Source organism: Natrix helvetica (assembly GCF_964273705.1).
Source record: "Natrix helvetica genome assembly, chromosome: 2".
Lineage (NCBI taxonomy): Eukaryota > Metazoa > Chordata > Lepidosauria > Squamata > Natricidae > Natrix > Natrix helvetica.
The window spans coordinates 190,175,695-190,319,873 of NC_138552.1; the positions used below are offsets into that span (position 1 = coordinate 190,175,695).

At 43.1% G+C, this 144,179-nt stretch overlaps 3 protein-coding genes and 2 pseudogenes across 5 annotated transcripts; all 5 read right to left on the reverse strand.

The window, feature by feature from the left end:
• Positions 1-13,901: 13,901 nt before the first annotated feature.
• On the reverse strand, positions 13,902-53,903 carry LOC309387424 (uncharacterized protein). The gene is made up of 12 exons (XM_081943902.1): positions 53,847-53,903; positions 44,806-44,955; positions 44,061-44,269; positions 42,975-43,101; positions 41,572-41,666; positions 40,482-40,803; positions 23,818-23,967; positions 22,189-22,397; positions 21,267-21,393; positions 19,932-20,026; positions 19,152-19,332; positions 13,902-14,151 (listed from the first exon to the last, which is right to left on the reverse strand). Exons 2-12 carry the CDS (start codon positions 44,945-44,947, stop codon positions 14,027-14,029), a joined length of 1,782 nt encoding a protein of 593 aa, XP_081800028.1. The 5' UTR covers positions 44,948-44,955; positions 53,847-53,903; the 3' UTR covers positions 13,902-14,026.
• On the reverse strand, positions 47,895-54,458 carry LOC309387425 (amine sulfotransferase-like; annotated as a pseudogene). Its single transcript has 5 exons — positions 54,407-54,458; positions 53,275-53,424; positions 52,527-52,735; positions 48,918-49,043; positions 47,895-47,971 (listed from the first exon to the last, which is right to left on the reverse strand). The product of its transcript is annotated as an amine sulfotransferase-like (transcript).
• Positions 54,459-56,865: 2,407 nt separating this feature from the next.
• Positions 56,866-95,144, reverse strand: LOC309388061 (amine sulfotransferase-like). The gene is made up of 7 exons (XM_081945034.1): positions 95,012-95,144; positions 71,088-71,237; positions 70,358-70,566; positions 68,940-69,066; positions 67,395-67,489; positions 58,946-59,126; positions 56,866-57,162 (listed from the first exon to the last, which is right to left on the reverse strand). The coding sequence occupies exons 2-7, from the start codon at positions 71,227-71,229 to the stop codon at positions 57,038-57,040; spliced, it is 879 nt and encodes a 292-aa protein (XP_081801160.1). The 5' UTR covers positions 71,230-71,237; positions 95,012-95,144; the 3' UTR covers positions 56,866-57,037.
• Positions 95,145-105,045: 9,901 nt separating this feature from the next.
• LOC309388067 (amine sulfotransferase-like) lies at positions 105,046-115,573 on the reverse strand (the record flags this gene model as incomplete). Its single annotated transcript, XM_081945040.1, has 6 exons — positions 105,046-105,206; positions 106,458-106,638; positions 111,216-111,310; positions 113,460-113,586; positions 114,683-114,891; positions 115,432-115,573. The coding sequence occupies 6 exons, from the start codon at positions 115,571-115,573 to the stop codon at positions 105,046-105,048; spliced, it is 915 nt and encodes a 304-aa protein (XP_081801166.1).
• A 13,763-nt stretch (positions 115,574-129,336) lies between these two features.
• On the reverse strand, positions 129,337-135,623 carry LOC309388068 (amine sulfotransferase-like; annotated as a pseudogene). The gene is made up of 6 exons (XR_014176849.1): positions 135,440-135,623; positions 134,510-134,718; positions 133,347-133,473; positions 131,531-131,625; positions 130,457-130,637; positions 129,337-129,821 (listed from the first exon to the last, which is right to left on the reverse strand). The product of XR_014176849.1 is annotated as an amine sulfotransferase-like (transcript).
• Positions 135,624-144,179: the final 8,556 nt, after the last annotated feature.

A 144,179-nucleotide genomic window follows, 5' to 3' on the forward strand; every position in this document is an offset into this window, starting at 1 on the left:
ATCGTGACCCAAAATGGGTCCCCAGGGTGGTCTGGTGTCCAGAAAATTGGAAAGAGCTCGAGTGCGAGAGGGAGAGAGCTGGAGAGAGCCAGAAAGGAACGCAAAGAACGCAAGAGGGAGAGAGCTGGAGTGTGCTGGGAGCTGGTGAGACCGGGGCTTGCAGGCTGTTGCCGGCGCTGACGCTGGCGCTGGCGGCGTCTTGGAGAGGCCGGGAGAGACCGGGAGCCTGGAGCTGAGAGCTGAGAGCTCTGGTGGCCAGCCGAAGCCCCGAAGCGCCGGAGGCTGGCGGCGGCGTTGGAGGCCGGCGGAAAATGGCCCCTGGAGCTGGAGCGGCGGCCTGGGAGCGCGCAGGAAAGGCCGAGCCCTGGTTGATGGCCTGCGGTAGGAGCCGAGAGGAGCGGAGGGGGAGCGGAAGAGAGGGGACGAATGAGGGCAGAGGCGTCTCAGCGCTGGAGGCTTGGGAGGAGGAGGGTTGCTCTCAGCGCTGGAGACCAGATAGAAAGCAGGGGGCTTGCTGTGGCTAACAAGAGACTTCAATAGCAGGGCTGCCAGGGTGCTGGCAGGAGAACCATCTATCTCCTGCTGGCCGCCTACCTTGTTTTTGATCATCTGCCCCCTGCTGACCACCACTAACCATCTGCCCCCTGCCTAACACCTATTTATCACCCTGCTTTCTACCTATTGACTAGCTGCCCCCCCGCTCACCATCTAATTGACCATCTTATTGACCATCTTATTGACCATCGACTCAGGAGGCTGCTCAGAGATCGGGGGGGGGGCTTGTTGGGACTGCCAGGAGGCCCCTAACAGCAGGCTTGGCAGAGGAGTTTTTTTTCTACCTCCTGCCAGCTGCCTCCCTGATTGTACCCACCTACCCCCCCTGCTGACTATCTATCAACAACTGCTCCTGTTTACTATCTGCGTGTGCCCCGAAGGATTCCTCCCTATCTTCTATGACTTATTGCCTGACTAACCATCTGCCCCTCGCCATCCACCATTTACCATCCATGAGCCCCCACTTTTCGACTATTATCCGACCAGCCTACCACTACCACCACCACCCCCCCCATCTAGGATTGGACTATTCTCTTTCACTCTGGAGCTCTGCTTTCCTAATTACGCTGGACTATGGCATCTTGCCCGGAACATCCTCAGCACTATCCTAGGCCCCTGACGAATTTTTTAACATTCTATGTATTTAAGGGCAGACCTGATCCTACTGCGGGAGTCCCCCCTCTCGCAGGTGTGGCCCTCCGCCCTTTCAAGGGCCCACCTTGATGACGGATTTATTAATCCCGAGAGGTGGAGGAAGCGGAGACTTAGGGGTTTTTTAGTTAATTGTTTTTTAAAAACTTTTAGGGGTAGGGGTTTAGGGGCTGGGGGGGGTGGGTCACGTCAGGAGCGATGAGAGAGCCAGGTCCTCAGGTGTGGTCGCGAGCAGAAGGAGCGGAAGGGAGGAGGAGGGGGAGGATATCGTTCCTCTACAGGGCTCGCTGATTTCAACGGTCGTAGGGAGGGGCAGATACGAGGACAGATTAAGAACTCATAGTCGGTTGGGAGACCGTGGGTGCTGGTTACACCTGGTCGCTCGTACCAACCCCCGCGTTCTAGGTGGTCAGGAGCTGCAGACCCAGGGCCTGAGGCTGTTGCTATGCAATGCGAGGTCTGTCGTTAATAAGGCCCCCTCATCTACGATCTAATTTTGGAGGGGGAGCCGGACCTCGCGGGAATAACGGAGACCTGGTTGGGCCACGAGGGAGGCTTACCCCTCGTGGAAATGTGCCCACCAGGCTACCTAGCATTTCACCAGCCCCGGGCCCAGGGAAGGGGTGGTGGGGTAGCAGCGATTATCCGGGAGGATTTAGAGCCAAGGGAGTCCACTGTGCCACAGACGTCCGGGTGTGAATCCCTTGTTGTGAAATGGGGCCCTGGGAGACAGTTGGGCCTGCTGATAGTATACCTGGCTCCTCGCTATACATCAGCGGCCCTGCCTGAACTCCTCGAGCTGATCACATCGGTGGCGGTTGAGACCCCCAAACTCTTAGTGATGGGGGATTTTAACCTGCCATCGGTGGGAGAAGCATCCGAGGGGGTTCGGGAGTTCATGGCTTCCATGACAGCCATGGACCTGACTCAACTTATTTATATTTATATTTGGTGCTTCTAGACCGCCCCCTCTCCCAGAAGGGACTCGGGGCGGTGTACAGTCCATAGAGAATATCACAAAATATAATAAAAGTTAAATATTTACAGTTTGGAGGAGGTTAAAATGCAATTAAAAGAACTGTACAAAGCTAATATAAATGTAAGTTTTAAATCCCTAAAACAGACACAACAAATTAAAAAAACCCTAAGATAACCAGATAATAATACATTTGCCAGGAGGGACAGTTGTAATTATGCCAGGCCTGCTAATCGGAACAGGTGAGTCTTCAATTTTTGCCGGAAGGAGCGGAGGTCAGAAGTGGTTCTAATGTCGGGGGGGAGGTCATTCCAGAGGGTTGGGCCCATCACAGAGAAGGCCCTACTCCTTGGTGTCGCCCGTTGGCATTGCCTAGTGGACGGCACCAGGAGAAGTCCCTCCCTGTGTGAGCGAATTGGCCGCAGGGATGTATGTGGGAGGATGCGATCCCGCAAGTAACTAGGTCCCATGCCATGGAGCGTTTTAAAGATGGCAATCAGCACCTTGAAACGCACCCGAAAAACCACAGGTAGCCAGTGCAGCTCGCGCAGGAGAGGTGTTACGTGGGAGTACCTCGTACTCCCCATCACAGCCCGCGCGGCTGTGTTCTGAACTAACTGCAGTCTCCAGGCGCGTCCCAAGGGCAGCCCCATGTAGAGAGCGTTGCAGTAATCCAGGCGGGACGTCACCAGCACATGACGCTAATTGATTCAGGGCCCGACACACGAGGGTGGACACACCCTGGACCTTGTTTTTGTCTCTGGCCAGTGGTTGAGTGATCTAGGAGGAGGGGACTTAACCATCACTCCCCTGTCATGGTCAGATCACTCACTCCTCTGACTCGACTTCCCTGGTGCTACCCCCCGCTGCGGGGAGGCGGAACCTGAAAACACTAGATGGTTCCGCCCCAGGCGCCTGATGGAACCAGATAGGTTCCAGACGGAGCTTGGGCCACCTCCTGCAACCCTGACCCGCCCCCGGGTAGAGGACCTGGTGGTCGTGTGGAATAATGCGACTACCGGGGCCTTGAACCGGGTGGCGCCTTTGCGGCCTCTCTGGCGGCAACGATCCACCCTGGCCCCTTGGTTTACCGAGGAGCTAAGGGTGATGAAACGCCGCAAGAGATGCCTAGAGAGTCGTTGGAGATCCTCCCGCTCCGAATTTGACCAAACACAGATACGAGCCCATTTAAGGACGTACCTTGTGGCACTGAGAGCGGCCAAACGTCAATATTGTGCCGCTCTCATTGCATCCGCAGAGAACCGCCCTGCCGCCCTGTTTCGGGTGTCCCGCTCCCTCTTGTTTCAGAGGCCGCGGGAGGCCCCTCTACAGGGTAGGGCAGAGGAGTTTGGGAAATACCTGCAGGATAAAATCGCTCAAATTCGGAAGGATTGGGTCCCTGTCAGTGGTCCTATGGAGACGTCCGTGGCGAGTCTTGAGACTTCGATCTGGGAGGAGTTTGACTTGGTTGCCATCGAGGATTTGGACAGAGTGCGTGCACGACTGTGACCCACCACATATTTATTGGACCCGTGCCCCTCCTGGCTTGTACTGGCATCCTGGGAGGTTACACGTGACTGGCTCCTGGGCCTAGTGAACGCTTCGCTGAGTGAGGGGTCTCTCCCGGCCTCTTTGAAAGAGGCGGTGGTGAGACCCTTGCTCAAGAAGCCTTCCCTGGACCCTATGTAGCTGGCCAATTATCGTCCTGTCTCCAACCTTCCCTTCTTGGCGAAGGTTGTCGAGAGTGTGGTGGCTTATCAGTTTCCACGGCATCTGGAGGAAGATGATTAACTAGATCCGCGCCAGTCCGGCTTCCGTCCCGGGCACAGCACGGAGACGGCCTTGGTCGCGTTGGTAGATGATCTCTGGAGGGCCAGAGATAGGGGTTGTTCCTCTATCCTGGTCCTATTAGACCTCTCGGCGGCTTTTGATACCATCGACCATGGTATCCTGTTGCGCCGACTGGAGGGGCTGGGGGTCCGGGGCACCGTTTTGTGGTGGTTCGGCTCCTACCTTTCCAGTCGGACGCAACGTGTGTTGGCAGGGGAGCAGAGGTCGACCCTAAGCCCCTTACGTGTGGGGTGCCACAGGGGTCGGTCCTCTCGCCACTCCTGTTCAACACATATATGAAGCCGTTGGGTGAGATCATCCGTGGTTTTGGGGTGGGATATCATCTGTACGCTGATGATACTCAGCTGTACATTTCCACCCCGAACCACCCCAACGAGGCCGTCGAAGTGATGTCCCGGTGTGTGGAGGCCGTACGGGTCTGGATGGATGACAACCGACTCAAACTCAACCCCTCCAAGACGGAGTGGCTGTGGGTACCGGCTCCCCGGTTCAGCCAATTAATTCCATCCTTGGCCATCGGGGGCATTCAACTTGCCCCCGTGGAGCGGGCGCGCAATTTGGGCGTCCTCCTGGATGCCCGGCTGTCCATGGATGACCATGTGACAGCCGTGGCAAGGGGGGCGTTCCACCAGGTTCGCCTGGTGCGCCAATTGCGCCCCCTACTGGACCGGGAGGCCTTACGCACAGTCACTCACGCCCTGGTGACGTCCCGCCTGGACTACTGTAACGCTCTCTACATGGGGCTTCCCTTGAAATGCACCCGGAGGCTACAGCTGGTCCAGAACGCAGCCGCGCGGGTAATTATGGGGAGTACTAGGTACTCCCATGTGACACCTTTCCTGCGCGAGCTGCACTGGCTTCCTATGGTCTATCGGGTGAGTTTCAAGGTTTTGATAACTATCTTTAAAGCGCTCCATGGCTCAGGACCTAGTTACTTGCGGGATCGTATTCTGCCCCATACATCCCTGCGACCAATTCGCTCGCACAGATAGGGACTCCTCCAGGTGCCGTCCACCAGACAGTGTCGAGGGGCAGCGCCTAGGAGTAGAGCCTTCTCTGTGGCGGGCCCAGCCCTGTGGAATGACCTCCCTTCGGATATTAACACTACGTCTGACCTCCGTTCCTTCCGAGTTAAGCTCAAGACCCACCTATTCCAAGTAGCTGGCCTGGCTCAATCATGATCTAACTATATCGCTCCTGACGGGTTTTTATTAGTGTAATTCAATTGAATTTATTTATTGGGGTTTTTAAATATTGTGACTTTTTAATTGTTTTTTAGCTATCAGCCTACCTCCTCCTTGTATACGTCTTATATACATCCTTGTTATATGTATGTCCAGATTTGTATTGTACTTTGTATTTTATTTGTTTTATTGTACGCCGCCCCGAGTCCTTCGGGAGAGGGTGCGGCTTAGAAATAAATATTCTATTCTATTCTATTCTATTCTATATTTCAAAAAGGAGCAAGAGAGGACATCGAACACGATTGAGTAATAAACTAATTTGGAAATGTAAAATGGGTCAAGGGGAACTTTCTTAGCTGATGTAGACTTGTATCACTCTTGTCTCACTGTATTCATAAATTGATTGAAGTGTTGCTATAAAAATCATTATGTTTTAAAAATGCAAAGAAAGTTCACATTTACCTGCCAAGCAGGGGTGTGTTTCAAAAATTTTCACTACTATTCTGTGGGTGTGGCCTATTGTGTAGGTATGGCTTGGCAGTCATGTTTCTGGGTGAGAGTGGCTTGGCAGTCATGTGACTAGTGGGCATGACTAGGTTGGTGTGGTCACGTGATTGGGTGGGCATGGCTAACTCGATGTCACTCACATGGAGGAGCACCTTGCCTGGCTTCTCCTTGCCCCTCCCCTCCCAGCCAGTCCTCGCCTCGTCTTGCATGTTATAGTGGGAGAGGAAGCATTTTCGAAGTCATCTTCCCCTTGATACTAACCAATAAGATGAGATTTTGCTGTCAGAAGACCTGATATACATTTCCAAATATTGTATATCATTATTTTCTTGGTAACAGTGAGTGGAGAGATTTATAAAGAATAACAGAGTTGGAAAGGACCTTGGAGGTTTTCTAGTTCAACCCCTGCTGAAGCATGATACTAGACCCTATACCAGTGGTTCCCAAACATTTTTAGTCCACCCCTTGCTGCTACAAACTGATCCCCAGTGCCCCCCCAACCCAGTGGTGGAATTCAATTTTTTTTATGACCAGTTCTCTGGGCATGGCTTGGTGGGCATGGCTGGGGGAGTCATGTGACTGGGCGGTTTGCATGACGGAAGGAAGATAGTAACAGTAAAATTCAAAACTGTAACAATTAATTGCACATTTATTCAAAATCCAATTTAAAAACCTTTGTAGTTAATATTAATTCAACAGAATTGTTGAACATGATCCAATGATACCAGGTTTTCAAAGTCTGATAGTCATTTATCAAGACCCTTAGTAACTAGTAACATAGTAAACTTAATAATATTTAGTAACTATTTCACTGTTCAGTAAATTCTTAATGTGATGGGTGGGCTTGATAAAGTGATACCAGTTTCCCAATGTCTGGTTTTAAGTCACTTAGCAGGAGTCTTAAATCACCACGTTCAGTAATCTGAGGTCGATTTCTTTGCTTGGAGAGAAGTTGGATGACCACACTGAAGCCACATTCCACCAAATATGATGTTGGAAATGCAACAAGGAGCTTCTTAACCACTGTCCATAGTGCAGGATAGCGATCAGAAATTTCTTTCTGTAACCAAAACTTTTGGTACGATTTCTTGAACTTTGGCTTCAGCTCAATGTCACCAACATTTGCTTGAATTATTTGATGAGATTATTGCATGGTATCTAGGGATTCCCAACATGGAAAGCGAGAATGGGAACATTTTAACAGATCTATATGTTCTTGGGTTATACTTTTCACTAAAGAACCATGGGGGTGGAAAGGGAAATATAGACAATGGAGTCCAATCCCCTTCCTCAACAGTTTGGAAGCAAAGAATAAGTCGAGCAAAATGTAGCCTTTTGGGGAATCATATTATTATTATTATTATTATTATTATTATTATTATTATTATTATTATTATTATTATTATTATTATTTAATTTATTTATTTATTTATTTTTTCCCCAATACAACTCATGCAAAGGGTCATCCACAACTACATTACATTTTCCACACTCATATTTGTGAATCCTTATAACTTCTTTAAGCTAAACATTTTTAGTACACATCAACGCATTGACATATATATCACTAATGCAGTTTCCTATCTCTTCCATTGACGTAATATGTATTGAATACAAGTATATCAAGTATAGGTTAAACATGAATTGAAAAACATCTAATTCAAATGTATAAGCTGTGAATTTATTATATAATCACAGGCAAACATTGCACTTATGCCTAAGTCCTCTACCCACGGACATTATAAGACAGATAAAACTATCTTAGCTGGCTATTGTAAATATTACTCTGCTAATTCAACAAGAAATGCTACTGCATGAATCCTTAATGCAGAACACAGCTAAAAGTCATTTTAGCAATTTTCTTCCCAAGTTAATTCAAAATGTATATCCAAATGTTCCTCTATTTTTCCCCAAGCACTTGGGAGGATTGTATTCAAAATCAGACACTTTTGCTGTGTTTGCGTGTCCGTGTGTGTGTTTGCTTCTGGTCTTCACAAGAATTTCACCTGTTTTTCAAATTTTGGTCCCATCCACATCTCCCTTAGGATTCAGCAGCCTTGCAAGATCCCTGACTTGCTTATAGCGCAGGGCTGCATGGCTGCCTGCAAACACGGGCGCGGGGGTGGGGACGGCTGCAGGAGCTTACCTCCTAGGTGCTGGCCGCACCGCACAAACTACCGCGTGTTGCCCCGGGGAGTGGAGGTCTGGCCACCACCAAAGGGCTTCTGCCAAGGTGCCCCCTGCAGGCAAAATAGCGAGTGAGCGAAGGAGGATCAGGCAGGGTACCGAGGCCCCTTCGCCTCTCTTCGCTCCCACTTTGTCTTGATGAGGTTGTTGCAGCTGCTGGGCGCAGATGGATGGAGGTAGCCAGAGCGGCCTGGGCAGGCGAGTGGGCGAGGATGGAGGATTAGGCAGCTCGCTCACTCGTCCGCCCTCCCGGGCTGCCCCGCCGCTCTGGCTACCTCCGTCCATCCGCACCCGACAGCTGCGGCAACCTCATCAAGACAAAGTGGGAGTAAAGGGAGGCGAAGGGGCCTCCCTTTGATCGCTCGCTCCCACTGCCCATCTGCACTATGCTAGCCCTGCCCACCGCTCTCTGATTGGCTGGCTCACCAATTGCCCCGCCCGCCTCTAAGAGCCCTATCTATAGAAAGCCAAGCAGAAAAAAATCTAGATAGGGCTCTTAGAGGCGGGCAGGGTGATTGGTGAGCCAGCCAATCAGTGAGCGGTGGGCAGGGCTAGCATAGGGGGAACCGAGCGATTGAGCAGCTTCTGGATGGGCAGGGTGAGTGAGCGAACTGGTTCTAAATGGCTCGCTAGAGGGGATCACCTCCAGCACTCCTCTGCCACACCCCTTGCCTCTTAGCGCCCCCCTAAGACATCCAACTGACCCCCCAGGGGGCGACCCAGCGCACTTTGGGAACCACTGCCTATACCATTATGGACAAATTTCTTCTTAAAAACCTCCAGTGATGAGATACCCACAATTTCTGGAGGCATCCTATTACTCCAATTGTTCTGTTAAGAAATTTCTGATTTCTGGGTTGGATCTGTTTGATAAGTTTCCATCTCACAGATCCGTTTCACAGTTACTTCCAGTTGATCCAGGAACCACCTATTCTATACATTTTTTTCTTGACTGTGCAAAATTTTACTTTACTCTCAATTAAATTGCATTTTTGGTGAGAATTATGTTCTACAGTGGTATTCAGTTTACTACAATGATTTTTGCAAACTGCTCTGCTTATACTGATAAAAAATATTCTTTTTGAACATTAAAGCATACAGTCAATCAAATATTTCCAATCCTACAATTGAAAACACATTAGAAAGGCATTTTCAAAGCAGTTACTGGATGTTTTTCCATTCTTTCTCTTCTCCTTTAATTAAATCTTTCTGCTTTATTTTTTTTTCCTTGGGCCTTATTTCAATATTTCAAAATTCTCACAGATCCTTCACAAAGAACCAGTTCTAATTCAACTGGAATACAAAACAATCTTTGTGGTTTGGAATTCCCTGACTCACACACCCTCAGCTCCTCAACACTTTTCAATGTTTTCCTTTCCTTTCTGTTATGTACAGAAGTGTGCTTCTCTTTCATTGCTCATTTTCAAATTAACCCTCCCCTGATGCCTACACCTAAATTTCATTCAGGTAAACCCAAAAGACCACACTTCTTTCCTAAATTGTCAAAATGGAAAGTGCTCCAAAGGGAATTATTCAGGATGGTGATATTGGCAACTCATAAACATAATTATGAATTATGGGGACCTAACAAATGAATTAAGCAACGAGTTTGAGGCCAATAGTGATGCAAGCAAAAATCAGTCTTGTTAGGAAAGGCTGTCTAATAAAAACATACCCAGGTCTTCTCTTATTATAAAAAAAACCTGGACAGTGGCAGAACTTCCTCCCATCCCTCTTTTTGGGAGATTTACAAACAACTTCATGCCAGGTTCGCCAGCAGCATTACCCACCCCCGCCAGCAGCTCTTGCCAGGGCAAGGTTTGGCTTTACCTTCCTCCCATGGCTGGTGGCAGAGGGGAAGGCCAGCCCCCTCAGCTCCAGCACTGCCCCGTATGCCAAGTACCAATCCGGAACTCTCCATAACTGGGGATGGTGGCAGTGCTAGGGAGCACAGTCCAGTTGTTTTCATTGGTGAGAAGACCTGTAGAGCTGGCGGTAGTGAGTTTTACCATGCTGCTTGGGTGTGCCGGTGGCTAGCAGCGGCAGTGAGACACCCCAGAAATCCTGTGGAGTTTTAACACACGGCTTGGACGCAGTGGTGGCAGTGGGGCATCCATGAAGCCCACTCCAGCTTCGGCTCATTTGAAGAAGCCCCCTCCCCACTTCCTTGTCCTTGTGAAGCAGTTTGCAAAATCTCCATTTTGAAAGCCGTTTCTCAAAGAGAAGGAAGCAAGGGGGGACTTCTTCAGAGGAGCCCAGGCAAGAGCAGCGTGAAGCCCATTGCAGCCTCAGATGCACCTGGACTGGTATGGGGGGGGGGGTGTCCAGGCTGTCGGTGCAACCTCACTCTAAGTTTAAGAAATAATACCAATCTATAAAGCATCTTAAAACACTAATAGTCAACTTACTCTAAGCTAGTATTCAGAAAATGTTCTCTTAATTTCCTCTAAATGATAGTAAATGATCAAATGAAAATAATCTTATATTTTAAAGGCTACAATCTTTCTCTAGTCAAATTAAAACTAACCTTCAAATCCCAGTCAAAAGAGGATTCCTTTCTTTAACCTGTAAGAAATGTATCAATGATCGGCACCCTTAAATTTTTTTGAATGAAAGGAGAGAACATCAGGCAGGGTGACAAAATAGTTTTTTTTTTAAAAAAAATTACATTCAATGTCTTGGTGAGAGGCACCTCAAGTGACTGCCAAAAATCATCATTAGCAACCTTCCAGGCTGGCTTTTCTTGAGCAAAGTCAATGGAGGAAGCTGGGTTCACTTAACAACCGCAGCAAACAAGTTTGTAAAATTGGAGATGACTCATTTAACAACTACTTCTCTTAGCGATAGAAGTTCCATCCCAATTGTGGTTGTAAATTGAGAACTGCCTGTAGCCATAACTTTGTCTATCCTTGCAACTGTAATGGCAGGAGCAACCAATCCATACTAAGATTTCCTTTTTCATACACAGGTTCTACGAAATCTTTTCTCCTGCCCCATTCTGAAGTTTACATTTTCCCAATGAACATTGTTAAGCTTATCTTCGGCCCCTTAGTCTAAATCTGTATGGAAGTAGAGAGTGATACCCATGTCTTGGTGCAATACTTTTACTGAGCCAACTAATAATGGAGTAGTCCAAAATGTATTAAGCCACATAGCTCAGGATTAAGATACCAGCGCTGTACAGGAATTGTTCTGAATAAATGCTTTTGTCATTTTTTTCAAGCATGTCTGAACTGAAGCTTCCTTACTGTGCTTTATTTTATTTTTTTCATCAAGTTGGAAATGGACTCCGTTCAACCTGGATATCACAGCAAAATTTGAAGGGCGAATTTGCTGCTCCTTAAAAAGATTTTACTCAACGCGACCGTCAGGGTGCATTTCTCAGTCACCAGTAGTGTTTGTTACAGGGAGCAGAGAGAACATGCAGGTAGCAATGAGCAGAAGAACATTTCTTGTTTATTTTGGAAAGGACTGGGTTGGCGTTACATGTGGGATGAAGTCTGCATCATGACGTCACAATGCAAATTATGTGATTTAGTCCCTCAGCTAATAAATGCAAAGATGTGATGACAGAGTTATCATCATCATTACAAGTAGTCCTCATTTAGTAACTGCAATTGGGACCCACAATTTGGTGGTTAAGAGAAGGAGTTGTTAAGCGAAGCATCACAATATAATGATCTTACTTTATATTTTCCTTTGCTTTACAAACCTACAAAGGACATAAATGTGAGGACTGGTTGCAAAGTTACTTTTTCAGCACTGTTGTACATCTACGGTCACCACACAAGGCCTACCTGTAGTACACAAGTGTCCATTTTCTATTTTGGGATTACCTCCAAATAAGATACTACTTGGTGTCCACTTTGAACACAGCTTTTTTTCTCATAACAATCTGAATGGGGAGATGACTTTCAGGGAATTCAGCAGCAGCATGATGATTATATTGTTTGTAGACTTTTCAGCAGGCTGTTTTTCCAGATTCAGCCTTTACAAGGTAATTGCTCTTAGCAATGGAATTTTTCAGTGGGTCCAACCATCTCTCATTAACCAATTTTGTTGTATTTATTTTGTACAATGACCATAAAGACTATACTGTACTAAGCTCCTGTTTCTCCACTACTAATAAATTAACTTTGTTCCCAAGGCACTTGTGCAAAAATTTTAAAACCATGCATTATCACTAAGCACAGTAGTAGCATAATCTCTTTATTCTTCTGCGTCCCTTCATCTTATTCTTTTGCTTTCCAATTTTAACATTTACCTTTAACATGGGTTTGGGGCTCCTTGGTTCTCGGAGAATTGCCATTGTTGGTGATGGATGGGGTTGCGCTGTGCCAGACAGACTCAGTGTGTGATCTGTGAGTTCTTCTGGATTTGCAACTTTTGCTCAAAGAGCAGGTGGTGGTCATGGCCAGGGGGTCTGTCTGAAATTATGGGTTGTGTACCGTTGCATCTTTCTTGGACCAACCTGCCCTCCTCATGGTCCTGTGCGCCAGTTTGGAGTACTGTTGTGCACTGTACAAATGGCTTCTTTGGAGTACTGTTATAATAATAATAATAATAATAATAATAATAATAATAATAATAATAATAATAATAATAATAATAATAATAATAATAATAATAATAATAATAATCTTTTATTTCTAGACCGCACCCTTTCCTCGGGGCGGTGTACAGTCATTATTAAAACCATATACAAATACATAGACATAGACGTAGACGTAGACGGAGGAGGTAGAAAATATACTGTACAATACTTAGTTAAAATACAAATAAAATTAAAATTCCCTTAAAAAATTCCCCAATAAAATGTTTGCCAGGAGGTGGAAGATGGAGTTATAAATCGGCTAAGCCAGCTAACTGGAACAGGTGGGTCTGTACAAAGGGCTTATCCAGAAGTTACAATTAGTTCAAAATTTCTGCACAACTTGAAATGTGTGCATGTCTCACCTCTTGTGATTGAAGGCAAAAGGAGAAGGTGACACCAGGGGATAAGATTGTTAGATAGTCTCATCAATGAATATGGGCAGACTCAGGGAGACAGTAGATGACAGGAGGCCTGGCATGCTACGGTCCATGAGTCATGAAGAATCAGACATGACTCAGCAACCAACAACACCACCTCTTGTGGGAGTTGCATTGATTACTGATCTGCTTCTGGAGGCAATTCAAGATGCTCTCTGGGGCTTGGAGCCAGCATGTTTGAAAGACTGCCTGCCCTTTGTTACCCTAGCTCACCAGAATTGGAAGACAAGGTAGGTTACAGGTACCATCTATTATGGAGGTGTATCTTGTGGGACTGAGGAAAAGGGCTTTCTCTGTGGTGACTTCCTCCCTTTGGAATATTAGACACTGGAGATAAGATTGGCCTCGCCTCTTTACTTTTCTGGAAGGTTCTGAAGATATGATTTTGTCAGATTTTGCCCTAACTGATAAGGAGCTGATCAAGGTGTAACTGTGGTCACTGTTGCTGAGGTGGGTGAGGGAATTTGAGTTTTACACTTTCAATGTTGGAAGCCACCTGGAGGCACCCTATGTGAGCTAGGTGGCTATATGAACTTGTTTAAATAATAAATAACATAATCTGATGAGATGTAGGTTATATGCCTTTTTTTTCAATCTCTTTCCCCCCCCCCCATCCATGGGGTGCCAGGATTTGTAGTACCCGGAGTATGTTAGCCCCCCCCCCAAAGAAACCTTTTAAAACTTGATTTTCTCTTTAGGAATTGGGCTAAGATGATTTGTGAAGGAATGTGTATCTTCAGGGAAGCGGGAAATATAAAAAATGGATCTAGCTGTTGCGAATATGTTGGTTTTGGATTTTTTCTTGTCATATTCTTTTTTTTCCCTATGTTGTCTTTGTGAGTCTCTATTTCATGTATAATACCCAGAGTCAGGTAGCTATGGAAATCTAAATCATTAAACAAATGCTGTACAATATTTAAAAATAACACAGAATTTAATGTTACTCTGGTCTATGATCCCTGCAGAGTTGAGAATTAAACATTACAAGGTGATATAAAGATTCTTCTTGAAAAGTCATTTCTGATTCAAGCCGTTTGAAGGTGTGCATCAGACATTATTTTCCTCCAGTGAGCTGGAAATAGGCTCATGGATCCTCCTGAATATCCCAGCAGAACTTGAAGGGCAGCTTTTCCATCCTCTCCTTAAAGACATGGTCAAACCTTTCACTCTGGGCAATAGTCATGAGGTTCTTCCAGTCCCCAATAGTGCCTGGGAAGCAATGGTTAAAAAATGTCAACAGTTTTTTTTATTCAATTAAACTAGAGGCTATTTATGTCATCCTGTCATCAAAATGGTCATTCTTACGCATTTTTCTGTGACTAAGTTTGTGTATGAATGTATATGCAGTCATGTAAACAGGACGTATACCCTGCTTGAGTTCCATGGTTTTGTGTATGCGAACCTAGTAAAAATCTGCTCCTTAGCAGTTCTTAAAAGTAAGTAAATACAAGCTCAGATGAACAACATGACATTACATCATATCCTGATTTATTTTATAAAAATGGAACCAAAATGGAAAAGCTGTGTCTGTAAAACTTACGATTCAATAGTTTTGGAAGAATATTGGCCCACTATTCTTTAGAACCTTGCTTCAGTTAATTGAACTTTGTGAGCATTTGTTTATGTACAGTTCATTTGAGGTCCCAGCATTTCAATCAGGTTGAGGTCTGGACTTTGACTGGGCCATTGCAACACCTTAATTCTTTTCCTTTTTAGCCATTCTGTGGCATTTTTGGTGGTGTGCTTAGTGTCATTGTCATGTTGCATGACCCAATCTTGGCCAATCTTTAGCTGTTGGACCACTGGCTTCACATGTGACTCTAGAATACTTCAATATACAGAGGAGTTCAGGGTCTCTTCAGATGCAACTTTGGAAACCAAATCTGTTCTGCAATGCTGTTTTTAGAGAGAAAAGGCCTTCTCCCGGCAACCTTTCTAAACAAACCATACTGTTCAACCTTTTTCCAGTTGTACTGTCATGAACTTTGCCTTTCTTTTTGTAAAATAAATGATGACACGGTGTAATACGTCATGTGTTGTTGTTCATCTGAGGATGTATTTACCTACTTTGAAGAACTGCTAAGGACCAGATGACTTTTACTATGTCTTGATACATAAAACCATAGGACTCAAAGAGTGTGTGCTTTCTTTTTCACATTACTGTATATAAAATATTTCAGGACTTCAGGTGGGGACTGTAGGGATGAAGATCAAAAGTTTTCCAGTGGTGGTTTACACACTTCAGTTACCTTGCCTACTGTGGGCTTCCCTGAGTCTGAGAAAGAGGGTAATAGTTTGAAAAACCTGACTAACTTGGAACATTGCACATTCCTCAATTATCAAAGGAATGCTTAGCCACCTTCCTGTCCACTAAACAGTTCTTAGAAATCTGTATTTATAGTTTTTGGGCAGGAAATTGTTTCTTACTATCTTAACTAGAGCTGGATTACAGAAGGAAGACTTGATAAAAGGGCAAAGTTCTCTCTATCTAGAAGGTGTTGAGTGATTCCCCTGCCATAAGTATCTCTTACTGGGAAGTCATGGAAGATAACCCGGGAGTGGTGCTTCTTTCATGTTCCCAACAAGGTGCTAGAGAGAATGGCAGGAGCTCACCCCACCGTGTAGCAGCACTCAGATTTCACATATGGGCTTGCTAACTTCCAACCCAGAGTCCTAACCATTTGACCTACCGCAATCCTGGTGGGGGAGATTACCCAAGGTAGACAGTGAAGAGGTTGTGTCTCTACCAGAGGTGGTATTCATCCAGTTCTGAAAGGTTCTGGAGAACCAGTAGCGAACATTTTGAATACTTTGGAGAACCGGCAAATAGGCTGGCCCTGCCCCCACTGCCTCCCAATGTCCCAGCTGATCTTCTTTTGTTGCCCTAAACAGGAGAATGGAACTGGAAAGCAGGTTAGTGGGGTGAGGAGGGAATGGGGCTTTTGCAGTATCCTCCTCCTGCCACGACCACAAAGCCACGATCACAAAGCCATGCCACACCCAAAGAACCGGTAGTAAAAAAAAATGAATCCTACCACTGGTCTCCACCATCCTAAAGTGGTCAGCATGAGCTAAAACAACCCACTCCCAAAGGATCATTAGACTGTGCAACCAACAGAATGTTCACTGTCCCTCAGATACCCGGGTGTGAGTCCCTTGGTGTGAACTGGGGCCCAGGGAGGCAGTGGGGCTTGCTGATTGTATACTTGGCTCCTCGCTATGCATCAGCAGCCCTGCCCGAGCTCCTCGAGCTAATCTCAGCGACGGCAGTTGAGACCCCCAGACTCTTGGTCATGGGGGACTTCAACTTGCCGTCGACGGGAGCGGCTTCCGAGGTGGCTCGGGAGTTCATGGCTTCCATGACGGCCATGGACCTGACCCAATTAGTTCAGGGCCCCACTCACGAAGGGGGCCACACACTGGACCTCATTTTTGTATCTGAACAGTGGACGAGTGATCTGGGAATAGGGGACTTAGTCATCACGCCCCTGTCATGGTCAGATCACTCATCCCTCCGGCTGGACTTCCCTGGCGCTATCCCCCACCGCGAGGAGGCGGAACCAGACTCTACAAGCTGGTACCGCCCCAGGCACCTGATGGAATCGGATAGATTCCAGACGGAGCTTGGGCCAATACCTGTAGCCCTGTCCCGCTCCCACTCCGAGGACCTAGTGACTGCCTGGAATAGGGCGACGACTGGGGCCTTGGACCGGGTTGCGCCTTTGCGACCTCTCCTGCGGCATCGACCCACCCGGGCTCCTTGGTTTACTGAGGAGCTAAGGGTGATGAAGCGCCACAGGAGACGTCTAGAGAGCAGGTGGAGGTCCTCACGCTCCGAATCTGACCGAACACAGGTAAGAGCCTATCTGCGGACTTACCTTGTGGCAATAAGAGCGGCCAAGCGTAGGCATTGTGCCGCCCTTATTGCGTCCGCGGATAACCGCCCTGCCGCCCTGTTTCGGGTGACCCGCTCCCTTTTATCGCAGGGGACGCGGGGGGCACCCTTACAGGGAAGAGCAGAGGAGTTTGGGGAATATCTGCAGGACAAAATTGCTCAGATCCGGAGCGGATGGACCTCCGTCAGTGGACCAGACGAGCTGTCAACAGCGAGTCTTGAGAGACCATTCTGGGAGGAGTTTGACTCTGTTGCCCCCGAGGATTTGGACAGGTTGCGTGGACGGCTGCGGCCCACTACATGTTCAATGGACCCGTGTCCCTCCTGGCTGGTACTGGCAGCCTGGGAGGTGACACGAAGCTGGCTTCTGGGCCTGGTGAACGCCTCATTGGGTGAGGGATACTTACCAACCGCCTTGAAAGAGGCGGTGGTGAGACCCTTGCTCAAGAGGCCTTCGCTCAACCCAATGGAGCTAGCTAATTACCGCCCAGTCTCCAACCTCCCCTTTTTGGCGAAGGTTGTTGAGAATGTGGTGGCACAGCAGTTTCCACGACACCTGGAGGAATCCGATTATCTAGACCCACGCCAGTCCGGCTTCCGACCCGGGCACAGCACAGAGACAGCCTTGGTCGCGTTGGTCGATGATCTCTGGAGGGCCAGAGATAGGGGTTGTTCCTCTATCCTGGTCCTATTAGACCTCTCGGCGGCTTTTGATACCATCGACCATGGTATCCTATTGCGCCGGTTGGAGGGGATGGGAGTCGGAGGCACCATTTTGCGGTGGTTCGGCTCCTACCTCTCCGACCGGAAGCAATGTGTGTTGACAGGGGGGCAGAGGTCGACCCTGAGGCCACTCACTTGTGGGGTGCCACAGGGGTCGGTCCTCTCGCCTCTCCTGTTCAACGCATATGTGAAGCCGCTGGGTGAGATCATCCATGGTTTTGGGGTTGAGTACCACCTGTACGCTGATGATACTCAGCTGTACATTTCAACCCCAAACCACCCCAACGAGGCTGTCGAAGTGATGTCCCGGTGTTTGGAAGCCGTCGGGGTCTGGATGGGGGACAACAGACTCAAACTCAACCCCTCCAAGACTGAGTGGCTGTGGCTACCGGCACCTCGGTTCAGCCAGCTGACACCATCGCTGGCCATAGGGGGCGAACAACTGTTCCCTGTGGAATGGGCGCGCAATTTGGGCGTCCTCCTTGATGCCCGGCTGTCAATGGAGGACCATGTGGCAGCCGTGGCAAGGGGGGCGTTCCACCAGGTCCGCCTGGTGCGCCAATTGCGCCCCCTACTGGACTGGAGTGCCCTGCGCACGGTCACTCATGCGCTGGTGACGTCTCGCCTGGACTACTGCAATGCCCTCTACATGGGGCTTCCCTTGGGACGCATCCGGAGACTGCAGCTAGTTCAGAACGCAGCTGCGCGGGTCATCATGGGGAGTACACGATACTCCCACGTAACACCTCTCCTGCGCGAGCTGCACTGGCTACCTGTGGCCTTTCGGGTGCGTTTCAAGGTACTGATTACCATCTTTAAAGCGCTCCATGGCATAGGACCTAGTTATCTGCAGGATCGCATCCTACCACACACGTCCCTACGACCAATCCGCTCACACAGGGAGGGACTCCTCCTGGTGCCGTCCGCTAGGCAATGCCAGCGGGCGACACCTAGGAGTAGGTCCTTCTCTGTGATGGGCCCAACCCTCTGGAATGACCTCCCCCCCAACATCAGAACCACCACCGACCTCCGCTCCTTCCGTCAAAAATTAAAGACTCACCTGTTTCAATCAGCTGGCCTGGCACTCTCTTAGTTTTGCCTCCCGGGGATATATTTTAACTGGGTTTGGGTATTTTAATTGGGGATGTTTTTTAGGGTTTCTATACCATATTTATTTCTTGTACAGTCTCATCTCCTCCACCTAAATGTTTAGTATTTAATTGTTTTTATATTATTTATATTGTTATTCATGTATTTTATCTGCATTTTATCTGACTGTACACCGCCCCGAGTCCCTTTTTGGGAGAGGGGGCGGTTTAGAAATCCAAATAAATAAATAAATAGATCATTGAAACAGGTCAGATTATATCCACACCCGAAATTTGTTAGGCTGAAAAGAAGAAAACCACTTCAACATGTAGGCTGCTGATGAGGCAAACACAACATCATGGAGAGACCCCAGAAAGAGAGGCTGTTGGGACATATCCATACCACTTTAGAAAGCCCCTTTCAGATGAAGGTAGCAACCCTCGTTTCAGATGAAGCCTGACAGATTCCAAAAGCCCCAGAGTATGAATTATTACTAATCTACCTTTGCGAAGAAAGTTTCCTTTGCTGAAATCTAGAATATCAGGAGGCATGAATGTGTAGTTTGCTCTAGAATCCACCTTCATGTTATCAAATGTAGCTTTATCCACCACAACATCCACCTCCTTTTCAGTTAGTTCTCTTCCTAGGAAGTTGCATATTTTCAGTACAGAACTTCTCAGGTCCTGCAATTTGATACAGCTTTATATTAGTTCATCCTTAACAATGGAGAAAAGATGGAAAATTTTGGTGATATCTTTAGGGAATTCTCAAGATTACTTCTTCGTTATACATATCTTGCATATTAAACTTTAATTATTTTCAATCTCTTCTGAGCCCAATCAGGAAAATATTATGAGAGACTTTGGTTTAGATTTTGCTGATTACAGGCACATTGTGCTAATTGGATTTCCCTTATTTATTAAGTCTATCAAAAGTTAGATCAGCTTTGTTTTGCTAAACCCGTTTAGAAGACATGCATTGTGTGAATTCTAGCATGACAAGCCAAGTGCTCACAAATATAGCTTTTAATAATCTTTTTAATATCAAGCTGACGGCACTCTAGTTTTCTGGATCCTCCACCATGCTTTTGAAGAGATAGAAATTTATTTTTCTTCAGAGATCTCATCAGTCACCCAGGAGATCACAGAAATAACCAAGATTGGCTCTGTGGTCACCTCTGCTACTCCCTATTGCATAAGTTACTTATACATGTCATCATTTCCAAAGCTTTCTGTGCTTAATGATTGTTCATATTGCACTACACAACACAAACACATCTTACCTTTTTCATTTCTTCATAAGACAGGAAGAGAATACTGAAATCACCCTTATGAGCATTCCAGCCTTCTACATGGTCTAGCCACGAACTACAAAACACTGATAGGAGAAAATGAGTTTAACATAAACATGAGGATTAATATTTGAATGTCCTGCACTTAATTTTATTATCCTGGTGGGCATAAAGATCAAAGTATGATAGTTTAACAAGAGGCTATCCTAACATCTACATGGTCTAGTCACGAAATAAAAAATACGAACTGCAAAACACTGATAGGTTCATCTCGGTCATGCAATGATCCAGCTACCATCTGTGACAGGGATAACAATAACAATAGCACTTAGACTTATATACCGCTTCATAGTGCTTTTACAGTATGTAAGCAGTTTAGAGAATGAGCCTATTGCCCCCAACAATCTGGGTCCTCATTAAATCCACCTCGGAAGGATGGAAGGCTGAGTCAACCATCAGCCTGGTGAAATTCGATCTACCAAACTGCTGGCAGCTGGCAGTCTACAGAAGTAGCCTGCAGTACTGCATTGTGACAACTCCACCACCACAGCTCTTTCTACATTGTTAATGCTTGAGTTTCCTCCATTGTGATGCTGGTGGGCCTAAAAATCAAAGCATGACAGCACAACTGAAGGGCTGCCCTACCGTCACTGAATGTAGAGAGGACAGAGAAAGAATGAGAGTTGTAACTAATGTGGTTGCATACTCCAACTTGTTATGGGGGAATTTCTGTTAAGGTGCTCCTATGTCGTTTCGTTTCTTTGCTTTTTCTTATTTGGAACTTTTGGGGCAATCTGGCTTAATTTTTTTATACTTCTTCAAATATTCAAAGAACTAACTCTGGTTATCTCTTTTCTCTTTCCAATCCTTAAATCGCTTCCTCTGTGATATCATTTGAGTATTTGGTTCTTTAACTAACATTCATTTTTTAAAAAAACTTTACATTCTATCCATCCATTCCAACGCATTAACATCCCTATTTTGAACTGCTAAACAATTTCTCTCCATTTTCTCCTCCATATTAAGTATATCTTAGTATTTCTCATCTCTCTCCCTAATAAGCTGCCTTCTCTTGCCTCTCCCTCTCACTTTTACATCAAAGTTGTCCTAGGAGCCCTTCATTCTTCTGCACCCATTCTTCCTACTAAAAAATATTTGTGTAGAATTTAGACAAATTCCTGCATTATAGAGAATCATTATTTATTTCTTATGTAAGGAGAGAGAGTGGATTGTTTGTTCTTGGTGGGAAGAGGATTGAAATATATTCATAGTCTCTTATCTAAAACAAAAATGGACAAAATGTTGATATGATCAAATTCTTCTTACCTTTGCCAGCCACAAACCTCTCAAAGAATATATCAAAGTCTTTGGGGGTTTCTATTTTGACTGATAGTTTGTGAAAATGATAGTTAGAAGCCAAGACATCCTTTGGATTTCGAAACACATAAATAATCTGTAAGAGAAAGATGATAATACCTAGTCAAAAAAAACAAGAAAAAAACAAGAAAAAAGAGAGATTGACAGCAAAGCGTACAGAGAGTTTATCAAGTAACTCTCATACATTCATCTAACAGGTTCCATTCTATCACGGGATCTCAAAGCTCATTAGCAAAACCATGTTTGAGAGCCTTCCAGCAGACCATCAGGATTGGGGCCAACATCAACTTGGGGGAAAGATTTTCCATATGGCAGAAGAAAAGTCTTTCCTCCTGGCTCCTGCCTGAAAAATCTAAAGAGCAAACTAGTAACCAATGCAGTTTCCAAAGCGGAGGTGTAATGAATACAATTCTAGAGAAACACCAATGCCCATTGCGTCTGCATTTTGCACCAGTAAAGCTTCCAGTGACGAGGGCATGATTGACTGAGAGTAGAAATTGTGAGAAGGGATTTGAGGGCTAAAAATAGCAGCCCTTAACTTGACATGTTAAGATAGCAACTGGCCGTGCAACACCAAATGTTACAATCTATCTGGGTGTGTCCCCATGGGAAAAATAATCTTAAGTGGTTTAATATTCAGTTTGGTTGTTAGCTCTTTCTGCTGGGCATGACCTTTTGATTTTAAGACTGTTTTGTTTGTGTCCCCACCCCCTCACACTTCAGAATTTGCTATTCCAACATATTGGAACAATGTAATATTTTTTTGTGTACCCTTGCCTGTTTCTTAATAAAACATTCAGACATAGAGCTAAACAAAAAGAACACAGGCAGCTCCCCAGTCTACCTCATTAGTTAACAAAATATGTCCTACTTTTGCTCTTCTTTTTCGCAATCCTTTGGGTACCAAATAGTAGGGCAGATGGGAACAAATGACACGAGGTGATGGGCGACTAGGTAAATCTACATGGAATATATTATACTCCAGCCATGGTGCTCGGTCAATTAGGGTTATATTTTCAGTTCCATGTCGATGTCCTTCATAAACAATCAAGCTGACAATATTCTGAGTCCATATAGTGCCTGCAAATACGGAATAATTAAATTAATTCACCCATCATTATTTGGAGAAAGTTGAACTTATGCAAAGCCAACCTTCCTATCAGGGAGAATAGCAAATGTTTCAGAGATGCATAAAGACAATCAACTCTACTAAAATTGATAGATTAAGCTGATGGATGGATGAGAAAAGAATAGCTATTTATTTACACATTTATTTCTATCCTGCCTTTTTTAGTTTTAGAACTAACTCAAGGTGGCAAACATACTGGCCATCGGGGATGAACAATTAGCCCCGGTGGAACAGGCACACAATTTGGGCGTCCTCCTTGATGCCCGGCTGGCTATGGAAGATCATGTGGCAGCCGTGGCGAGGGGGACATTCCACCAGGTTCGCCTGTTGCACCAATTGTGACCCCTTTTGGACTGGGAGGCCCTGCACACAGTCACTCACGCGCTGGTGACGTCTCGCCTGGACTACTGTAATGCTCTCTACATGGGGTTCCCCTTGAGGTGCACCCGGAGACTGCAGTTGGTCCAGAATGCAGCCGCGCGGGTAATTATGGGGAGATCGAGGTTCTCCCATATAACACCGCTCCTGCGCGAGCTGCACTGGCTTCCGGTGGCCTACCGGGTGCGCTTCAAGGTGTTAGTTACCATCCTCAAAGCGCTCCATGGCATAGGGCCTAGTTACCTGCGGGATCGTGTCCTGCCCCATACATCCCTGCGACCCATTCGCTCACACAGAGAGGGTCTCCTCCGGGTGCCGTCCTCTAGAGATTGTCAGAGGGCGGTGCCCAGGAGTAGGTCCTTCTCTGTGGCGGGCCCTACCCTTTGGAACGACCTCCCCCCAGACATTAGAACAACAACCGATCTCCGCTCCTTCCGCAGTAAACTGAAGACCCACCTGTTTCGGCTAGCCGGCCTGGCATAATTCGACAACTTTTCCACCCCTAGGTCATTTTTAATTGTCAATTTTGGTTTTTAAACTATTAATGTTATTTATTGTAATTATTTATTTATTTTTTACCTCCTCTGAATGACACTGTGCTGACTGTTGCTTGTGTACGTCGCCCCGAGTCCCTGTGGGGAGAGGGGGCGACTAATAAGTTTAAATAAATAAAGAAAGAAAGAAAGAAAGAAAGAAATACCTAATACTTCCTCTTCCTCCTCCTATTTTCCTCACAACAGCCCTGTGAGTAGATTGGGCTGAGAGAGAGTGACTAGCCAAGATTACCAATGTAGCCAATGTAGAGTAAAATATAAACAATGAAAGTAGAGATTTAGCACCTTATTTTCCCTACATTTCCAGCTTCTTATAAAATGCTAAATGTTAAAATCTGGTTATAGCACAACAGCATCACAGCAACCAAAACACTGAGGAACTCAATAACAACATTGGATACAAGATTAACTCTTTCTTGGAAGACATCTTTGAACTTACCAGATTTAGGATATGTGATTATGAATATATCATCATCTCTGATTTCAAAACTGTCCAGTGAATCTAAATTTTCAGGTGAGGACAAGCCAGTTATGAAGTAGAGTCCTTTGTATTTATACAGGGACTCATCCTCTGGCTCCATTGCTTCAGCTGTAGATGTAATAATAGAGCAATTATCAATACTTCCTACATTTATGGTCAATATTGTATTAATTCAGTTCTTTAAAAATCATGAATCCTGCTCACATAAAGGATGTGTGTGTGTGTGTGTGTGTGTGTGTGTGTGTGTGATTAGATTAGTTTCCTTAATTAATTCATTAGTTCCATGAACTCAATTTTCATTGATAAATGTTTCCATTGGAAAGAGTAAATTTGTTGTTTTTCTTGGAATCTAAAAATTCTGTGTAGAAGAGAAAGTTTTATTTACAATGTTAAGAACATACTAATTGCAATTCTTTTCTTACCTTACCTTATCTACATAGACTCTAACAGTCACTCGTGTCATGTCCTTAAACCAGCTTATTTGCAATGGTTTGTCAATGTTCTTATACTCCAGTCGAGTGCTCAAATACTTAAGAAGGCTGATCTTTAGTCAATCATTGTCTCAGCAGAACTTCTGTATTTCAAAAATGAGCAAGAGAGGACATCGAACACGATTGAGTAATAACCTAATTTGGAAATATAAAACGGGTCACGGGGAACTTTCTTAGCTGATGTAGACTTTTATCACTCTTGTCTCACTGTATCCATAAATCTATTGAAGGGTTGCTGTAAAAATCAGTATGCTTTAAAAATACAAAAGCACTTCTGATTTACATGCCAAGTATTTGTAATGTATCATTGTATGAAGAATTACGGATTCATCAATAGGAGATGAAGCCAGAACAATGTTATTGCATTGTTATTTTCATACCTGAATCCCAATCCCAATTTCCATATATAAATTTACATAAGAGTTCCCTCCAAAGGGAAGAGTACCTCATTATGGGGAAAACGCCTGCATGAAATATGTTTCAGGCTATGTAAGGAATTATTTTATTGTGTAATGTTGCAATCTTTAACTGAACTAATTGACCTTGATTTGTGTGGACACTGATAAGAGCCTGTTTTCTGCAAATGCAGCCAAGTTCAATACATTGGGTTAATCATTGTCACAATGTTGTCTATCTTAATTTTGTGTAACTGCTGATTTATTCAAATAGATGCTGACAAACTTTTAGCTGGCACTTTAAACTTTATCAGTTCAGATACAATGGTTGCACAAACATTCTGACCAACATAATCAATAAGGGATCAGAAGGCCATGATAAATAATTTCTTTTATTTTTTTATTTTATTGTTTTAATGAAACAAAAAACACACACAAAAACATTCTTCATTACATCTTCCAGAAAGCATGTCGATTGGTTACAAATAAATTTCATGCGTTACTACAATCATTCTTTATATTTCATTCCTATTGAATTGTACATTTTAAATCAAAAATCTTTATACCATCAATATACCATCATTCTCATTTAACTATATTTGTTTAAACGTGCTTTTCTCTAAAATCATTTATATTTATATTATAATAAATCTAGACAAAAATTTATTGCTAGAATTTATAAGTACCCAGGAGAGATTACATCTTTATAACAAAATCTAAACAAAAAAAATATTAATAAAATTAGTAAATCTTTTCCCCAGGTCCCATATTATAGTTTATATCCAAATTGTTTTTACCAGTTAGAGTTATCATTTCATTATTATTGTCATGATGGGTTATCTGTTAACGAATAAACATTTTAAAAACAAAAACATTTTATAAGCAGCTACAACGTTCTACTTATTAATCACCAAGAATTAACTAAGTTTTTATTTTTATTATTTTTTTCCCCATTCCATTATGTTTTATTTGGGTTTCACCATTCTTAACTTTCTTATTTTACCCATAACTATTATTTTTAAGTTTTGTTACATTCCTTCATTGATTCTTGTTTCTTTCCTCCATCCACCTATACCATTTATCCCATATCTGGTAGAATTCTGATTCTTCTTTTCCCTGAATTTCTTTAGTTAGTTTGTCCATTTCAGCACAGTCCATAACCTTTCTTATTATTTCATCTTCACTTGGAGTTAGTTTGTTTTTCCATTTTTGGGCATAGGCAATCCTTGCCGCCATAGTTATATGTAGTATTAAATACTGGATTTCTTTTTTGTATTTAGCAGACATTATTCCTAATAAGAAAATTTCCAGTTTCCATTCTATTTTAACTCCCGTTATTGCCTCCAGCCAATTTTTGATCTTTTTCCAAAACTTTTTAGCCTCCTCACAGGTCCACCATAAATGGTAATATGTTCCATGTATCGATTCGCATTTCCAACATTTTGGGGAGGTATTTGATGATATTTTAGCTAACCTTGTTGGTGCCAGGTGCCATCTATAAAACATTTTGTACTGGTTTTCCTTGTATGCAATTGAGAGTGTCATTTTTAAGTTTGTTCCCCAAAATTTTTCCCATTTGTCTAATTCAATATTATATCCAAAGTTCTGTGCCCATTTTATCACTTGTTCTTTCACAATTTCCTCTTTCATTTTATACTTCAGGAGAAATTTATATATTCTCCCTATCATTTTTCTATCTGGGCTTTGAATGATTTTATCCAATTCGTGTGGTTCTGTTTCAATGTCATATAATTTGGTATCTTTATTGTATTTAGTTTTGATTTGAAGGTAAGTTAACCAGTGTACTTTCATGTTCTGTTCTGCCAATTCTTCAATTGTTTTTAAGTTTCCCTGTCTATCAATTAAGTCTCTATATCTTAGCATTTTGTTCCAATCTATAAAATTTGGATGAGTCGTCCTTTCTGTCGGTTATAGCCAATTCGGAATTTTCACATAGTAGTTTTTTTTTTATTTTGAGCCATTTTTGCAATAACACTCTTCTAATTAAATGATTTTGAAAGTATTTGTGCGTTTTATTTTTATCATCCCATAGGAATGTGTGCCCGCCTGCTTGCAAATCATGGCCTTCCAGAGTCAAAATTCTTTTATTCTTTAGCTCTATCCAATCCTTCACCCATGTTATTGATACTGCCGATGCGTATAAATCCCAATTTGGTAATGCTAAACCTCCCCTCTCCTTGCTATCTTGCATTGACTTTAGTGTGATAAATAATTTCTATGTTACTGTCAGCTTCATGGATATTTTCATGGAGAAACTTGATGGGGTCTACACCAGAGGTGGTATTCTGCCCTTTTGCCCGGGTTCAGGTGAACCGCTAGTGGCAGCAGGAGGCTCTGCCCACCCACCCAGACGTCATTAGGGACAGGCAAGGGCGCATGCCCTCCCGGTTCCAAAGCGGTAGTGAAAGTAAGAGGATTTCATGCCTGGTCTACATCATTGTGAATATGGAGGTGGTTTGGGTGGTTTGGTATATGTGTTTTCAGTATCAGAGGTTTGATCAAAAGCTCTCATAAAATCCAGGGGATTTCTTATTATGCTTTTCCAAGCATTAAAATTCAGGATGGTTCAGTGGTTAGAATGTGGTATTGCAAGCTAATTCTGCCAACTGCCCACAGTTCAGTTGTCACTGCAGTAGGTGGAGGAAAAATAATAATAATAATAATAATAATAATAATAATAATAATAATAATAATAATAATAATAATAATAATAATAATAATAATTTTATTTGATTAGCCGCAACCCTCTCCTGAAGGACTCGGGGCGGCGTACAATCAAAGGGATAAAAATACACATGAGACAAACATATATACAAAAGAACAAAGACATATACATATGTGCATAGAGGAGGATTGACTTATAAGTGCAAGACAGTTAAAAATACAATTTAAAATCCCCTTAGATAAAATTACTAAATTAAAAAACCCATCAGGAGCATTACGAAGTTATGGTCGAGCCAGGCCAGCTATTTGGAAAAGTTGGGTCTTGAGCTTGTCACGGAAGGAGCGGAAGTCAGTAGTGGTCCTAATATCCGGGGGGAGGTCATTCCACAGGGCTGGGCCCGCCACAGAGAAGGCTCTGCTCCTAGGCGCCGCCCCATGGCACTGTCTGGTAGACGGCACCTGGAGAAGTCCCTCTCTGTGCGAGCGGATGGGTCGTAGGGATGTATGGGGCAGAATACGATCCCGCAGGTAACTAGGTCCTGAGCCATGGAGCGCTTTAAAGATCGTAATCAAAACCTTGAAATGCACTCGATAGACCACAGGAAGCCAGTGCAGCTCACGCAGGAGAGGTGTCACATGGGAGTACTTGGTACTCCCCATAATCACCAGCGCGGCCGCATTCTGGACCAACTGCAGTCTCCGAGTGCATTTCAAGGGAAGCCCCATGTAGAGAGCGTTACAGTAGTCCAGGCGAGACGTCACCAGCGCATGGGTGACTGTGTGTAGGGCGTCCCGGTCCAATAGGGGGCGCAATTGGCGCACCAGGCGAACCTGGTGGAACGCCCCCCTGGCCACGGCTGTCACATGTTCATCCATGGACAGCCTGGCATCCAGGAGGACGCCCAAATTGCGCGCCCGCTCCACGGGGGCGAGTTGAATGCCCCCAATGGCCAGAGATGGAATTATCTGGTTGAACCGGGGGGCCGGAACCCACAGCCACTCGGTCTTGGAAGGGTTGAGCCTGAGTCGGTTGTCATCCATCCAGACCCGTACGGCTTCCACACACCGGGACATCACTTCGACGGCCTCGTTGGGGTGGTTCGGGGTGGAAATGTACAGCTGAGTATCATCAGCGTACAGATGATATCCCACCCCGAAACCACGGATGATCTCACCCAGCGGCTTCATGTATGTGTTGAACAGGAGCGGCAAGAGGACCGACCCCTGTGACACCCCACAAGTAAGGGGGCTTAGGGTCAACCTCTGCTCCCCTGCCAACACACGTTGCATCCGGCCGGAGAGGTAGGAGCCGAACCACCGCAAAACGGTGCCACGGACCCCCAACCCCTCCAGTCGGTGCAACAGGATACCATGGTCGATGGTATCAAAAGCCGCCGAGAGGTCTAATAGGACCAGGATAGAGGAACAACCCCTATCTCTGGCCCTCCAGAGATCATCTACCAACGCGACCAAGGCCGTCTCTGTGCTGTGCCCAGGGCGAAAGCCGTACTGGCGCAGGTCTAGATAATCATTCTCCTCCAGATTTCGTGGGAACTGAGAAGCCACCACACTCTCTACAACCTTCGCCAAAAAGAGAAGGTTGGAGACAGGACGATAATTGGCCAGCTCCGTAGGGTCCAGGGAAGGCTTCTTGAGCAAGGGTCTCACCACCGCCTCTTTCAAGGCGGCCGGGAGAGACCCCTCACCCAACGAAGCGTTCACTAGGCCCAGGAGCCAGTCGCGTGTAACCTCCCAGGAAGCCAGTACAAGCCAGGAGGGACACGGGTCCAGCAAACATGTGGTAGGTCGCAGTCCTCCACGCAATCTGTCCAAATCCTCGATGACAACCAAGTCAAAGTCCTCCCAAGAAGGTTTCTCAAGACTCGCCACTGGCGTCTCGACTGGGCCACTGAAGGGGACCCAATCCTTCCGGATTTGAGCGACTTTATCCAGCAGATATTTCCCAAACTCCTCTGCCCTACCCTGTAGAGGGGCCTCCCGCGGCCTCTGAAACAGAAGGGAGCGGGACACCCGAAACAGGGCGGCAGGGCGGTTCTCTGCGGATGCAATGAGAGCGGCACAATATTGACGTTTGGCCGTTCTCAATGCCACTAGGTATGTCCTTAAATGGGCTCGTACCTGTGCTCGGTCAAATTCGGATCGGGAGGATCTCCAAAGACTCTCTAGGCATCTCTTGCGGCGCTTCATCACCCTTAGCTTGGTTTTACACTGTTTTAATGTTGGAAGACACCTGGAGGCACCCTATATGAGTTGGGTAGCTATATGAACTTGTTCAAATAATAAATAATATAATCTGATGAGACTAGGTTATATGCCTTTTTTCCCCAATCTCAACCCCACCCCAACCATGAGGCGCCAAGATTTGTAGTATCCTGAGTATGTTAGCCTTCCCAAAAAAAAATCTTTACAAACTTGATTTTCCCTTTAGGAGTTGGGCTAAGGTGATATATCAAGCAATATATATCTTTAGGGAAGTGGAAAATATAATAAATGGGTCTAGCTGAGAATATGTTGATTTTGGATTTGTTCTTGTCATATTTTTTCTTGGTGCTTGTTTGCCCCACCTGCCCACCATTCGCTCACCCTGCCCCATCCACCCACTGGCCACCCAATCAATGCTTCCTTGGCCCATCTACACACATCTCCAGTTGCCTCTGCACTTTGCCCACCTTAGCCCGGACCCACTGTCGGCTCTCTGTCCCCTTCAGCAGGATGGGGAATGAGCCATTCCCCAGCTCCAGCCTTGCCCCAGAGCTGCCACCCACTCTCTGACCACTTGCCCTCTGCCTCGCTCATCTACCTTATGTTCTGGTCATCTTGGGGGGGGGGCATGGTGAGGCTTGGCCACCTTTCACAGGAAGCCTCCAGCTGCTGTTCGTTTTTGGTTGTCTTCTGAGCAGCTCTGCTACAACGTCATCCCTGGCCAGGTCTCGTGGCCTGGCATGAGCGGCACCGACATGCAATGTGTTGCCTGTGAACAGGATGGAGGCAATGGTCAGAGGACAAGTTCTATGACCGTCACCACCATTGCTGCCTTGTTTTTGCTGCCGTGCACCCCGCTCGTGGCTGACTGCTTGCCCCAGCCAGGAGAACGGCCTGTTGTGCCAGAGAAATGGTGTCCCACTGGAGCTACTTGGAAGGCAGCCCCAATCTGAAAGGTACTTTAAGGTGCAGGACGGAGGGGGGACAATAAAGGGAAAGGAAGCCACAGGAGCTGCCTTCCGAGCAGTTCCGCTGCGAAGGGAGGAAGAAAACTTTAGCTTCTCTCTACCACAGCATTCAACGTGGCTGCTTTTCTCCTTCTCAGGCTCATGCACACAGAGCAAACATGAGAAGGAGGCAAGAAGCAGCCAGGTTGAACACTAGAAGACTTGGCCAAACTGTTCTGTGGGCGTTGTTTGAGTGGGTTTGGGTGGGTGTGGCTTGCTAGAAAGGTGTTGCCCCACCTTGCCGTGAGTGATGTTGAGTTTGCAACACCCACTCAGTCACATGAACCCCCTCACCAAGCCACCCCACCGAAGGGGTAGGGAAAAAATTTGAAACCACCACTGGTCAGGTAGCTATGGAAATCTAAATCAGTGAACAAATGCTGTACAATTTTTAAAAATAACGAAGAATTTAAAGTTGCTCTGTCCTATAGTCCCTGCAGAGTTGAGAAATGAAAATTACAGGGTTACATAAAGACCATTCTTGGAAGGTCATCTCTGATTGAAGCCATTTGAAACTTTATATTACATATTATTTTCCTCCAGTGAGCTGGAAATAGGCTCATGGATCCTCCTGAATATCCCAGCAGAACTTGAAGGGCAGCTTTTCCATCCTCTCCTTAAAGACACGGTCAAACCTTTCACTCTGGGCAACAGTCATGAGGTTCTTCCAGTCCCCAACAGTGCCTGGTAAGCAGTGGTTAAAAATATGTCAACAGGTTTTTTTATTCAATTAAACTAGAGGCTATTTATGTCATCCTGTCAACAAAATAATAATAATAATAATAATAATAATAATAATAATAATAATAATAATAATAATAATAATAATTTTATTTGATTAGCCGCAACCCTCTCCCGAAGGACTTGGGGCGGCGTACAATCAAAACAGATAAAATACAGATAAAGACAAACATACATACATAAAGAACAAAGACATATACATGTGCATGGAGGAGGTAGACTCATAAGTGAAAGACAGTTAAAAACACAATTTAAAATCCCATTAAATAAAATTACTGAATTAAAAAACCCATCAGGAGCGTTATGAAGTTATGGTTGAGCCAGGCCAGCTATTTGGAAAAGGTGGGTCTTGAGCTTGACACGGAAGGAGCGGAGGTCAGTAGTGGTCCTAATATCCGGGGGGAGGTCATTCCACAGGGCTGGGCCCGCCACAGAGAAGGCTCTGCTCCTAGGCGCCGCCCCATGGCACTGTCTGGTGGACGGCACCTGGAGAAGTCCCTCTCTGTGCGAGCGGATGGGTCGTAGGGATGTATGGGGCAGAATACGATCCCGCAGGTAACTAGGTCCTGAGCCATGGAGCGCTTTAAAGATCATAATCAGGACCTTGAAACGCACCCGATAGACCACAGGAAGCCAGTGCAGCTCGCGCAGGAGAGGTGTCACATGGGAGTACTTAGTACTCCCCATAATCACCCGCGCAGCCGCATTCTGGACCAACTGCAGTCTCCGAGTGCATTTCAAGGGAAGCCCCATGTAGAGAGCATTACAGTAGTCCAGGCGAGACGTCACCAGCGCATGGGTGACTGTGCGTAGGGCGTCCCGGTCCAATAGGGGGCGCAATTGGCGCACCAGGCAAACCTGGTGGAACGCCCCCCTGGCCACGGCTGTCACATGTTCATCCATGGACAGCCTGGCATCCAGGAGGAAGCCTAAATTGCGCGCCCGCTCCACGGGGGCGAGTTGAATGCCCCCAATGGCCAGAGATGGAATTATCTGGTTGAACCGGGGGGCCGGAACCCACAGCCACTCCGTCTTGGAAGGGTTGAGCCTGAGTCGGTTGTCATCCATCCAGACCAGTACGGCTTCCACACACCGGGACATCACTTCGACGGCCTCGTTGGGGTGGTTCGGGGTGGAGATGTACAGCTGAGTATCATCAGCGTACAGATGATATCCCACCCCGAAACCACGGATGATCTCACCCAGCGGCTTCATGTATGTGTTGAACAGGAGCGGCGAGAGGACCGACCCCTGTGGCACCCCACAGGTAAGGGGGCTTAGGGTCGACCTCTGCTCCCCTGCCAACACACGTTGCGTCCGGCCAGAGAGGTAGCAGCCGAACCACCGCAAAACGGTGCCACGGACCCCCAACCCCTCCAGTCGGTGCAACAGTATACCATGGTCGATGGTATCAAAAGCCGCCGAGAGGTCTAATAGGACCAGGATAGAGGAACAACCCCTATCTCTGGCCCTCCAGAGATCATCTACCAACGCGACCAAGGCCGTCTCTGTGCTGTGCCCGGGGCGAAAGCCGTACTGGCGCGGGTCTAGATAATCATTCTCCTCCGGATGTCGTGGGAACTGAGAAGCCACCACACTCTCTACAACCTTCGCCAAAAAGGGAAGGTTGGAGACAGGACGATAATTGGCCAGCTCCGTAGGGTCCAGGGAAGGCTTCTTGAGCAAGGGTCTCACCACCGCCTCTTTCAAGGCGACCGGGAGAGACCCCTCACCCAGCGAAGCGTTCACTAGGCCCAGGAGCCAGTCGCGTGTAACCTCCCAGGATGCCAGTACAAGCCAGGAGGGACACGGGTCCAGTAAACATGTGGTAGGTCGCAGTCGTCCACGCAATCTGTCCAAATCCTCGATGACAACCAAGTCAAACTCCTCCCAAAAAGGTTTCTCAAGACTCGCCACAAATGGTCATTCTTACGCATTTTTCTGTGACTAAGTTTGTGTTTGAATGTATATACAGTCATGTAAACAGGACGTATAGCCTGCTTGAGTTCCATGGTTTTATGTATGCGAATGTAGTAAAAATCTGCTCCTTAGCAGTTCTCAAAAGTAAGTAAATACAATCTCAGATGAATAACATGACATTACAACATGTCCTGATTTATTTTTGAAAAAGAAAACCCAAAAGGAGAAGCTGTGTCTGTAAAACTTAAGATTCAATAATTTTGGAAGAATTTTGTTTCCATTTTGGAAGAATTTGGCCCACTATTCTTTCTAACATTACTTTACAACATTACATAATTGAAGTTTGTGAGCATTTGTTTATGTAGAGTTCACTTGAGGTCCCACTGCAGCATTTCAATCAGGTTGAGGTCTGGACTTTGACTGGCCCATTGCAACACTTCAATTCTTTTCCTTTTCAGCAATTCTGTGGTATTTTTGCTGGTGTGCTTAAGGTCATTGTCCTGTTGCATGACCCAATGTTGCCCAATCTTTACCTGTCAGACCGCTGGCTTCATATGTGACTCTAGAAGACTTTGGTGTTTAGTGGAGTTGATGGTCAACTCAGTGACTGCAATGTGTCCAGGTCCTGTGACTACAAAAGAAGCCCAAATCATCCCCCCTCCACCACCATGCTTGATAGTTAGTATAAGATGTTTGTGCTGATATCCATGTTTGGTTTTTGTCAAACGTGGCACTTTGTATTATGGCCAAACATCTCCACTTTGGTCTCATTCGTCCAAAGGATAGTGTTCCAGAAGTCTTGTGATTTGTTCAGATGCAACTTTGGAAACCAAAGCGGTGCTGCAATACTGTTTTTAGAGTAAAGAGGCCTCTTCTTCACTGTAATCATGGAATCAATCAGTGACGTGCAGTCAGGTGAGGCAAGTGAGGCACAGCCTCACCATTCTCATCATGAAAAGCAAAAATGTAAAAGGAAAAAGGCGAGAGCTGAGATCAGGCTGAGCTAGTTACTGCCTCACTGTGGATGACTCTGCTTAACTGTTTAAAAAAGCCTCTTAAAAAGCACCCTCTACTATGAGGCAGGAGAACTGCATGCGTACTACAGCATGGCTCTTTGCCTGGCTTCCTGCCTCCTCCTGTGGTCTCCTCAGTGCCAACTTGTGCTCTCCTTCCCCAAGTGTAGTTTGATTGCAGGCAAAGCCACTTTGTGGGGCAGATGTGTGTGCTACAGCATGGCTCTTTGCCTGGCTTTCTGCCTCCTCCTGTGGTTTCCTCACTGGTGCTCTCCCTCCCCAAGTGTAGTGACTTCCTCTCCAGGCCCCCATTCATTTCTCTCTCACACACACACAGCTGGATAAAACTATATAAAAATCTAGCCCAGCTTCACTGATTACAAGTTTGAAAAGGCAACGTGGCTCCACCTGTAATCAAACTACACTTGGGGAGGGAGAGCACAAGTGAGCACTGAGGAGACCACAGGAGGAGGCAGGAAGCCAGGCAAAGAGCCATGCTGTAATACACACACTTTCCCCCAGCCTCTTTCTTTTGGAAGGCTCCCCTCCGGCTTCTCTGCCTCTCCTCTCACCCCAGCCTGCCAGCAGGAGGTGGTGGGTGGGCTTTATTGTGTTCCAGGCATTTCCCACCCAGACAGCAGGCTGCATTTGCAATGGTGGAGGTGTTTGGGGAAGGCAGCAGGGGAATGGGGGGGGGGATGGCAGAGGAACTGCTTTCAAGCCACTGGAAAAGATATCCAGTCCAACTTTTGTGTGTGGGGGGGTTTGTTTGAGAGTGAGTGAGAGAGGGAAGGGGGTAGGAGAGATAGTCCAATCCAACTTCTGGGTGTGTGTGTCTGTGTGTGTTTGAGAGAGGGGGAGGAAGGGAGAGAGGGAGGAAGGAGGGGAAGAGAGAAGAAAAAGAAAAAGAAAGAAGGAGCAAAGGAGAAAAACAAATGCTGTCGCTTTAAATCGGAACTGAGCATGCCTGGCTGTGGAATTCTGGGAGTTGAAGTCCACAAGTCTAAAAATATTTGAAACCCAGCACTGTGTCAGTGCCTCACCAGTCATAAACCTCACCGCACGTCACTGGAATCAATAGTCTCCCAGTGAGGTTCTAAATGATCTTCAGTTCACCCAGTCGGCCCAATGCTTAAGAGAAATGAAAGGATCAGATTGTGCAACCAATAGAATGATAATTGAAACAGGTTGGATTATATCCACATCCGAAATTTGTTTGGGTGAATAGAACACCAACATTAGCACAACTAAGAAAAGCTTATGTCTGCCTCAAATGTAGGCTGCTGATGAGGCAAGCACAACATCATGGAGGGACAGCAGAAAGAGAGGCTGTTGGGACATATCCATACCATTTTAGAAAGCACCTTACAGATGAAGGTGGCAGCCCTGGTTTCAGATGAAGGGTGGCACATTCCAAAAACCCAGAGTGTGAATTATTACTGATCTACCTTTGCGAAGAAAGTCCCCTTTGCTGAAAACGAGAATCCCAGGAGGCAATAACGTGTAGTTTGCTCTAGAATCCACCTTCATGTAATCAAATGTAGCTTTATACACCACACCATCCACCTTCTTTTCAGTTAGTTCTCTTCCTAGGAAGTTGCATATTTTTAGTACAGAACTTTATATTAGTTCATCCATAATAATGGAGAAAAGATGGGAAATGTTATTGTTGAGTCAATCTCTTCTGAGCCAAATATTATGTAAAATATTATGAGAGTCTATAGCTAATATTTTTCTGATTGCAGGTACATTGTGCTAATTGGGTTTTCGTTATCTATTAAATAAGTCTATCAAAAATTAGATCAATTTTGTTTTCCCGTATTCATTTACAAAAGAAGCATTCTGTGAATTCTAGGATCACAAGCTAAGTACTCATAAATACACCTTTTATTAATTAATTTTATTAATATTTTTGATAGCAAGCTGATAGCACTGTATTTTCCTGCATCCTCCTCCTTCCTTTTGAACAGACACTAACTTATTTTTCTTCAGAGCTCTCACCAGTCCTCTGGGAGATCACAGAAATAACCGAGAGTGGCTCTGTGGTCACCTCTGCTACTCCCTAAATAACTTATTGGAATAAGTTATTTACTGCATTTTTTGGAGTATAACATTCACGCCCCTCCCCAAAGAGGGTGAAAATTTGGGTGCGTCTAATACACCAAATATAGCCCTGCCCACCCACCAGCCCCCACCCTTTGGCCTCTGCCTCCCAGCAGTTTACCTCCTTGCAGCAAACCGGGAAAATGGGGCTTGCGAAGGTGGCAATAGGCTATGGCAATCCCTGCAGCCTGAAACAGCTGATCATCCGGGCCCATGCTGAAATTGAAAGTGAAATGGGCTGTGGCTGTTTGCTGCAAGGAGGCAAATTGCTGGGAGTCAGAGGCAGATTTTTTTTCTTGTGCTAATTAGGATAAACTGAAACAGGCTGTTTGCTGTTTGCTGAAAGGAGGTAAGTCAATAACTATAAATGCCTATAGAATGTTCAATTTATTAAACTTATTTTTTAAAGACTGTTTTATGATTGTGCTAGACAACATAACAAAATGAAGAAGCTTTTTAAAATAAATGCTTGATCTAAAGAGGCCCAGTGCTATTGTATCTTCTTTTAAATAGCTGAGAATAACATATACTTTCAGAAAGCCAATATTAGTAGCATCTGTACAAGTATAGTCTGAAAAGGAACACCACAAACAGTGTATATCATCTGTACTGTTTGCTGTTTCCCCCCCTTGTTTTCCTCCCCAAAAGCTAGGTGTGTCTTATATTTCAGAGTGTCTTATACTCTGGAAAATATGGTACACGTCCTATCATTTCTAAAGCTTTCTGTGTTTGATGGTTGTTTATATTGCATTACACAACACAAAAACATTTTACCTGTTTTATTTCTTCATAAAAAAGGAAGAGAATATTGAAATCATCATTATGAGTGTACCAGCCTTCTACATGAACTACAAAAACTCTGATAGGAGATAAATGAGTTTAGCATAAACATGAGAACAGTCTTCAAAGTCACTGAGTTTAGTTGTTATTCTTGGTCATGCAATGATCTACCTCGGAAGGATGGAAGGCTGAGTCAACCTTGAGCCTGGTGAAATTCGATCTGCCAAATTGCAGGCAGCCGGCAGTCTACAGAAGTAGCCAGCAGTACTGCATTGTAACCACTGCACCACCACAGCTCTTTCTACAATGTTAATGCTTGAGTTTCCTCCATTATGATCCTGGTGAGTTTCCTCCATTATGGTCCTGGTGGGCCTAAATATCAAAGTATGAGAACACAACTGAGGGACTGCCCTAATGTCACTGAACATGGAGAGCACAAGGGATGAATGAGAGTTGTAAATAATGCGGTTGCATACTCTAACTTGTTAAGGGCGGATTTCTGTCAAAAAAATATATGCTACATTGTTTAATTTGTTTGCTTTTTCTTATTTGGACTTTGAGGCAATCTAGTTTAATTTTTTTATACTTCTTCAAATATTCAAGGAATGAACTCTGGTTAGCTTAGCTTTCTTCTCTTTCCAACCCTTAAAACACTTTCCGTGTGATATCATTTGAGTATTTGGTTCTTTAGCTAATATTAATTTTTTAAAAACATTTGATTCTATCCATCCACATCCCAATTTTGAACCGCTAAACAATTTCTCTCGATTTTCTCCTCCATCTATATATATAAAAGCGAAATACCACTCATGCATCATCACAAAATCTGCAGAACTGTAAAGGCTACAAACTTGAAATTTGGCACATATGTTCCTCCTGACTTCTAGGTACTCACTAAGAAAAGATTTTTTGAAATGACTATCAGATCATTAGTATTTCTTATATTATTATTAACACGGTCTGATGCTAAGGAGTTAGACATTCAACTCCCCCTCCCCACCTGAAAAGAATTCTGTTTCATCTGCCATTTGGGCATGGGCATGGCCAGCACGTGACTCATCTGGCCTGCAGGCTGCGAGTTTAGACATTCTACTCCCGCTTCCCACATGAAAATACTCTGATGTTAAGGAGTTAAACTGAGAGAGAGAAGGGGATAAGATAGGAGAGGCCTCTGTGGGGCAGGCCTGAGGGAGAGAAGGGAATGGGAGAGGATCAATGGGGCCAGCCTGAGGGAGAGGAGAGGCTTCTGTGGGCAAGCCTGAGGGAGAGAAGGGAGAGGAGAGGCCGATGGTAGCTACTAATTAATTTTCAAGCTGTAAGTGTCGCTTTATCACATAGTTTCATAGCAGAGCATAGGGATCCAGCTACTATTAAATATATTTTAGTATTTCTCATCTCTATCCCTAATAAGATACCCTCTCTTGCCTCTCCCACTCACTTTTACATCATAGTTGTCCTCGGGGCCCTGCATTCTTCTCCACTTATCTATTGTATTATAAAAGATTTGTGTAGAGTTTACATAAATTACTGCACGAGTATAGAGAAACATTATTATTTCTTATGTTAGGAGAGAGAGTGGATTGAAATATATTCATAGTCTGTGAAAATGATAGTTAGAAACCAAGATATCCTTTGGATTTTTAATCACATAAATAATCTATAAGAGAAAAATGATAATAACTAGTCAAAAAAACCAAGACAAAAGGGAGAAAAAAGACAGATTGACAGAAAAGCATACAGAGAGTTCATCAGTGACGTGCAGTCAGGGGAGGCGGGGAAGACACAGCCCCATCACTGTCATCATGAAAGGAAAAAAAATGTAAAAGGAAAAAGGCGAGAGGTGAGGTCAGGCTGAGATAGTTGCTGTCTCACCATGGATGACTCTGCTTAACTGGGTTCTATGTGCGCGGTTTGGGTGGGTGCGGCTCTGTGGAGTGGTGTTGCCCACCTTGCCGTATGCCCACTCAGCCACATGAAGCCCTCCACCGAGCTACACCCACTGAACTGGTAGGGAAAAAAATTGAAACCCAACACTGGTCAGGTAGCTATGGAAATCTTAAACAATAAAAAAATGCTGTACAATATTTAAAAATAATGAAGAATTTAATGTTGCTCTCTCCCTGTAGAGTTGAGAATTAAAAATTACAGGGTTACATAAAGACCATTCTTGGAAGGTCATCTATGATTCAAGCCATTTGAAAGTTAATATTACATATTATTTTCCTCCACTCAGCTGGAAATAGGCTCATGGATCCTCCTGAATATCCCAGCAGAACTTGAAGGGCAGCTTTTCCATCCTCTCCTTAAAGACACGGTCAAACCTTTCACTCTGCGCAACAGTCATGAGGTTCTTCCAGTCCCCAATAGTGCCTGGGAAACAATGGTTAAAAAAATATCAACAGTTTTTTTATTCAATTAAACTGGAGGTTATTTATGTCATCCTGTCACCAAAATGCTCATTCTTACACATTTTTCTGTGACTTAGTTTGTGTTTGAATGTATATGCAGTCATGTAAACAGGACGTATAGCCTGCTTGAGTTCCATGGTTTTATGTATGAGAACCTAGTAAAAGTCTGCTCCTTAGCAGTTCTTAAAAGTAAGTAAATACAACCTCAGATGAACAACATGACATTACACCATGCCCTGATTTATTTTTGAAAAAGAAAACTGAAATGGAGAAGCTGTGTCTGTAAAACTTAAGATTCAATAATTTTGGAAGAATTTTGTTTCCATTTCGGAAGAATTTTGGCCCACTATTCTTTACAACATGGCTTCGGTTGATTGAAGTTTGTGAGCATTTGTTTACTTGTTTCACTTGAGGTCCCACAGTGACATCACTGTTTCCAGGGAGATGCCCTGGGAGTGGTTCTCCTTTCAAGGTCCAAACAAGGTGCTAGAGTGAATGACAGGAGCTCACCCCACCATGCAGCAGCACTTGGATTTCAAACATGTGCTTGCTAACTTTCAACCCAACATCCTAACCATGTTACCCACCACACTCCTGGTGTGGGAGATTACCCAAGGTAGACGGTGAAGAGGTTGTGTCTCCACCATCCTAAAGTGGTCATTATGAGCTAAAACTATTCCACTCCCAAAGAATCATTAGATTGTGCAACCAACAGAATGATCATTGAAACTGGTCGGATTATATCCACACCAGAAATTTGTTTGGGTGAACAGGAGAATACCAACATTGGCACAACTAAGAAAAGCTTACAGCTGTCTCAAATGTAGGCTGCTGATGAGGCAAACACAACATCATGGAGAGACCCCAGAAAGAGAGGCTGTTGGGACATATCCATACCACTTTAGAAAGCGCCTTTCAGATGAAGGTGACAACCTTGGTTTCAGATGAAGGGTGTCACATTCCAAAAGCCCCAGAGTATAAATTATTACTAATCTACCTTTGCGAAGAAAGCTTCCTTTGCTTAAATCTAGAATCTCAGGAGGCAATAACGTGTAGTTTGCTCTAGAATCCACCTTCATGTTATCAAATGTAGCTTTATCCACCACATCATCCACCTCCTTTTCAGTTAGTTCTCTTCCAAGAAACTTGCATATTTTCAGTACAGAACTTCTCAGGTCCTGCAATTTGATAAAGCTTTATATTAGTTCATCTATAACAATGGAGAAAAAAATGGATTTTTTTGTTTATATCTTTGGGAAATTCTCAAAAACAATTCTTCTTTATACATATCTTGCATATTAAACTTTAATTATTTTCCTACTGAAAAAATTACCTTGAGATAAAGTAATTTTTGAAATGAAAACTGTACATAGAAGCAATATCAATGAATTAAAAAAGAAATGCTGCTTTGGGAGTTCTGGTAAATGTTTTCATGTTTTCTTGGCTGCATCAGAGGCTGACCAGTTCCCAAGCAAGTTTTTAAAAAATGCCTCTCTTAAAAATGCCATTGAGTTGAATCAATCTCTTCTGAACCCAATATTATGGAAAATATGATATTTATATTTATATTCATATTCATATATATTTACATTTATACTTATACTCATAAAGCAATGCAATGCAATGCAATTCAATGCAATACAGTACAATACAACATAATATAATATAACAGGCTATGGCTAAGATTTTTCTGATTGCAGTTACATTGTGCTAATTGGGTTTTCCTTATATATTAAGTAAGTCTATCAAAAATTAGATCAGCTTTGTTTTGCTGAACTTGTTTAGCAGTTCTCTAGGAGATCACAGAAATAACCAAGATTAGCTCTGTGTTCACCTCTGCTACTCCCTATTGGAATAAGTTATTTACACATCCCATCATTTCCAAAGCTTCTGTGCTTAACGATTGTTCATATTGCACAATGCAACACAACACAAACAGATCTTACCTTTTTCATTTCTTCATAAGACAGGAAGAGAATACTGAAATCACCCTTATGAGCATACCAGCCTTCTACATGGTCTAGCCATGAACTACAAACCACTGATAGGAGAGAAATGAGTTACTTATAAATATTAATGCTCGAATTTCCCCCACAACTTTATGATCCTGGTGGGCCTAAAGATCAAAGCATGATAGTTTAGAAGAGGCTACCCTAATATTTATATGGTCTAGTCATGAAATACAAAACACGAACTGTAAAACACTGATAGGTTCATCTCGGTCATGCAATGATCCAGCTGACCATCTGTGTCAGGAATAACAATAACAATAGGACTTAGACTTATAGACCGCTTCATAGTGCTTTTACAGTCCTCTGTAAGTGGTTCACAGAGTCAGCATATTGCCCCCAACAATCTGGGCCCTCATTTAATCCACCTTGGAAGGATGGAAGGCTGAGTCAACCTTCAGCCTGGTGAAATTCGATCTGCCAAACTGCTGGCAGCCGATAGTCTACAGAAGTAGCCTGCAGTACTGCATTGTGACCACTGCGCCACCTCAGCTCTTTCTACATTATTAATGCTTGAGTTTCCTTCATTGTGATCCCGGTGGGCCTAAAAATAAAAGCATAAGCGCACAACTGAGGGGCTGCCTGAACATCACTGAATGTGAAGAGGACAGAGAAAAAATGAGAGTTGTAACTAATGTGGTTGCATACTCCAACTTGCTATGGGGGGATTTTTGTCAAGATGCTGCTATATTGTTTGATTTCTTTGCTTTTTCTTATTTGGAACTTTGGGGCAATCTGGTTTAATTTTTTATACTTCTTCAAATATTCAAAGAACTAACTCTGGTTATATCTTTTCTCTAACCCTTTAGGAGGCTTACAGAGTGCTCCTGTATTCAGTGTATAAGACGCACCCAGATATTCAGCCTCTTTTTTGAGGTGTGTCTTATACACTGAATACAGCATTACTCTGGAAACAAGGTAGAGAAAATAAGGTTTGGAGAATCAGTAAATACCACCTCTAACTGGCTCCGCCCCCATCTATTCTCTGCCTCTGAGTCCCAGCTGATCAAGAGGGAATGGGGACTTTGCCATAACCTTCCCCTGGAGTGGTGAGGGAATGGAGATTTTACAGTATACTTCACCTGTCATGCCTACCAAGCCATGCCACGCTCACCAAGCCAAGCCCACAGTACTTGATCCCATGACTGCACAGTTCCTACTATAAAATATTTGTGTACAGTTTGGTCAAATTACTGGAAAACTATAGAGAATCATTCATCGCTATGTAAGGAGAGAGAGTGGATTGTTTGCTTTTGGTGGGAAGCAGATTGAAATATATTTATAATCTTTTATCCAAAACAAAAATGGACAAAACATTGTCATGATCAAATTCTTCTTACCTTTGCCAGCCAAAAACTTCTCAAAAAACATATCAAAGTCTTTTGGGGTTTCTATTTTGACTGATATTTTGTGAAAATGGTAGCTAGAAACCAAAACATCCTTTGGATTTCTAAGCACATAAATAATCTGTAAGAGAAAGATGATAAAACTTAGTCAAAAAAACCAAGACAAAAACAATAAAAAAGACTGATTGACAGCAAAGCGTACAGAGAGTTCATCGTGTAACTCTCATACATTCATCTAACAGGCTCCATTCTATCACGGGATCTCAAAGCTCATTAGCAAAACCATGTTTGAGAGCCTTCCAGCAGACCACCAGGATTGGGGCCAACCTTGACTTGGGGGAATGATTTTCCATATGGCAGACATCACAGAAGAAAAGGTTTTCCTCCTGGGTCTTGCCTGACAAATCTCCCTGGCTAATGGGACTCTGACATGCCTTCCCTGCTGTTCTTGATGCAATGCATAGCTGCAACTGGGTAGGGGAGGTTCTTCAAATAACATGTTCCCAACTGATGAAGGAGTTTAAACGTCAAAACCAGCACCATGAATTGAATGTAGAAGCAGACTCGTTAGCAATGCAGTTTCCAAAGCAGAGGTGTAATGAATGCAGTTCTAGAGAATACACCAATGCCCGTTGCATCTGCATTTTGCACCAGTGAAACTTCCACTGACTAGAACATGAGTGACTGAGAGTAGAAATTGCAAAGTTATTTGAAGGCTAAAAATAGCAGCCCTCAACTTGACATCCTCCAGATATGTTAAGATAGCAACTGGACATGCAACACCAAGTGTTACGATCTATCTGGGCGTGTCACCTTGGGAAAAATAAGTTTAAGGGGTTTGATATTCAGTTTGGTTGTTAGCTGTTTCTGCTGGGCATGTTCTCCTGATATTAACACTGTTTTGTTTGTGTTTTTTCCCCCTCACACTTCAGAATTTGCTATTCCAACATATTGGAACAATGTAATATTTGTTTGTGTAATCTTGCCTGTTTGTTAATACAACATTCAGACGTAGAGCTAAACGAAAAGAACACAGGCAGCTCCCCACTCTACCTCATAAGTTAACAAAATATGTCCTACTTTTGCTCTTCTTTTTCGTAATCCTTTGGGTACCAAATAGTGGGGCAGATGGGAACAAATGACACGAGGTGATGGGCGACTAGGTAAATCTACATGGAATATGTTATACTCCAGAAATGGTGCTCGGTCAATCAAGGTAATATTTTCAGATCCATCTCGGTGTCCTTCATAAAGAATCAAGCTGACAATATTCTGAGTCCATATAGTGCCTGCAAAATAGGAATAATTAAATTAATTCACCCATCATTATTTGGAGAAAGTTGAACTTATGCAATGCCAAACTTCCCATCAGGGAGAATAGCAAATGTTTAGGAGATGCATAAAGACAATCAACTCTACTAAAATTGATAGATTAAGCTGATGGATGGATGAAAAAAAATAACTATTTATTTACACATTTATTTCTATCCTGTCTTCTTTAGTTTTAGAACTAACTCAAAATGGCAAGCATACCTAATACTTCTTCCACCTCCTATTTTCCTCACAACAGCCCTTTCCTCTCAGATTGGGCTGAGAGAGAGTGACTAGCCAAGGTTACTAATGTAGCCAATGTGCAGTAAAATATAAACAATGAAAGTAGAGGTTTTGCAGCTTATTTCTCTTACATTTCCAGCTTCTTATAAAATGTGAAATGTTAAAATCTGGTTATACAGCAACAGCATCACAGCAACCAAAACACTGAGCAACTCAATAACAACATTGGATACAAGATTAACTCTTTCTTGGAAGACATCTTTGAACTTACCAGATTTAGGATATGTGATTACAAATATATCATCATCTCGGATTTCAAAGCTGTCCAGTGAATCTAAATTTTCAGGTGAGGACAAGCCAGTTACGAAATGGAGTCCTTTGTATTTATACAGGAACTCATCCTCTGGCTCCATTGCTTCAGCTGTAGATGTAATAATAGAGCAATTATCAATACTTCCTACATTTATGGTCAATAATTTATCAATTCAGTTCTTTAAAAATCATGAATCCTGCTCAGATAAAGGATGTGTGTGTGTGTGTGTGTGTGTGTGTGTGTGTGTGTGTGTGTTATTAGATTAGTTTCCTTAATTAATTTATTAGTTCCATGAACTCAATTTTCATTGATAAATGTTTCCATTGGAAAGAGTAAATTTTTTGTTTTTCTTGGAATCTAAAAATCTGTGTAGAAGAGAAAGTTTTATTTACAATGTTAAAAACATACTAATTGCCATTATTTTCTTACCTTACCTTATCTATATAGACTCTGACAGTCACTCATGTCATGTCCTTAAGCCAGCTTATTTGCAATGGTTTGTCAATGTTCTTATATTCCAGTCGAGTGCTCAAATATTTAAGAAGGCTGATCTTTAGTCAATCATTGTGTCAGCAATGTACTTCTGTATTTCAAAAATGAGGAAGAGAGGACATCAAACATGATTGATTAATAACCTAATTTGGAAATGTAAAACGGGTCAAGGGGAACTTTCTTAGCTGATTTAGACTTGTATCACTCTTGTCTCACTGTATCCATAAATTTATTGAAGTGTTTCTGAAAATCAGTGTTTTAAAAATACAAAAGCACTTCTGTTTTACATGCCAAGTATTTGTAATGTATCATTGTATGAAGAATTTGAATTTACCAGTAGATGAAGTCAGAACAATGTTATTGCATTATTTTCATACCTAAATCCCAAACCCAAATCCCATATATAAATTTACATAAGAGTTGTTATATTATTGCCCCCTCCAAAGGGAACAGTACAGTGGTGGGTTTCAATTTTTTTTAGAACCTATTCTGTGGGTGTGGCCTATTTTGTGGGGGTGGCTTGGCAGTCATGTGACCGGGCGGGTATGGCCAACTTTACATCACTCATGCACACTCAGTCACATGACCACCACCCCCTAAGTCATGTGGCAAAATTTTTTGGGACTCCTATGAAGGGGGGAGGAAGAGAGGGGAAAACCTCCCAAAAATAGACAACTGGAGGATTAAGGGCCAAAATTAGGGAGATCGGAGAAAGCAGGACAGAGGGGAATCCAATAGAAAGCTGATGTCAACGCCTAAGTCGTTTCCATGACTACTATCACCTTGAGAAGGGGAGGGAAATGCCATGCATACTTTTGGCCAGAGTAAAGTCTCATATTTCTGTACTGGGATGTGAATGCACATGTCCAGAACCCTGCCATAACCTCCTGTTGGAGAATGTGACTGATGACCTCAGCCACAGGGGAGGGGGCACAGGTGCAAAGGTCAGATGCCATTAAGTGTGATTTAGTTTCAGCTACACTGAAGTCCGTGCCAAGATGTTAGTCCTAATAAACGAATGGTTTTACTTTGAATTTCATCTTGGGGCTTATAAATTAATTAGGGCAACTCTTGGAACCTTCACAGGTACTGTAGCTTAAACTCACTTTTAAACATTTATCAAGATTTTCAGGCTTCCTGAATCCCGGGCTCTCCAGTCACTCCCAAATATTTGGAGTGCTTGGAGGGAAAATCAGGCAACCATGGCAGAAGGTGGATTATTGGAAGAAAGCCTGATTGCAGCTGGAGGTATGCGGCAAAACTCAGAAGCAGAAACAAGAGAAGATAGGTACTTGTGGAAATTCCCTTGCCCTAGTTCAAAGCCCCAGATGGAATCCTGAGGAAGTGCAAAAGAGCAACGGAGGGAGGAAGTGAGGGGAGGGACATCTGATCTTGTGGAAGGGAAGAGATGCAGACTGGAGCGCAGCCCCCCTCCCCATCCTTTTTTTTAATTAACAAGTTTTATTGGTTTTTACAAATTTTTTCGAGGAAAAGGGTTAAAAAGGGTATAAAATTTTTTGACAGCTACATCGTGCAGGGGAAAGCAGTCCCCCCAAATCTCACAACTTTTACAAAGAAAAATAGAAAAACATCAACATTTGAATAAACATTAGCAGTTTTGAGTTTAACACTAAGTCATCAGTATATTCAATCATTTTTGTATCACTTCCATAAAGTTACATTATAACAACAATTGCAATAATGTTTCAAATAACTTTTGTGACCTGAGTCTTCTAGATGTTGCATCCCCCCCGCCCCATCTACTGGCAGAGCCTCAGCCCCTCCCTCCTTCATTTCTTGTGTACCATCCCCTATTTCATCTAGGAGAGCATTATGTTTTTTAGTGAAAGCCTCCACCTCCACAACTGTGTTAATTCTAATTCTGCTGCCCTCCCAGAAAATCAGCATACCTTCTGGCAATAGCCACCTGAACCAGACTCCTTTATTATATAATTTCTTTGCTAAAGAGGAATATTTCTTCCTCTTATCTCTTTCTTTCTTTGGAATCTGTTTAAGAATGGTTATTTCTTTGTCTTTATATTTTAGTGGTCCCACCCTTTGAGCTCCTAGAACCTCATCTCTTGTAGTTTTTCTAAGAAATTTAACATGGACTTCCCTTGCAACATTGTGTGTTCTAGCGTATGCTGAGTTGATCCTGTAAATCAGGTCAATATCCCACCACAGCTGCGGTTTATCTCTTTCAATATATTCTGCTAAAATTGTAGTCATAATCTGCTTAAGATCTTCATTCTCGGTTTCTGTCAAGTTTTGAAATCTAAGGAAAAAAGACATCCTTTCAAATTCCATCTTTTTTTTTATAACAAAGTTTTATTGGTTTTTTTAATATTTTACAAAGGAAAAGGGTAGGGGATAGGTTACAAATTTTGGCCCTCCTCCAGTACATCTATTCTCTGTTTGTCTTGTGTAGTTTGTTGTTGTGTTTCTCTGAGCTGATCATTTAGATCTGTCAGTTGTTTTTCAATTCGTCCTGTCCCTTTAAAAGAGATTGAAGCATTTGGTGAACAGATAAATCCTTTGAGCTCTCTTCAGGCGCTTTAGGTTGTAGAAATGACACCAATGGTGTCTGTTGGGTAATTGGGCTGGATGTGGAAGATGTCGGGGCCAAAGAAGCCTTAACAGGCAGTAATTTTTTAGGACTCATCATGAAACTCAGAGACAGTTATGCGTCTGTGCAAAGAAATGGCATCTGTGGAGAAGCACAGCTGGGAGAGATCACAAGGCAGGCAAACTCAGAAGAGAATGTTAATCTTCCAATGCAGCTCCAGGTCAAATAGTTAAATCAAAATATTTCAAATCCAAGGGAAATGCGTAATAGGAGAGACTCCTGGAGGTCTCTGGGGTGGAAACTAGTTCAAAGCCAGAAAATCTTCCAAAAGAGGAATCTCATTCATAGAGGCAAAGAAGAAGGAGGAAGTTGGCCATCTTGGCTCAGCCTTCCCAGGAGGTCAGAAAACAACAAGTCCAAAGTTCCTCTTAAATAGTTTAAAGAAGGATCAGTTCAACCATCCTTTCTCTCACAATTGTAGTAAAAAGTCATTCTCCCATTGCTTAGGCGAAGTGAGAGTAAGTTTTTAGCTCTCTCTCTCTCTTCTATGAGAGGGAGAGATTTTACAAGTGCCGCTTTTCCGAGGGGGTGGAAATCCCCCCCTCCAATCTTAACTCTTCCAGAGATCATTAATTTTCAAGCTGTAAGTGTCGCTTTATCAAGCCCGATCACATAGTTTCATAGCAGAGCATGGGGATACAACTAATATTAAATATATCTTAGCATTTCTCATCTCTATCCCTAATAAGATACCCTCTCTTGCCTCTCCCACTCACTTTTACATCACAGTTGTCCTAGAGGCCCTGCATTCTTCTCCACCCATCTATTGTATTATAAAATATTTGTGTAGAGTTTACATAAATTACTGCACGAGTATAGAGAAACATTATTGTTTCTTATGTTAGGAGAGAGAGTGGATTGTTTGCTCTTGGTGGGAAGTGGATTGAAATATATTTATAGTCTTTTATCCAAAATAAAAACGGACAAAACATTATCATTTTCAAATTCTTACCTTTACCAGCCAAAAATGTCTCAAATAATATATCAAAGTCTTTTGGGGTTTCTGCTCTGAATGATAGTTTTTGAAAATGATAGTTAGAAACCAAGATATCTTTTGGATTATAAACACATAAATAATCTGTAAGAGAAAAATGATAATACCTAGTCAAAAAAACCAAGACAAAAAGGAGAAAAAAGACAGATTGACAGAAAAGCATACCGAGAGTTCATCAAGTAACTCTCACACATTCATCTAACACAGTGGTTCCCAAAACCTTTCAGTCCATCTCCCCCTTGGTGCTACAAACTGATCCTGAGTGCCCCCCACCCAGTGATGGAATTCAATTTTTTTACTACTGGTTCTGTGGCCATGGCTTGGTGGGTGTGGCTGGGGGGGGGGTCATGTGACTGGGCGGTTTGCACGACGGAAGGAAGATAGTAACAGTAAAATTGAAAGCTGTTACAATTAATTGCACATTTATTCAAAATCCAATTTAAAAACTTTTGTAGTTAATGTTAATTCAACAGAATTGTTGAACATGATCCAATGATACCAGGTTTTCAAAGTCTGATAGTCATTTATCAAGAAACTTAGTAACTAGTAACTTAGTAAACTCAGTAAAATTTAGTAACTACTTCACTGTTCTGTAAATTCTTAATGTGATGGATGGGCTTGATGAAGTGATACCAGTTTCCCAATGTCTGGTTTTAAGTCATTTAGTAGGAGTCTTAAATCACCATGTTCAGTAATCTGGAGTCGATTTCTTTGCTTGGAGAGAAGTTGGATGACCACACTGAAGTCACATTCCACCAAATATGATGTTGGAAATGCAACAAGGAGCTTCTTAACCATTGTCCATAGTGCAGGGTAGTGATCAGAAATTTCTTTCTGTAACCAAAACTCTTGGTACAATTTCTTAAACTTTGGCTTCAACTCAATGTCATTTTGCAGCTCTGAGTTGTTCCTCCATTACCCCATCTTCCTCAATGTCTGAAAATGAATTTATCACCCAATCTGGAATTTCCATCAAAAAAAGATCCTGATATCACTCAGCCATCTAAGTCTTAGAATGTCAGAGAAACAACTTTAGCTGGATAGTCACATCCCTGCAATAACATCATTGTAATTTTCAGTTTCATTAATTTCCACAATATCAACACTAGCTTTGCTACTAATCCCTTCCAAACCATCTGCATAGTCTTTAAGATTTGGTGGTTTAAATATCAAAAACGGTTAACTCACATCACACATGTAAGCAAAACTGAAGTACAATTTATTTTTCCTTTTTTAAAAACAAAAATCTCAATTTTAAGATCTTTATTACTGTTTTCATCCAGGTCCCATCCAAAAATGGCAAGAAACTCTGATGTCATTTTATTAAAGAAACCATGGACAGATAATTGCTCATACTTGCCTTAATATTATTGGCCAAGTTTCTTATTGGCTATGCTAACTAAGAGGTGCTCTGGTCATTGTTAACCCTGCTGCAAAATTTATGTGTGCACATATCCATACATACAAAGGCATACAATATAATCTTATCTCCTTCAGATTGCCAATTATTTTGCACGACACAAACATTCTGCCTTTAAATGCTTACGTGGTTTCAATGGCTAAACTTATGCTCGCCGAACCAACTATTCAAAACCAGTAATTCCGCAAGGAGAGAGGATGGGAATGGGGATATTTCAAAAACTAAACACATATCCTAAAAGAAAATCCAACTGCGACTAGCATTGAGTGGAGCTTTAATAAGCTTTAGAATAAATGAGCTGGAAGGGATCTGGGAGGTCTTCTGGTCCAGCCCCCTGCTCAAGCAGGAGAACTTATACCAGAGGTCTTCAAACTTGGCAACTTTAAGACTTGTGGACTTCAACTCCCAGAATTCTCCAGACAGTTATGGACTTCAACTCCCAGCTATGCTGGCTGGAGAATTGTGGGAGTTGAAGTCCACAAGTCTTAAAGTTGCCCAGTTTGGGGACTCCTGACCTATACTATAGTAGTCTATACATATAGTATACTATACCTATATCAAAGAAAACTCCTGTGAGTTTAAGAACACTCGTATTTCCAAGGCTAGAAACGGAAGATTTCAATGCGAGCTCCCTCCTGCTGGTAATCCAAACCTCCCTAACCAAAATCCATACCACCAAAAGGGAGCGACCACACTTCTGCTCATCACCCCCTCCCCCCAGTTACTTTTACCCAGCACCGTCTCCATGCAAAGGAAAAGAATGGCATGAAATATGTGACCGTTTTGTAAACCAGTGGCAAAGAACTCTCTCGCAAGCTCAACTAGAATTCGATTGGTGGGGTTTTTTCCCCCTAACAACACCGTGCACGATCTCCCCGCCCACCGACCGTTTAAAAATAAAAACCTGTTCACAAGCCAAGCCCATCGGTTAAGATGCCTGCGGTGCTGGGGGGTGGGTGATTAAAGCGGCGAATGCCCCTCTCCTGGGAGGAAGGTGGTGATTGGAGGGGAGGGTGGTGACGTTGCTTAAAGGGAAACCCGCAGCTATTTCCAGGTTTGTTTGGGTAATTTCGTCCTCCTGCCTGCACCAAAGGGCTTTAAGCAGTCTATTTTCTGCTCGGCAAGTTTCTCCTTTCCATCTGAGAATTAGCTAAGGGGAAGCTACCAACCTAGGGGCGACACCCTCTGCAGCCAACACAATACACAATCCTTTTTTCCTCGCCCTCTTAGCGCTCCCCTGCTGCCCCCCTTGCCTCTTAGTGCCCCCCTAAGTCATCCCACTGCCCCCCAGAGGTGGTACCGCCAACTTTGGGAACCACTGATCTAACAGGCTCCATTCTATCACAGGATCTCAAAGCTCATGAGCAAAACCATGTTTGAGAGCCTTTCAGCAGACCACCAGGATTGGGGCCAACATCAACTTGGGGGAAAATTGTCCATATGGCAGACATCACAGAAGAAAAGGCTTTCCTCCTGGGTCCTGCCTGACAAATCTCCCTAGCTGATGGGACCCCAACATGCCTTTCCTGCTGGACTTGATGCAATGCATAGCTGTAACTGGGGAGGGGAGATTCTTCAAATAACATGTTCCCAACACCTGAAGGGGTTTAAACATCAAAACCAGCACCATGAACTGAATCAAGAAGCAGACTGGTTAGCAATGCAGTTTCCAAAGCAGAGGTATAATGAATGCAGTTCTAGAGAATACAGCAATGCCCATTGTGTCTGCATTTTGCACCAGTGAACCTTCGGTGACTAGGGCATGAGAGTAGAAATTGTGAGAAGAGATTTTGAGGGCTAAAAATATTATCCTTCAACTTAATATCCTCCAGATATGTTAAGATAGCAACTAGCCATGCAACACAAAGTGTTATGATCCATTGGGAAATAAATTTAAGTGGTTTGATATTCATTTTGGTTGTTAGCTGTTTCTGCTGGGCATGACTTTCTGATTTTGAGACTATTTTGTTTGTATTTCCCCCCGCCCCTCATACTTCAGAATTTGCTATTCCAACATATTGGAACAATGTAATATTTTTTTGTGTACCCTTGCCTGTTTCTTAATAAAACATTCAGACATAGAGCTAAACGAAAAGAACACAGGGAGCTCCCCACTCTACCTCATAAGTTAACAAAACATGTCCTACTTTTGCTCTTCTTTTTCATAATCCTTTGTGTACCAAATAGTAGGGCAGATGGGAACAAATGACACGAGGTGATGGGCGACTAGGTAAATCTACATGGAATACATTATACTCCAGCCATGGTGCTCGGTCAATTAGGGTTATATTTTCAGTTCCATCTCGGTGACCTTCATAAACAATCAAGTTGACAATATTCTGAGTCCATATAGTGCCTGCAAATAGGGAATAATTAAATTAATTTGCCCATTATTGTTTGGAGAAAGTTGAACTTATGCAAAGCCAACCTTCCTATCAGGGAGAATAGCAAATGTTTCAGAGATGCGTAAAGACAATCAACTCTATTAAAATTGATAGATTAAGCTGATGGATGGATGAGAAAAGAATAGCTATTTATTTACACATTTATTTCTATCCTGCCTTTTTTAGTTTTAGAACTAACTCAATGTGGCAAACATACCTAATACTTCCTCCTTCTCCTCCTATTTTCCTCACAACAGCCCTGTGAGGTAGATTGGGCTGAGAGAGAGTGACTAGCCAAGGTTACCAATGTAGCCAATGTAGAATAAAATATAAACAATGAAAGTAGAAGTGTAGCAGCTTATTTCCCTTACATTTCCAGCTTCTTTTAAAATGCTAAATGTTAAAATCTGGTTATAACACAACAGAGTCACAGCAACCAAAACACTGAGGAACTCAATAACAACATTGGATACAAGATTAACTCTTTCTTGGAAGACATCTTTGAACTTACCAGATTTAGGATATATGATTACAAATATATCCTCATCTTGGATTTTAATATTGTCCAGTGATTCTAAATTTTCAGGATAGGAGAAGCCAGTTATGAAATAGAGTCCTTTGTATTTAAACAGGAACTCATCCTTTGGCTCCATTTCTTCAGCTGTAGATGCAACAATAGAACAATAAAGAATGCTTCCTACATTATGGTCACTATTGCATTAATTCAGTTCTTTAAAAATAGATCCCTTTGTCTTTATACAGGAACTCATCCTTTGGCTCCATTGCTTCAGCTGTTGATATAATAATAGAGCATTTATTAATGCTTCCCACATTTATGGTCGATATTGTATTAATTCTTTAAAAATCATGAATCCTGCTAGCATAAAGAAAAATGATGTATATATTATTAGATTAGTTTCCCTAATTAATTCATTAGTTCCATGAACTCAATTTTCATTGATCAATGTTTTCATTGCAAAGAGTAAATTTGCTGTTCTTCTTGGAATTTAAAATTTCTCCATAGAAGTGAGTTTTAAATACAATGTTAAGAACATACTAATTGCAATTCTTTTCTTACCTTACCTTATCTACATAGACTCTGACAGTCACTCATGTCATGTCCTTAAGCCACCTTATTGGCAATGGTTTGTCAATGTACTTATACTCCAGTCGAGTGCTCAAATATTTAAGAAGGCTGATCTTTAGTCAATCATTGTGTCAGCAATGTACTACTGTATTCCAAAAATGAGCAAGAGAGGACATCAAACTCAATTAGATTATTGAGTAATAATCTAATTTGGAAATGTAAAACGGGTCAAGGGGAACTTTCTTAGCTGATGTAGGCTTATATCACTCTTGTCTCACTGTATCCATAAATTGATTGAAGGGTTGCTATAAAAATCAGTATGTTTTAAAAATACAAAGGGAGTTCAGATTTACATGCCAAGCAGGGGTGTGTTTCAAAAATCTTTACTACCTATTCAATGGGTGTGGCCTATTTTGTGGGCATGGCTTGGCAGTCATGTGACTGGGTGAGAGTGGCTTGGCAGTCATGTGACTGGTGGGCATGACTAGGTGGGTGTGGTCATGTGATTGGGTGGGCATGGTCAATTCGATGTCACTCACATGGAGGAGCACCTTGCCTGGCTTCTCCTTGCCCCTCCCCTCCCAGCCAGTCCTCGCCTCGTCTTCCATGTTATGGTGGGAGAGGAAGCATTTTCAAAGTCATCTTCCCCTTGGTACTAGCCAATAAGATGAGATTTTCTGTCAGAAGACCACCTGATGTACATTTCGAAATATTGTTTATCACTATTATCTTGGTAACAGTGAGTGGAGAGATTTATAAAGAATAACAGAGTTGAAAGGGACCTTGGAGGTTTTCTAGTCCAACCCCTGCTGAAGCATGATATACCATTATGGACAAATTTCTTCTTAAAAATTTCTTCTTAAAAACCTCCTGTGATGATATACTCACAATTTCTGAAGGCATCCCATTTCTCTAATTGTTCTGTCAAGAAATTTCTCATTTCTAGGTTGGATCTGTTTGATAAGTTTCCATCTCACAGATCCGTTTCACAGTTACTTCCAGTTGAGCCAGGCACCACCTATTCTATACATTTTTCTTGCCTGTGTAAAATTTTACTTTACTCTCAATCAAATTGCATTTTTGGTGAGAAATTATATTTTACGGTGGTATTCAGTTTACTACAATGATTTTTGCAAACTGCTCTGCTTATACTGATAAAAATTATTCTTTTTGAACATTAAAGCATACAGTCAATCAAAAATTTCCAATCCTACAGTTGAAAACACATTAGAAAGGCAATTTCAAAGCAGTTACTGAATGTTTTGCCATTCTTTCTCTTCCCTTTAGTTAAATCTTTCTGCTTTATTTTTTTTCCTTGGGCCTTATTGCAATATTTCAAAATTCTCACAGATCCTTCACAAAGAACCAGTTATAATACAAAAAAATCTTTGTGGTCTGAAACTCCCTGACTCACACACCCTCAGCTCCTCAACACTTTCAATGTTTTCCTTTCCTTTCTGTTATGTACAGAAGTGTGCTTCTCTTTCATTGCTCATTTTCAAATTAACCCTCCCCTGATGCCTACACCTGAATTTCATTCAGGTAAACCCAAAAGACCACACTTGTTTCCTAAATTGTCAAAATGGAAAGTACTCCAAAGGGAATTATTCAGGATGGTGATATTAGCAATTCATAAACATAATTATGAATTATGGGGACTTAACAAACGAATTAAGCAATGAGTTTGAGACCAACAGTGATGCAAGCAAAAATCAGTCTTGTTAGAAAAGGCTGTCTAATAAAAATATACCCAGGTCTTCTCTTATTATAAAATCAACCTGGACAGCGGCAGAACTTCCTCCCCTCCCTCTTTTGGGGAGATTTACAAACAACTTCATGCCAGGTTTGCCCTGCAGCATTACCCACCCCCACCAGCAGCTCTTGCCTGAGCAACGTTTGGCTTTACCTTCCTCCCATGGCTGGTGGCAGAGGGGAAGGCCAGCCCCTTCAGCTCCAGCAATGCCCCGTGTGCCAAGTCCCAATCTGGAACTCTCCATAACTGGGGATGGTGGCAGTGCTGGGGAGCACAGTCCAGTTGTTTTCATTGGTGAGAGGAGCTGTAGAGCTGGCGGTAGGGAGTTTTAGCATGCTGCTTGGGTGTGCCAGTGGCTATCGGCGGTGGTGAGACACCACAGAAATTCGGTGGAGTTTTAGCACACAGCTTGGGTGCAGTGGTGGCAGTGGTGGCAGTGGGGCATCCACAAAGCCCATTCCAGCCTCAGATCATCTGAAGAAGCCCCCTCCCTACTTCTTCTCCTTGTGAAGCAGTTTGCAAAATCCCCATTTTGAAAGCCTCTTCTCAAAGAGAAGAAAGTTGTGGGGGGCTTCTTCAGAGGAGCCCAGGCCAGAGCAGCGTGAAGTCCATTGCAGCCTCAGACGCACCCGGGCCAGACCGGTATAGAGGCGTATCCAGGCTGTCGGTGCTCCTGTACGCAATGTGTTGCCTGTGACCATCGCCACCATCGCTGCCCTGTTTGCACTGGCCATGTGCCCCATTGCCTGCCGGTGCTGCTTGCAGCTGCCCACTGGACCCTGCCAGGAGAACGGCCTGTTGTGCCAGAGGGACAGCGTCCCAGCGGAGCTGCTCAGAAGGAAGCCACCAGCTTCAGTCTTTAAGGTGCTTCAACACAAGGGAAAGGGGAGACAATAATAGGCCTTCCGAGCACCTCCGCTGTGAAGGGAGGCAGAAAACATTGTGTTCTCTCTGCCGCAGCATTCAACATGGCTGCTTTTCTCCTTCTTGGGCTCATGCACACTGAGCAAACATGAAAAGGAGGTGAGAAGCAGCCAGGTTGAATACTAGAAGACTTGGCCAAACCTTTCCATGGGTTCGGCATGCGTGGTTTGAGTGGATGTGGCTTGGTGGAGTGGGGTCGCCCCACCTTGTCATACTCCGACTTAGTCACATTAAGCTCTCCAGGCACCACACCCACTGAACCGGTAGGGAAAAAAAATTGAAATTCAACACTGGTCAGGTAGCTATGGAAATCTAAATCAATAAACAAATACTGTACAATGTTTAAAAATAACACAGAATTTAATGTTACTCTGGTCTATGATCCCTGCAGAGTTGAGAATTAAAAATTACAAGATTACATAAAGACCATTCTTGGAAGGTCATCTCTGATTCAAGCTATTTGAAGGTGTGTATCAGACATTATTTTCTTCCAGTGAGCTGGACATAGGCTCATGGATCCTCCTGAATATCCCAGCAGAACTTGAAGGGCAGCTTTTCCATCCTCTCCTTAAAGACACGGTCAAATCTTTCACTCTGGGCAACAGTCAGGTTGTTCTTCCAGTCCCCAATAGTGCCTGGGAAGCAATGGTTAAAAATATGTCAACAGTTTTTGTATTCAATTAAACTAGAGGCTATTTATGTCATCCTGCCACTTAAATGGTCATTCTTACGCATTTTTCTGTGACTAGGTTTGTGTATGAATGTATATACAGTCATGTAAACAGGACGTCCACCCTGCTTGAATTCCATGGTTTTATGTATGCGAACATAGTAAAAATCTGCTCCTTAGCAGTTCTTAAAGTAAGCAAATACAACCTCAGATGAACAACATGACATGACACCCTGTCATGATTTATTTTTGAAAAAGAAAACCAAAATGGGGAAGCTGTGTCTGTAAAACCTAAGACTTAATAATTTTGGAAGAATTTTGTTTCCATTTTGGAAGAATTTTGTTTCCATTTTGGAAGAATTTTGGCCCACTATTCTTTACAACATGGCTTCAGTTAATTGAAGTTTGTGAGCATTTGTTTACTTGTTTCACTTGAGGTCCCACCGCAGCATTTCAATCGGGTTGAGGTCTGGACTTTGACTGGCCATTGCAATACCTTGATTCTTTTCCTTTTCAGCCATTCTGTGGTACTTTTGCGGGAGTGCTTAGGGTCATTGTCTTGTTGAATGACCCAATGTTGGCCAATCTTTAGCTGTCAGACTGCTGGCTTTACATGTGACTCTGGAATACTTTAGTATTTAGTGGAGTTGATAGTCAACTCAGTGACTGCAATTTGTCCAGATCCTGTGACTACAAAACAAGCCCAAATCATCCCCCCTCCACCACCATGCTTGATGGTTAGTATAAGACGTTTGTGCTGATATCCATGTTTGATTTTTGCCAAACGTGGCACATTGTATTATGGCCAAACATCTCCACTTTGGTCTCATTCGGCCAAAGGACAGTGTTCCAGAAGTCTTGTGATTTGTTCACCTGCAACTTTGGAAACCAAAGCTGTTCTGCAAAGCTGTTTTTAGAGAGATAGGCTTCTTTATCACTGTAATTATGGAATCAATAGCCTCCCAGTGAGGTTCTAAATGATCTTGAGTTCACCCAGTTGGTCCAATGCTTAAGGGAAACAATTGATGGCTTTTTGATCATTGGATAAGTCCCTGCAGGTTTATAGGAGACAGTTCTACAACTGGAGGACAGTGCATTCATATGTCGGAGAGACTTTTTATTCAGGTTGATAATAAGTAGATTCGCCTTTCCAGGTTGAAAGGAGTACTCAGTTATATCACTGTTTCCAGTGAGATGCCCCGGGAGTGGTGCTCCTTTCAAGTTCCCAACAAGGTGCTAGAGTGAATGACAGGAGCTCACCCCACCATGCAGCAGCACTCAGATTTCAAACATGGGCTTGCTAACTTTCAACCCATCATCCTAACCATGTGACCCACCACACTCCTGGTGTGGGAGATTACCCAAGGTAGACAGTGAAGAGGTTATGTCTCCACCATCCTAAAGTGGTCAGTATGAGCTAAAACTATTCCACTCCCAAAGAATCACTAGATTGTCTAACCAACAGAATGATGATTGAAAAGGGTCAGATTATATCCACACCAGAAAATTGTTTGGGTGAACAGGAGAATATCAACATTGGCACAACTAAGAAAAGCTTATGTCTGCCTCAAATGTAGGCTGATGATGAGGCAAACACAACATCATTTAGAGACAGTAGAAAGAGAGGGCTGTTGGGACATATCCATACCACTTTAGAAAGTACCTTTGAGGTGGGGGTGACAACCCTGGTTTCAGATGAAGGTTGGCACATTCCAAAAGCCCCAGAGTATGAATTATTACTAATCTACCTTTGCGAAGAAAGCTTCCTTTGCTGAAATCTAGAATCTCAGGAGGCATTAACGTGTAGTTTGCTCTAGAATCCACCTTCATGTTATCAAATGTAGCTTTATCCACCACATCATCCACCTCCTTTTCAGTTAGTTCTCTTCCGAGAAAGTTGCATATTTTCAGTACAGAACTTCTCAGGTCCTGCAATTTGATAAAGCTTTATATTAGTTCATCTATAACAATGGAGAAAAAAATGGATTTTTTTGTTTATATCTTTGGGAAATTCTCAAGAAAATTTCTTCGTTATACAAATCTTGCATATTAAACTTTAATTATTTTCCTACTGAAAAAATTACCTTGAGATAAAGTAATTTTTCAAATGAAAACTGTACATAGAAGCAATATCAATGAATTAAAAAAAAGAAATGCTGCTTTGGGACTTCTGTATTTGGTATGCCCAAATATACCAGGGGTTGTAACACCAATACATATCTATTTCCCTAGCTTAGCTGATAAAAGAGGAGAGCCTGTGGTGTAGTGGCTAACAAATCTGCCTAATATATAACACATCCCATGTTCAAATCCCAGTAAGGGTATGGCTAGCTGATGAGAGCTAAATAGCTTGAAATGGATCCATACTAGTCTCCCTTTATTTATTTATCAGCACAAATACAACACAAATATATATATATATATATATATATATATATATATATATATATATATATATATATATATATATATATATATATATATATATATATATATATATATATATATATATATATATATATATATATATATATATATATATATATATATATATATATATATATATATATACAATACAATACAATACAATACAATACAATACAATACAATACAATAGTAGAGTTGGAAGGGACCTTGGAGGTCTTCTAGTCCAACCCCCTGCCTAGGCAGGAAACCCTATACCGTTTCAGACAAATAGCTATCCAACATCTTCTTAAAGACTTCCAGTGTTGGGGCATTCACAACTTCTGGAGGCAAGCTGTTCCACTGATTAATTGTTCTCACTGTCAGGAAATTTCTCCTCATTTCTAAGTTGCTTCTCTCCTTGATTAGTTTCCACCCATTGCTTCTTGTTCTACCCTCAGGTGCTTTGGAGAATAGTTTGACTCCCTCTTCTTTGTGGCAACCTCTGAGATATTGGAATAATGCTATCATGTCTCCCCTAGTCCTTCTTTCTCTTAAGCTAAACATGCCCAGTTCCTGCAACCGTTCTTCATATGTTTTAGTCTCCAGTCCCCTAATCATCTTTGTTGCTCTTCTCTGCACTCTTTCTAGAGTCTCCACATCTTTTTTACATCGTGGCGACCAGAACTGAATGCAGTATTCCAAGTGTGGCCTTACCAAGGCATTATAAAGTGGTATTAACACTTCACGTGATCTTGATTCTATCCCTCTGTTGATGCAGCCTAGAACTGTGTTGGCTTTTTTGGCAGCTGCTGCACACTGCTGGCTCATATTTAAATGGTTGTCCACTAGGACTCTAAGATCCCTTTCACAGTTACTACTACTGAGTAAGGTATCACCTATACTGTACCTGTGCATTCCGTTTTTGTTGCCTAAATGTAGAACCTTACTCTTTTCACCATTGAATTTCATTTTATTAGATAGTGCCCAATGTTCAAGTTTGTCAAGATCCTTCTGTATCTTAAGCCTATCTTCTGGAGTGTTGGCTATTCCTGCCAGCTTGGTATCATCTGCAAATTTGATGAGTTCCCCATTTATTCCCTCATCCAAATCATTGATGAAGATGTTGAAGAGTACTGGGCCTAAAACAGAGCCTTGGGGTACTCCACTGCATACTTCCCTCCATGTAGATGCAGTTCCATTGAGAACTACACGTTGAGTGCGGTTGGTCAGCCAGTTACCAATCCATCTGGTGGTGATGCTGTCTAACCCACATTCTTCTACTTTATCTAGTAGTAGGTTATGGTCTACCTTATCAAAAGCCTTACTGAAATCCAAGTAAACTATATCAACGGCATTCCTCTGGTCCACTAATTTTGTCACATTATCAAAGAATGCAATAAGATTAGTCTGGCATGATCTGTTTTTGACAAATCCATGTTGGCTTTTGGCTATTACTTTGTTTGCTTCTAGGTGTTCGCAAATTCGTTGCTTGATTATTTTTTCCAGAATCTTTCCTGGTATTGAGGTTAGGCTGATAGGTCTGTAGTTTCCTGGATCTAATTTTTTCCCTTTTTTGAAGATGGGAACCACATCAGCTCTTTTCCAGTCCTCTGGTAGTTCCCCGGTGTTCCAGGATCTCTGAAAGATATAATTCAGTGGTTCTGAGATCTCGTCTGCTAGTTCCTTCAGAACTCTGGGGTGTAATCCATCCGGTCCTGGTGATTTGAACTCGTCTAGGGTAGACAGGTGCTCACTTACCATTTTCTTCCCTATTTCAATTTGTGTTCCTAATTTTGTGGTGCTGCTTTTGATAGGTTGGACTGTTTTATCCCTTTGTGTAAAGACAGATGCAAAACATGAGTTAAATAGTTCTGCTTTCTCCCTGTTGCTTGTCACCTTCTTGCCACTTTCTCCTAGCAATGGACCAATTGTTTCCTTAACTTTTTTCTTGTTTTTAACATGTTGGAAGAAGCTTTTTTTGTTAATTTTTACTTTTGTGGCAAGCCTTTCTTCATTGTGAGCCTTAGCTTTCCTCACTTCATCTTTACAGGCTCGGGCTATTTGCTGATATTCTGCCTTAGTTATGTCCCCCTCCTTCCACTTTTTATACTTACTTTTTTTGTCTTTCAGTTTGTCAGATAGTTGTTTATGCAGCCATGCTGGTTTCTTTTGGGAGCTGTTGTTTTTCTTCTTCATTGGTATTGTGTTAGACTGGGCTTTTCTAATCTCATTTTTCAAAATTTCCCAAGCTTCTTGAGTTGTTTTCCCCTCGAGGATTCTCATCCATGGAATTTTTCCCAAGCTCTCTCTAAGTTTATTGAAATTAGCTTTCTTAAAGTCCAAGACTCTAGTTTGACTTTGTTCTACTACTTGTGTTTGGATAATGTTGAATTCCAATATTGCATGGTCACTTGCCCCCAGGGTTCCTATGGCTTCAACACCTTCTATCATTTCCTCTCTGTTAGTGAGAATTAAGTCCAGTATGGCTGACCCCCTTGTTTCCTTCTCTACTTTTTGGAAAACAAAGTTGTCTGCTAGGTTTGTTAGGAACCTGTTGGATCTTCCACTTGGTGCAGAGTTTGTTTCCCAGTTGATGTCAGGGTAGTTAAAATCTCCCATTACTATTGTGGTGTGCTTCCTACATACCTTAGTTAGCTGACTAGCAAAAAGTTCATCTTCTTCCTCTGCTTGGTTGGGTGGCCTGTAGTATAGACCTATGGCAATGTCATTTCCCCCACAACCTTTAATATTGACCCAAATGCATTCAAGATAGTTCTCATTATTGTTGTGCTCTATTTCTGTAGAGATGTAGTTATTTCTTATATATAGTGCAACTCCACCTCCTCTTTTATTTGGTCTATTTCTTTTAAATAATTTAAATCCTTCTAGCTGTATGTTCCATTTGTCAGTTTCATCCCACCAAGTTTCTGTAATGGCAATAATATCATATCTGCCCTCTTTTACTTGAATTTCTAATTCTCCCTGTTTATTCCTCATACTCTGTGCATTGGTATATAGACATTTGAGTCCATTTTGATTGACCTTGTGTTTACTGTCTACATAACCTGTATTATTCCTGACTGCCCCTATTTTCTTGCCACTTGTGTGATTCATGCACATGGTATGACAATCACTATTACATGCTTGGTTTTGCTTGACAGCAGGAGTGATAATCTTACCCACACACACATCTATGTTACATGCATTTATAACCCTATGAATTTTAGTTTGCTGGGGACAGAGATGTTCTGTATCTATTAATTCTCTGTCCCCGCTCTTCAGTTTAAATGTTTATCAAGAAAATCTGTGAATTTAATGCCAAGTAACTCAGTTCCTTTCTTGGATGGGTGCAACCCATCTCTTTTGTACAGTTTTTCATTGGACCAGCTACAGGCTTCATGACTAATAAAACCAAAGCCTTCCCTTTTACACCACTCCTTTAGCCAAACATTAAACTCTGCTACACGCTGGCCCTTCCCTTTTTGTTCCTTATATACAGGTAAAACCTCTGAAAAGATAAGCCTACAACCTATACTATTAAGTTCATACCCCAAGTTCTGGAAATCATTCTGCACAGAAAGTACATCTTTCTGGGATAGATCATTAGTGCCAAGATGTATAATAGCATCAACGTCACAGTCCTTACTTGCATTCTTGACTATCTTAAGAATACGCCTCTTGTCTCTGCTGGCAGTAGCACCTGGCAGACACCTGACCTCTTTTAAAACCTCCGTATCCTCTCCTAAATTAACATCTCTTACGATTGAATCACCAACCAGAAGGTGACTTCTCTTTTTACATACCTTGATCTTCTTCTGCGACTGATGTGTGATACCTGGTTCCCCTTTTCGCCTTTCCGAAGAAAGTTCTTCGTTTTGGACCACGATCCCCTGCTTATTTGAGTCATCATTATCACAACTGCCTTGACCTATCTCTTTAGTGTCCCCATTAAGGTCAGCAAGGGCACTATATCTGTTTTGCTGGGTCACAGCAAAAGCTTTGGGTTTATGGTTCACAGCTCTCAACTTGCCAGATCCCACAGTTGTCCAGACAGCTCTTCTCCTGCAAGATCTTTGTGGTAGAGGGGGCTGATAGTGTGGCTTCACCGTAGAGTGGAATGGCTGACGTAGACACCTAGTTTCTGCTTGGAGAGCACAGATTACAGATTCTAGATAGGTAATCTGCCTATGTAGACTCGTAATTTGTTTACAAAGGGGACAGTATCCAAATTTGAAAAGAGTACTGCGAAAGACAGGTGCAAAACAGCTATTACATTGAACTAAGCCAGTCATTTTGAAATAAATAAAATCACAATCTCAAACACACTAATCCAGAATGTATTATTGCTATTTTGGTTTATAGATATATGATTCGCGCGCCGTTAGGCGCGCGGGCCCCCACCTCAGTGTCTTTGTCTTGTGACTCACCCCCTCCTTCTCTCCAGCAGCTCCAATCCTAGCTTCAGGAAGGTTCAAATGATATGGAGTTTAAGGGCCCCCACCTCAGTGTCTTTGTCTTGTGACTCACCCCCTCCTTCTCTCCAGCAGCTCCAATCCTAGCTTCAGGAAGGTTCAAATGATATGGAGTTTAAGGGCCCCCACCTCAGTGTCTTTGTCTTGTGACTCACCCCCTCCTTCTCTCCAGCAGCTCCAATCCTAGCTTCAGGAAGGTTCAAATGATATGGAGTTTAAGGGCCCCCACCTCAGTGTCTTTGTCTTGTGACTCACCCCCTCCTTCTCTCCAGCAGCTCCAATCCTAGCTTCAGGAAGGTTCAAATGATATGGAGTTTAAGGGCCCCCACCTCAGTGTCTTTGTCTTGTGACTCACCCCCTCCTTCTCTCCAGCAGCTCCAATCCTAGCTTCAGGAAGGTTCAAATGATATGGAGTTTAAGGGCCCCCACCTCAGTGTCTTTGTCTTGTGACTCACCCCCTCCTTCTCTCCAGCAGCTCCAATCCTAGCTTCAGGAAGGTTCAAATGATATGGAGTTTAAGGGCCCCCACCTCAGTGTCTTTGTCTTGTGACTCACCCCCTCCTTCTCTCCAGCAGCTCCAATCCTAGCTTCAGGAAGGTTCAAATGATATGGAGTTTAAGGGCCCCCACCTCAGTGTCTTTGTCTTGTGACTCACCCCCTCCTTCTCTCCAGCAGCTCCAATCCTAGCTTCAGGAAGGTTCAAATGATATGGAGTTTAAGGGCCCCCACCTCAGTGTCTTTGTCTTGTGACTCACCCCCTCCTTCTCTCCAGCAGCTCCAATCCTAGCTCCAGGAAGGTTCAAATGAGGTTCAAATGATATATATATATATATAAGGCAACATTAAAAATAAAAATATGGTTTTCTGCCTGGATGGTTTTCTGTGATGAGCCGAAGGACAGAAAGAGGGAGGAGTGAGCTCCCTCCCATATTTGGGCATACCAGGGGTTGTAACACAAATACATACATACATACATACATACATACATACATACATACATACATACACACACACACACACACATACACACACACACACACACACACACACACACACATATATATATATATATATGTGTGTGTGTGTGTGTGTGTGTGTTTGTGTTACAACCCCTGGTATGACCATTATCAGCACAAATACAACACACACACATATATGTTTCTCTGTTTTGATGGCTTCCATAATTATTCTCTTGTTGAGGTGTTCTGTTTTGGAGATTAACCTGGCTCCTTCAAAATTGATTTCATGTCCTGTAGCTTTAAGGTGCTGGAAAATGGAGGAAGTTTTTTCTTTTTTTCTTACTGCATTCTTGGGTTCTGTGAGGCGTGCATTTATTCTCCTGTTTGTCTGTCCTATATAAACGTGATGATACCTCCCGCCTACCAAACATCTGGAAACCAGCCCTAGCCAAAAAACGAACACCACCCACCACCCAAGCTGCTACAATACAAAACAACAATGCACACACAGCCAACACCAATCAGCACCAATCTACCAATAATGATACAACCACACAACCAATCATTCCACTTACTGAAACAAAGCCAGCACCCCATCCCCTCCCACCAAGATTTACAGAAAGACGGCAGCTCCGTTCCCATTTTAAGCCCAAGCCCGAAGATGGCAGGTGAGATCTTGCCGAAACGTTGCAAAGACAATCTCAATCCTACACGGGAAAAGACCCGAATACAACAAAACCGGCATACCTACACCCGTGAAAATCTACGAATATATATATATGTATGTATGTATGTATGTATGTATGTATGTATGTATGTATGTATGTATGTATTTGTGTTACAACCCCTGGTATGACTAGTCTCCCTTTATTTATTTATCAGTACAATTACAACACACACACACACACACACACACACACACACATATATATATATATATATGTGTGTGTGTGTGTGTGTGTGTGTACACACACACACACATATATATATATATATATATATATATATATATATATATATATATATATATATATATATATATATATATATATATATTTGTGTGTATGTGTATATATATATGTGTGTGTGTGTATTTGTGTGTATGTGTATATATATATATATGTGTGTATATATATATATATATGTGTGTGTGTGTGTGTGTGTGTGTGTGTGTGTGTGTATGTATATATAAAAGGCAACATTAAAAATAACAATATGGTTTTCTGCCTGCATGGTCTTCTGTGATAAGCCAAAGGACAGAAAGAGGGAGTAGTGACCTTCCTCCCATATTTAGGCATACCAGGGGTTGTAACACAAATACATACCTATTTCACTGGCTCAACTGATAAGGAGGCGAGCCTGTGGCTTAGTGGCTAAGACTTCTGCCTAAGATATAAGACAGCCCAGGTTCAAATCCCAGTAAGGGTATGACTAGCTGATGAGAGCTAATTAACTCAAAATAGATCTATACTAGTCTCCCTTTATTTATTTATCAGTACAAATACAACACAAATATAAAAAAGGCAACATTAAAAATAAAAATATGGTTTTCTGCCTGCATGGTCTTCTGTGATAAGCCGAAGGACAGAAAGAGGGAGTAGTGACCTTCCTCCCATATTTAGGCATACCAGGGGTTGTAACACAAATATATATATATATATATATATATATATATATATATATATATATATATATATATATATATATATATATATATATATATATATATATATATATATATATATATATAAAGTAATTTTTGAAATGAAAACTGTACATAGAAGAAATATCAATGAATTAAAAAAAGAAATGCTGCTTTGGGAGTTCTGGTAAATGTTTTCATGTTTTCTTGGCTGCATCAGAGGCTGACCAGTTCCCAAGCAAGTTTTAAAAAAAAGCCTCTCTTAAAAATGCCATTGAGTTGAATCAATCTCTTCTGAGCCCAATATTATGGAAAATATGATATTTATATTTATATTCATATTCATATATATTTACATTTATACTTATACTCATAAAGCAATGCAATGCAAAGCAATGCAATTCAATGCAATACAGTACAATACAACATAATATAATATAATAGGCTATGTCTAAGATTTTTCTGATTGCAGTTACATTGTGCTAATTGGGTTTTCCTTATCTATTAAGTAAGTCTATCAAAAATTAGATCAGCTTTGTTTTGCTGAACTTGTTTAGCAGTTCTCTAGGAGATCACAGAAATAACCAAGATTAGCTCTGTGTTCACCTCTGCTACTCCCTGTTGGAATAAGTTATTTACCCATCCCATCATTTCCAAAGCTTCTGTGCTTAACGATTGTTCATATTGCACAACACAACACAACACAAACACATCTTACCTTTTTCATTTCTTCATAAGACAGGAAGAGAATACTGAAATCACCCTTATGAGCATACCAGCCTTCTACATGGTCTAGCCATGAACTACAAACCACTGATAGGAGAGAAATGAGTTACTTATAAATATTAATGCTCGAATTTCCCCCACAACTTTACGATCCTGGTGGGCCTAATGATCAAAGCATGATAGTTTAGAAGAGGCTACCCTATTATTTATAAGGTCTAATCATGAAATACAAAACACGAACTGTAAAACACTGATAGGTTCATCTTGGTCATGCAATGATCCAGCTGACCATCTGGGTCAGGGATAACAATAACAATAGGACTTAGACTTATAGACCTCTTCATAGTACTTTTACAGTCCTCTGTAAGCGGTTGACAGAGTCAGCATATTGCCCCCAACAATCTGGGCCCTCATTTAATCCATCTCGGAAGGATGGAAGGCTGAGTCAACCTTCAGCCTGGTGAAATTTGATCTGCCAAACTGCTGGCAGCCGACAGTCTACAGAAGTAGCCTGCAGTACTGCATTGTGACCACTGCGCCACCTCAGCTCTTTCTACATTATTAATGCTTGAGTTTCCTCCATTGTGATCCCGGTGGGCCTAAAAATCAAAGCATAAGAGCACAACTGAGGGGCTGCCCGAACATCACTGAATGTGGAGAGGACAGAGAAAAAATGAGAGTTGTAACTAATGTGGTTGCATACTCCAACTTGTTATGGGGGGATTTTTGTCAAGATGCTGCTATGTTGTTTGATTTCTTTGCTTTTTTTTATTTGGAACTTTGGAGCAATTTGGTTTAATTTTTTATACTTCTTCAAATATTCAAAGAACTAACTCTGGTTAACTCTTTTCTCTAACCCTTTAGGAGGCTTGCAGAGTGCTCCTGGGGGTTGTGGTGGTGGGCAAATTTGAGCAAGAAATCGTCTGGTTTTTGCTTATTTCTCCCCAGCCCCCAGGAGTACTCTGTATGCCTCCTAAAGGCGATACACGGCCACTTTGGTGAAGGGGGCGGGTTTTCAGGAGGCAAAAAATGCTGTATTCAGTGTATAAGATGCACCGAGATTTTCAGCCTCTTTTTTGAGGGAAAAAGGTGTGTCTTTTAAAATTAGGATAGTTTGGAGAATCAGTAAATACAACCTCTAACTGGCTCTGCCCCCTTCTATACTCTGCCTGCTGAGTCCCAGCTGATCGAGAGGGAATGGGGACTTTGCCATAACCTTCCCATGGAGTGGTGAGGGAATGGAGATTTTACTGTATACTTCGCCTGCCATGCCAACCAAGCCATGCCACGCTCACCAAGCCAAGCCCACAGTACTGGTAGTTAAAAAAAATTGAATCCCACAACTGCACAGTTCCTACTATAAAATATTTGTGTACAGTTTGGGCAAATTACTGGATGAGTATAGAGAATCATTATTCATTATGTATGGAGAGAGAATGGATTGTTTGCTCTTGGTGGGAAGCAGATTGAAATATATTTCTAGTCTTTTATCCAAAACAAAAATGGGAAATCATTGTCATGGTCAAATTCTTCTTACCTTTGCCAGCCAAAAACCTCTCAAAAAGTATATCAAAGTCTTTTGGGGTTTCTATTTTGGCTGTTACTTTTTGAAAATGGTAGCTAGAAACCAAGACATCCTTTGGATTTCTAAGCACATAAATAATCTGTAAGAGAAAGATGATAAAACTTAGTCAAAAAAACCAAGACAAAAACAATAAAAAAGACTGATTGACAGCAAAGCGTACAGAGAGTTCATCGTGTAACTCTCATACATTCACCTAACAGGCTCCGTTCTATCACGGGATCTCAAAGCTCATTAGCAAAACCATGTTTGAGAGCCTTCCAGCTGTCAACCAGGATTGGGGCCAACCTTGACTTGGGGGAATGATTTTCCATATGGCAGACATCACAGAAGAAAAGGTTTTCCTCCTGGGTCTTGCCTGACAAATCTCCCTGGCTAATGGGACTCCGACATGCCTTTCCTGCTGGTCTTGATGCAATGCATAGCTACAATTGGGGAGGGGAGGTTCTTCAAATAACATGTCCCCAACTGATGACGGAGTTTAAACATCAAAACCAGCACCATGAATTGAATGTAGAAGCAGACTCATTAGCAATGCAGTTTCCAAAGCAGAGGTGTAATGAATGCAGTTCTAGAGAATATACCAATGCCCGTTGCATCTGCATTTTGCACCAGTGAAGCTGTGACTAGATAGAAGATACAAAATACAATAGCAGAGTTGGAAGGGACCTTGGAGGTCTTCTAGTCCAACCCCCTGCCTAGGCAGGAAACCCTATACCGTTTCATGCAAATGGCTATCCAACATCTTCTTAAAGACTTCCAGTGTTGGGGCATCCACAACTTCTGGAGGCAAGCTGTTCCACTGATTAATTGTTCTAACTGTCAGGAAGTTTCTTCTCAGTTCTAAGTTGCTTCTCTCCTTGATTTGTTTCCACCCATTGCTTCTTGTTCTACCCTCAGGTGCCTTGAAGAATAGTTTGACTCCCTCTTCTTTATGGCAACCCCTGAGATATTGGAATACTGCTAGAACATGAGTGACTGAGAGTAGAAATTGCAAAGTTATTTGAAGGCTAAAAATAGCAGCCCTCAACTTGACATCCTCCAGATATGTTAAGATAGCAACTGGACATGCAACACCAAGTGTTACGATCTATCTGGGCGTGTCACCTTGGGAAAAATAAGTTTAAGGGTTTGATATTCAGTTTGGTTGTTAGCTGTTTCTGCTGGGCATGTTCTCCTGATATTAACACTGTTTTGTTTGTGTTTTTTCCCCCTCACACTTCAGAATTTGCTATTCCAACATATTGGAACAATGTAATATTTGTTTGTGTAATCTTGCCTGTTTGTTAATACAACATTCAGACGTAGAGCTAAACGAAAAGAACACAGGCAGCTCCCCACTCTACCTCATAAGTTAACAAAACATGTCCTACTTTTGCTCTTCTTTTTCGTAATCCTTTGGGTACCAAATAGTGGGGCAGATGGGAACAAATGACACGAGGTGATGGGCGACTAGGTAAATCTACATGGAATATGTTATACTCCAGAAATGGTGCTCGGTCAATCAAGGTAATATTTTCAGATCCATCTCGGTGTCCTTCATAAAGAATCAAGCTGACAATATTCTGAGTCCATATAGTTCCTGCAAATAAGGAATAATTAAATTAATTCACCCATCATTATTTGGAGAAAGTTGAACTTATGCAAAGCCAACCTTCCTATCAGGGAGAATAGCAAATGTTTCAGAGATGCATGAAGACAATTAACTCTACTAAAATTCACAGACTAAGCTGATGGATGGATGAGAAAAAAAATAGCTATTTATTTGCACATCTTTTTTAGTTTTAGAACTAACTCAATGTGGCAAACATACCTAATACTTCCTCCACCTCCTCCTATTTTTCTCACAGCCCTGTGAGTAGATTGGGCTGAGAGAGAGTGACTAGCCAAGGTTACCAATGTAGCCAATGTGGAGTAAAATATAAAGGATGAAAGTAGAGGTTTAGCAGCTTATTTTCCCTACATTTCCATCTTCTTATAAAAAGCTAAATGTTAAAATCTAGTTATAGCACAACAGAGTTACAGCAACCAAAACACTGAGGAACTGAATAACAACATTGGACACAAGATTAACTCTTTCTTGGAAGACATCTTTGAACTTACCAGATTTAGGGTATGTGATTATGAATATATCATCATCTCTGATTTCAAAACTGTCCAGTGAATCTAAATTTTCAGGTGAGGACACACCAGTTACGAAATAGATTCCTTTGTATTTATACAGGGACTCATCCTCTGGCTCCATTGCTTCAGCTGTAGATGTAATAATAGTGCAATTATCAAAACTTCTTACATTTATGGTCAATATTGTATTAATTCAGTTCTTTAAAAATCATGAATCCTGGAGTAGATGTCCTGTTTGGACTTCCGGTCCCCGAAGGCGACGGACATTCGCGTCCACTACCAGTCTTCTCAGTGGGCTCCTTTTAGGAGCACAGGGGGCCTTGGAGGGGCTCCATACCATAGGGCGGCTTGTTGGGACCCCCTGGATCGGCGGTGGCCATAGGGGGTCTCCAAATTTGCCCCAGGAGCCGGGGAGCGTGGGGGGTGCACAGCAGCGTGCCTTCGCCGAGCGGAGCCTGGAAGGAAATAACTAATCGGACGTTACAGCTGAAATGCAGTGAGGTGGGAAGTTTCCCTCAATCTCCTTTTTAGCTAATCAATTGATGAACAACAGCTTTTCTAAATTGTGGTCTCAATCTTCTGAAGTGTTAAGACTTGAGGGTGGGGGTTTCCACCCCCCCCTCGGAAAAGCAGCATTTGGAATATCCCTCTCTCTCGGAGGAGAGAGAGAGAGAGTTAAAAGTTACTTTCTCTTCCTCTAAGCAATGGGAGAATGACTTCTTGCTACAATTGCAAAAGATGACTGCTGAGTTGATTCTTTTAAACTATTTTATGGAAACTTTGGACATGTTGCTTTCTGATCTCCTGTGAAGGCAGAGCCAAGATGGCCAACTTCCTCCTTCTTCTTCGCACTTATGAATGAAGTTTCCCTTTTGAAAGAATTTCTGGCTTCGTACTATACTACACTCTAGAGATCTCCAGGAACCTCTCCTTTCACGTATCTCCCTTGGATTTGGAACATTTGATTCATATTACTTGGCTTGGAGCTGTATAGGAAGACTAACGTTCTCTTCTGGGCTTGCTTGCCTCATGATCTCTCCCGGTTGTGTTTTTCCACAGACGCCATTTCTTTGTACAGACTTATAGTTATCTCTGAACTAATATGGGTCCTAAAATATTACCGCCTGGTAAGGCATCTTCGGCCCCAACATCCTCTACGTCCAGCCCGATTACTCAACAGACACAACTGGCTTCATTTCTACAACCTAAAACAACTGAAGAGAGTTCAAAGGATTTATCTGTTGCTCAAATGTTTCAAACTATTATAAAGGGACAGGATGAACTGAAAAAACAACTGGCAGATTTAAATGATCATCTCAGAGAAACGCAACAACAAGCTACACAAAATAAACAGAGATTAGGTGTGCTGGAGGAGGGTGCGACTGGGCTGAAGGAAGAGGTTAAGACAATTCAGAAGGGGAATATAGAATTTGAAAATCACATGATAAAGGTGGAATTTGAAAGAATGTCCCTTTTTCTTAGATTTCAAAATTTTCCAGAAACAGAGAATGAAGATCTCAAGGAGATCATGACCACAATTTTAGCAGAATACATTAAAAGAGATAAACAACAGCTATGGTGGGATATTGATTTGATTTATAGGATCAATTCACCATACGCTAGAACACACAATGTTCCAAAGGAAATACATGTTAAATTTCTTAGAAAGACTACAAGAGATGAGGTCTTAGGAGCTCAAATGGGGGGACCACTAAAATATAAAGATAAAGAAATAACCACTCTTAAACAAATTCCGAAGAAAGTAAGAGATAAGAGGAAGAAATATTCCTCTTTAGCAAAGAAATTATATAATAAAGGAATTTGGTTCAGATGGTTATTGCCAGAAGCAGTGGTCGGCAAGCCGCGGCTCGCGAGCCAAATGTGGCTCTTTACACATTTTAATGCGGCTCTTCTGTATGCCGGGCGCCCGCACCCCTCCCTCCTCTCGGGCTTCGGAGAGAAGCTTCTGCGAGCGACAAGTCTCCCAGGCTGTAATTTGCCGAGCTGTACGCGCGCGCCTGTTTTCCACGGCGTGGAGCAGCGGCGAGATTCTGCGCGGCGAGCGATGATTCCGGGGGCCATCAGTGGGGGGGCAGGGTCCCCTCTCGCATTCCTCATCTTCCCGGATGGCCCCTGGAATCATCGCTCGCCGCCCAGAATCTCGCCGCTGCTCCACGCCGTGGAAAACAGGCGCGTGCGCACAGCTCAGCAAATTAAAGCCTGGGAGACTTATTGTCAATCGCCCGGGCTTTTGAAGAAGCTTCCCTCCGAAGCGTTCCGTGGGAGGGCTGTAAACTTCCCTCCGAAGTCTTGGGAAGTTCTGAGGAGCCCCCCAAGGCAAAACGCCGCTGCCAGGTAGTTAAAAGTACGTCTCTGATTCGTCTCTGTCAGTCTCTCTCTGATTCCCTCCCTCACTCCCTCTCTATGTTCCTCTGTCTGTCTGTCTGTCTCATTCACACACACACACACACACACACACACACACACACACACACACTGTGGTCACCTTGTTGAGTGTTCCAATCACATTTGAAACACACTCAACAAGGTGACTACAGTGTGTGTGTGTGTGTGTGTGTTTGTGTGTGTGTGAATGAGACAGACAAACAGAGAGGAACAGAGAGAGGGAGTGAGGGAGGGAATCAGAGAGAGACTGGCAGACACACACACACACACACACACACACACAGACAGAGAGGGGGAGGGAGGGAGAGAAAGATAGACAGACAGAGAGACACACACACACAGAGTGAGTGATTAAGTGAATGAGTGAGAGACAGACACACCCACATACACAGAGTGACAGAGAGAGGAAGGGAGGGGAGAGACACAGAGGGAGAGACAGACACACACACACACACACACACAGAGTGAGAGACAGACAGACACACACACAGAGAGTGACAGAGATGGGGGAAGGAGGAGAGAGAGAGAGAGAGATACAGAGAGAGAGACAGACAGATAGACACCCAGAGAAAATGACAGAGGGAGACAGAGAGGGAGGGAGGGAGAGAGAGTCAAAGAGCCAGAGAGAGAGAGAGAGAGAGAAAGAAAAAAAGAAAGAAAGTGGGAGAGAGAGATGAAATTAAAATCAACAACATACAAACCTGACTTACTCAAACTATCCAAGGAAATGCAAGGCCAATGTTCACATTAGTGGTTGTGACTTTGTCAGTCATTGTCAGGATGTAATTTTCTCTACATTGTAAGGCAAATTTTACGGAATTTAATAATATTTAATCGATAAATAATATCGTTCTAAAGTTTTTGTTTTATTAGTTGTGTTATTTGTATCCTCCCGACCTATGTGGATACTTGCATGCAGAATATTCTCAATAAAAACTTATTGAAACTAAAAACAGTGTACCATCCTATGTATTTTCGGTTTTAAAAATGCGGCTCTCCAAATAAATCTCAATCGTGGTTTTGGCGAGATTTGGCTCAGTTGAAAAAAAAGGTTGCCCACCACTGGCCAGAAGGAATGCTGATTTTCTGGGAGGGCAGTAGAATTAGAATTAATACAGTTGTGGAGGCGGAAGCCTTCATTAAAAAACACAGTGCCCTCCTAGATGAAACAGGGGACAGTACACAAGATATGAAGGAGGGAGGGGCCGTGGCCCTGCCAACAGACAGGGGGGAGGATGCAACACTGAAAAGACTCAGGTCACAAAAATGAGGTTGAAATATTATTGCAATTGTTGTTACAATGTAACTGTCGGAAGTGATACAAAAGAGGATTGAACATATTGATGATATAATGTAAAATCAAAAGCTGCCAATGTTTATTTAAATCTTGATGTTATTTTTTTCTTTACTGTAAAAGTTGTGAGATTTGGGGGGATTTCTACCTTTCGCATGATGTAGCTGTCAAAATTTTCTATACCTATTTACCCTTTTCCTAAAACCAATAAATTTTTTTCAAAAAAAAATCATGAATCCTGCTCACATAAAGGAAAATTATAATTTGGGCATACCAGGGGTTGTAACACAAATACATACCTATTTTCCTGGCTCAGCTGATAAGGAGGAGAGCCTGTGGCTTAGTGGCTAATACATCTGCCTAATATGTAATACAGCCCAGGTTCGAATCCCAGTAAGGGTATGGCTAGCTGATGAGAGCTAAATAGCTTGAAATAGATCTATACTAGTCTCCCTTTATTTATTTATCAGCACAAATACAACACAAATATAAAAATATAAAATATAAAAAGGCAACTTCAAAAAAATATGGTTTTCTGCCTGGATGGTCTCCTGCAGTGAGCCGAAAGGACAGAAAGGGGGAGTAGTGACTTCCTTCGCGTATTTGGGCATACCAGGGGTTGTAACACAAACACAAACACACACACCCACACACACATACACACATATATATAATATTAGATTAGTTTCCTTAATTAATTCATTAGTTCCATGAACTCAATTTTCATTGATAAATGATTCCTTGCAAAGAGTAAATTTGCTGTTTTTATTGGAATCTAAAAATTCTGTGTAGAAAAAAAAGTTTTAATTAAAATGTTAAAAACATACTAATTGCAATTCTTTTCTTACCTTACCTTATCTATACAGACTTTGAGAGTCACTCATGTCATGTCCTTAAGCCAGCTTATTTGCAATGGTTTGTCAATGTTCTTATACTCCAGTCGAGTGATCAAATATTTAAGAAGGCTGATCTTTAGTCAATCATTGTGTCAGCAATGTATTTCTGTATTTCAAAAATGAGCAAGAGAGGACATAAAACATGATTGAGTAATAACCTAATTTGGAAATGTAAAACGGGTCAAGGGGAACTTTCTTAGCTGATGTAGACTTTTATCACTCTTGTCTCAGTGTATCCATAAACCTATTGAAGTGTTGCTGTAAAAATCAGTATGTTTTAAAAATACAAAAGCACTTCTGTTTTACATGCCAAGTATTTGTAATGTATCATTGTATGAAAAATTACAGATTCACCAATAGGAGATGCAGACAGAACAATGTTATTGCATTGTTATTTTCATACCTGAATCCGAATTTCCATATATAAATTTACATAAGAGTTGTTATATTATTGTCCCCCTCCAATGAGAAGAGTACCTCATTATGGGGAAAACCCCTGCTTGAAATATTATTCAGGCTATGTAAGGAATTATTTTATTGTGCAATGTTGCAATCTTTAATTGAACTACATGACCTTGATTTGTGTGGACACTGATGACAGCTTGTTTTCTGCAAATGCAGCCACGGTCAATACATTGGGTTAATCATTGTCACAATGTTGTCTGTCCTAATTTTGTGTAGCTTCTCATTTATTCAAATAGATGCTGGCAAACCTTTAGCTGGCACTTTAAACTTTATCAGTTCAGATACAATGGTTGCAGAAACATTCTGACCAACATAATCAATAAGGGATCAGAAGGCCATGATAAATAATTTCTATGTTACTGTCAGCTTCATGGATATTTTCATGGAGAAACTTGATGGGGTCTACACCAGAGATGGTATTCTGCCCTTTCGCCCGGGTTCAGGTAAACCGCTAGCGGCAGCAGGAGGCTCCGCCCACCCACCCAGACGTCATTAGGGACAGGCAAGCGGGCATGCCCTCCCAGTTCCAAAGCGGATTTCATGCCTGGTCTACATCATTGTGAATGTGGAGGTGGTTTGGGTGGTTTGGTATATGTGTTTTCAGTATGAGAGGTTTGATCAAAAGCTCTCATAAAATCCAGGGGATGTTTTATTATGCTTTTCCAAGCATTAAAATTCAGGATGGTTCAGTGGTTAGAATGTGGTATTGCAAGCTAATTCTGCCAACTGCCCACAGTTCAATTGTTACTGCGGTGGGTGGAGGAAATATGGGTTTTACACTGTTTTAATGTTGGAAGACACCTGGAGGCTCCACCCTGGGTTGGGTGGCTATATGAATTTGTTCAAATAATAAATAATATAATCTGATGAGATGTAGATTATATGCCTTTTTTTCCCAATCTCAACCCCAACCCAACCATGAGGTGCCAAGATTTGTAGTATCCTGAGTATGTTAGCCTTCCAAAAAAAATCTTTACAACTTGATTTTCCCTTTAGGAGTTGGGCTAAGATGATATATCAAGCAATATATATCTTTAGGGAAGTGGAAAATATAATAAATGGGTCTAGCTGTTGCGAATATGTTGATTTTGGATTTCTTCTTGTTATATTTTTTCTTGGTGCTTATTCACCCCACCTGCCCACCATTCGCTCACCACGCCCCATCCACCTGCTGGCCACCCAATCAATGCTTGCTTCCCCCGCCCACCCACCCGACTCTCATCCCACCATCCCAGTCCTATATATGTTGCCTTTGCTTCACCACACAGCCCAGCTATGCACATCCCCAGTTGCTTTTGCACTTTTCCCTCTCTCCTCATCTCACCAAAGGTAAGTAAGCGTGTTGTCCTCTTACCCTTCGCCTTAGGTCAGGGGCTGGGGCCCCAGGGATGCACCATTTCCTGAGGCCCCGAAGACACCACCCGCCTCAGCCACCCTAACCCTTGCCCCAGATCCACTGCTTGCTCCCTGCCCCCTTCAGCAAGATGGGGAATGAGCCATTCCCCATCTCCGGCCTTGCCCAGAGCCGCCACCCACTCTCTGACCATTTGCCCGCTGCCTTGCGCATCTACCTTATGTTCTGGTCATCTTGGAGGGGGCATGGTGAGGCTTAGCCACCTTTCACAGGAAGACTCCAGCTGCTGGTCGTTTTTGGCTGCCTTTCGAGCAGCTCCACTTCAACGTCATTCTCCAGTGCAGCAGGCTGTTCCCCAGGCCAGGTCTGGTGATGTGGCGCGAGCGGCACCGGCATTCAATGTGTTGCCTGTGAACAGGATGGAGGCAACGGTCACAGGACAAGTTCTGTAACCATCGCCACCATCGCCGCCCTGTTTGTGCTGGCCGTGCGCCCCATTGCCTGCTGGTGCCACTCGTGGCTAGTTGCTAGACCCAGCCAGGAGAACGGCCTGTTGTGCCAGAGAAATGGTGTCCCACTGGAGCTACTCGGAAGCCTGCCCCAGTCTTAAAGGTACTTTGGTGCAGCATGGATGCGGGACCATAAAGGGACAGGAAGCCACAGGAACTGCCTTCTGAGCAGTTCCACTGCGAAGGGAGAAAGAAAACTTTGGCTTCTCTCTGCGGCAGCATTCAACATGGCTGCTTTTCTCCTTCTCGGGCTCATGCACACAGAGCAAAAATGAGAAGGAGGTGAGAAGCAGCCAGGTTGAACACTAGAAGACTTGGCCAAACTTTTCTGTAGGTTCTGTGGGCATGGTTTGGATGGATGTGGCTTGGTAGAAAGGTGTTGCCCCACCTTGCCATCAGTGATGTTGAGTTTGCCACGCCCACTCAGTCACATGAACCCCCTCACCAAGCCACGCCACCGAACCGGTAGGGAAAAATTTTGAAACCCAAAACTGGTCAGGTAGCTATGGAAATCTTAAACAATAAACAAATGCTATACAATTTTAAAAAATAACAAAGAATTTAACGTTGCTCTGTCCTATAGTCCCTGCAGAGTTGAGAATTAAAAATTGCAAGATTACATAAAGACCATTCATGGAAGGTCATCTCTGATTCAAGCCATTTGAAAGTTTATATCACACGTTATTTTCGTCCAGTGAGCTGGAAAAAGGCTCAGGATCCTCCTGAATATCCCAGCAGAACATGAAGGGCAGCTTTTCCATCCTCTCCTTAAACACACTGTCAAATCTTTCACTCTGGGCAACAGTCAGGTGGTTCTTCCAGTCCCCAATAGTGCCTGGGAAACAATGGTTAAAAATATGTCAACAGTTTTTTTTATTCAATTAAACTGGAGGCTATTTATGTCATCCTGTCATTGTTACGCATTTTTCTGTGACTAAGTTTGTGTTTGAATGTATATACAGTCATGTAAAGAGGTTGTATAGCCTGCTTGAGTTCCATAGTTTTATGTATGCGAACATAGTAAAAATCTGCTCCTTAGCAGTTCTTAAAAGTAAGTAAATAGAATCTCAGATGAATAACATGACATTACACCATGTCATGATTTATTTTATAAAAAGAAACCAAAATGGAGAAGCTATGTCTGTAAAACATACGATTCAATAGTTTTGGAAGAATTTTCATTCCATTTTGGAAGAATTTGGCCCACTATTCTTTACAACATTACATAATTGAAATTTGTGAGCATTTGTTTATGTACAGTTCACTTGAGGTCCCACCATAGCATTTCAATCAGGTTGAGGTATGGACTTTGACTGGTCCATTGCAACACCTTAATTCTTTTCCTTTTCAGCAATTCTGTAGTATTTTTGCTGGTGTGCTTAGGGTCATTGTCCTATTGCATAACCCAATGTTGGCCAATCTTTAGCTGTCAGACCGCTGACTTCACATGTGACTCTAGAAGACTTTGGTATTTAGCGGAGTTCATGGTCAACTCAGTGACTGCAAAACAAGCCCAAATCATCCCCCCCCCCTCCACCACCATGCTTGATGGTTAGTATAAGATGTTTGTGCTGATATCCATGTTTGGTTTTTATCAAACGTGGCACTTTGTATTGTGGCCAAACATCTCCACTTTGGTCTCATTTGTCGAAAGGACAGTGTTCCAGAAGTCTTGTGATTTGTTTAGCTGCAACTTTGGAAACCAAAGCTGTTCTGCAAAGCTGTTTTTAGAGGAAAGAGGCCTCTTCTTCACTGTAATCATAGAATCAATAGTCTCCCAGTGAGGTTCTAAATGATCTTTAGTTCACCCAGTCGGCACAATGCTTAAGAGAAATGGAAGGATCAGATTGTGCAACCAATAGAATGATAATTGAAACAGTTGGATTATATCCACATCCGAAATTTGTGTGGGTGAATAGGAGAACACCAACATTGGCACAACTAAGAAAAGCTTATGTCTGCCTCAAATGTAGGCTGATGATGAGGCAAACACAACATCATGGAGAGACCCCAGAAAGAGAGGCTGTTGGGACATATCCATACCACTTTAGAAAGCACATTTCAGATGAAGGTGGCAGCCCTGGTTTCCGATGAAGGGTGGCACATTCCAAAAACCCAGAGTATGAATTATTACTGATCTACCTTTGCGAAGAAAATCTCCTTTGCTGAAAACGAGAATCCCAGGAGGCAATAACATGTAGTTTGCTCTAGAATCCACCTTCATGTTATCAATATAGCTTTATTCACCACATCATCCACCTTCTTTTCAGTTAGTTCTCTTCCTAGGAAGTTGCATATTTTCAGTACAGAACTTTATATTAGTTCATCCATAATAATGGAGAAAAGATGGAAAACGTTATTGTTGAGTCAATCTCTTCTGAGCCAAATATTATGGAATATATTATGAGAATCTATAGCTAATATTTTTCTGATTGCAGGTACATTGTGCTAATTGGATTTTCCTTATCTATTAAGTAAGTCTATCAAAAAATAGATCAACTTTGTTTTGCCGTATTCATTTACAGGAGAAGCAGTCTGTGATTTCTAGCATGACAAGCTAAGTACTCATAAATACACCTTTTATTAATTAATTTTATTAATCTTTTTGATAGCAAGCTGATAGCACTGTATTTTCCTGCATCCTCCTCCTTCCTTTTGAACAGACACTAACTTATTTTTCTTCAGAGCTCTCACCAGTCCTCTGGGAGATCACAGAAATTACCATGAGTGGCTCTGTGGTCACCTCTGCTACTCCCTAAATAACTTATTGGAATAAGTTATTTACTGCATTTTTTGGAGTATAAGATGCACACGCTCCCCCAAAAGAGGGTGAAAATTTGGGTGCATCTAATATACCAAATATAGCCCTGCCCACCCATCAGCCCCCACCCTTTGGCCTCTGCCTCCCAGCAGTTTACCTCCTTACAGCAAACCGGGAAAATGGGGCTTGCAAAGGTGGCAATAGGCTATGGCAATCCCTGCACCCTGAAACAGCTGATCATCAAGGCCCATGCTGAAATTGAAAATGAAATGGGCTGTTGCTGTTTGCTGCAAGGAGGCAAATTGCTGGGAGGCAGAGAGAGATTTTTTTTCTTGTGCTAATTAGGCTAAACTGAAACAAGTTGTTTGCTGTTTGCTGCAAGGAGGTAAGCTAATAACTATAAATGCATATAGAATGTTCAACTTATTAGACTTACTTTTTAAAGACTGCTTTATGATTGTTCTAGACAACATAACAAAATGAAAAAGCTTTTTAAAATAAATGCTTGATCTGAAGAGGCGCAGTGCTATTATATCTTCTTTTAAATAGCAGAGAATAACGTATACTTTCAGAAAGCCAATATTAGCAGCATCTGTACAAGTATAGTCTGAAATGTCACACCACAAACAGTGTATATCGTCTGTACTGTTTGCTGTTTCCCCCCCTTGTTTTCCTCCCCAAAAGCTAGGTGTGTCTTATATTTCAGAGTGTCTTATACTCTGGAAAATATGGTACATGTCCTATCATTTCTAAAGCTTTCTGTGTTTGATGGTTGTTTATATTTCATTACACAACACAAAAACATCTTACCTGTTTCATTTCTTCATAAAAAAGGAAGAGAATATTGAAATCACCATTATGAGTGTACCAGCCTTCTACATGGTCTATCCATGAACTACAAAACACTGATAGGAGATAAATGAGTTTAGCATAAACATGAGAACAATCTTCAAAGTGGCTGAGTTCAGTTGTTATTCTCGGTCATGCAATGATCCAGCTGACCATCTGTGTCAGGGATAGCAATAACAATAACATTTAAACTTATATACTGCTTCATAGTACTTTTACAGCCCTCTGGAAGAGGTTTACAGAGTCAGCATATTGCCCCCAACAATCTTGGTCCTCATTTTACCTACCTCGGAAGGATGGAAGGCTGAGTCAACCTTGAGCCTGGTGAAATTTGATCTGCCAAATTGCAGGCAGCCGGCAGTCTACAGAAGTAGCCTGCAGTATTGCATTATAACCACTGCGCCACCACAGCTCTTTCTACATTGTTTTTTTTTTGAACAAAAGTTTTATTGGTTTTACAAAATTTTTAGGAAAAAGGGTAGTGGAAAAGGGTACAAATTATGGCAGCTACATTGTGCAGAGAATGCCCCCCCCCGACTCTCATAATTTTCACTTGTTAATACATTAATAGATTAAGTAAAATACTACTTGACAATTTTTTTGACAGCATATTTAACCTTATATCTTCCAATATTTTCAATCTATTTTATATCCAACAGAAAAAAATTCCCTGTATCAGCAATTGCAGTGTTTTCCTAGCTCACTTTTGTGATCTAAGTTTTCTTGATGCTGCCTCTCCCCGCCCCCCCCCCCACCAGCAAAGCTCCAGCACCTCCTGTGTCCTGCATGTCCTGTGTAATGTCAACAACTTTATCTAGGAGAGCATTGTTTTTTTTCCATGAAGGCCTCCGCCTCCATGATTGTATTAATTCTAACTCTGCTACCCTCCCAGAATATCAACATTCCTTCTGGTAAAAGCCAACGAAACCAAACCCCTTTTTCAAATATTTTTTTTCGCTAAAAACGAATATTTTTTTTCTTTTATCTCTGACTTTCTTTGGGATTTGTTTCAGAATGACTATCTCTCTCTCCTTGTATTTTAACATTTGCCCCCTTTGTGCACTCAGAATCTCATCTCTTGTAGCCTTTCTAAGAAATTTAATATGAACTTCTCTTGGAACATTGTGTGTTCTAGCATAAGCTGAATTGACTCTATAGATCAGGTCAATCTCCCACCCCAACTGCTGTCTGTCTTTTTTTATGTATTCAGCGACTAAGTTTGTCATAATCTCCCTTAAATCTTCATTATCAGCCGCAATTACATTTTGAAATGTAAGGAAAAAAGACATCCTTTCAAATTCTATTTTTATCTGGTGGTTCTCAAGTTCTTGGTTTCCTCTCTGGACCCCCATCACCTCCTCCTCATCTCAGCCATCCCCTCCTCCACAAGGTCCAATCTCTGCAGATTTTGAGCCGTTCGGTTTTGGTTCTCTCTGAGTTGCTCATTAATTTCTTTCAGTTGATTTTTCAATTCCTCCTGCCCCTTTAAAATCTTTTGAAGCAACTGTTGGGTTAGGTCCTCCTCAGCGGGTTTTTGTAATAAAGATGTTAATGTCTGTTGTCCACTGGGGCTGGATGTTGAAGATGTTGGGGCAGAACCAGCAAAGCCTGGTTTCCCAGGTGGGGGTCTTTTCGGTGCCATCTTAATGAAGAGAAACTCAGCAGCGTCTGTGTCCACAAAATAGAGTGGTAGTAATGAGCAGAGGATAGCCGAGAGGGATAACGAGGCAGGGAGTCCAGACAATAATAGGGACCTTTTCTCTAGTTCAAATCCAGACAATAAAATCCATCAGTCCAGTCCAAGTCCAAGGTACAGTATTTCAAGAGATATTTCTGAGTGTCACGGAGACAAAGACAAAATGCCAGCAATTTCTGTGGGTGGAGTCAAATCTCAAAGAGCATAAAGACAATGGAAGTGTGCCATCTTGCCTTGCCAGCACGGGATCAAAAGGCAGCAAGCTGAACGTTTTCAAAAGTTTTTAAAAGAAAGAGATCATCACTTCTCTTTTCACAATTGTAGCAGGGTATTCACCTGCTTGCTTGCTAAGAGTGTGATTCCATTTTAAAACTCTCCCCCCTCTCCTCCAGGGGCAGAGAGCAGTCCAAAGCCACCCATCCAAGGGGGGGGGAATCCCCCTCCCTCCAGCCACACTTCCTAAAAGCCGATTGAAATTTTTTTTAAAGTGCTGTCAATCCTTCACCAAACAGTCAAAGCGAAGGTTGTCGAGAATGTGGTGGCGCAGCAGTTTCCATGACACCTTGACGAATCCGATTATCTAGACTCACGCCAGTCTGGCTTCCGACCCGGGCACAGCACAGAGACAGCCTTGGGCGCGTTGGTCGATGATCTCTGGAGGGCCAGAGATAGAGGTTGTTCCTCTATCCTGGTCCTAATAGACCTCTCGGCGGCTTTTGATACCATCGACCATGGTATCCTATTGCGCCGGTTGGAGGGGATGGGAGTCGGAGGTACCGTTCTGCGGTGGTTCGGCTCCTACCTCTCCGACCGGAAGCAATGTGTGTTGACAGGGGGACAGAGGTCGACCCCGAGGCCACTCACTTGTGGAGTGCCACAGGGGTCGGTCCTCTCGCCTCTCCTGTTCAACACATATGTGAAGCCGCTGGGTGAGATCATCCGTGGTTTTGGGGTTGAGTATCACCTCTACGCTGATGATACTCAGCTGTATATTTCAACCCCAAACCACCCCAACGAGGCTGTCGAAGTGATGTCCCAGTGTTTGGAAGCCGTCAGGGTCTGGATGGGGGACAACAGACTTAAACTCAACCCCTCCAAGACTGAGTGGCTGTGGCTACCGGCACCTCGGTTCAGCCAGCTGATTCCATCGCTGGCCATAGGGGGAGAACAATTGCCCCCTGTGGAACGGGCACGCAATTTGGGCGTCCTCCTTGATGCCCGGCTGTCAATGGATGACCATGTGGCAGCCGTGGCAAGGGGGGCGTTCCACCAGGTTCACCTGGTGCGCCAATTGCGCCCCCTACTGGACCGGGATGCCCTACGCACGGTCACTCATGCGCTGGTGATGTCCCGCCTGGATTACTGCAACGCTCTCTACATGGGGCTGCCCTTGGGAGGCGCCCGGAGACTGCAGTTAGTTCAGAACGCAGCCGCGCGGGCTGTGATGGGGAGTACGAGGTACTCCCACGTAACACCTCTCCTGCGCGAGCTGCACTGGCTACCTGTGGTTTTTCGGGTGCGTTTCAAGGTGCTGATTACCATCTTTAAAGCACTCCATGGCACGGGACCTAGTTACTTGCGGGATCGCATCCTCCCACATATATCCCTGCGGCCAATTCGCTCACACAGGGAGGGACTTCTCCTGGTGCCGTCCACTAGGCAATGCCAACGGGCGACACCAAGGAGTAGGGCCTTCTCTGTGATGGGCCCAACCCTCTGGAATGACCTCCCCCCCCCCGACATTAGAACCACTACTGACCTCCGCTCCTTCCGGCAAAAATTGAAGACTCACCTGTTCCGATTAGCAGGCCTGGCATAATTACAACTGTCCCTCCTGGCAAATATACTATTAACTGGTTATTTTAGGGGTATTGTTTTTAATTTATTGTGTCTGTTTTAGGGGTTTAAAAACTTATATTTATACTAGCTTTGTACAGTTCTTTTAATTACATTTTTAACCTCCTCCATGCCAACTGTACATATTCAACTTTTTATTGTATTTTGATATATTTTGCATGGACTGTACACCGCCTCGAGTCCCTTTCGGGAGAGGGGGCGGTCTAGAAGCATTAAATATAAATAAATAAATAAATAAATAAATAAATAAATAAATAAATAAATAAATAAATAAGGGAGTCAGGGGGGGTTTTCCATCTCACCACCTCGCAGCTGGAGCCTTCACGATGCTGGATTCGTCTGGCAGCCCCGTTGCAAAAGTGCACGGAAGTGGAGAGCTCACGCGCACCCCCTTTCGCCTCCTGGCGCCTAGGGCAATGCCAGGAGCCCCCCGTGGCCTCCACCGACACCGGGGACCCCCAGCTAGCCCCCTACAAGGCACCCAGTGCCCCCCAATCAAGGAGGAGCCCACCAGGAGCGCACAGGGCGAGCGGAACGCACCCGTCGCTCTCGGGAGCCGGAACCGGAAGTCAGCTCTTTCTACATTGTTAATGCTTGAGTTTCCTCCATTATGATCCTGGTGAGTTTCCTCCATTATGGGCCTGGTGGGCCTAAATATCAAAGTATGAGAAGACAACTGAGGGGCTGCCTAAGCACAAGGGATGAATGAGGGAAAGCACAAGGGATGAATGAGAGTTGTAAATAATGCGGTTGCATACTCCAACTTGTTAAGGGCGGATTTTTTTCAAAAAAATATATGCTACATTGTTTAATTTGTTTGCTTTTTCTTATTTGGACTTTGAGGCAATCTAGCTTAATTTTTTTATACTTCTTCAAATATTCAAGGAATGAACTCTGGTTAGCTTAGCTTTCTTCTCTTTCCGACCCTTAAAATGCTTTCCGTGTGATATCATTTGAGTATTTGGTTCTTTAGCTACTATTAATTTTTTTAAAAAAAACATTTGCTTCTATGCATCCACATCCCAATTTTGATCCACTAAACAATTTCTCTCCATTTTCTCCTCCATCTCTCTCTATATAAAAGCGAAATACCACTCATGCATCATCACAAAATCTGCAGAACTGTAAAGGCTACAAACTTGAAATTTGGCACGTATGTTCCTCCTGACTTCTAGGTACTCGATAAGAAAAGATTTTTCGAAATGACTATCAGTTCATTAGCATTTTTTATATTATTATTAACATGGTCTGATGCTAAGGAGTTAGACATTCTACTCCCCCTCCCTACCTGAAAAGAATTCTGTTCTATCTGCTATTTGGGCATGGGCGTGGCCAGCACGTGACTCATCTGACCTGCAGGCTGCGAGTTTAGACATTCTACTCCCGCTTCCCACATGAAAATACTCTGATGCTAAGGAGTTAAAATGAGGGAGAGAAGGGGATAAGATAGGAGAGGCCTCTGTGGGGCAGGCCTGAGGGAGAGAAGGGAATAGGAGAGGATCAATGGGGCCAGCCTGAGGGAGAGAAGGGTGAGAGGAGAGCCTTCTGTGGGGCAAGCCTGAGGGAGAGAAGGGGAGAGGAGAGGCCAATGGTAGCTACTAATTAATTTTCAAGCTGTAAGTGTCGCTTTATCAAGCCTGATCACAAAGTTTCATAGCAGAGCATGGGGATCCAGCTAGTATTAAATATATTTTAGTATTTCTCATCTCTATCCCTAATAAGATACCCTCTCTTGCCTCTCCCACTCACTTTTACATCATAGTTGTCCTCGGGGCCCTGCATTCTTCTCCACTCATCTATTGTATTATAAAAGATTTGTGTAGAGTTTACATAAATTACTGCACGAGTATAGAGAAACATTATTATTTCTTATGTTAGGAGAGAGAGTGGATTGTTTGCTCTTGGTGGGAAGTGGATTGAAATATATTCATAGTCTGTGAAAATGATAGTTAGAAACCAAGATATACTTTGGATGTTTAATCACATAAATAATCTGTAAGAGAAAAATGATAATACCTAAAACCAAGACAAAAAGGAGAAAAAAGACAGATTGACAGCAAAGCACACAGAGAGTCCATCAGTGACATGCAGTCAGGGGAGGCAGGGGAGACACAGCCCCATCACTATCATCATGAAAAGAAAAAAAATGTAAAAGGAAAAAGGCGAGAGCTGAGGTCAGGCTGAGCTAGTTGCTGCGTCACCGTGGATGACTCTGCTTAACTGTTTAAAAAAGCCTCTAAAAAGCACCCTCTACTATGAGGCAGGAGAACTGCATGCCTCATAGAGTCTGACTTTAAGCATTTTATGATCACTCGAGCAGAGTTAAGCAAGGGTTAAAAGCCGAAAAATTCCTGACGTAGGTCTGCCTCATAGTAGAGGGCACTCGTTTGGGCGGGGCTTCTTCAGAGGATCAGAGGCAGGAGCAGAGTTGAAATCCTCTCTGAAACAGCTGGAAAAGGTACGTGTGGGTTGGAGGGATGGGGAGGAATTCAGACTTCATCCTCCTGGTGCGGGACTTTGGGCAAAGGCTGGAGGGAAGGGTTAGGGTTTGATTGCAGGCAGAGCCACGTTGCCTTTTCAAACCTGTAATCAATGAAGCTGGGCTGGATCCTTCCTGGGTTGGGGGAAAGTGTGTGTAGTCCAATCCAACTTGTGTGTGTGTGTGTGTGTGTGTGTTTGAGAGAGGGGGGAGGGAGGGAGAGAGGGAGGAAGGAGGAGAAGGGAGAAGAAAAAGAAAAAGAAAGAAGGAAAATTATTTCGCAAAGGAGAAAAACAAATGCTGTCGCTTTAAACCGGAACTGACCATGCCTGGCTGTGGAATTCTGGGTGCTGAAATCCACAAGTCTAAATAATTTGAAACCCACCACTGGGTCAGTGTCTCACCAGCCATAAACCTCACCACACGTCACTGGAGTTCATCAAGTAACTCTCACACATTCATCTAACAGGCTCCATTCTATCACAGGATCTCAAAGCTCATTAGAAAAACCATGTTTAAGAGCCTTCCAGCAGACCACCAGGACTGAGGCCAACCTTGACCTGGGGGAATGATTTTCCATATGGCAGACATCACAGAAGAAAAGGTTTTCCTCCTTGGTCCTGCCTGACAAATCTCCCTAGCTGATGGGACCCCGACATGTGTTTCCTGCTGGTCTTGATGTAATGCATAGCTGCAACTGGGGAGGGGAGGTTCTTCAAATAACAAGTTCCCAACTGATGAAGGGGTTTGAACGTCAAAACCAGCACCATGAATTGAATGTAGAAGCAGACTCATTAGCAATGCAGTTTCCAAAGCAGAAGTGTAATGAATGCAGTTCTAGAGAATACACCAATGCCTGTTGTGTCTGCATTTTGCACCAGTGAAGCTTCTGGTGAGTAGGGCATGAGAGTAGAAATTGTGAGAAGGGATTTTGAGGGCTAAAAATAGTATCCCTCAACTTGATATCCTCCAGATACAATAAGATAGCAACTAGCCATGCAACACAAAGCGTTATGATAAATTGGGGAAAATAAGCTTAAGGGCTTCAATATTCAGTTCGGTTCCTAGCTGTTTCTGCTGGGCATGACCTTCTGATTTTAACACTGTTTTGTTTGTGTTTTCCCTCCCTCACACTTCAGAATTTGCTATTGTCTACCAAACATATTGGAACAATGTAATATATGTTTGTGTACCCTTGCCTGTTTGTTAATAAAAAAATCATATACAGAGCTAAACGAAAAGAACACAGGCAGCTCCCCACTCTACCTCATTAGTTAACAAAATATGTCCTACTTTTGCTCCTTTTTTTCATAATCCTTTGGGTACCAAATAGTAGGGCAGATGAGAAGAAATGATACAACGTGATGGGCGACTAGGTAAATGTGCTTTGAAAAAATTATACTCCAGCCATGGTGTTCTGTAAAACAGGATAATATTTTCAGTTCCATCTCAAAGACCTTCATAAACAATCAAGCTGACAATATTTGGGGTCCATATAGTTCCTGCAAATAAGGAATAATTAAATTAATTCACCCATTATTTCGAGAAAGTTGAACTTATGCAAAGCCAACCTTCCTATCAGGGAGAATAGCAAATGTTTCGGAAATGCATAAAGACAATTAACTCTACTAAAATCGATAAATTTAGCTGACGGATTGATGAGAAAAGAATAGCTATTTATTTGCACATTTATTTCTATCCTGCCTTTTTTAGTTTTAGAACTAACTCAATGTGGCAAACATACCTAATACTTCCTCCTCCTCCTATTTTCCTCACAACAGCTCTGTGAGGTAGATTGGGCTGAGAGAGAGTGACTAGCCAAGGTTACCAATGTAGCCAATGTGGAGTAAAATATAAACGATGAAAGTAGAAGAGTAGCACCTTATTTCCCTTACATTTCCAGCTTCTTATAAAATGCTAAATGTTAAAATCTGGTTATAACACAACAGAATCAAAGCAACCAAAATACTGAAGAACTGAATAATAACATTGGACACAAGTTTAACTCTTTCTTGGAAGACATCTTTGAACTTACCAGATTTAGGATTTGTGATTACAAATATATCATCATCTCGGATTTTTATATTGTCCAGTGAGCCTAAATTTTCAGGTGAGGAGAAGCCAGTTATGAAATAGAGTCCTTTGTATTTATATAGGAACTCATCCTCCATTGCTTCAGCTGTAGATGCAACAATAGAACAATTAAGAATACTTCCTACATTATGGTCACTATTGCATTAATTCAGTTCTTTAAAAATCGATTCCTTTGTCTTTATACAGGAACTCATCCTTTGTCTCCATTGCTTCAGCTGTCGATATAATAATAGAGCATTTATTAATGCTTCCTACATTTATGGTCAATATTGTATTAATTCTTTAAAAATCATGAATCCTGCTAACATAAAGAAAAATGATATACATATTATTAGATTAGTTTCCTTAATTAATTCATTAGTTCCATGAACTCAATTTTCATCGATTAATGTTTCCATTGCAAAGAGTATATTTGCTGTTCTTGGAATTTAAAATTTCTGCATAGAAGAGAAAGTTTTAAATACAATATTAAGAACATACTAATTGCAATTATTTTCGTACCTTACCTTATCTACATAGACTCTGACAGTAACTCATGTCATGTCCTTAAGCCAGTTTATTTGCAATGGTTTGTTAATGTTCTTATACTCCAGTCGAGTGCTCAAATACTTAAGAAGTCTGATCTTTAGTCAATCATTGTGTCAGCAGAACTTCTGTATTCCAAAAATGAGCAAGAGAGGACATCGAACATGATTGAGTAATAAACTAATTTGGAAATGTAAAACGGGTCAAGTGGAACTTTCTTAGCTGATGTAGACTTTTATCACTCTTGTCTCACTGTATTCATAAATCTATTGAAGTGTTGCTATAAAAATCAGTATGTTTTAAAAATACAAAGGAAGTTCAGATTTACATGCTAACAGGGGTGTGTTTTGCCATTCTTTCTCTTCTCCTTTAATTAAATCTTTCTGCTTTATTTTTTTTCCTTATTGCAATATTTCAAGATTCTCACAGATCCTTCAGAAAGAACCAGTTTCAATTCAACTGGAATACAAAACAATCTTTGTGGTCTGGAATTCATGACTCATACCCCCTCAGCTCCTCAACATTTTTCAATATTTTCCTTTCCTTTCTGTTATGTACAGAAATGTGCTTCTCTTGGAAAGTCAGGCTTTGCTGCCTCTGCCCCAACATCTGCAACCTCCAGTCCTAGCACACAATCAACGTTAATAGCCTTCAAGCAACCTAAATCTACGGACCTGGAGTTTTATCAAATGTTTCAACAACTTCTACAGGGACAAGAGGAAATAAAGAGACAATTGAAGGAGATGAAAGAAGAAATTAAAGAGAACCAGGATAAAATTAATAAGAACTCACAGAGACTGGACCTTTTGGAAGATGGGGCGGCTGAGATGAAGTGGGGGATAGAGGGTGTGCAGAGGGGAAACAAAGAACTTGACACCCAACAAATGAAAATAGAGTTTGAGAGAATGTCTCTTTATCTTAGATTTCAGAACATGATGGAGACAGATGATGAAAATATAAGGGAGATCATGACAACCATTTTGGCTGATTATATTCAGAAGGAAAAACAACAGATGGGGTGGAAAATAGACCTGGCCTATAGAGTGAACTCAGCATATGCTAGAACACACAATGTCCCCAGGGAGGTACACATTAAATTTCTTAGGAAAAGCACAAGAGATGAAATCCTGAATGCACAAAGGGGGCAAGCCTTGACATACAAAGATAAGGAGATAACCATTTTGAAACAGATCCCCAAGAAAGTGAGGGAGAAAAGAAAATCGTATTCGCAATTGGCGAATAAACTATACCAGAAGGGGTGTGGTTTCGATGGTTACTGCCTGAAGGTATGCTAATATTCTGGGAGGAGACAAGAGTTAGAATTAATACACCCATAGAGGCGCAGGCCTTTATGGAAAAAAATAAACTACTCCTAGAAAAACCAGAAGACACTTCAGTAGATGTACAAGACACGGGAGGGGCTGGAGCACTGCCAACTGGGGGAGATGGGGCGACATTTATTTATTTATTTATTTATTTTACCGTGCTTCTAGACTGCCCCCTCTCCCAAAAGGGACTTGGGGTGGTGTACAGTCCATGCAAAATATATCAAAATACAATAAAAAGTTGAATATGTACAGTTGGAATGGAGGAGGTTAAAATGGAATTAAAAGAACTGTACAGAGCCAGTATATATAAATATAAATTTAAATTTTAAACCCCTAAAACAGACACAATAAATTAAAAACAGTACCCCTAAAATAACCAGTTAATAGTGCATTTGCCAGGAGGAACAGTTGTAATTATGCCAGGCCTGCTAATCGGAACAGGTGAGTCTTCAATTTTTGCCGGAAGGAGCGGAGGTCAGTAGTGGTTCTGATGTCGGGGGGGAGGTCATTCCAGAGGGTTGGGCCCATCACAGAGAAGGCCCTACTCCTTGGTGTCGCCCGTTGGCATTGCCTAGTGGACGGCACCAGGAGAAGTCCCTCTCTGTGTGAGCGAATTGGCCGCAGGGATCAAGAAAGCTCAGATCAGAATTGGCCGCAGACATCAAGAAAGCTCAGATCAAACAAATAAGTAAGAAAATCCATGTGATATAAACTGACCGAAATTACCAATTGAATTTACCACACTGACTATATGCTATTATGTAATATTTGAATTTTATGCAAATGTATACTATGAGTTTGGAGGGGGGGTGCACCTACCGCATTTCGCGGCTGCCAAAATTTGTAACCTTTCCCATACCTTTTTCCCTTTGTAAAATATTAAAAAACCAATAAAACTTTGTTTAAAAAAAATAAAAAAAGAAATGTGCTGCTCTTTCATTGCTCATTTTCAAATTAACCCTCCCCTGATGCCTACACCTGAATTTCATTCAGGTAAACCCAAAAGACAACACTTCTTTCCTAAATTGTCAAAATGGAAAGTGCTCCAAAGGGAATTATTCAGGATGGTGATATTAGCAACTCATAAACATAATTATGAATTATGGGGACTTAAGAAATGAATTAAGCAATGAGTTTGAGACCGTCAGTGATGCAAGCAAAAATCAGTCTTGTTAGGAAAGACTGTCTAATAAAAACATACCCAGGTCTTCTCTTATTATAAAATCAACCTGGAAAGTGGCAGAGTTTACATAAATTACTGCACGAGAAACATTATTATTCCTTATGTTAAGAGAAAGAGTGGATTGTTTGCTCTTGGTGGGAAGTGGATTGAAATATATTCATAGTCTCTTATCCAAAACAAACATACCTAATAAAGTAGAAGTGTAGCAGCTTATTTCCCTTACATTTCCAGCTTCTTATAAAATGCTAAATGTTAAAAAACTCTTTCTTGGAAGATATCTTTCAACTTACCAGATTTAGGATTTCAATATTGTCCAGTGAGTCTAAATTTTCAGGTGAGGAGAAGCCAGTTATAAAATCGAGTCCTTTGTCTTTATATAGGAACTCATCCTCTGGCTCCATTGCTTCAGCTGTTGATATAATAATAGAGCATTTATTAATGTCATGTCCTTAAGACAGCTTATTTGCAATGGTTTGTCAATGTACTTATATTCCAGTCAAGTGCTCAAAAAACTTAAGAAGGCTGATCTTTAGTCAATCTTTGTGTCAGCAGAACTTCTGTATTCCAAAAATGAGCAAGAGAGGACATCGAACACGATTGAGGAATAAATTAATTTGGAAATGTAAAACGGGTCAAGTGGAACTTTCTTAGCTGATGTAGGCTTATATCACTCTTGTCTCACTGTATCCATAATTTGATTGAAGGGTTGCTATAAAAATCAGTATGTTTTAAAATACAAAGGGAGTTCAGATTTACATGCCAAGCAGGGGTGTGTTTCAAATTTTTTTACTACCTATTCTGTGAGTGTGGCCTATTTTGTGGGCTTGGCTTGGCAGTCATGTGACTGGGTGAGAGTGGCTTGGCAGTCATGTGACTGGTGGGCATGACTAGGTGGGTGTGACCATGTGATTGGGTGGGCATGGCTAACTCGATGTCACTCACATGGAGGAGCACCTTGCCTGGCTTCTCCTTGCCCCTCCCCTCTCAGCCAGTCCTCCCCTCGTCTTCCATGTTATGGTGGGAGAGGAAGCATTTTCAAAGTCATCTTCCCCTTGATACTAGCCAATAAGATGAGATTTTCTGTCAGAAGACCACCTGATGTACATTTCGAAATATTGTTTATCACTATTCTCTTGGTAACAGTGAGTGGAGAGATTTATAAAGAATAACAGAGTTGAAAGGGACCTTGGAGGTTTTCTAGTCCAACCCCTGCTGAAGCATGATACTAGTCCCTATACTATTATGGACAACTTTCTTCTTAAAAGCCTCCAGTGATGATATACTCACAATTTCTGAAGGCATCCCATTTCTCTAATTGTTCTGTCAAGAAATTTCTCATTTCTAGGTTGGATCTGTTTGATATGTTTCCATCTCAAAGATCCGTTTCACAGTAACTTCCAGTTGAGCCAGGCACCACCTATTCTGTACATTTTTTCTTGCCTGTGCAAAATTTTACTTTACTCTCAATTAAATTGCATTTTTGGTGAGAATTATGTTCTAAGGTGGTACTCAGTTTACTACAATGATTTTTGCATTATAGATTGAAGAATACACTTCTGCTTATACTGATAAAAATTATTCTGTTTGAACATTAAAGCATACAGTCAATCAAATATTTCCAATCCTACAATTGAAAACACATTAGAAAGGCATTTTCAAACCAGTTACTGGATGTTTTGCCATTCTTTCTCTTCCCTTTAGTTAAATATTTCTGCTTTAATTTTTTCCCCTTGGGCCTTATTGCAATATTTCAAAATTCTTACAGATCCTTCACAAAGAACCAGTTATAATACAAAACAATCTTTGTGGTCTGGAATTCCCTGACTCACACACCCTCAGCTCCTCAACACTTTTCAATATTTTCCTTTCCTTTCTGTTATGTACAGAAATGTGCTTCTCTTTCATTGCTCATTTTCAAATTAACCCTCCCCTGATGCCTACACCTTAATTTCATTCAGGTAAACCCAAAAGACCACACTTCTTTCCTAAATCATGAATCCTGCTAACATAAAGAAAAATGATGTACATATTATGAGATTAGTTTCCTTAATTAATTCATTAGTTCCATGAACTCAATTTTCATTGATTAATGTTTCCATTGCAAAGAGTAAATTTGCTGTTCTTGGAATTTAAAATTTCTGCATAGAAGAGAAAGTTTTAAATACAATATTAAGAACATACTAATTGCAATTATTTTCGTACCTTACCTTATCTACATAGACTCTGACAGTCACTCATGTCATGTCCTTAAGCCAGCTTATTTGCAATGGTTTGTTAATGTTCTTATACTCCAGTCGAGTGCTCAAATACTTAAGAAGTCTGATCTTTAGTCAATCATTGTATCAGCAGAACTTCTCTTTTCCAAAAATGAGCAAGAGAGGACATCGAACGTGATTGAGTAATAAACTAATTTGGAAATGTAAAACGGGTCAAGTGGAACTTTCTTAGCTGATGTAGACTTTTATCACTCTTGTTCTCACTGTATTCATAAATTGATTGAAGGGTTGCTATAAAAATCAGTTTGTTTTAAAAATACAAAGGGAGTTCAGATTTACATGCCAAGCAGGGGTGTGTTTTGCCATTCTTTCTCTTCTCCTTTAATTAAATCTTTCTGCTTTTTTTTCCCTTATTGCAATATTTCAAGATTCTCACAGATCCTTCAGAAAGAACCAGTTCTAATTCAACTGGAATACAAAACAATCTTTGTGGTCTGGAATTCCCTGACTCACACACCCTCAGCTCCTCAATACTTTTCAATGTTTTCCTTTCCTTTCTGTTATGTACAGAAGTGTGCTTCTCTTTCATTGCTCATTTTCAAATTAACCCTCCCCTGATGGCTACACCTGAATTTCATTCAGGTAAACCCAAAAGACCACACTTCTTTCCTAAATTGTCAAAATGGAACGTGCTCCAAAGGGAATTATTCAGGATGGTGATATTAGCAACTCATAAACATAATTATGAATTATGGGGACTTACCAAACGAATTAAGCAATGAGTTTGAGACCAACAGTGATGCAAACAAATATCAGTCTTGTTAGGAAAGGCTGTTTAATAAAAACATACCCAGGTCTTCTCTTATTATAAAATCAACCTGGACAGTGGCAGAACTTCCTCCCCTCCCTCTTTTGTGGAGATTTACAAACAACTGTATTCCAGGTTCGCCCTGCAGCATTACCCACCCCCGCCAGCAGCTCTTGCCTGGGCAAGGTTTGGCTTTCCTTTCCTCCCACGGCTGGTGGCAGAGGGGAAGGCCAGCCCCTTCAGCTCCAGCACTGCCCCGTATGCCAAGTACCAATCCGGAACTCTCCATAACTGGGGATGGTGGCAGTGCTAGGGAGCACAGTCCAGTTGTTTTCATTGGTGAGAAGACCTGTAGAGCTGGCGGTAGGGAGTTTTAGCCTGCTGCTTGGGCATGTTGGTGGCAGGCAGTGGCGGTGAGACACCCCAGAATTCCTATGGAGTTTTAACGTGCAACTTGGGCACAATGGTGGCAGTGGTGGCAGCAGTGGCGGTGGGGCATCCATGAAGCTCACTCCCACCTTGGCTCATCTGAAGAAGCCCCCTCCCCGCTTCCTTCTCCTTGTGAAGCAGTTTGCAAAGTCCCCGTTTTGAAAGTTGTGGGGGTCTTTTTTAGAGGAGACCAGGCCAGAGCAGCCTTGAAGCCCGTTCCAGACTCAGATGCACCTGGACTGTACCGGTATGGGGGAGTGTCCAGCTTGCAGGTGCTCCCATATGCAAACGTATGGCTGATTTCCACTACCGGTCCGCCGGTACCGGTGAATACCAGAAGCAATCCACCTCTGATGCCAAATATTTGTAATGTGTCATTATAACAAAGAATTACAAAAAAAGCTTTAAAAACTTGATTTTCCCTTTAGGAGTTGGGCTAAGATGATATATCAAGCAATATATATTTTCAGGGAAGCGGCAAATACAATAAATAGGTCTAGCTGTTGCGAATATGTTGATTTTGGATTTGTTGTTGTCACATTTTTTCTTAGTAGTTGCTTGCCACATCCACCCGTTTGCTGCTCACTTGCCCCGCCCTGCCTGCCTGTTGGCTACTCAATCACTGCTAGCTTTCCTCTGGCCATGTCTAATGGCCTGGCACAAGTAGCACCGGTATGCAATGTGTTGCCTGTGACCATCGCCGCCATCGCTGCCCTGTTTGAACTGGCAATTTGCCCCATTGCATGGCGGTGCTTCTCGCAGCTGCCCACCGGACCCGGTCAGGGGAACGGCCTGTTGCGCCAGAGGGACAGCATCCCAGTGGAGCTGCTCAGAAGGCAGCCACCAGCTTCAGTCTTTAAGGTGCTTCAACACAGGGGAAAGGGGGGACCATAATGGGCCTGCGAGGAGAGGCAGAAAACTTTGGCTTCTCTCTGCCGCAGCATTCAACATGGCTGCTTTTCTCCTTCTTGGGCTCATGCACACAGAGCAAACATGAGAAGGAGGCGAGAAGCACCCAGGTTGAACACTAGAAGACTTGGCCAAACTTTTCTGTGGGTTCTGTGTGCGTGGTTTGGGTGGGTGTGACTTGGTGGAGTGGGGTCGCCCTACCTTGTCATACTCTGACTCAGTCACATGAAGCCCTCCACCAAGCCACACCCACTGAACCGGTAGAGAAAAAAATTGAAAGCCAACACCGGTCAGGTAGCTATGGAAATTTAAATCAATAAACAAATGCTGTACAATGTTTAAAAATAACACGGAATTTAATTTAGCTCTTTCCTATAGTCCCTGCTGAGTTGAGAATTGAAAATTACAATTAAATAAAGACCATTCTTGGAAGGGCATTTCTGATTCAAGCCATTTGAAAGTTTATATCACACATTATTTTCATCCATTGAGCTGGAAATAGGCTCATGGATCCTCCTGAATATCCCAGCAGAACCTGAAGGGCAGCTTTTTCATCCTTTCCTCAAACCTTTCACTCTGGGCAACAGTCATGAGGTTCTTCCAGTCCCCAATAGTGCCTGGGAAGCAATGGTTAAAAATATGTTAACAGTTTTTGTACTCCTTTTAACGAGAGGCTATTTATGTCATCCTGTCACCAAAATAGTCATTCTTACACATTTTTCTGTGACTAAGTTTGTGTTTGAATGTATATACAGTCATGTAAACAGGATGTATACCCTGCTTGAAGTCCATGGTTTTATGTATGCGAACGTAGTAAAAATCTGCTCCTTAGCAGTTCTTAAAAGTAAGCAAATACAACCTCAGATGAACAACATGACATTACACCATGTCCTGATTTATTTTTGAAAAAGAAAACCAAAATGGAGAAGCTGTGTCTGTAAAACTTAAGACTCAATAATTTTGGAAGAATTTTGTTTCCATTTTGGAAGAATTTTGCCCCATTATCCTTTACAACACAGCTACAGTTAATTGAAGTTTGTGAGCATTTGTTTACTTGTTTCACTTGAGGTCCCACCACAGCATTTCAATTGGTTTGAGGTCTGGACTTTGACTGGCCATTGCAATACCTTGATTCTTTTCCTTTTCAGCCATTCTGTGGTACTTTTGTGGGTGTGCTTAGGGTCGTTGTCCTGTTAAATGACCCAATGTTGGCCAATCTTTAGCTGTGAGACTGCTGGCTTCACATGTGACTCTAGAATACTTTGGTATTTAGTGGAGTTGATGGTCAACTCAGTGACTGCAAGGTGTCCAGGTCCTGTGACTACCAATCAAACCCATATCATCCCCCCTCCACCACCATGCTTGATGGTTAGTATAAGATGTTTGTGCTGATATCCAGTATTTGGGTTTTGTCAAACGTGGCACTTTGTATTATGGCCAACTTCTTCAGTTTGGTCTCATTCGATTTGTTCACCTGCAACTTTGAAAACTAAAGCTGTGCTGCAATGCTGTTTTTAGAGAGAGAGGACTCTTCGTCACTGTAGTCATGGAATCAATGGTGTCCCAGTGAGGTTCTAAATTATCTTGAGTTCACCCAGTTGGTCCAATGCTTAAGAGAAACAATTGATGGCTTTTTGATCATTGGATAGGTCCCTGCAAGTTTAGAGGTGACAGTTCTAAGACTGGAGGACAGTGCATTCATATATCAGAGAGACTTTTTTTTCATGTTGATAATAAGTAGATTAGCCATTCCAGGTTGAAAGGAGTAGTCAGTGACATCCCTGTTTCCAGGCAGATGCCCTGGGAGTGGTGCTCCTTTCAAGTTCCCAACAAGTTGCTAGAGTGAATGACAGGAGCTCACCCCACCATGCAGCAGCACTTGGATTTCAAGCATGGGCTTGCTAACTTTCAACCCAACATACTAACCATGTGACCCACCACACTCCTGGTGGGGGAGATTAACCAAGGTATAGAGTGAAGAGATTGTGTCTCCACCATCCTAAATTGGTCAGTATGAGCTAAAACTATTCCACTCCCAAAGAATCATTAGATTGTGCAACCAACAGAATGATCCTTGAAAGAGGTCGGATTATGTCCACACCCGAAATTTGTTAGGGTGAACAGGAGAAAATCAACATTGGCACAACTAAGAAAAGCTTACGGCTCCCTAAAATGTAGGCTGATGACGAGGCAAACACAGCATGATGGAGAGTTCCCAGAAAGAGAGGCTTTTGGAACATATCCATACCACTTTAGAAAGCACCTTTGACGTGAAGATGGTAGCCCTGGTTTCAGATGAAACCTGGCACATTCCAAAAGCTTATCTGACACTTATCTCACTGTATTCATAAATTTATTGAAGTGTTGCTGTAAAAATCAGTATGTTTTAAAAATACAAAAGCACTTCTGGTTCCGGCTGCTGATCATGATGGGCAGGCTCTGCTCGCCCTGCGCTCTTCTGGTGGGCTCCCCACTATTTGGGGGGCACAGGATGCCTTGGAGGGGCTCCTGCCGAAGGGACGGCATAGCAGGGAATCCCCTGAGTCGGCGGCGGCCGGGGGGCTCCCCGCATCGCCCTAGGCACCGGGAGGCATGATGGGGAGGCGCTGCGGCATCTTCGTGAGGAGGCAGCTGGAAGAACGCAAGATCTGAAAGACGCAGTTGCTGTGTGGTGAGGTGGAAACTTTCCCCCGTCCCCTTGTTCGATCGAAAAGGAAAAAAATTGCCAGCCCTCTTTAGAGTTACTTTCAACTTGGCTCGGAGAAGCGTGACTGGAGGGAGGGGGATTCCCCCCCCTCGGACAGGCGGCTTTAAAAGGTTTTGCTCTCTCCCCTAGAGGAGGAGGAGGGGAGAGAGCTATGCAATGAAATCACGCTCATAACAAAGGCAGATTTTGGACTGTAATCCTGTAAATGAGGTAATGATCTGAAAACTTTGAAAACTTTTCGTTATGCCTTTTGATTCTGAAGCTGGCAGGGCAAGATGGCACACTTCCGACGTCTTCACAGACACTGAAATTTGACTCCACCCATAGGAGCTTCAGGCATCTTATCTTTGTCTCCGTGACACTCAGATAAATCTCTTGTTATTGGACACTACTTGGAACAAAGGACTTTATTACTTTATTGCCAGAAGCTGAAACCAGAAAAAGTTCTCTTCTGCTTGGACTCCTTGCCTCCTAATCTCTCTTGGCTGTTTTCCTCTCTAATTGTTTCCTCTCTGTATTGACTTTGTACTCTCCCTGCTCAATATAATGCCACCTAAAAGACCACCCCCGGGAAAGCCGGGCTTTGCTGTCTCTGCCACGACATCTTCAGCGTCCAGTCCCAGTGGACAACAGACCTTAACTTCTTTGTTGCAGCCAAAGCCTTCAGACACAGACTTTCAGCAGATGTTTCAACAAATCTTAAAGGGACAGGAGGACTTAAAAAGTCAACTAGATGAATGAGCAGCTTAAAGAGAACCAAGACCGGGCGATTAAAAATTCACAGAGATTGGATCTTTTGCAGGAGGGGACAGATGATATGAGGGGGGAGGTAAAAGGGATGCAGAAGGGGAACCAAGAGCTTGAGAACCACCAAATAAAAACAGAATTTGAAAGAATGTCCTTTTCCTTAGGTTTCAAAATGTGGTTGAGGCGGATGATGAAGATTTAAGGGACATCATGACAAACATTTTGGCTGAATACATCCAAAAAGAAAAACAACAGATGGGGTGGGACTTGGACCTGGTTTATAGAGTAAATTCAGCATATGCTAGAACACATAATGTTCCAAGGGAGGTACATATTAAATTTCTCAGAAAGACTACAAGAGATGAGATTCTGAGTGTGCAAAGGGGGCAAGCTCTAAAATATCAGGATAGAGAAATAACCATCTTGAAACAGATCCCTAAGAAAGTGAGAGAGAAAAGAAAAAATTATTCGCAGCTAGCGAAGAAGTTATACCAGAAAGGGGTGTGGTTCAGATGGTTGATGCCTGAAGGCATGCTAATATTCTGGGAGGATACAAGAGTTAGAATCAACACAACCACAGAGGCTCAGGCCTTTATGGAAAAAAATAAAGAAGTCCTAGATAAATCCGATGATCCTATACCAGACTCACAGGACACGGGAGGGGCCGGAGCTCTGCTGGCAGGGGGAGAAGGGGCAATACCAAGAAAACTCAGATCACAAAAATGAGCAAGAAAATCTGCTTGACATAAATTGATTGAAATTATTTGAAGATAAAAGTTTATATGCTGACAAAATATTACTATTTAGTATTAAATTAATCTATGTATAAATGAAAATTATGAGCACGGGGGGAGGGATCACCTCCTACATATTGTAACTGCCAAAATTTGTAACCTATTCCACCACCCCTTTTCCTTGTTATTTTTTTAAAAAAAACCAATAAAACTTTTTTTTAAAAAAAAGCACTTCTGATTTACATGCCAAGTATTTGTAATTTATCATTGTATGAAGAATTATGGATTTGTCAGTAGATGAAGCCAGAACAATATTATTGCATTATTTTCATACCTGAATCCCAATCCCAATTTCCATATATACATTTCCATAAGAGTTGTTATATTATTGTCCCCCTCCAAAGGGAACAGTGCCTCATTATGGGGGAAACCCCTTCATGCTCTATTTAAGTGCTATGCTGAATAGTACAATCATACCAGAAAAATCTTAGCTGAAAAGTCACCTAAATCTGTTTCATGAAAATCCATTGAATGCAGTGAGAATACATAATTAGAATTTCACACTGGATCGACTGTTGGCTGTGTGAACAAGAGTTGCATTGCATACTGTGGCTTCTGAGTATTCACGGAAAAATGTGCTATAAAGCTTTATAGCTCAGCTCCCATGGAGCTACTGGAAGTTAACTGAAACAAAGAAATTGGCCAAATAAGAAAGGAGAACATTACCTATGCATAGAAAATGAAAACTGTAAAGTTTTGAGAGGCCTAGTCAGGTGCGGGATAGAAAAACTTTAGCAACTGTTTCTCTGTCTGGTTGCTTGGGCATCCTGCACCAAGGGGGAGTGTTTTTGCCCTCCATAGGCTTCAGAGGCTTTTCTTGAACCTCCAGGAGGGCAAAAATGGCCTCCGTGGGGACAGGATACCCTCCAGAGGTCAGAAACAGGTCTGTTTCCAGACTTCCAGAACGTCTGGGAGGCCTGGTTTTTGCCCTCCCAAAGCCTCTGCACAGGACCTGCACTTACCTGGCATCCAAAACAGGCTGTGTTGAGTCTCCTGGGAGGGGTGGAGTGGGATGGGCAGGGCCAGCCAATTCTTTCAATTACTGTTTTTGCGAACCAAATGTAAAATCAACATCCCGTTTTCCGAACCCGTCCGAACCGGCTGAATCCCACCCCTGGCCTAGTGTGTTTATTGTGTAATCTGTACGAGAAAATATATGTTTCAGGCTATGCAAGGAAAATTTTGATTGTGCAATGTTGCAATCTTTAATTGAACTACATGATCTTGATTTGTGTGGACACTGATGACAGCTTGTTTTCTGCAAATGCAGCCAAGTTCAATACATTGGGGTAATAATTGTCACAATGTTGTCTATCTTAATTTTGTATAATTGCTGATTTATTCAAATAGATGCTGGCAAACTTTTAGCTGGCACTTTAAACTTTATCAGTTTAGATACAATGGTTGCACAAACATTCTGACCAACATAATCAATAAGGGATCAGAAGGCCATGATAAATAATTTCTATGTTACTGTCAGCTTCATGGATATTTTCATGGAGAAACTTGATGGGGTCTACACCAGAGGTGGTATTCTGCCCTTTCGCCTGGGTTCAGGTAAACCGGTAGTGGCAGCAGGACGCTCCGCCCACCCACCATTAGGGATAGGCAAGCGCGCATGCGCTCCCGATTCCAAAGCTGTAGTGAAGGTAAGAGGATTTCATGCCTGGTCTACATCATTGTGAATGTGGAGGTGGTTTGGGTGGTTTGGTATATGTGTTTTCAGTATGAGAGGTTTGATCAAAAGCTCTCATAAAATCCAGGGGATGTTTTATTATGCTTTTCCAAGCATTAAAATTCAGGATGGTTCAGTGGTTAGAATGTGGTATTGCAAGCTAATTCTGCCAACTGCCCACAGTTCAATTGTCACTGCGGTGGGTGGAGGAAATATGGGTTTTACACTGTTTTAATGTTGGAAGACACCTGGAGGCACCCTATATGAGCTGGGTGGCTATATGAACTTGTTCAAATAATAAACAATATAATCTGATGAGACGTAGTTATACACCATTTTTCCAAATCTTAACCCCAACCCAACCATGAGGTGCCAAGATTTGTAGTATCCTGAGTATGTCAGCCTTACAAAAAAAAATCTTTACAAACTTGATTTTCCCATTAGGAGTTGGGCTAAGATGATATATCAAGCAATATATATCTTCAGGAAAGCAGAAAATATAATAAATGTGTCTAGCTGTTGTGAATATGTTTTACAGTTTTTCGGGGGGGTTGTCATCTCTTTTTATTTGCTATGTTGTTTTTGTGGTCTTCATTTCATGTACAATACCCAGAATCAGGTACAGAGATCGTATTCAGCTGGTTCGCACTGGTTCATTTGAACTGGTACTGGAAATATGGCCAGAACCAGTAGCGACTGTTGGCGGGCCATGACACTGAAACAGTCACCTGGTTGCCGCTTGCTCGCCCTGCCCACCCGCCTGCTCGCCACTTGCTCACCCTGTCCACCCGCTTGCCACTTTGTAGACCTGCCCACCCGCCCAAGGCTTGCTCTCCCCCCCAACTGCCCGATGCTTGCCTCGCCCACCCAACCCCTATATATATTGCCTATGCTTCGCCACACGGCCCAGCTATGCACATTGCCATTGGCTGGGTCGGAGTATACGCCATTCCCCAGCTCCGGCCTTGGCTCAGAGTGGCCACCCGCTCGCCGGCTGCTCTCCTTCCACCTCGCTCACCTACCTTAAATTCTGGTCGCCATGGTGGTGGTGGGAGCACGGCAAGGCTTGGCCACCTTTTGTGGGAAGCCTCCAGCTGCTGGAAATTTTTGGCTACTTTCCAAGCAGCTCTGCCATTCTCCTGCCCACAAGCAGCACCAGCAGGCAATGGGGTATGCATGAACAGGATGGCGGCAACAATCACGGGACAAGTCCGGTGACCCTTGGCATTGTCATCTGCCTGTTTGCAATGGTCATGTATGTGCACCCCATTTGCCTGCTATTGGCCGGCCACTGGACCCAGCCAGGAGAACAGTCTGTTGCACCGGAGGAAGGGCATCACAGTGGAGAGGCTCAGAAGGCAGACACCAACCTCAGTCTTTAAGGTACTTCGACAGGGGGAAGGTGGGAACTAAAAAGGGATAGGCAGCCCTAGGAGCTGCCTTCTGAGCAGTTTTGCTGTGAAGGGAGGCAGAAATGTTCTTGCTTCTCTCTGCCACAGCATTCAACGTGGCTGATTCTCTCCTCCTTCTTGGGCTCATATACACAGAGCAAACATGAGGAGGTGAGAAGCAGCCAAGTGGAATGCTAGAAGACTTGTCAGAGTTCTATGGGCATGGTTTGGGTGGGTGTGGCTTGGTGGGGTGGTGCTGCCCCACGTTGCCGTGATTGATATCGAGTTGGCTATGCCCACTTTGTCACATGACCTCCCACTCAGCCACACTCACCAAGCCATGCCCTTCGAACCAGTAGGGAAAAAAATTGAAACCCACCACTGGCCAGGTAGCTATGGAAATCTAAATCAACAAACAAATGCCGTACAATTTTCAAAAATTAACAAAGAATTTAATGTTGTTCTGTCCTATGGTTTCTGCAGCGTTGAGAATTAAATATTACAAGGTGATATAAAGATTCTTCTTGGAGGGTCATTTCAGATTCAAACCATTTGAAGGTGTGTATCAGACATTATTTTCCTCTACTGAGCTGAAAATAAGGTCAGGATCCTCCTGAATATCCCAGCAGAATATGAAGGGCAGCTTTTCCATCCTTTTCTTAAAGACACGGTCAAATCTTTCACTCTGGGCAACAGTCATGTGGTTCTTCCAGTCCCCAATAGTGCCTGGGAAACAATGGTTTTTGTATTCAATTAAACTAGAGGCTATTTAGAGACTTTGACTGGGCCATTACAATACTTTAATTTTTTTTCCTTTTCAGCCATTCCATGGTATTTTTGCTGGTGTGCTTAGGGTCATTGTCATGTTGCATGACCCAATCTTGGCCAATCTTTAGCTGTCAGACCACTGGCTTCACATGTGACTTCAGAATACTCTGGTATACAGAGGGGGTCATGGTCAACTAAGTGACTGCAAGGTGTCCAGATCCTGTTACTGCAAAACAAGACCAAATCATCCTCCCTCCACCACCATGCTTGGTGCTTAGCATTAGATGCTTGTGCTGATTGGCAGTGTTTGGTTTTTGGCAAATGTGGCACTGTATATTGTGGCCAAACATTTCAACTTTGGTCTCCTTTGTCCAAAGGACAGTGTTCCAGAAGTCTTGTGATTTGTTCAGATGCAACTTTGGAAACCAAAGCTGTGCTGCAATGCTGTTTTTAGAGAGAAGAAGCCTTCTCCTGGCAACCTTTCCAAACAAACCATCCTTGTTCAGGAGCTCACCCCACCATGCAGCAGCACTCGGATTTCAAACATGGGCTTGCTAACTTTCAACCCAAGGTCCTAACCATGTGACCCACCACACTCCTGGTGGGGGAGATTACCCAAGGTAGTGAGTGAAGAGGTTGTGTCTCCACCATCCTAAAGTGGTCAGTATCAGCTAAAACAATCCACTCCCAAAGGATCATTAGACTGTGCAACCAACAGAATGATCATTGAAACAGATCGGATTATATCCACACCCGAAATTTGTTAAGGTGAAAAAGGGAACACCACTTCATGATTGGCACAACTAAGAAAGGCTTACAGCTGCCTCAAATGTAGGCTGCTGATGAGGCAAACACAACATCATGGAGAGAAAGCAGAAAGAGTGATATGTCCATGCCACTTCAGAAAGTGTTTTTCCAATGAAGGTGGTAATCATTGAAACAGGTCGGACTATATCCACACCCAAAAATTGTTTGGGTGAACAGGAGAACACCAACATTGGCACAACTAAGAAAAGCTTACGCCTGCCTCAAATGTAGGCTGCTGATGAGGCAAACACAACATCATGGAGAGACAGCAGAAAGAGAGGGCTGTTGGGACATATCCATACCACTTTAGAAAGCACCTTTCAGATGAAGGTGACAACCCTGGTATCAGATGAAGGGTGGCACATTCCAAAAGCCCCAGAGTATAAATTATTACTAATCTACCTTTGCGAAGGAAGTCTCCTTTGCTGAAACCTGGAATATCACGAGCCATGAATGTGTAGTTTGTTCTAGAATCCACCTTCATGTTATCAAATGTAGCTTTATCCACCACATCATCCACCTCCTTTTCAGTTAGTTTTCTTCCTAGAAAGTTGCATATTTTCAGTACGGAACTTCTCAAGTCCTGCAATTTGATAAAGCTTTATATTAGTTCATCTATAACAAGGAGAAAAGATGGAACATTTTGTTGATATATTAATGGAAGTCTCAAGATTATTTCTTCCTTATATATACCTTGCATATTAAACTTTAATTCTTTCTTTTCCTGATATATAAATACTCTGATAAAAAATACCATTATATTGAGTCATTGTTATTTTTTAAACAAAAATCAGGCATGGACATAAAAAGCAAAATCAACAAATTAAAGAAATGCTGCCTTAAGTTTCCTGCTAAATGCTTTCAAGAGGCAGGTTGTTGAGAAACATTTTTAGTTTAAAATATATTTATGTGCCAACATTTTTTCTAAGATTCAAACTCTTACATTGTTAGTACTTTTGACTGCATTAGAAGCTGTCCAGTTCCCAAACCAGGCTCAATAAATTCATTGGCCTCTCTTGAAAATGCAGTTGAGTTGAATGAATCTCTTTTGAGCCAATACAGGAAAATATTATGAAAAACTTTGGCTAAGATTTTGCTGATTAAGGTGCATTGTGCTCATTGGATTTCCCTTATCTACCAAAATGATTTCATCAATGATTTGGATGAGGGAATAAATGGGGAACTCATCAAATTTGCAGGTGACACCAAGCTGGCAGGAATAGCCAACACTCCAGAAGATAGGCTTAAGATACAGAAGGATCTTGACAAACTTGAACACTGGGCACTATCTAATAAAATGAAATTCAATGGTGAAAAGAGTAAAGTTCTACATTTAGGCAACAAAAATGGAATGCACAGGTACAGTATAGGTGGTACCTTGCTCAGTAGTAGCAACTGTGAAAGGGATCTTGGAGTCCTAGTGGACAACCATTTAAATATGAGCCAGCAGTGTGCAGCAGCTGCCAAAAAAGCCAACACAGTCCTAGGCTGCATCAACAGAGGGATAGAATCAAGATCACGTGAAGTGTTAATACCACTTTATAATGCCTTGGTAAGGCCACACTTGGAATACTACATTCAGTTCTGGTCGCCACGATGTAAAAAAGATGTGGAGACTCTAGAAAGAGTGCAGAGAAGAGCAACAAAGATGATTAAGGGACTGGAGACTAAAACATATGAAGAACGGTTGCAGGAACTGAGTATGTTTAGCTTAAGAGAAAGAAGGACTAGGGGAGACATGATAGCATTGTTCCAATATCTCAGGGGTTGCCACAAAGAAGAGGGAGTCAAAAATAGTTTGAGGCACCTGAGGGTAGAACAAGAAGCAATGGGTGGAAACTAATCAAGGAGAGAAGCAACTTAGAACTGAGGAGAAATTTCCTGACAGTTAGAACAATTAATCAGTGGAACAGCTTGCCTCCAGAAGTTGTGAATGCCCCAACACTGGAAGTCTTTAAGAAGATGTTGGATAGCCATTTGTCTGAAACGGTGTAGAGTTTCCTGCCTAGGCAGGGGGTTGGACTAGAAGACCTCCAAGGTCCCTTCCAACTCTACTATTGTATTGTATTGTATTGTAAAAATTAGATGAACTTTGTTTTGCTGAGCTTCTTTACAAGACATGCATCCTGTGAATTCTAGCATGACATGCAAAATGGTCACAAACATATCTTTTATTAATCTTTTTAATATTAAAGTGATAGCATTCTCATTTCCAGGATCCCCTTCCTTTCTTTTAAAGACACAGAAACCTATTTTTCTTCAGAGATCTCACCAGTCCTCCAGGAATTTACAGAAATAACCAAGAATGGTTCTGTGATCACATCTGCACCTCCTGGAATAAGTATTTCTACACATCCCATCACCAACCAAAAGCCAACATGGGTACCGTATTTTTCAGAGTATAAGAGGCACCTTTTTCCCTCAAAAAAGAGGGTGAAAATCTGGGTGTGTCTTATACACTGAATACAGCATTTTTGGCCTCCTGAAACCCCACCCCCTTTGCAAAAATGGCTGTGCATAGCCTTTAGGAGACTGGGAGCTGGGGAAGACAAAAATGAGAGCGATTTTTGCTCATTCCCCCCCCCAGCCCCCAGGAGCACTCTTTAAGCCTCCTAAAAGCTATGCATGCCCTTTTTGACAAAAAAATGGGCTCGTTTTCACAAATAAAATGGGCTGTTTTGTGCTTGTTTTTGCCTCCCCCCCAGCCCCAGGAGCACTTTACAAGCCTCCTAAAGGCTATGCATGCCCATTTTTGATTTTAAAAAATGGTCCCGTTCTTGTGAAAAACGGGCCGTTTTGGGGAAGTCTGCAGAGTGCAAAAACTTTTTTTTTAATTTGCCTCTCCAAAATCTTGGTGAATCTTATACTCCAAAAAATATGGTATATCAAAAACAGATAAATCTTATTGCATTCTTTGACAAAGTGGCATTAGTGGACCAGAGAAATGCTGTGTATATAATTTATTTGGACTTCAGTGAGGCATTTGATAAAGTAGACCACAACCTACTACTTGATAATATAGAAACATCTACAAATGAAAATAGAGTTTGAGAGAATGTCTTTTTATCTTAGGTTTCAAAATGTGATGGAGACAGATGATGAAAACATAAGGGACATCATGACAAATATTTTGGCTGAGTATATCCAGAAAGAAAAACAACAGATGGGGTGGGAAATAGACCTGGCTTATAGGGTGAACTCTGCATATGCTAGAACACACAATGTCCCCAGGGAGGTGCATATTAAATTTCTTAGGAAAAGCACAAGAGATGAAATTCTGAATACACAAAGGAGACAAGCCCTGATATACAAAGATAAGGAGATAACCATACTGAAACAGATCCCCAAGAAAATGAGGGAGAAAAGAAAATTCTATTCGCAATTGGCGAATAAATTATACCAGAAAGGGGTGTGGTTTCGTTGGTTGCTGCCTGAAGGTATGTTAATATTCTGGGAGGAGACAAGAGTCAGAATTAATACACCCATAGAGGCGCAGGCCTTTATGGAAAAAAATAAATTACTCCTAGAAAAACCAGAAGATATTCCAGTAGATGCACAAGACACAGGAGGGGCCGGAGCGCTGCCAACGGGGGGAGATGGGGCGACATCAAGAAAGCTCAGATCACACAAATAAGTAAGAAAATCCACATGATATAAACTGATTGAAATTATTAATGAATTTATCACACTGACTATATGCTATAATGTAATATTTGAATGCTATGCAAATGTATAACATGAGTCTGGAGGGGGGGTATACACACCGCAGTTTGCGGCTGCCAAAATTTGTAACTTTCCCCATACCTTTTCCTTTTGTAAAACATTAAAAAACCAATAAAACTTTGTTTAAAAAAAAAGATAATATAGAAAAATCTGGGTTAGACAGCATCACCACCAAATGAATTTGTAACTGACTGACCAACTGCACTCAACATGTAGTCCACAATGGAACTGCCTCTACATGGTGAGAAGTATGCAGTGGAGTACCCCAAGGCTCTGTCTTAAGCCCAGTATTCTTCAGTATCTTCATCAATGATTTAGATGGGGGAATAGATGGGGAACTCATCAAATCTGAAGATGATACCAAGCTGGTAGGAGTAGCCAACATTCCAGAAAGTAGGTTTAAGATACAGAAGGATCTTGGACAGACTTGAACATTGGCTACTATCTAACAAAAGTAAATTCAGTGGTGAAAAAAATATATGACCCTACATTTAGTCAAGATAAACCAAATACACAGATGCAGTATAGGTGGTACCTGGCTCAATTGTGAGGGATCTCTCACAATTAGGACAGTCACTTAAATATGAGCCAAAAGTGTGCTGCAGCTGCCAAAATAGCCAACCCGGTCCTAGGCTACATTAACATAGGGATACAATCAAGATCACATGAAATGTTAATAGCACTTTATAATGTCTTGGTAAGATCATACTTAGAATACTACATCTAGTTTTGGTCGCCATAATGTAAAAAGATATTGAGTGCAGAGAAGAGCAACAAAGAAAGAGTGCAGAGAAGAGCAACAAAGATGTTTAGGGGACTAGAGGCTAAAACATTATGAAAAAAGATATTGTAAAAAGATATTGAGTGCAGAGAAGAGCAACAAAGTGCAGAGAAGAGCAACAAAGTGCAGAGAAGAGCAACAAAGCCATAATGTAAAAAGATATTGAGTGCAGAGAAGAGCAACAAAGAAAGAGTGCAGAGAAGAGCAACAAAGATGTTTAGGGGACTAGAGACTAAAACATTAAGAATGGTTGCTGGATTTGGGTATGACTAGTTTAATGCAAAGAAGGACTAGAGATAACATCATAACAGTGTTCCAATATTTAAGGGGTTGCCACAAAGAAGAGGAGGGGTCAATCTAACCTGAAGGCAGGACAAGAACAATGGATGGAAACTAATCAAGAAGAGAAGCGAAGAAATTCCCTGACAGAATAATGAATCACTGGAACAATGTGCCTCCCGAAATAGTGTGTGCTTCATCACTGGAAGTTTTAAAGAAGAGATTCGACAACCATTTTCTGAAATGATATAGGGTTTCCTGCCTGAGCAGGGGGTTGAACTAAAAGATCTCCAAAGTCCCTTCCAGCTCTGCTATTCTAAAGCTTTTTGTGCTTGATGGTTGTTTATATTGCACTACACAGCACAGACACATCTTACCTTTTTCATTTCTTCATAAGAAAGGAAAAGAATATTGAAATCATCCTTATGAGCATACCAGCCTTCTACATGATCTAGCCACGAACCACAGAACACTGATAGGAGAGAAATGAATTTAACATAAACATGAGAATTAATGCTTGAATGTCCTCCACTTATCTTTATGTTCCTGGTGGTCCTAAAGATCAAAGCATGATAGTGTAACAAGAGGCTTTCCTAATATCTTCACAATCTAACCACAAAATAAAAAACATGGATAGGAGTGAAATGAGTTTATCATAAACATGAAGGCATTGAAAGGCTTGAAAGGCATTGAATTCAGTTGTTTAGCTTGGCACTGCAATGATCCACCTAACCATCTGTCTCAGGGACACATTCTTGATGCTTGATGATCCTGGTTGGGCCTAAAGATCGAAGCATGATAACTCAACTGAGGGGCTATCCTAATATCCCTGGACGTGGAGAGGAGAGAGAAGGAACAAGAGCCATAACTAATGTGGTTGCATACTCGAACTTGTCAAGGGAGGATTTTTGTCAAGATGCTGCTATATTGTTTCATTTCTTTGCTTTTTCTTAATTGATGTTTGGGGCAATTTGGTTTGATTTTTTAAAGTATTTTTGCAAGTATCAGACTTACTCCAGTTTGCTCTTTTTCAATTTCCAACCTATAAATGCCCCCTGTGTGATTTCATTTTACAAAGATTTGGTTCGTAAACCAAATAGAGTTACTATCTGGCTTTCAAATGAATATTGATAGTTATCCATAATTTTAGATTCTGTCCATCCATTCCCAATCTTATCCTGATTTTAAACTAAACTGTATCAGTTTGATATAAGCTTTATAATGGAAAGCCAAATGGGTCGCTGAACGTCCAGGCATAGGAAGACACATAAACGACGCCATAAATAGGGTGCCAGGCTTTCAACTACCACACCAGCAATCAGTAATCCTGAATAGGAGTCACATTTCACATGGTGTCTGCCGGGACACTCTATAACAGTGATGGCAAACCTTTTTTGGCTCGCGTGCCACAAGTTGGGGGAGCGCAGGGGAGGCGTGTGTGGGTGTGCCGCACCCATAATGCAACGCACGACACCCCCAGTGCGCATGCACGCACAATGCGCGGACCCCCCTTTTTACATGCTTTTTTCGGCCTCCCCAGGCTCCAGAGGCTTTATAGGAGCCTGGGGAGGGCGAAAAGAGCCTCCCCCGCCCCCCTGGAGGCCCTCCGGAGGCTTCAGGGACCATCTCTGAAGCCTTCGGAACACTTAAAACGACCCTCCGAGCAAACCGGAAGTGACTTCCGGGTTGCTTGGAGGGTCGTTTTAAGCGCTCCGAAGGCGTCAGGGAAGCCTCCGGACGGTCCCTGAAGCCTTTGGAATGCTTAAAATGACCCTCCGAGCAAACCGGAAGTGACTTCCGGGTTGCTTGGAGGGTCGTTTTAAGCACTCCAAAGGCGTCAGGGAAGCTTCCAGACGGTCCCTGAAGCCTCCGGGGGGGGGAGGCTCTTTTCACCCTCCCCAGGCTTCTATAAAGCCTCTGAAGCCTGGGGAAGGCGAAAAATAGCTTTTAAAAAGGTGAACTCAGCTGGCCAGCGCGCGCATGCACGCTGGCCAGCTGACAGGGCAGTGCCTCGCGTGCCCTGACAAATGGCTCCGCGTGCCACTTGTGGCACGCGTGCCATAGGTTCGCCATCACTGCTCTATAATATCCTCCCCTCAGTGTGACTTCAGGGTCTACATCAAACTGCAAATTGCATTGTGTCCAGCTGTAAGCTGAGGGCTTATACTGGTGCAGTATTTTTTTTCATATAAACAATGCTGCACTTCAGTACTTAGGTGTCCTAGACAATGCTATTTGAATACAGATTTTTCAATATTTATATTGTATTATGTTTTAATAATCTAGGTGAAATGTTACTATATATATTGCAAGTCTATGTATGATATGCCATACACTTACTACATAAATTGAAATAAGCTATTTTCTCTTGCCTCTCTCATCCACTTTTACATTATCCATGGTTCTAGGAGCTCTTCATTCTACTCTACTGCCTGTCCATTTGATATTGTGCAATGTTTACATGAATTACTAAAGAAGTATTTTAAAAAGAATTATTTTAACTTATTTTTAGAGAGAGGGTGGATTGTTTGCTCTTTGTGGGAAGTTGATTGAAATATATTCATCATTTCTTATCCAAGACAAAAACTGACCAAAAAACGTCATCATCAAGCTCTTCTTACCTTTGCAAGCCAAAAAGTTATCCAAGAATGTATCAAACTCTTTTATGGATTGTATTCTGACTGGCATTTGAAAAAAATGATAGCTGGAAACCAAGACATCCTTTGGATTTCGAAGTACATAAATAGTCTGTAGGAGAAAGATGATAATACCTTGTCAAAAACAAGAAAAAAGACAGATTGGCAGCAAAGCATACAGAGAGGGCACCAAGTAACTCTCACACATTCATCTTACAGGCTCCATTCTATCACGGGATCTCAAAGCTCATTAGCAAAACCACGTTTGACAGCCTTCCAGCAGACCATCAGGATTGGGGCCAACCTTGACTTGGGGGAATGATTTTCCATATGGCTGGGGTCACATCAGCGAAGGCTTTCATCCTAGGGGCCCACTGACAAATCTCTCTAGCTGATGAGACCACAACATGCTTATTTTGCTGGACTTGATTGGATGGGTAGATGTAACTGGGGAGGGGAGGTCATTTTAAATAACCTGTTTGCAACACATAAAGAAGTTTAAAGGTCAAAACCAGCATCTCGAATTGGATCCTGAACCCAATTGGTAGCCAATGCAGTTTCCAAAGCAGAGGTGTAATGTATGCAATTCTTGGAGATCACACAAGTGCTCATGCTGCTGCAAAAGCAGCTGAAGCTTCTGGTGACTAGGGCATGAATGACTGAGAGTAGAAATTATGGGAAGGGAGTGGAGGACTAAAAATAGCATTCCTAAAATTAACAACCTCTCAATATTTTAAGATAGCAAGCAGCCATGCAACAGCCATACAGTCCATCAGAAAGTGTCATTTTGGGAAAAGTAAGATTAAGGATTAAAGCTCTCTATATATAGATCTACAGGTGGGTTCTTAGCAGAGGTGGGTAGCTCCCAGTTTGGCCTGGATTGGGCAAACTGGTAGTGGTGGCAGCGGGAGGCTCTCCTGCGCACGAGCGAGCATCAGCGAACCGGTAGCACTGGAATTTGCAACCCACCTCTGGTTCTTGGCCTATTTCTGCTGGGCATGACATTCTGGCTTTAACACTGTTTTGTTTGTGTGGTTTCCCCCTCAAACTTCAAAATTTGTTAGCATCCACCAAACACGTTGGAGCAATTTAACATATGTTTGTTTGCCATTGCCTATATATCAATAAAACAATCAGATACAGAGCGAAAAGAATAGAAGGCAGGCAGCTAACCACTCCACCTCACAAGTTAACAAAATATGTCCTACTTTTGCTCTTCTGTTTTGTAATCCTTCAGGTACCAAATTGTAAGGCAGGTGGGAAGTAAATACACGAGGCGATGGGCGAGTGGGAAAATCTACAGAGAAAATATTATACTCCAGCCATGGAGCTCTATCAATCAAGGTCATATTTTCAGTTCCATCTCGATGACCTTCATAAAGAATCAAGCTGACAATATTCTGAGTCCATATTGTGCCTGTAAATAAGGAATAATTAAATTAATTCACCCATAGTCATTATTATTTGGAGAAAGTTGAACTTATGCAAGGGCAATCTTCCTATCAGGAAGAATAGTAAATGTTTCAGAGATGTTTAAACACAATTAAGTCTTCTAAAATTGATAGATTAAGCTGACGGATGGATGAGAAAAGAATTGGTATTTATTTAAGCAATTATTTATATCCTGCCTGTATATCTTTAGAACTAACTCAAGGTGGCAAACATACCAATATTCCTTCTTCCTCCTATTTTTTTCACAACAACCCTGTGATATAGATTGGGCTGAGAGCAGTGTGACTTGCCAAGGTCATCCATCCAGCAATTTAAAGTAAAATATAAATTGTGAAAGTATAGATTTAACTGCTTTACTTTTCCTACATTTCCAGCTTCTTTTAAAAAGTAAATGTTAAAATCTAGTTATAGCACAACAGAGTTACAACAACCAATATACCGAGGAACTGAATAACAGTATTGGATAAAAGATTAATTCTTTTTTGGAAGACATCTTTGAACTTACCAGATTTAGGATATGTGATTATGAATATATCATCATCTCGGGTTTCAAAACTGTCCAGTGGATCTAAAATTTCAGGTGAGGACAATTCAGTTGTGAAATCAATTTCTTTGTATTTTAACAGGAACTTTTTCTCTGGCTCCATTGCTTCAGCTGTAGATGCAATAATAGAACAATTAAGAATACTTCCTACATTATGGTCAATATTGCATTAATTCAGTTCTTTAAAAATAGATTCCGGAACTCATCCACTGGCTCCAATGCTTCAGCTGTTGATATAATAATAGAGCAATTGCCAATACTTTCTACATTTATGGTCAATATTGTGTTAATTCAGTTTTTAAAAAAATCATGAATCCTGCTAGCTTAAAGAAAAATGATGTATATACGTATTATTAAATTTGTTTCCCTAATAAATTCATTAATTCCATGAACTCAATTTTCATCCACAAAAGTTTCCATTGCAAAGAATAAATTTGCTGTTCTTCTTGGAATGTAAAAATTCTATGTTGAAGAGAAAGTTTTAATTACAAATTTATTTAATTACAAATTTATTCTTATTATTTATTTTATTTATTTATTATTATTATTTATTTATTATTTAATTTATTCTAATTATAAATTTTGTAATTTATTTAATTACAAATTTATTCTTTGCAAGTTTCCATTGCAAAGGATAAATTTGCTGTTCTTCTTGGAATGTAAAAATTCTATGTTGAAGAGAAAGTTTTTATTACAACGTTAAGAACATACTAGTTGCAGTTCTTTTCTTACCTTCTCTTGCCTTCCCTTTCCTTCCCTCATCCTATCTTATATAGCCTCTGGCAGTCACTGATGTAATGTCCTCAGGTCACCTTATTACAGAGCTTTTTCAATGTTCTTGCATTTCTGTAAAGGTAAAGATTCTCCTCGCACACATCTGCTAGTCGTTCCTGACTCTAGAGGGCGGTGCTTATCTCCGTTTCTAAGCTCTAAGAGCCAGAGCTGCTTGGAAAGGTACATCATGTTCATACCTGCCTTAGAGTATATGTGTTCCTCTATCTTCCTAGGTCATTCCGACCTAACATTACAAAAATGATGCTGGTAAATGGTAAACTTACACAATTTGCAGATCATGTATAACAACATGAATGAATTATTAATCATGGTTGACTGGAAAGGTATACTCATCAGCTATTTGTTAGGTAGTAGAGCATGGAGACATTCAACAGTGTGTCTCTTGGGTCAGCAATGAAATAAAGGAAGTAAAGACTGTTTGGCAGGTTCTATGTTCAAAACAGCTGCCTTAGGTTATATCTGTTCCTTTCTTATATAAAATTATTTGGTTTTATATATTTATTGTGTTAAGTCCTCGAGGCTATGACGCCATTGACTACATTGCCGGCCCCTGATTGGTTGAGACGCGAGCTGCCAGGTTGCGGGAGAATACAGCCATTCTATTGGTTCAGTGTCTGACAGCTCTAGTATAAAAAGGGTCTGTCAGCTGTCAAATGTTGCTGTTTGCCGGGTCAAGGTTTGCCTTACATTTTGCCGTGTTATACTGTTAATAAAGGTTGTGTTAGCTTCAACCCGCCTTGCCTCAGTTCCTGTCTGCCTCGTTCTCCTTACAGAACACTGGCGACGAAGGTGGGATCAGGACTCAGGTAAAGGAAAAGCAAAGTCACTAATAAGAGCTGCCTCAAGTCATAGGTAACGAGAAGTCGCTCCAAGGCTAATTCCTCAAGTTCTGTCCTTCTAAGGATGGCTAATCTGCCGGCATTCAAGGCATTCAGCCTGGCCACTGAAACGTGGGATGCCTACCTTGAGCGGTTCGAGTGCTTCCTGGAGGCAAACAATTTCACCGGTTTGTCCAGTGGCCATAAAAGAGGATATTTTCTCAGCGCATGTGGCCACAAGATTTTTGGAACATCCAGGGCTTTAGCAGCCCCTCAATTCGTCCATTCGATGCCTTGGAAGACTCTTTTGGAGAAACTTAAAAATCATTACTCTCCAACTCCCTTGTGCATAGCCAGACGTTATGTGTTTAGGCAGAGGACCCAGAGAGAAGGGGAATATGTGAGTGATTACATGGCTTCCCTCAGAACAGTGGCCCTGCACTGTGACTTTCCTGTGCTGGATGATGCCCTGTTAGAATAGCTGGTCTGTGTTATCAAAGACCTCGGACTTCAGCGACGCTTACTGGCATGAAAAGAACTGAGCCTTCAGGCAGCCATGGATGAAGCCACAGAATATGAAATGTCGGACAAATCCACGCCAAAAATTCAGAGATTTCTGCCACCGGCCACCCATGCCAGCAGGGGCCATGCTGTCCACCACGAAGAAGACAATGAAGAAGACTTCTCAGATGAGGAAGAAGAGATTAGCTGCCTCAAACTGGCCACCAGGGAAAAACGGATTCAGGCTGATTTTTTACCTCAGGCGGGTTGCCTGAATTGTGGTGGGAACCATGCAAGGTCACTCTGCAGGTTCAAAGCCACAATATGCCGTCAGTGTGACAGGAAAGGACATTTAGCCAAGGTCTGCAGAGCGGCCATGCCAATCACTGACCCGCCTCCGGAGCGCACCTTGTCTAGACAATTAGTAAAAAGACTTCCCAAACACCACGAAGACTGCTTTGCCATCGCAGGTGACCAGCAGCACCCTGAATATATACCTGACTGTACGCATAGAGGGAGAGCCCTGCAAGATGGAAGTGGACACTGGCTCTTCCAAATCCCTGGTCTCTTGGGCTACTATCAAACAGATAGTGCCCAGCCTGAGCAAAACTCAACTCAGGCAGTGCCCACTTTGCCTCAGAGACTATCAAGGACAGCCAATACCCATTGTGGGTTGCGGCACATTCACCATAGCCAGCAATAACTTCCAGGGGCCTCTTCCCCTCATCATTGTAGATGGCCATCTGCCCAGCCTCCTGGGGCTTGACTGGTTCTCCGCATTGGGGCTCAACGTCTCCGGCATCCACTCCGTTGTTCCAGATTCCTTCGCCACGCTGCCCAGCGAGTTCGCAGACGTATTTGACAACAAGCTTGGTAAATATAACGGGACCCCCATTTCTTTTAACTTGGACCCCTACGTCTACAACCCAGGAGAGTGCCTTTTGCTCTTTGCCCCAAAGTAGATTTAGAGCTAGATAAATTAATAGCACAAAGAGTGCTCAAATCAATAGACCACTCCCCCTGGGAGACCCCCATAGTAATACCTATTAAGCAGGATGGTAGTATTGGAATTTGAGGGGATTTTAAATGCACAATTAATAAAGGGTTGCAAGCCAACCCTTACCCAGTGCCAGTGGTTCAACATCTGCTCTATTCCTTGGGCCAGGGAAATATGTTTGCCAAGTTAGACTTGGCACAAGCATACCAGCAGCTCCCGGTGGATGAAGCCACTGCCATGGCTCAAACCATCGTAACGCACCAGGCAGCTTTCAAATTTAAACGCGTGCAATTTGGGGTCAGTGTAGCCCCGGGTATTTTCCAGAGCCTAATGAAGCGGATGCTCCAGGGGCTGCCAGGGATGGTAACCTATTTCAACGATGTGCTTGTATCCACTTTGGATCAAGCTGAGCTCGTCAATAAATTAAGAGCAGTCCTGACCCATTTCCGCCAAGTGGGGCTGAAACTCAAACAAGAAAAGTGTAGGATAGGGATCCCCAGTGTAGAATTTTGGGGGTATCTAGTTGATTCCAAAGGCATCCTACTCAGTCAAAGGTAGAGGCAACTAAGAAAGCCCCCACGCCCTCCTCTAAGGCTGAACTGCAAGCCTTTTTACTCCATTTTTTACCCCATAAGGCGTCTTTGGCAGAGCCTCTTCATAGGCTCCTGGACTCCAAGATGCCCTGGCATTGGGGGTCTAAGGAAGCCCAAGCCTTTAAGGCAGTTAAGGATGTCCTTACATCCAAATCTTTATTAGTGCAATACAGTGATTGCCTCCCAATAACTTTTGCACGGAATTGGGGCCGTTCTGAGTCGCATCCTACCTAATAGCTCAGAAGCCCCAATTGCCTATTATTCGTGCACGCCCTCAGCAGCTGAAAGAAATTACAGTCAGCTGGATAAGGAGGCCCTAGCTGCTGTAGGAGGGTTAAAGCAGTTTCACAATTACGTTTATGGATGTTTTTTTCACTTAGTGACTGACCATAAACCCCTTTTGGGTCTTCTGGCAGGGGATCGCCAGACTCCTCAGATTTTGTCTCCAAGAATGTCCAGATGGACAGTCTTTCTAGTGGCATATAATTATCAGTTACAATATAGACCAGGAAAAAACTTGAGGAACACTGATGCGCTCAGTCGCTGCCCTCTGCCAGCGCCTGTTTTGGACCCTGCTCCTACAATTTTGGTCCTCTTAATTGAAGAGTTGGCCATGCCAGTATCCCCCTGGGATATTGCCAGGCTCTCTGCCAGAGACCCCATAGTGGCCCAAGTTTTGGACTGGGTGCACAGGGGGTGGCCATAGGGGCCAGTAGATCCTGCGTTTCACCCCTATTATATACGGCAGCATGAGCTGTTCATCCTTAATGGGTGCCTGTTATGGGGCAATAGGGTGGTAGCTCCCCCAAAGCTTAGGTTGCCAATTTTAAGTTGCCTGCACACTGCTCATCCGGGCATTGTGCGCATGAAGGCTTTGGGCCAAAGCTATGTGTGGTGGCCCAAGATTGACCAGGAAATAGAAAACTGGGTAGCCACCTGCCAGCAGTGCCAGCAATCTAGATTGGCTCTCCCTTCTGTGCCCATCACGGAATGGGACATGCCCCAGGCTCCATGGGCATGAATCAATTTGGATTTCGCCGGCCCGTTCTTAGGGCAGAACTTCTAGGTCCTTGTAGATGCCTACTCGAAGTGGGTGGAGCTGGCACTCTTGCCATCCACCACTTTGGAGTAATTGGGATGCTGTGGAGGCTATTCGTGACCCATGGGATGACTGACACGGTGGTGACTGACAATGGGCCCCAGTTCACGTCGGCACCCTTCCAGATGTTTTTAGGCCAGCATGGCATATGACAAGCCCTGATAGCCCCGTTCAACCCGGCTGGAAATGGCCTGGCAGAATGAACCATCCGGTCGGCTAACAAGGCATTGGGCTGCCTGGGGCCATGGAATTGGCATGACAAACTGTCCCAATACCTCCTGGCACAGCATACAACCCCATGCCCAATCACCAAGCGAAGTCCCACAGAACGGCTTATGGGTCGTCGGCTCCGGACAACCGTGGACCGGCTACACCCCGGTTATACAGCAGATAAAAGCCCCCTTGCAGACGAGTCCACATGGGCCTTTAACGTGGGAGACCCAGTCTATGCCCAAAACTATGGGGCCAAACAAGGTGGCTTCCCGGACAAATCAAGCAACTAACTGGACCCTACTCTTATAAGGTCCAGCTCAGTGACGGGTGAATGTGGTGCCGATACATCAACCAGCTCAGACGGCGAGCCACCAGCTGCTCAGACCAACACCCGTTGAAGGCCCAATCCTGCCCCGGGGAACTTACTATCGACAGAGGCTGCTCCAGTGCAGACAGAGCCGCATGCAACACCCCCCACCGATGTGCTCTTGTCACCAGGCTTGCCTGAAAATCCAGTCAGTCCCATGGTGGTCAGGTTTCCCGCTGACTCAGCTGCGCAGTCTCCTGATGTTCCACAGGACTCTCCACCAGCTTCTCCTTATTTATTTATTTATTTATTTATTTATTTATTTATTTATTTATTTATTTATTTGATTCAATTTATCAGTCGCGCCCTCTCCGCGAAGGGACTCGGGGCGACGTACAATCAAATATAAAGGCATGTGGCATGGAGGAGGCAAATACATCAACAATTAACAATACAAAAAGTAAAAGCCACAAGTTAAAATAAATAACAATAAAATTAATACAATTAAAACAATTAAAATACCCAAAAGATTTAAATATACAGTTTAAAATTGCCAGGGAGGTTAGAAGTCCTGATTAAGCCAGGCCGGCTAGTTGGAACAGGTGGGTCTTGAGTTTCGTGCGGAAGGAGCGGAGATCCGTCGTTATCCTGATATCTGGGGGGAGGTCATTCCAGAGGGCTGGGCCCATCACAGAGAAGGCCCGACTCCTGGGTGCCGCCCTCTGGCACTGCCTAGTGGACGTGAGAGCGGATTGGTCGCAGGGATGTATGGGGCAGGATACGATCCCGCAAATAACTAGGTCCTGTGCCATGGAGCGCTTTACAGATGGTGATTAACACCTTGAAGCGCACCCGGTAGACCACAGGGAGCCAGTGCAGCTCGCGCAGGAGAGGTGTTACATGGGTGAACCTCGTTCACCCCATAATTGCCCGCGCGGCCGCATTCTGGACCAGCTGTAGTCTCCGGGTGCATCTCAAGGGGAGCCCCATGTAGAGAGCATTGCAGTAGTCCAGGCGGGACGTCACCAGCGCGTGAGTGACTGTGCGAAGGGCATCCCGGTCCAATAGGGGGCGCAATTGGCGCACCAGGCAGACCTGATGGAACGCCCCCCTCGCCACGGCTGCCACATGATCATCCATAGACAGCCGGGCGTCTAGGAGCCCGCCCAAATTGCGCACCCGCTCCACGGGGGCCAGTTGCTCGCCCCCGATGGCGAGTGATGCAGTACACTGGATGAACCGGGGGGCCGGTAGCCACAGCCACTCCGTCTTGGAGGGGTTGAGTCTGAGTCTGTTGTCTCCCATCCAGACCCGTACGGCTTCCTCCTTTGGCCGCTGACCCTGAACTAAGGTGATCTGGGTGGAGCCGACGCCGGCAGGCATATTTGGCTGACTACGCATGTGCTAACTGGGAGGAGAGGGGTGTTAGGGTTTGAGTTACTGCCTTAGAGTATATGTGTTCCTCTATCTTCCAAGGTCATTCCGACCTAACATTACAAAAATAATGCTGGTAAATGGTAAACTTACACAATTTGCAGATCAAGTATAACAACGTGAATGAATTATTAATCATGGTTGACTGGAAAGGTATACTCATCAGCTATTTGTTAGGTAGTAGAGCATGGAGACACTCAACAGTGTGTCTCTTGGAGCAGCAATTAATTTACTGACTTTAAAAAAAATGCCAGCAGGAAGTAAAGGCTGTTTGGCACGTTCTATGTTCAAAACAGCTGCCTTAGGTTATATCTATTCCTTTCTTATATAAAATTATTTGGTTTTATATATTTATTGTGTTAAGTCCTCGAGGCTATGACACCATTGACTATCATTGCTGGCCCCTGATTGGTTGAAATGAGAGCAGCCAGCTGGCGGGAGAATGCAGCCATTCTATTGGTTCAGCGTCTGACATCTCTTGTATAAAAAGGGCTGTCAGCTGTCAAATGTTGCTATTTGCCGGGTCGAGGTTTGCCTTGCAGTTTGCCGTGTTGTACTGTTAATAAAGGTTGTGTTAGCTTCAACCTGCCTTGCCTCAGTTCCTGTCTGCCTTGTTCTCCCTACAGAACATATTGCTTTTTAATTTTGTGAATCTACTGTGAGTTTACCCACCCATACAGCTGATTTTAAAACTCAACACACACAAAAATCTAAATTAGATTTTTATTTATTTCAAAAGAAGTCAAAAGCAGATTCAATACTGTCATGCCCTAGGACTGTGATGGTGAACCTATGGCAGGCAGAAGCCTCTCTGCCGGCACGCGAGCTGTTGCCCCAGCATGCGCTTCCAGCCAGCCAGCTGATTTTTGGGTCTCTGCAGCGCATGTTGTTTAATAAAAATGCAGTTAAAACACTATACAAGCCATCAAGAATATAACTATATGCATCCAACAGGGAAAGGAAGTGCCTCAAAGGAGCAGATAGAGGTAAATCCTACAGAGGCAGCAAATTTATTTATTTATTTATTTTCAAAATTTATAGACCGCCCCCTCTCCCTGCAGGGACTCGGGGCGGTGTACAGGCATCTCATTAAAAACAGGTACAAAAGATAAATACCCTTAAATATATTCCCTTAAAAATGAATTAAACCTAAATTCAACTGTACAGAATGATAAAAGTTAAAATCAACTAAAAAACATACCCCTAAAAATTTAAAAATACAGACTTGGGGGACTGAGATTGGTATTAGGCCAGGCCAGCTAAATTGAACAGGTGGGTTTTAAGCTTCTTACTGAAGGAGCGGAGGTCGGTGGTAGTTCTGATATCCGGGAGGAGGTCATTCCAGAGGGTCAGGCCCATCACAGAGAAGGCCCTACTCCTGGGTGTCGCCCGCTGGCATTGCCTAGTGGACGGCACCCGGAGGAGTCCCTCCCTGTGAGAGCAAATCGGCCGAAGGGATGTGTGGGGCAGGATACGATCCTGCAAATAGCTAGGTCCTGTGCCATGGAGCGCTTTAAAGATGATAACCAACAACTTGAAATGCACCCGAAAAGCCACAGGTAGCCAGTGCAGCCCGCGCAGCAGAGGTGTTACGTGGGAGTATCTAGTAGCTCCCACAATTTTCCGCGCGGCCGCATTCTGAACCAGCTGCAGCCTTCGGGTGCATTTCAAGGGGAGCCCCATGTAGAGAGTATTACAGTAGTCCAGTCGGGACGTCACAAGCGCATGGGTGACTGTGCAGAGGGCGTTCAGGTGCTATAGGGGACGCAATTGGCGCACCAGGCGAACCTGGTGAAACGCCCCCCTTGCCACGGCTGTCACATGGTCATCCATTGACAGCCGGGCATCCAGGAGGACGCCCAAATTGCGTGCCCGATCCACGGGGGCCAGCTGTTCATCCCCAATGGCCAGTGATGGGCGCAACTGGTTGAACCGGGGTGCCGGTAGCCACAGCCACTCCGTCTTGGACGGGTTGAGCTTGAGTCTGTTATTTCCCATCCAGATCCGTACGGCTTCCAGACATCGGGACATAACTTCGACGGCATCACTGGGGTGGTCCGGGGTAGAAATGTACAGCTGAGTGTCATCAGCGTACAAGTGGTAATCTACCCCGAACCCACAAATGATCTCGCCCAGCGGCTTCATGTATGTGTTGAACAGGAGAGGCGAGAGGACCGACCCCTGCGGCACCCCGCAAGTGAGCGGCCTCAGGTTCGACCTCTGCCCTCCTGTCAACACACATTGCGCCCGACCAGAGAGGTAGGAGGAGAACCACCGCAGAATGGTGCCCCTCACCCCCAACCCCTCCAGGCGACGCAGTAGGATACCATGGTCGATGGTATCGAAAGCTACCGAGAGATCTAATAGGACCAAGATGGAGGAACAACCCCCATCTCTGGCCCTCCAGAGATCATCCACCAGCGCGACCAAAGCTGTCTCCATGCTGTGACTGGGCTGGAAGCCGGACTGGCGTGGGTACAGATAATCAATTTCCTCCAAGTGCCGTGGGAACTGTTGCGCCACCACACTCTCTACAACCTTCGCCAAAAAGGGAAGGTTGGAGACGGGACGGTAATTTGCTAACTCAGCTGGGTCCAGAGAAGGCTTCTTGAGTAGGGGCCTCACCACCGCCTCTTTCAAGACGGCCGGCAAGAACCCCTCTCTCAGTGAAGCGTTCACTAATTCCTGGAGCCAGCCTCGTGTGACCTCCCAGGATGCCAGTACAAGCCAGGAGGGACACGGGTCCAGTAAACATGTGGTGGCTCGCAGTCGTCCATGTAACCTGTCCATATCATCGGAAGTAACAGAGTCAAACTCCTCCCAGGATGGCACCTCAAGACCCACCTCCGACGTCTTTTTCTAGACCGCTAACGGAGACCCACTCACTGCGAATCTGAGCGATTTTGTCCTGCAGATATTCCTCAAATTCCTCTGCTCTACCCTGCAAGGGGGCTTCCCGCGGCCTCTGTTGAAGGAGGGAGTGGGTCACCCTAAACTGGGCGGCAGGGCGGTTATCTGCAGACGCAATAAGAGTGGCACAATATTGTCGTTTGGCCACTCTTAATGCCACAAGGTAAGTCCGTAAATAGGCTCTCACCTGTGCTCGGTCAGACTCGGAGCGTGACAATCACCATCTGCTCTCTAGGCGTCTCTTGCGGCGCTTCATCACCCCCAGCTCCTCGGTGAACCAAGGGGCCTGGGTGGTTCGATGCTGCAGGAGAGGCCGCAAAGGCGCAACCCGGTCCAAGGCCCCGGCGGCCGCACTATTCCATGCAGCCACTAGGTCCTCCATCCGGGTGCGGGTCAGGACTACAGGGAATGGCCCAAGCTCTGTCTGGAACCTATCAGGTTCCATCAAGCGCCTGGGGCGGAACCATCTAGGACATTCCGGTTCCGCCTCCCTGCGATGGGGAGTAGCAGTTGGAAAGTCGAGCCGGAGAAGTGAATGATCTGACCATGACAGGGGCATGATAACTAAATCCCCTACTCCCAGATCACTCCTCCACTGGCCAGAGACAAAAATAAGGTCCAGTGTGTGACCTCCTTCGTGCGTGGGGCCCTGAATTACCTGGGTCAGGTCCATGGCTGTCATGGAAGCCATGAACTCCCGAGCCGCCTCGGATGTTTCCCCTACCGATGGCAGGTTAAAGTCCCACATGACTAGCAGCCTGGGGGTCTCAACCGCCATCTCGGCAATCACCTCGAGGAGCTCGGGCAGGGCCGCTGATGCATAACGAGGAGCCAGGTATACAATCAGCAAGCCCAACTGTCTCCCTGGGCCCCATTTCACACATAGGGACTCAGAACCGGTTATCTGTGGCACAGTGGACTCTTTTGGCTCAAGGCCTTCCCTTACGATAACTGCTACCCCACTACCCCTACCCTGGGCCCGCGGCTGATGAAATGCACGGTAGCCTGGCGGGCACATTTCCACGAGGGGGAGACCTCCCTCGTGGCCCAGCCAGGTCTCTGTTATCCCTGCCAGGTCCGGCTCCCCCTCCGAGATCAAGTCGTTAATGAGGGGGGCTTTGTTGGTAACGAACCTGGCGTTGCATAGCATCAGTCTCAGGCCCCGGCTCTGTAGGTCCTGACCACCTAGATTGCGGGGGTTGGGACAAATGACCGGCCGTATCCAACGGCCACGGTCTCCCAACCGGTTAAAAGATCTCGGCCTACCCTCGCACCTACCCCTCCCTACGACCGTTAGAATGGGAAGACCTTCTTCTGGAACACCACCACTCCCCCTTCTCTTAGTCGCTCCGCTCACTCCCTTGTTAAACCCACCTGTCTGCCTGGCACTAGTCCCTCCCTCAGCCTGATTGAATCCACCCCCCGCCCTGGAACCCCTTAAGAGACAAATAAAAGATCTAATTAAAAAACCCCTAAGGTTGCGCTTCGTCCACCTCTCTGGATTGATAAATCCCTCATCAAAGTGGGCCCTCGAGACTCCCACAGTAAGATGAGGACTGCCCTTGAGTACATGGTAAGATTGCATTTCCGACAGGGCTACAGTTTGGTTAGGGATGTTTACAGGTCATTAGCTCCAGTGAGTGATAACGGCCCAAGTCTTGGGTAGGGTGGTGAGATGGTCAAATCAAATAGTCAGCCAGTGATGATTAGTCCTGTGCCAAGGAGCCTCCTACCTCCTGTCTCTTGCCAGACCTCCAGCGCCATAGTGCTCTTCCACCAAGAGCTGCCAGCCAAAGCTGCCAGCCTCCAGCGCTCCTCCGATGTTCTTACTAGAGTGGGAGGGGAAGCAGTGAAGCTGGAGGAGGCCGAGCCGATGTTCCTGCAGGCGCTCCTGCCCGGTCTCCTGCCAGCCACCAGCGTCGCCGGCCTGCCGATCTCCTGCCAGCCTCTCTCTCCAGCTGACTGCCGGCCTGCCAATCTCCAACACCTCCAGCACTGCCGGCCTGCCGACCTCCCACCAGCCTCTCCAGCCTCTCTCGGTGTCTCGCAGCTCCCCAGCTGACTCCACAGCCGACATCGGCGCCCGGCGTCTCCCTCTGCGCCTCTCCCAGCATCACGCGGCATCTCCAGCTGACTCACAAGCTCACAAGCCGACATCGGGTCTCTCCAGCTGGCTCCACCTCTCCGCCTCTCCAGCACCTCTCCAACACACCCGTTTATGACCGACAGACCACCCTGGAGACCGACTCAGGTCGCGATGGAAAGCCAGGGTGGTCGCCCACTGGCTCTGGCCCTCAAAGACAGCAGAGAGGGCCAGGCGACACCCCCACCTCCAAAACGAGCCCCGCGGTCCATGCGGAACTCAAAGGCAGGCCGCCATTGCCCCGGAAGCCGAAAATGCATCACTTAACAATGGAGATGAATACTAGAGAGGAATAAAGCTGAATACAAGGCAGGCATAAGACCTGTAACAGCGTAGGATGCATGGGGGAGGGGGAGCACAAAGGGGAGCATGGGGGTGGTGCACCCCGTACCCCTTTTCTGGTCCCAGGAGGCTTCAGGGAGGCCTACTAGACCCAAAACGGAGTGCGGGGGGTTGCACAAGCATGCACGGGGGCATGGGGGCACGTGCACAGGTGGGTGGACCACTTGTGAGGGGGTTGTGCATGCATTGTATTATGGGTGTGGGCACACGCACACACACTATCATGCCCGTGTTTGCTTTCAGCACACGAGGACAAAAAGGTTAGCCATCACTGCCCTGGATAACCACAGAACAATGCAATCATGTGCAGGGTTACAATAATTGTTCATTTTAGCACTGGCTACTAGCCTTTCCTTATGGATTAGGTAACTTGTCATATCTGGTAGGGTGTCCTCTGTATTGTCGTGAATTTTGTATGTTTACCTCAATGGTGTCTAGTGATTAAACTGTTAGATCAGGGCAATGAGAGGACAGACTCAGGTTCAAGGCAACAACAGCTCTTTATTCACAGACAAGTATGTACAATCCAGCAACTGTTAGGTCTGACAGCTCTCCTTTTATAGGGAGCTGTCAGACCTCTCAACCAATCAGATTGAACCTCTGTTCCCGCCTAAACAGAGGACTGGAGTGGAAACCACAGCAGCTTGTGTGGATATCTAACACCCCTCCCCTCTTAGTTGGAGTGTTCCAATTAGTGACGTAGTCTTTTAGATAGGCGGGTCTTTGCTTAACTCTGGCACACCTGCGCAGTTCATTTTGAACTGGTTCGTGGAGCAGGTCGGAGGGACCTGTGTGCTCCTCAGCTCCTCTCGGTGGAAGCTGCTGGACTGGAGTCCTTTGAGTTTGTTCACTCAGGGCTCGCTGTGGGCTTGCAACAAACTCAGGTAAGTCTGCCGGTTCTTTCGGGATTGAGAAGTCTGTGGAAGGAGTGAATGTTTGCTCCTTTTGGGTAGGGCCTTGGTCGGTTGGCGTCAGAGTTTCGTCTGGTGCCCTAAGATTGGTGTGGGTTAGGCGACCGCGGAGTTGGTCATTGTGCCTCCTCCAATTTCTACCATCTTCCAGTTCCAATAGATACGAGTGAGGCCCGGTGATGCCTATCACCATAGCAGGAATCCACAGAGTCCCCCCTGCATAGTTGTGGGCGTATACTGAATCCCCTATGCTAAAGTTCCAAATCTTGCTAGTGGAGTCTGGGGGCGATGTGGCAGAGTAGTTTGGGTGTAGCCGGTCTAGGTGGGACCTTAGACGGTGACCCATTAGAAGCTCGGCGGGGCTTCTCCCGGTGGTGACGCTAGGAGTGTCAGGGGAAAAAACACCCTGTTGGAGATCGATGGACCGTGGCTGATTCCCTTCCGCATATCTTTTGAGATATTTAGAAAAGAAATAGTCTTTAAGAAAATATTCTAATTAATAAACAAACTTTAATAATAAAATAAAAAAAATAAATGGTACAGAAATAACTAAAGGTTACATTTTGATAATGAAAGCTCCTCAGCCAAAGTTGGCTGCCGAACAAAGAAGAGAGGAATTTGGAATGTGTAACGCGTGCGCAATAAATCACTTTCAGATAAGAACCTTTTTTTGTTTTATGACCTGCGCAATAAAGCTTTCTTAGTTTAACTCTTGAATGTCAGTTTAGGCAGTTCAGACCTAGCAAACCTTTTAACATCGTGACAAGGAGTAATATGTTGGATTAGTAAATAGTGACTTTTAAGACTTTTCTTTTCCAAAATTGTTAAGTGAATCACTGCAGTTGTTAAGTGTAAAATGATAAGTGTTTGTAGGAAATAGCTGGACATCAAATATCAAAATTTTGTGCATTTGGCTTCATTTGTGGAATCAAAATAAAAATGACAATAAGAATTTCAGAGAGGCATCCATTAACAGCTTTCTGCAGGTTCTATTATACTTCACAAAAGCACAGAAATTAATGTTTCTGTCTTCTGTGATCTTTAAAGAGTTGAAAATTAAACATTACAAGGTTACATAAAGACCATTCTTGGAATGTCATCTCTGATTCAGATGAAGATATGTATATCACACATTATTTTCCTCCAGTGAGCTGGAAATAGGCTCATGGATCCTCCTGAATATCCCAGCAGAACTTGAAGGGCAGCTTTTCCATCCTCTCCTTAAATACACGGTCAAACCTTTCACTCTGGGCAACAGTCATGAGGTTCTTCCAGTCCCCAACAGTGCCTGGTAAGCAGTGGTTAAAAATGTCAACAGTTTAATGGTTTGCAAAACATAATTTAACTTGGGACATTGCCCATTTCTCCATTACCAGATGATTGCTTAGCCACCTCCTTGTCCATCAAACAGTTCTTAGAAATCTGTATTTATAGTTTTTGGGAAGGAAACAAAATGGTTTGCAAAAAAGAATTTATTTGGGCAGTGGTGAGGTCCTTTGAGCATTGTCTATGTCCACATAAGTTTAAGAAGGCAGTTCTAAGACTAGAGGACAGTGCCCAGGGTAGAAAGTGAAGAGGCTATGTCTCCATCACCAAAAGTGGCCAGTGTGAACTAGAACGATCCCACTCCCTAAGGGTCATAGAAACAGTCAAATTATATCCATGCCAAAAATTTGTCAGGGTGAAAAAGAGAGCAATACTTTAAGATTGGTGTAGCTAAGAAAGATTTAAAGCTGCCTCAGATACATGCTGGCAATCAGACTTATGCAAAATGATGGAGAGACAGTAGAAAGAGAGGATGTTAGTATATGTCTATACAACTTAAAAACCGCCTTTCACATGAAGGCAGTAATCCTGGTCTCAGATGAAGACTGACATGTCCCACAAGCATAGCCTCGGGAATATGAATTACTACTGATTTACCTTTGCGAAGAAAGTCCCCTTTGCTGAAATCTAGATGATCGGATGGCATGAATTTGTAGTTTGCTCTAGAATCCATTTTCATGTTATCAAATGTAGCTTTATCTGCCACATCATCCACCTCCTTTTCACTTAGTTCTTTTCCTAGGAAGTTGCATATTTTCAATACTGAACTTCTCAGATTTGATACAGCTTTACATTAGTTCATTCACAATAATGGAGAAAAGAGAGAAAAGTTTGTGAACATATTTTGGGAATTCTAAAGAATATCACTTTCTTACACAAATCTCACATGCTGTCTCTCACTCCCCCAACCTTCGTTTCTTTTCTTACTGAGAAAAATACTGAGATTAAATGATTTGTATTTTTTAAATGAACACTGTACATTGACATGGCAAGCATTATCAATGGATTAGACACAAAAACACTCCCTTGGGATTGCTGCTAAAGGTTTTCAAGAGGCAAACTGTTGAGTAACATTTTTCTCAATATATCTATATGACACAATTTTTCTAAGATTCAGATTTTTACATTCTTAGCAATTTTATTAGAGACTGGCCAGTTGTCAAGTCAGGTTAAATCAATGCCTTGGCCTCTCTTGAAAATGATGGGTGCAGTTGAGTTGAATCAATTTCTTTTGAGTCAAAACAGGAGACTATTAAATGAGCCAAACTTTTGCTGAATTAAAAACCCATTTTGCTTACTGGATTCCCCTTATCTACTAAGTCAGTAACTCTAACAAAAAATAAGATCAACTTAATTTTACCTAACCTGTCTGCAAGAAATATAAGCTGACTCCTGTCATTTCTACCATGTCTAAGTATTTATAAATACACTGTTTATTAATCTGATGTCAAAGTGACAAAAGTCTAATTTTCTGAATCCTCCTCCTTCTTATTGAAAAGGGGCACTTACTTTTTCTTCAAAATCCTCACCAGTCCTCCAGGATTTCACAGAAATAACCAAGAGTCGTTCTGTAATCACCTCTATAACTTCCTTCTGCAATCAATTATTCTGAACATCCAATTTATAAAGCTTAATAGTCATATTGCACTACATGACATGGATACAACTTACCCTTTTCATTTCTTCGTAAGAAAGGAAGAGAATATTGAAATCATCCTTATGAGTGCACCAGCCTTCTATATGGTCTAGCCACAAACTATGGCCCACTGATAGGAGATAAATGAATTTAGCATAAACATGAGAGCAGTGTTAATGTCACCTGATTCAGTTCATTTGCAGCATTTCAGCTGGCAGACTGTCTTAAGGATATATTCTTAACGCTTGAATTTATCCTTATTTATTTATTTATTTATTTATTAGATTTTTAGACCGCCCCTCTCCCAAAAAGGGACTCGGGGCGGTGTACAGTCAATACAATAAAACCAGTCATAATAATTAAATACATTTAAGCTACATTTAAGATACATTTGAAGGGGGAGATAGGCTGTACTAAGAAATAAATAATTCTAATCCTAAAAACATCACAATTAAAACCCCAAACCCTAAAATAAAATAAATCCCTGGGAGGTAAAATTAAGAAAGTGCCAGGCCAGCTGATTGAAATAGGTGAGTCTTTAACTTTTGCCGGAAGGAACGGAGGTCGGTGGTAGTTCGAATGTCTGGGGGGAGGTCATTCCAGAGGGTTGGGCCCATCACAGAGAAGGATCTACTCCTAGGTGTCGCCCGCTGGCATTGCCTAGCAGACGGCACCAGGAGGAGCCCCTCCCTGTGTGAGCGGATAGGTCGCAGGGACGTGTGTGGTAGGATGCGATCCTTATGAACAGTGGTGGGATAAAAATAGCCTGGAGGCCTTCAGATCAAAGCATGATTGAGGGGGCTACCCCAGGGATGGGTTGCTGCCAGCATTGCTGGTGGTTTGCTTTGTGTGAGCTGCATGCACATGCACAATTGAGTGTTAATTGTTCTGTGCATGTGCAGAACATGAAAAAATGATTAAAAACCAAGCCAGCAATTGCAGTGGTGAGCGGAGAACCGGTTCGGGGGCATGGGAAGCTTGCTGTCCCTACCATTTCAGCGATCCAGTCCCAATTTCCACTACTGGTTTGCCCAAACCAGTGCAAACCGGTAGCAATCCACCTCTGGGTTACTCTAATAACACTGGGTGTATAGTGGAGAGACATGGAATGGGAGCTATAACAAATATGGTTGCACACTCTTGACTTGTTAACGGGTGTGGAGGAGTTCTTTCAAGAGATCCCTATTTTGTTTTGTTTGCTTTTGCGTTTCCTTATTTGGATCTTTGGAGCAATCTGGACCATTTTTTTAATACTTCTGCAGATTTATTTATTTTTATTGATTTGTATTCCACCTTTATTATGTTTACAAATAGCACAATTTGGCAAACATATTCAACACAACTTCCTCCTCCTATTCCTGTTAGCTCCCTTCTGTTACCCTTAAATGCTTCTTATGGGATTACACTTTTAGAGAATATTTGGTTCTTTAGATAGTGCATTTTTTTAAAAAAAATGGAATTACTCTCAAGCTTTCAAATGAATATTGATTTTTGTTAATTTTAGATTTTGTCCATCCATTCCCAACACAATCACATCCTGATTTTAAACCCCCAAATAACTATCTCCATTTTTCTCAACATTAAATGAATCCCAGTATTTCTTGCCTTCTCTTGCCTTTCCCTGTCACTTTTACATCATGAGTTGTCCTAGGATTCCTGTGTTCTTCTCCATACATTCATGTTTGCCTAGGATTCATACAAATGACCGCATGAGTAAATCATGATTCTTCTCTTATTTTCGGGGAGAGAGTGGATTCTTTGCTCCATATGGGAAGTGGATTGAAATATATTCATACTTTCTTGTCCAAGACAAACAAATGACAAGCATCATCATAATCAAGAACCTCTTACCTTTGCCAGCCAAAAACCTCTCCAAGAATGTATCAAAGTCTTTTGGAGTTTCTAATGTGACTGAAACTTTGTGAAAATGATACATAGAAACCAAGACATCCTTTGGATTTCTAAACACATAAATAATCTGTAGCAGAAAAATAATATCTACATCAAAAAAATGAAACAAAAACAAGAAAAAAGATGGACCGCCAGCATTCAATTAACTCTCATACAGTCCTGTAATAGGCACCCTTCTATCATGGGATCTTGAAGCTCATCGGTAAAACAATGTTTTGAGAACTTCCCAGAAGGCCAACAGGACTGTGGCTAGCCTCACCTTGGGGAGAATGATGTTCCTTCCATAGGGCAGGGGCCATAGCAGAAAATATTTTCTACCTAGAACCTACCCAACAAAATTCCCTAGTTGACAGGACCTCCATACTTCTCCAGCTGGACTTGATAGGGTGGATAGGGGAGGGGAGATCCTTCAAATAACCTGTTCCCAACTCACGAAGGGCTTTAAAGGTCATAATTTACCCCTTGAAATGGACCAGGAAGCAAACTGGTAGCCAATGCAGTTTGCAAAGCGGAAGTATAATCTATGCAGTTCTTGGAGAAAACACAAAATCCCATGATGCTAATTTTGCACCAGCTGAAGCATCTCATCATCTTTAAGGACCATTGGAAATAGCAGCTCCATATTAAAGCTGTTACAGTCGTTCATCAAGGAGGTGACTAGGGCATGAGTGACTGAGAGTAGCAGTCTTCTCTGAAGAGATTTGGTGGCTAAAGAGACGAGAGCCAGTTTGGTTTAGTGCACAAGGGTAAAAAGCAAGACACTGTGAGTTTAAGTCCCACCTTAGCCATGAGAACCGGGTGGGTGAACTTGGATCTCCCCCTCTCCCTCTCCCTCTCCCTCCCTCCCTCCCTCAATCCCTCCCTCCCTCCCTCCCTCCCTCTCTCTCTCTCTCTCTCTCCATTTCTAACACCTGTTTTGTTTGAGGTATTTTTTATTCTCACACTTCAAATTTTGTTATCATCCACCAAACACTGTGGATCAAAATGGCATCTGTTTCTTTGTCTTTGCCCATTTGCTAATACAATATTCAGATACACAGCTAAGAAAGTAGGAGACCAACAGTTCCCCATTCCTTTGTATAATGTAGCATAATAGGTCTTACCTTTGCTCTTTTATTTCGTAATCCTTTGGGTACCAAGTAGTAGGGTAGATGGGAACAAATGACACGAGGTGATGGGAGACTAGATAAATCTACCTGGAAAACATTATATTCTAGCCATGGTGCCCTGTCAATCAGGGTAATATTTTCAGTTCCATCTCGATGACCTTCATGAAAAATCAAGCTCAGAATGTTCTGAGTCCATATTGTGCCTGTAAATAAGAAATAATTAAATTAATTCACCAAGGGCCATTATTATTTGGAGAATGTTACATAGAGAAACCTTTCTTATCTGGAAGAATAGTAAATGTTTCAGAGAACATAAAAGCAACAGTTTCTTCTAAAATAGTCGATGCATGTATGAGAGGAAATTAGCTCTGTAAAGAAAAATAAAATGCTGATAATGCAGTGTAGAAAGTTAGCACCCACTCTTCTCATAGGAATGTGAAATATTTTAGGAAATATTAAAAGAGCAGAATATTTTCCTTAAAAGGGGAGGAAGAAACTCAGCCTTTGTCAATGGGCCATTAAGGCCTGAGCCATCTGCAACACTAAAGACAAAGCAGCTTCCTGCAGCTCCCTGCTCGCCCCCGCAGCTCCAGAATGGGATTAAGACATAGCCCTCAGGATATGATAGGATTAGTCCTCTACCCATCTCACCAAATGGCACCTGGGAAGATTACATTGACCATCTTTCCAATCAACCACCATGTTTCCAGTGTCTTTCTCCCCACTTGGAACTGAACCCAGATGGACATTTCTTCCAACAGCAGATTTATCAGCAGATTTTATTTACATTTCCAGCTTCTAATAAAATGCCAAACTTTAACACCTGATTATAGCATAGCACAGTTTCAGCAACCAAAATACTGTATTAACTAACAGCACTGGATAAAAGATTAAGTGTTCCTCGGGAGATATCCTTGAACTTACCAGATTTAGGATAGGTGATTAGAAATACATCATCTTCTTGGATTTCAAAACTTTCTAGTGAATCGATATTTTCAGGTGTGGTCTGGTTTCGTATGAAATTAAATCCTTTGTAGTTAAATAGGAACTTATCTACTATCTCCATTATTAGATCTGTTTATAAAATAATAGAGTAATTGACAATCATTTCTACACTTATGATACATATTGTATTAATTCAGTTATTTAAAAACCATGCTTCTTGACAACATAAACTAAAATGAAATATATTACTAGATTAATTTTCCTAATTAGTTAATTACCGCAATTTTAAAAACTCAATTTACACCCAAGCAAGGATGAAATTTGATGTTCTTCTTTGGCATCTAAGAGTTTTCTTTAGAAATTTTAATTACAATGTTAAAAAACATAACAGTTGCAATTCTCTTTTCTTTTTCTGTTACCTTATATAGTCTCTGAAAGTAGAGGTAGTCCTCAACGTATGACCACAATTGAGCCCAATTTTTTGTTGTTAAGTGAGACATTTGTTAAGTGAGTTTTGCCCCATTTACAACCTTTCGTACCACAATTGTTAAGTGGATCGTTTCGGTTGATAATTTAGTAATGCGGTTAAGCAAATTTGGCTCCCCCATTGATTTTGCTTGCAAAAGATTGCAAAAGTTGACCTTGGGTTGTAAGTATGAATCAATTGCCAAGCATCTGAATTTTGATCACAAAATCATAAGGATGCTAGAAAGGCTGTCGTAAGTCATTTTTTTCAGTGCCACTGAAAGTTTGAACAGTCGCTAAATGAACTACAGTGCTTCCTCAATTTTTATTTTTTATTCCTGTAGAGCACTCCAATATTTAAGGAAGGCTGATCTTATTCAGTCATTGGCTAAAACTTGGGCTCATTTTATCTGGCACAATTGGACAATAATATCATGCTGAGTAGAGGAAACTAGGATCTAATACTTTATTTCTGCCGAGAAGCAAAAATGCACATTTGGGATCCAAGTCCAAACCAAGTGTGCCTGCAGATATGCAATAAACTATTTTTATAGAGAAAACCACAAGTACACATCAGAATTTCCTTATATTTCATCACGTGATCCTGATTTATTGAAGATATGTAACATCCCATAATAAGCATAGAGGGTGTACCTAATTCTTACATCATAAGAATTAAAGCATCCAATAATACAAGAGTGTCTAACCCACATCATCACTGTGGGGTCACGTGACATATCGGGACTTTTTCACCCTTCGTTACACTGGGCGTGGCCAGCGCGTGATGCATCCAGCCCATGGGCCGGGAGTTTGACAGCCCTGCAATAATATGTGAGCATAGTCATAGAAAAGAACATTGTATTCTGCATAAAAGTAAAAGAAATGTTTGCAAAGGCAAAACATCAAAATGAGTATGTATAAGAGACATTCTCAGTGCTGCCCAAGGTTGAGTTTGAATATTTGCTTTGTTCATGGAGAATTGAGAACAGCTGAAAATGAAACTGTTATCTACAATGTATTGAATGCTCTCCTGCCAGTCCTGGTTTCTAGAAGAGAGGCTTTTTCTTGAAGGTTAAAGTTTATGGGAAATTATTAGTAATACATTCGAAAAAGCAAATTTAAAATAGAAGAAAACACACATTAGTTAGCCAGTGCAACAGTATTACAAAAAAACATGTTTCAAGTATTATAAAGTCCATTCTCTGTGGCCCTCAGGATTGGGCAATAATCTAGTCTACACATTTTTTAAATAAAGGTCCAGTTTTATACAGACGTACATAGAAAATGAAAACTGTAGGTCATAATATATATTGTGTAACCGAATGGGAAAATATACATTTCACATGATGCAAGGAATAATTGCATGGTGCAAAGTAGTGTCACAGTCTTTGAACTGCACGATTTTGATTTGTGTAGATACTGATGAAAGCTTGGATATCACCAAGTTCTCTGATTATTTTCTGCAGTTACAGCCAAATTGTCTGCATCCAGTTAATAACTGTCAAGCTCGTGAATCCTAAGTTTGTGCAAAGTTACTCAACTGCTCACTTATTCAAATAGATGCTGGCAAGTATTTGCATCCCATTGCAAATTTCACCAGTTCAGATAAAATGCAAAAATATTTTGACGATGGTAGTCAATAACAGATTACAAAGTGATGAGAAATCACTTCCATATTATCTCAGCTTCATGGACATATCTATGAAGTAAATTGAGGATTTCTTATGTGCATGTATGTGTTTTCAGGATCAGAACTTTTATCGATAGCTCTTATAGTGTGTGAGTTATGTGTGTGTGTGTGTGTGTGTGTGTGTGATTTTATTTGGCTCTTCTAAAAGCATTTTATAGCATTAATCCTTTGCAAGAGCAAATGAGAGCATCCCTGGGCAAGAACAGATTTGAGAATTACAGTCCTATTGTACATCCACACTGCAAGATACTTGAAAAGGTTACAGTATATTGGCTTCATGGACCTTATTAAGATAACGGAACTATGGATTAACTCATAGATCTCGGAATTGAGTGGATTTTGGGTTCTGATATAAGTGTCTCCCCATGAAGGAGAATATTCATCTCTGGTATTCAGGCCCCAGGTAGTATTATGGACCTAATAATCTAGCTGAGCCTGGTTAGTAGTTGTGGCTCTTCTGAGGAGGGATGCCAAGGCCATAACAATCCATGATTTGACAACCTCTAATTAGAAGAACAATAATGTTCCTTGCATGAGTCTGCCCTTAAGAGTAACTCAGAAATTACCGCAAATGCAAAATATGGCAACAAAACTGTCATCCAAAAGATCCTTGGAACATCACAAAAAAATGTATGTTAAAGGAACTTAAGTGAGACTTGAAAGGTTGATGAATAACGTTTAAGACCTTTGGAGTCTTAAAAAGGAATGTAGACTATTTACTGATTTTATGGGTTTCCCAATATATAGTAAATAGATAAGCATCTTTTTTGTTGCCACTCAACCATTTCAAAATCGAACATAAAGTTTGCTTGGAGAAGGGTCAGTGACCCAAGACTGGGAGAAGAGTTATGTGAGAATGCGGGAAAGTTGCAGCCTCTTGGTCTGGAATGTCCTTCTTAGGCAGCCAAGCTGAGTTCAACTTTATCTACCTTTTGACTCCACTAACGTGGTGCCTGTAGTCTAACTATACATTTTATTGCTTATTCAGTTTTATGTTTGTGTTTTAGCAAGCCTCATCAGTAAAGGATATAGGTGCCTGTCACTTGACACATGTGTGATACCTCTGCTCTGCTGCATTGGTTGCCAGTATGTTTCTGGTTTCAATTCAAGGCACTGATTGTTTCTTTCAGAACCATTTGGAGCTTGGGAGCTAATAATCACTTCCATATTATCTCAGCTTCATGGACATATCTATGAAGTAAATTGAGGATGTCTTATGTGCATGTATGTGTTTTCAGGATCAAAGCCCTCTCTCCCTAGTCATATCTCCCTGTCCCTGCTAGATCTGGGAGGAGAGACATTTTCTGGGCCCTGCCCATTGGGGGGTGTTCTGGGGCAGGACCTAGGAGGGGAGCCTTTTCTATCTTGATATCCACCTTCAGAAACATCATTCCCCCAGATACCAGTCTTGCCTGACCTTGCTGGTCTTTTGTGTGTCCTTGGAAACTTGGTTTTGTTATTGAGCCTGGATCCTGGATATGTGGTTGAATCCATATAATGGCTGTATTGCCTCCCCCTCTGGACTGTGTGATTTTTTTAAAAAAAGTTTAATAGTATTTTTAACTTGTTTTAAGTGCAGTACTGCTAGCTGTCCAGAGTCATATGTTTGAAATGGATGGTCATATAAAATAAGTACTGTAAACAAATGCCCTTTCTCTCTGCTCTGTTTGTCTAGTGATAATCCCCATTTGAAAACCCATTTGCACAATGTCTCTAAGGAGGTGGAAGCAACACTCTTTCCCTCTCCTAAAGTCCTGAAACTATACAAATCCTGCTCACAGTGACACACAGACCAGTGTAAGAAAATCGTAGAAATATGAAAGGAATGGCCAGGAATAAATCCTTGACTTACAGCCACAACTGTGTCTCAAATTACGGTCATAACTCATAGCGATAGTAAATTGAGTCACCACTTGATCTAAATGAACTACATCTGGCTTTTTCAGGTGCAGCCATGTAGGTTGATAAAGGGAGCACACAAACCTTCAGAAGGTAGAGGAAATTCTGGGAAGCCCAACACCCAGCAGTATCCAAAAAGAAGGTAGACACCAGCAGAACCTTTGAAGCCAAAAATAGCCAAGCAGAAGGAAAGCGCTTGGCTAGATTAGGGCACAAGCATCCCCTTCCAATCAGAGGTGGGTTCCTACCGGTTCCAACTTGTTCGGCTGAGTAGGTAGTAACTTCGCCGCCCACGCCCATGAACCTGTTCTATTGTCAGCAGCACCATCTTTATTTTTAGTTCTGCACATGCACAGAACAATCTGTATTGCAAAATGTATTTTTCCCATTTTCTAATGTTCTGCACATGCGCAGACCTTTTTAGGTGTAAATGCGCACACAAGTGTGAGTGAAGCGAGTGCGCATGTGCAAAAAATTGCACACTGAACTTGTTAGACAGGGCAATGAGAAGGCAGACACAGGCTTAACACAACAACAGCTCCTTATTATAGAGGAACAAGTATGTACAATCCAGCAGCAGTTCGATCTGACAGCTCTCCTTTTATAGGGAGCTGCCAGACCTCTCAGCCAATCAGATTAAACCTCTGTTCCTGCCGGAACAAAGGACCAGAGTGGAAACCATGGTAGCTAGTGTTAATAACACCCCTCCCCTCTTGGTTGGGATGTTCCTATTGGTCACATAGTCTTTGAGGTAGGCGGGTCTTTGTTTCGCTCTACCAGACCTGCACAGTTCATTCGGAACCGGTTCTTCAGGGAGGTTGGATGGACCTGTCTGCTCTCCAGCTCCGTTCTGTGGAACCTGCTGGAACTTATCCCAGGCCGCGGCTGGAGTTCCCTGGCTTTGATCACTCGGAGCTCGCTGTGGGCCTGCAACAAACTAAGATAAGTTTTCCAGACCTAGCGGGTTTGAGACGGCTGTGGAGGGAGTGAATATTTGCTCCTTTTGGGTAGGGCCCTGGTTGCTTTGTTTCGGAATTTCATCTGGTGCCCTAAGATTGGAGTGGGAGAGGCGACCACGGAGTTGGTCAATATGCCTCCTCCAATTTCTACCATCCTCTAGTTCCAATAGATACGAGCGAGGCCCGGTGATGCCTATCACCATAGCAGGAATCCACAGAGTCCCCCCGGCATAGTTGTGGGCGTATACTGAATCCCCTATGCTAAAGTTCTGAATCTTGCTTGTGGAGTCTGGGGGCAATGTGGCAGAGTAGTTTGGGTGTAGCCGGTCTAAGTGGGACCTTAGACGGCGACCCATGAGAAGCTCGGAGGGGCTTCTCCCGGTGGTGGCACTTGGCGTATTATGTTGGATTAGTAGATACTGATCAACCTGTGTTTGCCAATCACCCGGGCCCATTCTGGCGAGAGCCTCTTTAGCAGATCGCACCATTCTCTCCGCCTGACCATTGGAAGCCGGATGGAATGGCGCGACCAGAGCATGCCGAATTTCCTGGCTAGCTAAGTAGGTCTCGAATTGCATGGCCATGAATTGGGGCCCCATTGTCTAAGACCAAGATGTCGGGCAGGCCGTGTGTGGAGAAAAGTCTCTGTAGCACCTTGATGACCGCTTCTGCCGTGGTAGAGGTCATCAGGGCTACCTCTAGCCATTTCAAATATGTGTCCACAACTATGAGGAACGTTTGGCCATGAACAGGGCCTGCAAAGTCAATGTGCACCCTAGACCAGGGTGCTTGAGGGTGCTCCCACTCCTTAGCGGGCGCCTCAGGGGGAGCTGGTCTGGATTCCTGACACGGAGTGCAGGTAGCCACCCACTCTTCTATCTCCCTGTCTCTGTTAGGCCACCAGACGTAACTCCTAGCCAAGGATTTCATCCTGATGATGCCAGGATGCCCCACATGTAATGCCTCCAATACTGCCTTTTGCAGTTTGCTTGGAACAACCACCAGGTCACCCCACAGTAAACAGCCCTTGATTACAGACAACTCATCTCGTTTAGTAAAAAACATTTTAAATTCGGCCCCAACAGGCCCCTTGGGCCACCCCCTCCACACCCAGTTCAGAATCTGCTTAATGGTAGAGTCTTTAGCAGAAAAACGGGCAATGTCATTGGGCGAGACAAGTCTAGAGTCCAGGCAGTCAATAAGTAGGACCGGTGTCTCGGGAGTGGGGTTGGCCAGCAGTTCGGGTAGGGGACAGCGGCTTAAAGCATCGGCATGTCCCAACGTGGAACCAGGGCGGTGAATCAGTTTGTAGGAGTAAGCAGCCAGGAAAACAGTCCACTTGGTCATGCACGGAGATAAGAAAACCAGGATAGGTCGGTCCCCAGCCAGTAGCCCCAGCAACGGTTTGTGATCTGTCACAAGTTCGAAGTTGCGGCTGTAAAGGTACTCATGGAACCTCTTGACTCCCACTACAGCAGCCAGAGCCTCTTGGTCCATTTGGCTATAGTTCCTTTCAGCGGGAGACAAGATTCGTGAGTAGAAATCAATAGGGGCTTTCGTGCCATTGGGCATGTGGTGACTGAGGACAGCGCTGACGCCAAAGGGAGATGCGTTGCACGTTAACCCCAGCGGCAGGGTCTGGCTGTACTGGACCAGCAGGGAGTCAGCAGTTAGCAGGCGTTTTACCGTGGCAAATGTGGCGGCCTCGGCTCGGCCCCAGGACCCTTTGGCGTTCTTTGACAGGAGGCGATGCAAGGGCTTAGTGAGGGTTGCTTTCTGTTTGAGAAAGGCGCTGTAGAAGTTAAGGAGCCCGAGGAATGCCTGCAGCTCGGCCTGATTGCGAGGTGTGGGGGCTTCCTGGATAGCTTTTACTTTTTGAGATTTCGGGTGGATCCCAGAACCATCAATCATGTATCCCAGAAATTCTACCCTGGGCACATTAATTTTGCATTTTTCTTTTTTGAGCCAGAGGCCTTTTTCGCAAATTCTGATCAAAACAGCCCTGACTCTTTTTAAAAGTTGCTCCTCGTTTGCAGCCAATACCAAAATGGCATCAAAATAGGGGACGACTCCTGGTATCCCCTGCAAAAGCCGTTCCATGACGCTTTGGAACAGTCCAGGGGCGATACTAACTCTGAATTGCAGGCAGCGGCATTTGAATGCACCCCTGTGCATCACGATGGTTTGAGCCTCCACTGTAGCGCCATCTACAGACAACTGCTGGTATCCCTGTGCCATATCTAATTTAGCAAAAAATTTCCTGGCCCTAGCGAATGTAGTAGGTGCTGTGCAATAGGCACAGGGTAGGCGCTTTGTTGCAGCGAGTTGTTAATTGTGCATTTATAGTTTGCGCAGATGCGGACTGACCCATCCGGCTTGACCGGCGTCACTATGGGGGCCTCCCAGTGTGCAAGGTTGACTGGTTCTAGGATCCCCTGGCTTACCAGTTTGTCAATTTTCCTATTGATTTTAGGGCGGAGAGTGAAAGGCACTCTCCTGGGTTTAAGCCTGATAGGTGCGACATTGGGATCCAAATTAAAAGAAATTGGCGTCCCCACATACCTAGCAAGACTGGAGCTGAAGACGTCCTCAAACTCCTTAAAAATCACCTCGGCACCGCCGCCTTTTATGGCGTTGATCCAGGTGACTTCCAACCCCAGGGCTTCGAACCAGTCTAGCTCCAGGAGGCTCTGTAGTGGTGCGCTGGGCACGGTCACGGGAACCTTGGCACAGATGTCTTTAAATTGCACCCGGAATGTGCCTTGGCCCACAATGGGGACTCGGTTCCTCTGGTAGTCACACAGCATGATGTCTGGCGTGTGAAGGTGCTGTTTTTTCAGGCTTGGGATGGCTTGCTTCAGGGTCGACCAGGAGATGATCATTAGGGATGATCCAGTGTCGACTTCAAGCTCGCAGGAAGCGTCCTCAATGAGGACTGTGACTTTCAGCTTTTTTGGCCGCCTGGTGCGGACTTGCCTTATCGTGGTTTGATACATTACTTTGGGTTCTCTCTCTGGGTGCCCTTGGGTTTTCCGCCAAGCCCCTGGGTTGGGCCTCTGTTGGCAGGTCAGTTTTGGCTGCCAAACGGTGGAAGGAAATTAGCTCCGGCACACTTTGGTAATGTGCCCCTTTTTATCGCAATGCTGACAGGTTGCGTCCCGGAACTGACAGGTAGACCGGGCATGGTCCCCTCCACAGCTTCCGCAGGGCGGTAGGCATGAGTTGAACCTTCGCACCGGTTTTGTGTGGCTACAGCGGATGCGGTAGCTGTCATCGTCTTCGCTGTCAGAGGGTTCTTGTTCAGCGGCCTCGTGATGTATGCGCGTTTGCTTCTGTGCAGTTTGTGGTGCGTTGTGCTGGCGCTGCAAGGCTTCTGTGGACTTGTCGGCTGATTCGGACGCCTTGGCTTCGTCGAGTGTGATCTGCAGAGACATGTTCGATCTGGCTAGCAGACGTCTCTGCAGGTTAATGTCCCGCACTCCGCAGATTAAGCGGTCCAAAATTTGGTCATCCAGATCGCAGAAGTCACAATATGTTGCTGCCTTTCGCAGGGCCACAACATATTGGTTTATGGACTCTCCTTCTTTCTAGTTCCGCACATTGAATTCGTGGTGGTGAACGTGCCTCGAAGGGTTGGGCGCGTATTGAGTTTTTAGAGTCTGCTGTAACGCCACCCAAGGAACCACTTGGATCAGAGTTGGCTCTG

What these genes read in the sequence shown, in the direction of transcription:
- LOC309387424 (XM_081943902.1), bottom strand. Translation starts at nt 44,947, where the DNA reads ATGGAGCCAGAGGATGAGTTCCTGTATAAATACAAAGGACTCCATTTC. An exon ending in CTCTCTTTCTGGGGTCTCTC is followed by an intron (nt 23,968 to 40,481) that starts CATGATGTTGTG and finishes TTACATCTACAG; the next exon opens with CTGAAGCAATGGAGCCAGAG. An exon ending in GAGGTTTGTGGCTGGCAAAG is followed by an intron (nt 20,027 to 21,266) that starts GTAAGAAGAATT and finishes TTCTCCTATCAG; the next exon opens with TGTTTTGTAGTTCGTGGCTA.
- LOC309388061 (XM_081945034.1), bottom strand. Translation starts at nt 71,229, where the DNA reads ATGGAGCCAGAGGATGAGTCCCTGTATAAATACAAAGGAATCTATTTC. An exon ending in GAGGTTTTTGGCTGGCAAAG is followed by an intron (nt 67,490 to 68,939) that starts GTAAGAAGAATT and finishes CTCTCCTATCAG; the next exon opens with TGGTTTGTAGTTCATGGCTA. An exon ending in CTTATGAAGAAATGAAAAAG is followed by an intron (nt 59,127 to 67,394) that starts GTAAGATGTGTT and finishes ATCAAATTGCAG; the next exon opens with GACCTGAGAAGTTCTGTACT.